This window comes from Cinclus cinclus, chromosome 11 (genome assembly GCF_963662255.1).
Source record: "Cinclus cinclus chromosome 11, bCinCin1.1, whole genome shotgun sequence".
In the NCBI taxonomy this organism is placed as follows: Eukaryota; Metazoa; Chordata; class Aves; order Passeriformes; family Cinclidae; genus Cinclus; species Cinclus cinclus.
The window spans coordinates 17,762,481-17,896,076 of NC_085056.1; the positions used below are offsets into that span (position 1 = coordinate 17,762,481).

Here is a 133,596-nt window from a genome sequence, read left to right on the forward strand (position 1 = left end):
TGGAACTGACTGAGGGTATATTGGATCCTCTCATCAAAATAAAGAATGCTTGGAGCAGGATGCTCTGCCCTGGAATGTGGTCAAGCAGCTTGGACAATGCCTATTTACAAGGCTATCACTGGTGGATTGAGAGGGGCTCCTGTGCTGCTTTTGGTGTTGAATTAGCCTAAAACCAGCATTACACATCAATCCCAAATTAATATCCTGACAGTGACACAAAGACTTGGCAGAGAAGCTGCTAAGCTACCTGGAGACATCTTAGTGGTAGTCAGTCCCTTTACACTATAAAAGTTCAATCCCACTTCCAAATGGCAGCTTCTTCAAACATACCTCTTCTTGGAGTGTGTGTATGGAGATTCCTCCTTTGGGTGGAGATTCCTCCTTTGGGTGGATACACCCCTCAAAATTACCCCTCCAGACTGAGTGAACAGGATTTGCCCCAAGCCTGGGTGAGTTGTATGGGTGAGTTACATCAATCTCTACTTAAGGATTTGGTTTTTTGATAGCTTTTATACAACTGCTTTAATATGACTGCTTTGATGTAGTGCACTATTCCTATCCTATGCTATACTACACTAGTAGTTTTAGCTTCTATACTATGCAGTAATTAATTATGATTAAGATCTTTTGTCTAATAATTTATCATAATAATTATTTTTTATCTATCTAATTTCCATCCTTAATTCTGCAGGACAAAGTTGTACAAATGCTCAATCACACGTCTATAATCCCTTAAATTGCTGACAGTTTGGGACTAAGACTGGATCCAGCTGCCCCCGGGCTGGGCTCCTCTCTGGGCAGTTTAAAAACCACAGAGTTCTTTCTTCACCTCATGACTCAGTGGGAGCTTCTCTAATAAACTTTATCTGAAGTTTCCGTGACAATATTAAACAGGACTGGCCCCAATACTGAGCCTTAGAGAACTCCACTAATTACCAGCTGACAAATGGATTTAACTCCATTCACCACCACTCCCTTGGCCTAGCCATCCATCCAGTTTTTGACCAAGTGAAGATGTCCAAACCATGAGCTGCCAGCTTCTCCAGAATGTTTTGAGAGACAGCATCAAAAGCCTTGCTGAAGTCTTGGTTGTGGATATCACATCCACAGCCCTCCCCTCATCTAAGAGCTGGGTTATCTGGTCATAGCAGATCAGGTTTTTCAAGCAGGACCTGTCTTTCCTAAATCCATGCTGGCTGAGCCTGATTCCTTGGTTGTCCTGTATGTGCCATGTGATGATATTCAATAAGATTTATGACAGTGTCACAAATTATTAAATGGTCTTAAGACTAAAACCTTCAGCTTCCAGAATGCTGAGTTGTTTACAACAGGATACACTTAGAAGATGTGAACATCATCTAGACAGATGTATAGAGTAATAGAGTACAGCTATCAAAAATGTAATAGAGTACAGCTGTAATAGAGTACAGCTATCAAAAATGAGAGCAGGAAAACGCATGTAAGTCTCTCAAGGACTACAATATCAAGATAGTATCTGGTCTCCTGTGATCTCAACACCTTTGCAAATCTTAGACTTTTTGTTTTGATTGCAAGGGATGCTGTGCTTTTACTGAGATGAAAAAGCACTCCCCATGTTATACTGTACCTGCATCTACTGACTGCTGCTTTTGCATTTACATTGGTCCAACACCAACTGACACTCAGTAAAGCCCTTCTGCCATCTCTTGCAACAAGCTATTCAGCTGATCATTATAGCATGACAGAGTTCCACCCACCTGGCTGCAGCTAAGAAATAATGGAAGCAAATAATGTGAAAGAATAATGAGGAAACAGTATAGTGTATTTTACTATAGCATGTTCTTACAGAATTAAATCTAAATGTATTGTCTCATACAGTATTACATACAGCTGCAGCTGCACCCTAATTAACTGGTTATCTTATCTTTCCTCCACAGAGTGGAAGATAACTTACAGATTCACAGAATAACCTGAGTTAGAAAGAACCCACAAGGCTCACTGAGTCCAGTTCCTGGCCCTGCACACACCCCTTCTGAGTTCCTCCTTCTAGCTACCTTCTGAGACACTGGATTTGGCTCTGATTAGGTTGTGGTATTGCCTGCTAGGCAATTTAGTTCCTAAAATTATCAACTCTGTTAGTAATCTTAGCAGGACTTTTCTGTTAGTTTTTATTTTTCCTTTATGTCTAAACGTTGCATGTTTTAATAAAAAACATGTTATCTTTTTTTCAAAAGAATATTTATATGTGTAATGCTAGCCTTTTAATGTTTTTTCTAGTCCTAAAATCAATGGCCAGCAATAAGCATTATATTATGAGCTTTCTGTACATAGAAATACACTAAAACCAAGTGATTTAGTGCAAGATGAAAACATACAGAGCTTAAGATTTATGTTTAATCTGAAGAGATTTACAGGAAAACCAACTCTTTCAGCTGTTAATAAAAGAGAGAATCAATTTCTTTCCTGTTGGAAGGAACTGAAGGGAAGGACCTGTCTAATCATCAATTCTATTTGAACACCACTTGGTACACTTGCAAATGTGTTTGCTTTTACTGATCTGAAACAATTGCAGTATTTTACTGTTCAAGTATGCCAAATGGGTTCACATGTATTTAAAATATGTTAATACATATTTAAAATATCTTGTAACAGGATTTTTGCTATGCTAAAAAAGTGTTCCTGAGCCACAGAAGGACTTTTTCATCCATGGGACATAACTTTTTCTCAGTTTTCCTCCTGTGGAAACTGAGTATGGAGAATCACCCAGAGATTTGATGAAATATAAGTTCATTTAAAGTTTAATGTCATGTTTTAACGATATACAAATGGCAAAGTAAGTGTAGCATTTCTGAATGAAGCCTTAAGAGTGTCACTGTCAAGGTGCTGCCCTTTGAACCATGTATTAAAACCTACTCTAAAACAAGAGCTGTGAAAATGGGCAGCAGGTGTGGCAAAAGTACAGTTCTAAGACATTCCCCCAAGTCACTTCAGTGGAACAACAGTTAGGCCAATATTGAGAATTTTGAAAATCTTGCTTCTAAGGACACTACCAATACAATAGCTTTTCCTTGTGAAGCTTTTTATTTTGACAAACTCTTAAAACATACTCAAAACGGCAAACAAAACCATGAGGATAATATTGCAAATATTAAACCAGTTCTGAGATTGTATCTGCATATTCAGAGAGGCTTACTTTAGAAAATATGACACAAAAGGCTTCATTTTCCAAACCTGCCTTTAAAAACATGAGAAGCTATGGGTATGGCCATGTTTGATACTCTTCCAGAGTCTGCACACCTGCAGATTGGAGCTTGTGTGGGAACAAGAGAAGTGTGAATGCCTGTCTAATTCACCTGAAGAGATATTTCAGACCTGGGATTTTTTTTCAAATTCAAGGAAGATAGGGGACAGGACTGGTTTAGTGATAGAGCACCCCCTTGACAATTTCACATATTAATGACGTTAAGACTGTGCTTAAAATAGTTTCTGGTTGTTATGTTGAGGCATGGAGTCCTAAAATAATCAAGTTGAAAAAACCAGGACAATGAAAGGATTCAAAGGAGTAGCTCTTGTTAAGTGTCTGGGCAGAGACCAAAAGATAGAGTGCTGTTAAGAGAGCAGTTCTGTTAATCAGTGTCTTAAAGACTATGGCATGCTGAAGTTTCACTCTGATGACCTGGTATGGTTGTTGCACTCATTTTATTGCTATAAAGGAAAGTAATTAAAGTACATGTTAAAATCTCACTTGCATAGATATGACTTTGCTACTTTCATGGTTTCCCATAATCAGAGTTAGTATCTCAGTACACTGAGATTCTGCCAGTGCTTTGAAAGGCTGTAGATTCTTAAACTTTGCACTGTACTGCAGAACCTGGCTTTGAAAGCTGTACATCTCTCTACCTGTCCCTGAACATCATGTGCTGTCCCCACCCTCTCCTGAATAAAGCCGTTCTGCTGGGTCATGGCCTTAACCCTGAAGGAAATTGCTGCAGGAACCTTTCCAGACACAAACATTATGTATCTCTTTTAGTATCTTAACTTGGTTTTCTGCTCTTTTTGTAAACTTTGATAAAAGCCAATTAAATTCTTCATTATTTGTAATACTACAGAAGTATGATAGATATGTGTATTTTGTATTGCTACATTTTTCTGGTACCATTTATGTTTCATTATGACAATTAAGCAAAGCCAAAAAGGTGATCCAGCAAGTTATATGTAAATCCAAAATAAAGTCACATCACAGTAATGCATATCACTACAAAGCTGATGTGCAGTATTGTGAAAAATCAACAAATCTGAAAGCTGAAACACATGTCAAGAATCTAAAGGCATATAAAATAATCACTGCTTCAGAGAATACTTCGGGTGGCTTTTGAAATCACTGAATCTGAAGCAGGAGGAATAAAACAATCTGCAGGAGAGCTGCATGCTGTGCTGGCAGCTTGTTCCCTTGGCAAACCAATGGTAGGAGCTTCCCAACACCTACAGGGATCCTGTAGATCTCCAGTGGACAGTTGTGCATTCAGGCACCATCATGAGGATGTTTCAGTCTTGTCTGCTCCACAGCCAAATTCTTCCCTGTTCTTGAGATGACAAGATTTTTGGCACACGATCTAGAAGTCAAGATGCTTCCTGATGAGAAAAAGTTCAAGCCACATTTCAGTTTCAGTTTGGATTATACTCAATCAGGTATTTTAGGGAGAATTTACCAAAACTTGTCCTTTTAATTTTAACAGGCACTATCTTCCTGTTCACTTGTTTTGTGGCATGGTGTCTGTGCTAAACACCAATCTTACCAGCTACTTATCCTGTTAACCAATTACTTGTCTTTACATGTTAACTTAAAGCTGGATCACTTTTTGTCTTAAGCAATAGTCTTTTCTTCTGCTAGCAAAGTAACATTTTAGGCTAGATTTGCATTATTCACAGTACAAACAGAGAATATGTTGTTGTCATTTTGATGACCTTAAAAATACAGTAATATTGAATACAGTAAACATTCCATTACACCTTGTTTTGCTGAAAAAGTAAAATTCAGGCACCAGGTTCTCTTTATTGGATGAGATGCAGATTCTCTTATCACTGACATTCTTGCCGAGTTTCACTTTTAACAGGGGATGAAGTTTCCACATCACAATAGCTAAAATCCTGTCCATAAACTAGGTCCTTCTGAGAGTGTGGATCATGAGCTGTGACAGCACTCCACATGTTGCTCTTCCTCAGGGATTTATGTAAGAGTTCTCTCATTCTCCTGTTTTCTTTGGCTGTGGATTCCCACATTATTTGAAGTTCTCCTTCTGTTTTCCTAGGAAAAAAATGAAGAGGAATCTTAACTTCAACAATGTTTTTGCAGTACAGAATCACAGTATGTGGTTAAGCAAATTAGAAATGGACTGTATTCAGGTGCTTGAAATTATGTGATTGAAATTCACCCCTATTTTGCTTTTTGAAAAGCTCATTAAGTGTAATGCTAAATAGGATATGACCAGAAAATTACCCATGTAAAACTACCCATTGTTGGCAAACCCATGTTAACAAGCTGGATTAAGGCTGCACACACAGAAAGGCATGTGAGACCCGAGTAGCATGAGTAGCTCTCTCCACTGACTGAGGCTCTCTTCACTGACTGGGGCTCCCTCGTGACCACAGCTCTGCTTCCCACCTAACACTGCCCCTCCTGTCCAGAGCACTGTGCTCTCCACTCAGAGGGTCTGAGCAGAGTGTCAGACTGTGCTCAGCTAATGCATCTTTGTGGGAGCCAAACAAAACTAGTATAAACCTAGAAGACAGACAAAGGCCAAGAGCTCAGGTTTCCTTTGACTCCTAGCGTATGCCGATTCCAAAATACAAAATGATAAGCAAATGAAGATCAACTGATGTGGAAAGCATAGCTGCTGCATGGAAAATGAGCACACATATTTTAATACCATTAACAGAGTCCCCTTGAGGGTACTGCCTGAAGCACTGAATAGAGCTAGCCTTCTATACAAACTGTCCCCAATACCAGGCTCTAAAAATGAGGAACTAATCAATGCAGAACATGTGTTGACATTAAATGCTGTCAGTCTACATTGCAGGCAAAAGGTGTACACTAGAAGATTTAGAATAAGTAAGAACTAAAGAATCCTTTGTGGTCGATAACACTGAAAAGTGGCCCAGACTTTTTACCAGCCCACTTTGTGTTTCACCTTACGACTGGATACATAGATGAAAGACAAAAAAACCTTATGGAGAAGGGCTTAAGATAATTCGTGTACATACTGCTTGGAATGAACTTTTGTAGTGGAGATCAGTAACCACTGAGAATGGAATTAAAGCAAAAGGTGGCAGGTGAAAGCAGTATAGCTGGCTAATAGTTCAAGACTCTGCCCAACAACCTCAGCAGCCACAGTAAATGAGTTGGACCTTTCCATTTCTGCCAAGTCACTAAAAAACCATTAAGAAACAATCTCTCATTTCTGAAACACCAAAACAGTAGATGACTTTTTTCTCACAAATTATACTTCTCCTTGAGATGGGATAAGATTATCTAATACTACCAGTGCTCAAAATATGCTTCAAAATGTTTTACACAATGGCATTTACCATTACCCTCAGCCTACATTTGGGGGAGATGTGAGGCATATATACAATTTCAAGACTGAACTCCTCCAACTGCCTGTCCTCAGTGTCACTCGTTGGTTGATCAATGAGTGAAATTGTTATCTTAGAACATTTTCAGCATCTTGTTTTGAAGTGAACCTGTGTATCTTGATGGGGACACACCCCTGTTCTGTTGTCCCCTGTCTCCAATAGGAGTCATCAGGCACTGTTGCACAGCACTCTAATGTTTGACAATTAATACAGGAGAACTTAATCTGGTTTATCATTATTGATCATTACCCAGGGTTTGTTTAATCTAATTTCTGAAATTGAGACTTCTTTGGCTTTTTAAGGTTGTTTCTTTGTTAATACTTGTATGAGCCTGAGGCATGGAATATTTGAAGTAAGATTATGAAACTAAAGATCAGCAAGTTCTGAATTGCACTTTAATGCTGTCAGCACTCCTGACAAATAGAACTGCCATTTTCAGTCCATATGTTCAGTATAATGACAACTACATTGATTTTAGAAAAAATAATTAGTTCAAAGACACTACTTTAAAAGTGTCCTCATCGTTAAAATCACTTCAGCAGCAAGAAAAGAGATGCCTTTAAGAGGTTTATCTGAACTCTTCTGGGAGAGCTGAGAGATGCAGAGCCAGAGAGGGCTAAGTGAGCTGCCTTTGGAATCACACGGAGCACACTGCTGCCAGGAAGTGCAGAGCAGCTGTCCCTGCTGCAGCCACAGCTCAGCTTGCCCGTGTGCCACAGCGTACTGCTCCACAGTTCAGCTGGCTTCCAGGACAGCTTCTGAGAAAAAGCTGTAGCATCCCATGTGGAGTCACACAAGGGGATTTTGTTTGAAAATTTCGACTTGGTTGAAATTTAAAAATGCATTCAGAGGAATGGGTTGGGGAGAGGGTGTCCTCATTCTTGCTAGTCACAATCTCCCTTCCCTTAAGAAATTTGGATTACAGAGCAGCTTGGTTGCTACAGTTGCAGATGCTCTGTACATTTTTCTCAACACCAAAACTTCCTTGCCTCTACAGCTGGTTTGCCTCTTAAAACACAAATCTTTGCCACTTGGCATTTAAAACTACACACATGCTCAGTTTAGATACATATGCTGTTTCCAGGTGTCTTTAGACAAAAGGCATTAAATCCATTTCTCATTAATGTAGGCTATTATTAATTAAGTAAAAATAAAAATGTCATTCAATCCCTAACCTCACCAAAATGTAGGATTTTGTAACGTGTTGAAAGTAAGCAAAATGCACTGATGTTTGAGGATGAAAAAATTACTAGAAGTAGGTTCTGAAAGCAGATTCTTCCCTAAAAAGGACAGTTTTCTACCCTCATTGAACTAAATTCATTCAGCCTTAATCTCAGAATTTTATTTGGGCTGGCTCAAGAATTCATTTCTATCTATCCTGTAACAGTTTATTTAAATATTCCTTATCACAAAGGTCATCAGTTTTTATTAGGGCTATAATTTTGTACATCACCTCACAGGTAAGAGAGCTCCTCCCCCTTGCCTATGCACAACTGCAAAGCTTTTCTGCTGCTGACCCTCTTCCACGGACAGTTTAATGCAATTTCAAACTTATATTCTGTATGCAAAGCACAGCAGCTGTAACTACCTTGAGGTACTGTTTCTCTGCAGAAGTCTTACAGAATCAACTCCTGACCTAGAAAACTCATAAAGGCAAGTGTCCTGTCAAATAAGACTGGAAACACTTCTGAACTTGTTTTTTTACCCTAGGATCACATCATGAACTTTGTTTCTATCTCAAACCTCTTATTTAAGGAAATGTATGTGACATTGATATCTCTTATCTTACCACTCAGTGACTAATCATCAGCTGCCTGATCAGAACAAAATGATATTGCTTTCTCATAGTTATGTTAGGTGAAAGGTTGCTGTGAATTTGCAATATTGTCTAGCAAAGGCTGTAATTACTGAGAAGGTTCTACAGAGCAACTTCCAGGAAGGGAAATCTGCGCACCTTTAAAAGCTTTTATTTACCAAAAGTACAACTGTATCTATATGTGTATCTTTTTGAAAACCAAGCAGAAAAATTCTCATTCATTGGATGCAATGGCTAAGCAGTGGAACTCCTGACTTTTATTATGAGGTGAAAGAATGCAGGAGGGGAGAAAATTTAAAAGGCAAGTCATCTCTGTTATGTTGGATGTAGACTTGTTAAAAACAGAATGAGAGAAAGAGCACATGAATACATGTCTTTGTCTACATAGGCATTCCTTTATGCTGTGACTGCAGCACCTCTGCCTCTGCACACCGGGGCAGGGCAATGTGCTGGGACCTGGCACCACCCAGCTGTGCTGTGCCCCTGCTCACATCCCTAACGTGGGGCTGCTGTCTCTGTGCAGGGTCTCCTTGCCACAACGCTGCTGTTTGCACATCTGAAGTGGCGTTTTCCTTTGCTTTACAAGAAAACTTACCAGCACTAACAGGTACAGTGTGCTTTTATGATAAAGAATTTCGTGCTGGTAGCTGAGTCAGACTCGCCCCAATCTCCTAACTCCACATTATTAAACTAAATGCAAGAGAAAAATGAATTATATGAAATATTTTTCTGTCTTCGCCTGCTTACAGTGATTCATCATACCTTCAGCTAGATTTTTAAGTGAACTGGCTCCTCTGATTAAAATGTGGCATGTCACTCTCATTTTCATTATCTAACAGTGAAATCAGAGAATAAATTAGAAATTAGAGACTAAATATTTACTGTATACATTTATCTTAATGTCTATGTAGGCAATTTGCACAGAAACATTATCAGCTAGACAGAATTCTGGACTAAAAATCTACTCTGTAAACAGAGCTAGTCACAATAAATCTAAATGTTTGGTACTCTCCTAGCACTAACAACTTTGGCTGCCGAGCTACAGCTGATAAGCAACATCTGAACTACAAATAATTTAATAATTTTCCCTTCCTTACTCTTGTGACTGTGGAGGGAAGGGAGAGAGAAAATAATAAGCCTTGTAAAATCAGAAATACCAAAGCTGACCAAAATACATGTGTAGTGTCTGGCTGATAGGCATTAAAGAGTAGATATATATTTGGATTACCTTGGGAAACTACTTTATATTGCAGTATTTGAGAAGAACAATGGAATATGAAGAAACTAATTCATATGAACAGTATCAGGCGTGGTGCTAGCTGGTTTTATTGATTCTTTTTCATTAGCATAAAAATTTATTATTTCTTATATAGGCGTAGAATTCATCTGACTTCTCAGTAACATTTTATTTTTTTAAATCTACATTTTTTAATATAGTAATCAAAGGAAAAAAGTGAATCATAAGGTTAACCAAAATACTACCCGGAGGATGAGTGTAAAAATTAGTTTTTACTTTTAGAGTTGTGTTCATTGTATTATATTCTAATAATCGCTGTTAAGATTTAACTATCACCAGAAAAAAGCAGTCACTTTTTACACTGTTCAATAATGTTGGAGACTACAGAAATGAAGGACATGTCTTGATGGGGTTCCTCTTTGCTTGTTTCCATAAACAACTTTTCTTCATCATCACACAGTTAAATGGACTACAGTGGTGTAGAATTACAGGTGCAGATCTTGTTTCTTAAAAGGCAGCTGCAAGCATTAATTGTGTGTGATTGCTGAAGAAAAAATTAATTCGTTTAGACTGAAAAGGTAAAAGTGATTTAGTATACCATATGAAAAGTGTAATTAATAATTTTACACATCTGTATGACATTAACTAATTTGCCTACTTTGGAGTTAAAGGGCAAATTTTGAATGATCCATATTATGGGACTTCAAACCATGCCCTATCCTACATTGAAAAAAAACCCCTCTTTATTTAATTGCTGTTCTCTACAGTAAAAAAAATTAACATGAGCCCAGAGAGATGAAAGTGATTCAATTAGTTAAAAATCCTAAATGACAATTTCCAGAGGAATGTGTATCAGTTCAATCTGGTTTTTAATGCAAATTTCAGAGACTAACTAAATGTTCATTGTGCAGCTTTGCTCTTTACACCTGCTTAATTGCACTGTATAAAGTAACTGAGAGGACTGTACTGATATAAGGTAGATTATACCTGTTTTTCTACTGTCTGTTAAAATTTTTTTAAGTCTATTATTCAACAACGGCAGTGATGACTTGAGAAATGTCTGCTCATTACTTTTCTTCAGCTGTTAAGTTTTTCTTTTATGCTGATAATGTGAATGTGCTATGAAGCTCTCCACTATCAGAGGGAAAAAACACCTTTAAAGGACTCTTACATTTAAAGGATATTTCAACACCACAGTCATAATCTTCTATAAATCAGTTAAATTTTCTTCTCTTTATTTTGCACATAGCCAATCTAAGTCATTTATTAATAGATCAGTAAGATAGATTCAAAAGAAAACAGATCTTTGGTGTACTGGTTTCCCTTCAATTCCTACTATTCTGAAGTGTTGAGGAGTATGTGTTCAGCCTTTAGCAGAAGATGCTATTAAGATAAATTAACATATATCTTGATTTATAGAATCCTTTCAAATGATCAAAGATTTTCTCAGACTGATATCCTTCTTAAGAAGTCTTAACAACAGCAACAGCCATATAGAATAAATTCCTCCTTCAAAAGATCTTTCCAGGAGCTGGGGAATCACGAGCAGGGTTGCAGCATTTTCATTTTTGCCAAAATGAGCAAGAAAAGCAACGTGGAACAAAGCACAGGAGGCTCTGCTGGAAAGGGAGCACTGGTGGCTGTGTGCAGCTGCTTTCCCTTGTCCCTTTACCTGTCAGACCTACTTGGGTTGCTCCTGCCTGTGCTCCACTCACCTGTTTTGCCCCAGCACTTCATTGAGAGTTTCCTGTTTGTCTTGCAGCAGATGCTGCAGGTGCTTCTTTTCTTGCTCATACTGAGCAGTCTTCCTCTCAAATTCTTTCTCCTGCTCAGTCATCTTGAGATTGATATCTACAAGCTTCCCAGCTGCTTTCATTTTATATACCTGTAAGGGTTAAAGTTAATAGAAAAAAGTGGGATTACAGCACAAATAAGGACAAGTCGTTACCAACAAAAGAAACAGTTAGAGATACTGATTTTCAGTTGAATATTTATATCAGCACTGCCTTGTTTAATTATGTCAGGTAGGTTGCATTATGGGATTTTTTTAACCTATTTGTTAATTTGAAAGTATCACACTTCATTTTGTTCTGCATATAAAACTGGTGTGTACAATGAATACCATACTGTATGTTTGTTTTAAAGGGAACACAATTACCTACAAAAAAGGTTTGTTTTCCAAGATACAAAGCTACACTTTACAGCTTACCACCTGCTGAACATACTAACCAGTACATACCATGAAAAAGTGTATCTGTTTTGTTAGCTGTTTATTCTTAATACTAAGAGAAGAAAAGAATAGCTTTGTTTGCTGCTTCACACAACAGTACTCTTATTCAGTGAAGCACAAGTGATATTTTGATTAATGGCTATAATAGCTAAATGATAACCAATGACTGGTCTCATCTCAAAAATAAGAAATGATTTTAGTACAAACTAACTTGGCTTTCTGAAATAACATCCCCCTTAAATTGCATAAACACACGAGAAACTCAAAACTGGTTTGTGTGTTGTTACACATTTCTGTATGCTGCTCTTGAAAATACAAAAAATCCAATATTAACTTATTTTACCATGATTACAAATAGAATACTAAAACTGTTATTTTCTCTGCAGACTGTGATGTTTCCTACAGGCTACAGAACAGAGTTCTGGGATGGAAACACCTCCTTTAATAAAACTGTAAACTAATTTAGTGAAATTTTGAAAACACTGCTATTTATGTCTTGCTAATATAAAGTTTTATCTCAGGTGTTAATCGCCAAGGTATTATCTACATCTGAATCAGGGGAGAAAGATTTGAGTTTGCCTTTTGGAGGAATTTTTAAAAAGGCATTTTTAGACATGCTGTATATAAGGATATATAATCCTTTCCACAAACGGTTTCCTTTTTTACTCTCGCAAAATGTGTACTTGTGAAATTAATTTTCTAGAGGTAATAGGATATCAATAGATAATATTTACCTAGAATATTAGTAACTCAATATTTAAAGCTGACTTACACAGGGTTTTTATCCTAACTTTTCCGTGACAGTTCTAATAGAAGAATAAGAAACCTGCAAGTTACCCAAGTAACATCACTCAACTTTTTAGATTCTCAGAGAAGTCTTCAAAATGCAGAGTAATGTTCTGGAAGGCTAAAAGTAAACAAGCTCCTTCTGAACAGAGGGTTGCTCAAAGGCAGCCTAGAGAAGTGCAGAATGTAAGGAAACAGCTGAACCTTCCCCTCTGCCAGTAAAAGCTCCAGCACTCCGTAGGTGCAGCCCAGGTGCAGGACCTGACATGCCCTCTGTAGGTTAGACACCCATCATAATTTTAAAGTACAAAAGAAAACTTCCTCTCTCAGTTTTATCATGGACAAGGCTGGTGAATTGTAGCATTGGTGAAACCCTGCTTTCTATCCCGTGCTCACTGACCATCCAGCTACAAGGCAGCCTGTGTTTTAAGCTGAGGTCTGTGTTTCCAGCTGCACTCTGCCTGAGATGCTTCATGCCTCTGGCTCCTCCAGACCCACAGCTGCCTCTGTTGGCTCTGCACTCCCACTCCACCAACTGAAGCTGAGTCCTATGCACAGAACGGTTGCAAAATCAGAGGGAAAAAGTGCAACTTTTTCTTATGGCCATATGATTATAGTCTGAAACTTGGTACAACTTAACACATTGTACTGATCTTGCCTCTATGGACAGATTAGATTTAAGTCTGTGTAAAATGCAGACTGGGATGGCTCTGGGCACACTGACACATGCAGCTGCTGGCACTTAAGAGATCCTTCACAGCAGGCTACCACCTTTGAATTGCTCAAGATAACCCATCAATGTTTTCTGAAGCAAAGCAGGTAGCAGCAAAACTGACTGGTGGAGATTACAGTTTTCAGGAAGAGGATGTTAACACATAGCTGGAAGTCATAATATTTTCCCCTAGAGCTGGACAGGGTATGCCATGCCCAAGGTCATGGCATCCCATGTGCACAGTAAGTAGGATGAGGAATGATCATGGATGCAGGGGCTGATACTGCAGAGGACGTAATTTCCATCTCAAGTCATTTCAGGAAGGTATCCTCTTCATCACCACAGTTCTGTTACACCTTGTGTATTGAATTACATGCAGAAAGTTGAAGAATTCTGAATAAAGAGCCAACAAAACATTATCTCTACAAATATAGGCTGCTGGGTATGATATATGTAATGAGCTGTTCATTTGTTGACATAGCCATTTTCTGTCAATTGTACTGTTTTCCTCCCATCCTTAACCAGTAAAATTAGTATTGCCCCTTTCAAAAGAGAGCAAAGTACTATCTGCAGAAAACTGTCCCACGTGTCTATAAAAAGTGTTGTTAAGTCTGATCCTCACAGAATAGCCCTGTAATTTAAGTACTGATTAAAATTTTACTGTGTGCTACAGAACACCGCCAATTTTCTCCCACGGTACCTAAAAATCTTCTCAAATACTTTAATTAAGATCCCTGACAATTATCTTCAAGGCTGTGTAAAAAAATCATATATGGGGTTTGGGGGAGGAAATTCCTTTTTAGTAGTAGATGATAACAGTGCTTGTACCTACAACCTTCCCAGTACAACTGGACTGTGACTGCAGAAAAGGGACAGCCTATTTATTCAGAAGGTTTGGTGAAAGTTTTGTCAGACAGTATTGTGGTGTTAATAGGAAATACTTCCTCTGTTCTCAGTGAAAAAGATGTGGGCAAACTGCAGAAACTTTTTAATTCAAAGTCAACAAAATCAATGTTAATTTTTTGGGAAAAAGTTAATCTGTAGTATTATGTGCTATAGTTATACTTCTGGTTTTCTACACAAACTGGGAAATAAGCTACTTAGTAAACAAAATAGTGATATACACCAAAGTCATTTAGAGATTCTTTGTATATATCATCTAACATCACAAAGTGTGACAGATTTTGAACATATGAATGAAGGGAATTAAGAAAATTAATGGGAAGGGAATGAATGAAGGGAAAACAGGTGTTGCAGTATTATATGCTGTACTACATGGGCCCTTGTATTTCCTGATTAGTAACTTGGGACAAAAACAGGGGTGAATTCCTGCCCTGATAATCAGAAGATTTGGGGAAAAAATAGTCCATCTTTAGGACTGACAAAACAGTGAAAGCAGTTTCTTAAATGGCTGCATTTAAAAAGCCAGCAGTGCTCCATGAATTTTCAAGGGCCCCAGAGTGGAAAAATCTGGAGTCTAACAAAGCAGTACGAATACTCTGAACAGAAAAGCCATGTATGCAGCAAGATTTAAATCAATTCATGGTCTCCTGATTTCAGACACAAAGCACCTTTCCCTAAATCCAAATTAACATTGATAGGAACATGGCAAAGGAACATTGGTGATAGGAACACTGACTTCTTCGAATGTGCTGCCACAAGAAACTGCTTATACAAACAGGAAATTGTGCAATGAGTACACACAGCTCTGAAATACACAGCTCCTCAGTGATCAGCAAGTATCAGGAACACATCTTTACTGCTTTCTCTTCATCAATGACAATTTTATACTCTAAATGCAACAGGCGGCAAGATGGCAAGAAAAAATTAAGGCAAAATTAGTAAACTTGCATGAAAATGAGGGCAGTTACAAGTAGGAGATGCTAGATGGTAGATATCTTCAATACAAAAGTTGTTTCTGTTTTTACTAAAACCTCATCACTAACAAAATTATTATCATATAAACATTCAGAATCAATTAACTTGTTGTAATCTAAATTCTTTTTTTCAACATTCTGTGCATAATTTAAAGACTAATTACACTCACAGTAAAAGAAAAGGGGTCTAATGATGAACTAGAGTGCAAATTCTGTCATCATAGATTTACTATTCACAGTTCTACACCCAAAACCCTGGATTGTTTTCACAGAATTTGTACTAGATTTTTGACTAAAATACTTCAAAAAAAGACAGACTGTCTCTTTTGCATGAAGTTGAAAGACTCCTTGATGAGACAATTATGTCCAAGCTCATATTAAAAGAGAAAACAGTGCAGAAGATTTCTTTCCTGAAGCATGTCCATCCTTCCCTTTGTTTTTAAGGACTGCTTCTCAAGGAATTCACCAAATCAGTCTGAACTCTGGAAGTCCAGTGTGGAAGCCTTGTTGATGGCCTCCCTGTTTCACTGTATACTGAAAACTTATTTCATGGTCACTGCCCCAGCAGCCCCCAACCACCACATCTCCCACCAGCCCTTCTCTGTTTGTAAACAGGACTGAGAGGGCCCCACCCCTGCTCAGCTGGCTCACCAGCTGTGACAAGCCATCCTCCATACACTCTAAGAGCCTCCTGGACTGCCTCTTCTCTACTGTGCTGAGCTCCCAGCAGGTATCTGGCAGGTTAAAGTCACCTACAAGAACAAGGGCTGGCCATCTTCAAACATCCTCCAGGTGCTCAGAGTAACACACCCACCTCTTCACCCTGGTGGGGTGCTCTATACCAGACTCCCACCAGGATGTGGGCCTTGTTGGCCTTCCCCATGATTCTCACCCACAGGTACTTGACATTATTGTCAGTAATCTCAAGTTCCATGGTGTTGAGAGCATCTCCAATATCCAGAGGCACCCCTCCACCTCTTCTCCTGTCTCTTCTGCAGAGCTTGTACCCCTCCATGGCAGCACTCAGCTCCACCAGTCATCCCACCCCATTTCCTTGATGGACACTACACCGCAGCTGTGCCATGGCTGCCAGCTCCTGGTGTCTGCTGAGTGTGCTGCATGCATTAGTGTCCATGCACTTCTGCTGGCCTGACTCTGCCTTACCACCCTTGGGCTTGACCCACACTTGGTACCTATTCTCTAAGGGCACCTGGGAAGGTGATGGAGGTCAAGAGGGAATTTTATTACCCCCCCTAAGTGTAGGCCCATTTTCATTCTCCCCATCTACTAGCTCCCCTACTTCTGCTTGATGGCAAGTGGCATGGGGCTCCTCTGATTCCTGCAGGGCTTCTCTCAGGGCTGGGAGGATCAAACTCTAACAGGCTACTTCTCTTTCACTTCCCCCAGTACTCCTTAGCTTTTCTACTTCTTCCTCAAGCTCTCCCACCAGAGCAGAACAGATCGTTCTGCTCACACTGCACACAGGTGTCCTTTGCACTGTCCTCTGATACTAACACCAGGCTCAGACATTCCCTGCAGCCAGGGGTCTGGACAGCTGTGTCCTTCCCAGGAGATTCTGCTTGTTACACTTTTGCTAGCAATGGCTTTTGATCGTTTGAAAACTATTGCTTTGAAAAAAGACTGGGGGAGGGAAAACCCACAACCCACCACCAGGACAGCAGTAGCAACCCTACCTGTGCTAACTGCTGAGAAGGATTTGATGCAGAAACAGCAGTGGAGGTCTTGACTGGCAAAGTATAATATGGAGACTCTCTGCTTTAGGATAAACTGAACAAACTTGACTTAACAGAAACCAGCTTTTGAAAGTAATATATACATTACTTTCTATATACAGAAACCAATATACCATGTATCTTTCTCCTTTCCTTTTTTTAAGATTACAGTAAAAACAATTATGGTAGCACTAAAGATGCTGAAACATAAATGTTTCAAATTTATTTCACTGTTATATTGCAATTACATACCATACTTTGTTTAGAGAGTTGTAAAGGTAACATAAATGTATTCTCTAACTAGGCTGGATGTTTAAACATCCTCTGAGTTTCTCAACCTTCTACCCTATGGTCACAAGAAAGTACTTGATGGCAACTGTACACTTGAGATAATGCTTTTAATTCTTCTCAATCTAATTGTAATGGACTTCACGTTGAAGGAGTTGTACAGCCTCAAGAAAGCAGAAAGCAGAAGACAGAAGACTTGGGTTACATTATAGAGCAAAAAATGAAATAAAAATAATATTTAAACATTATTACAGCTAGTCATAATTCTCCAGGTAATGATATAAACACGATGATCTGGCAGATATGCAATGTGTAAGTACAATGGAAGAAGACACCAGTGAAAATTATGATGATCTATTTTGTTTTTTCGAAGTTTTTAAAGCTAATCTATACAAATGTCTTTCATAAAAACATTGAAAAGAGATTAACTACTTTTCTCATTAAAAAACCCCAAACACTTCACAACAGATATTTAGCTTACCTTAACTTTTTCTTCCAATCTTCCTAAGCGTAGGCTGCCTTCTATGATTTTCTTGAAAACGCTGTGATTCTCATTTTCCAAACATCTGGCCTGCAACCATGCAGTATACAAAGCTACATGTAACTGTTTGTTTGTCAGGGCAGACAAAATGCCTACACTGAAGGAGACAGCAATTCCATTTTGAACTCCAACAGTCTGAAGAACCAACATGGATAACGAGTCCTGGAAATTATTCTCAGAACGGCTCATTAATAATTTGTCAAATGACTGAATACTGTGAAGCAGTATTATTCTGAAATGAAACATACTGCAAACCCAACCTATTCTGTGTTTTTTCCTACAGATATATGTATGTATATGTAGGGATCCCATTTTTATGCATGAGACATCCTTTGGGTCACACTTAGCAATCTGCTCTCAAACAAGCCCTTGAAACTGGCAGGGGTTCAGGCAAGGATATTTCTAATATGGTATGCTTAATATTTAAAAGTAGATATCCCAGAGACTGAGATCTAAGAGTTAGTACCCTCTGTTTCTAGGAGACATTTATTATAACATTTATTATAAACTGGCATTTATTGTCAAGTTTCACAATCCTGAAGTCCAGTTTGCAGTGGATAAGGATTTGAGCTGCATCACCATAGCTCCTCTTCTAGAATTAGGAATTAACTGCTGTATCTTTTTTATCCAGCACTAATGACAACCTGTCTACTACCTGAACAACAAGTACAAGCAGCTTTATTTTAACAAAGCTTTGTAAAATTCTTTCAGATTCAATTTGAAGGGTATGAATATGAAAAATTGAAATTGTGCCCAATATCTTGTAAAAGAAACGAAGTGAGTTTACAAGAAGCCCAGAAACCTCCATGCTAGGCACTTTCACTGAACAGAAGTTGTTCCAAAACCCTCAATCAGCATGTCAAAATGACTGCTAACCAATAAGGAGCAGTAATGTGCATATGCACCCACAGCAGAAGGTCCATACAGATCACTTCAAGGGTAACAGTCCACCCTTAAGACTCAAAAACAAGTATTAAAATTTTATGATTGTGTGCTATTTTTAAACACATGTAGCTCAACATCAACTTCTAAAACTAGGTTAGAAAAAAATCTTTTAAACTTGATAAGTGCCATTGCAGGGCCTAATGTTTGTGTGAATTAAGGCTTAATTATATTACCTCCAGAAGTAAGGGTAGTTGCTTTTAATTACTCCTCTAGAAAAAATCTTTCACTGCTCCTATCCTATGTGCTGAAGTCTACCTAAATAGAGCTAAATCCTTAAACTGGAATTGCAACTTTATTCTTTGATAATCCATATTAATAACTCATGCCTGTAGCATGATAATTGTGTGAAATATAAATTAAGTCATATGAATTATTTAAAGGTCATTACCAAACATACAAGATGATCACGTTCCTTAGCTATGTTCTCCACCAGCCCAATAAGGTTTGTTAGATAGTGATGGGCTACAACTTCTTTTTCCATTGCTTCTTCCAGCTGGAGTTGCAAAAGCCCTATTTTCTTCTTTAATCGTCTACAAAAGAAAAAGGAAAATCTTTGATTGGGAATTAGTAATGGCCTTAAAAAACTTGTATCAACAAGTGCAAATCAACATGTACAGGTCTCAAACAATCATACATACTGCTAAAAATGCATTGGCTCAGAATACTTGCAGCGCCAATACTACCAAGTTCCAATCTTTGGGGCTGTTTTTTCTTTACAATATGTTAGTGTTGTTATTCAAATAACAATCATTCAAAAGAACAGTATGTGCAATGGAAGCTCGTACTTCTTAAGTTACAGAACAACAATATTGTCTTTACTTGTTAAAATATTGTGAACTCATGTCTAAGCAACTAGGGGCATGAGAAGATCTGCAAATAGTGTAAGTCTTATCCTTATCTAACTGCAAATAGTGTTTGTCTACTCATTTTGAGAAGAGTACACCTAATGATTAACTGCTATAGCTAGCTACTAACTCCTAAATTAAATATACATTCTTAATTTGCACATAGACACAGAAGTGAGCATGAAAACATGCTCAGGTACATACAAAGGTAAGCAAAACTTGACAACCAGGCCTCTAAACATGACAGAGATACGTTCAGGAAACATGGGATTTTTTGCAGTTATGGAAAGTTAGACAATATTTTTACACGTATTTATGTTGTTTTTAGAAATAAAAGTATTTCTATAGAAGAAAATGACACTGATATGACCTGTTTGTCTTTTGAGTCATTTGCATCTCAGTTTCTAGCATCTTCTTGTCTGCCATGCAGTTATTCTTCTCTAAGAGCAGTTTCTTGTTTTCAGTTTGCAGTGATGCCATCTTTCCCATTGCAGCTTCCACCTCACAGCGCTTTTTCTCCTGCTCCTGTTGTAAACAGCTGCAAAAATAGTGTACAACAGGTATCATGTATACACCTACATCAAAAAAATGCTAAGTTACAGGAAGTTAACATGGGAAGTTACCCATGCTGAAGTTATGAAGTAAGATACACTGAGAATGCTCAGTGTTCACTAGTTACATCAGAGGTATTACAATCTCATATGAAAATCATAAAAATACACAGTCCAGATGTAATACCTTTGTGTTTTTTTTTTTTCCAAAGAAATTACTATCTATGCCAAAATACAAAGTCTGAGGACTTCTCAGGATGGCACTGTACAATGAAACAGTAACCTGAACTATCCAAAGACTTGAAAGCAAACAAATTTACAGATGTCTTCATGGAAACATTGCTGTGCAGATTGCTGTTTTGTGTAATTTCCATATTGCAATATCTGAAGAAACTTAGAACTTCTAGTTCAGAATTACAGGATTCTTTAGACATGTTCCAAAGATGTGAACACAAGAATGAGAAGGTTTTATATACAGTATTAATAGAAGAAAATAGATTTGACAAAAATGGTATTTTTAGTGCCTCCCATTATTTAAAATGGTACAATTAGCAGTAGGTACTCTATGGTAAAAACACTTCTACCAATGTTTCTAGAACTGGGATTTCCTTTCACAATTTTAAATGTCTCTAAAACTTAAGACAGTATTTTTTAAATACTCCTTTCCCTTTCTCTGTGCTTTGGTAGTTACCCTCCTGGATTACCAGCCTAAGTTTCCACTGGCCTTCTACCTACAGAGTGCTACGTGTGCAGCTCTGGTCACATGCATGCTTTGCACCAGTGCTCCTCCATGCACCATATGTAAACCCATACCTCTTTAATTCATTCACCAAAGCCAAGTGCTCCTCTGCTGTTATGCTGCTATCCAGTTTGGCTTTCAGCTCTTCACATGTAGAACACAAAGCTTCTAGCTGCTTCTGGTACTCTGTTATTGCTTCCTCTTGACTCTGTTTTTTACCTTCTAAGACTACTATTTGTTTGGTCAACTTTGAAGCTTTTGGAAGGAGAAAAAATAAAGTCAACTGTGTAGAGCACAACTAATTCAACCACTAAGTGAAACTTCAACAAACATTAATATGTTCTTAGTTGTTTACAACATTATGTAACAGAGGATTTGTCAGTTTGTGTTTTAACAGCTTGGACTTTATTTTTTGCTGTCTCAAGCAACTTGTTTTGAAGAAGTGCAGAAACTTCAAGAGTACTTCCTTTCAAGGCTATAAGCTCATTGTAACGTCATTTTACTCTGAAAAATTCTGATTCAGTTTAAAGTGCTCTTCAATTATGCAAATAATTGTATTGCTGTTTAACATTTCTTCTCACTTTTTCAGAAGTAAGTCAGTCAAAATGGAGTATTTCTATAGTGTCAGTAGGTGATAACGACTTTTTCTTTAAGTATCAGTTGACATCCAGAGCTTGATCTCCTATTAATGTTGCCTACACTCAAAGACACTTTTTCGGCATACATGAAGTTGCCAAAAAAACAAACAGCTGACCAAAACCAAAACTCTGCCAAGCTTGCCAAAACAAAAAATGACAACAGGAAACAAACATAAAACCCTACAGAAATCAAAACCTGCAGAACCATCTTTAGTGTAGTTCAGATGAGTAGCAACTCAAGCATTTTACCTTCTTGAACATGCTGTCTGTGAGTATCTTTTGCTTTAGCTTGTTGAATTTTGAGTTGCTCCATCAACAATCCATTTTCTTCCAAGACCAGCTTGGCCTGAGTTTGCATCAGCTGCCTGCAATAATAACCAGTTTATAAGTAAAATATAATGCAAATGTTCAATTATGTCCAAAGAACAAACAGAACTGATTTTCAGCAGCATAAACTTACAAAATCCTATTTAAACCTCTTAAAAAACAGATTAAAAATTCTTGTTGAAAGCAATATCAGTACATGGGACAACCAAAACTATAGATACTAATACCTGTATTTCTGCCTCATTGAGCAAGTCTATGCCACTGCATAGAAAGACTTAAGATTATGATGCTTGCTGTCTCCTCCCAAGTCCTGCTCATGTAGACACTATGTCTACATGTCTACATCTGAGCCCTTGCATGCAAATACTACCTGTGTCATGGGTGCAGGAAGAATCTTTATGTTCACTCATAGTGGATGCACTTCCAAAACCTCTTACACTGGTTAGGAATGATCTCATCTGCCATTTCCCACTTTATGTTTCTTTATGGTGAATGAATACCCAGCTGTTGTTCCAGTAACACTATTTCAAGTACCATAACTGCAGTATAGCAGTTTTTTGTATATGCCATGCCTCCTGTTCCTGCTGCCTATACAGAGAGCAACCCTGTCCTTTTTCAGCCTTTCCAATATCTAGGACAAAACTACATGGGCTTCCAGTGCAAAACTCCACATTCATATTTAATCTTTACTCCAGAATTATTCCAGGCATTGCAGATCAGCATTGCTCCAACATGACAATTGTGACACTATTCATTCTTCAGAAAAACAACGTTAGAGGAAAAAAAAAGTTTCCTTAAGATCTGTAATGTTAAAGAGTTTGCATGAAATAACCAAAATAATTTTTAACTTTTGAATTCGTTTCTAGTAAAATAACTTGCCATTCTGTAGGGGCAATAAAGTTATTTAATTGCTCATGCAGATCTTCATTCTCCTTCACCAACTCTTCAACTCGTGCTTTAAAATTCTTCATATCTTCCTGGAAGTCAAAGGATTTCATATAAAATTCTTTAAAATTATTTTGCTTTAATTTTTACATCAAGAAAATTTTTTGTAAGTACACATGCTTAGGTGCCTTCTAGTTCTTGTCACAACAGAGTATTATCTCACTACTCACTCATCTCTAATTCAGGTGTACATATTTGATTTCTAAATTGTTTCATTGATCTAGTAATATTTGTATTAGTACTAGTAAATAAAAACAATACTAGTATTGGGTCACATTTTTGCAAGTCATTAACCCTTAGGAAATAGGTTTAAAAACCTGAATTCTGGAAACTACTGGATGATACTATCCATTTTCAGTAGGAGTGACATGGATTTGAATATGGTAAGACAACACAATGCATTTATGGTAATACAAAAAGCTCTTCCTGTTTTCTGCCTATTTTATGGCTTAATTTTTGATTGCAATCCATTTATTTTTAAAACCTAGGAAAGTTGTATTCTGAAGCTAGTAGCTATTTTTTAAAGATTCAGTGAAAAAACCACTTCAAAAAAGCAAAGAGAGTACCCATTCTTTTAATACATAGAAGTAAGTGTTCTACCACAAAATCCACAGGCAGCTCCAAGAGCAGCTATGCAGAGCACTGGGCTCCCACTATGAATGACAGTCATAAATTCCTTCTACCACTGACAAGTTCATGGTTTGCTCTATTTTAGAGCACATCTTACTTATCTCAGTGTAGTGCAAGCTCCTAAATGTGAACAGGCTGACAAAATCAAGCAAGCCAAGTAGGATAAGACAGCACAGTAACTATATATGGAAAAGTAAAACCACGTCACTTTAAATTTTAGGCAGACAACTGGCAAATCCCTTAAAAAAATTCAGTAATTTATTTCTGCTTTAGTGTCTATTTTTTCTAAATGGCAACTTGCCTCATGTTCAAGAATAAAATCTTCCTTTTCTCTTAATCTATCTTCATATGCCAACAGAAGAGGTGACAAATACTTCATATCCAACTTAAAAAAAAATTAAAAAATAAACACATGTAAATTCATGACAAGCCATAACTTCATCTGTATTTTTTACTTCAGCTATAGATTTTTAGTTTTGAAAGCTGTTAAAGGGGTTTCATATATGACTTGCAGAACTAAAGTGCAGAACTTAAGCATGCAGACCACCATATGCAGAACAATGCTGCAGAAATGTCAGTAGTGCTGTGTTAGCAGCAAGCTTTGCAAAGGAAAAGACTGCATGCTTCACTTGCATCTGTCTTCTTAAAAACAGCTTCAGCTTACTGCTTTATGCAACACAGCAGAATATGGATGCAAAAGAATACAAAACAACATTCAAACACTGTAGTGAGTACTACTGCTAAAAAAATTACCAGATTCATTAGTAAGTGGGAATTTTTAGTCTCTCAAATCTGCATCTCTAAGACTAAATACATATGTATGTGATTATTGGGTATTTTGGCTAAAAAGACAGAGCAGGAGAACTTTCACATTCTGTATAGTTCTCAGAAACAGTGAGGAAGGAAAACAGAAGATCTAATCACTATTTCAAGGAGAAATTGTTTTACATATTACAAATGCTTTGCCTTTCATGGACTATTTGCCTTCCTGTTGTCAGAAATTCATAGGCTACTACTGGATCCATGACATTTTCTACAATCAGAAATAATCTATTTTCTTTTAGTATAATCTTAAAAAAAAAGTAACAGCAAAAGACCAGCAATTAACAATTAAGCAACAGCCCTTGAATGCTATATGCTAGACAATTCTAAGTGAAGATGGCATTTATGATTCTATGTGCAACAACACTTCTCAATAGATCAAAGTTGTTGACTATGTGCAGTTTGTAGCTTACTGCTCATTCAACTGGAACTGCACACATTCATGACAAAGTTTTGCCATACATATTTTTCTGCAACAGAATAAATGTTTATAATATTCTATTAGTATGTGATAGTTCAGCAGAGTAATATCTGAATACTTTGATTCCAGTAAAGAAATTCTACTACTTTACTTAGAGAGGAATGAATAGTTAAGTGAAAATATTATTTGACTCACCAGCCATGGTGGTTGTGGTCCTTTCATGGGTAAGCTTTTCAGCTTTACATTCTAGAGCAGATATTTTAAAAGATACTGACATTACTTCCTGCTTTTTGAAGCACCACCAACTGTGCAACAATTACCACCCCAAACAAGCTTATCTTTTTATTAAGTGTGCTGCATATGTAACACACACCCAACAGAAGTGAAAGTTCAGTATCTCACTGATACAAAGTAATACTGAATTCTTAATATTAGACTTAATGACAAATGCTTATTTTAAATTATTTTGAATTTCAGAAAAAGCCTGTGAAATTTGTAGACTTTATGGCAAATTTGGAGAAAACAGTCATAAAAACTCAAAGATTAAATAACAGACAATGGGACACATCAGTAGAAACTGCCTTGATAACCAACATTCTCACCTCTTCTTGGGACAATGACCTGAATTTAGTCTGATAACGACTTAATTCCACATTTAAACGATGGACCATAATTTTCAAAGCATCATTTTCATCTACCAGTTCTTGTGCTTGTTTTCGGAGAGAAAGTAATTCTGTTGCCTCCTCTATTAAAACAAATATCCAACAAGAAAGTTCCATTAAGATTCCTTAAATGTTCACAACAGTTTGTTAATTGTAATAATAAAAAAAGCTAGAATAATAACCAATAACTTATTCAAAATATTGTTATGGAAAAATCCCATAAAAAACTACCAGCAAAAAAATCCATTATATTTTAAACAACAAGTATTTTTTTTTTATCATGTACTTATTCCTTGACAAAATTTCTACAAATGTAGAAAATACTGTTTGGAAACTACTTCTGCATGCATAGTTACCTAAATCAAAGACTTGAAACCTTCTGCTAGAGGAAAAGGTTTTAAGAAATTAGAAAAATTGAAACAAGGGAACTACAGAATAGCTTTTATGTTTCTCCCACCTTCTCTATGTGAGTTCTCTGCAGCTTCTTTAAGTCTTCTATTTTCTTTTTCCAGTTTCTTCAGCTTTAATTGCTGTTCTTCTATATGCTGTTTTGTTCCCTCAAATTGTTGCACCACAGCTTGGTATGCCTTGTTCAGAGACCAATTTTCTTGTTTCAGTTCTCTGAACTTTTCTTTGCTTATATTTTCCCATACTTGCCTTGTCCAAACAGACACATCTGTAATGCCACAGAACAAGGTTTTTATATAGTATCCAGACTGGAACAAGAGTTTCAGCCAAATACAATCCATTTATTCTAATATTAACATTATATATGACTGATATTTTTTAAGATCTGAATCAGTTCATGGCTCCCAAAGACAAGACCAGAAAGAATAAAAAACCTGGATTTGTCAAGAGAGCTGTGGAATGGCTGCAAGTTCCCACCTTTACTCTCAGACACTAAAAACATTCCTTCTTTTAATGGGAAATATAGTGTCAGCAGATCTCTCTCTCCCAAACACCAGTGACTGGAGAGGTAAATCTGAAATCTGCAATAAACAAAGTGTTTGTGCCCTGCATGGACTAGTGACTATTCTTGATCCCTACAAATTTTAATCACCCACACAACAAAAACTTTACATTCCTTCCCACTGAACAGCTTCAGTGTTACTGAACAATTCTTACAAGAGCCACCTTTTAGATTGTCTGCAAAACTGTGAATATATTGTTGCATCAGTAATAGTGGATCTCACTTTCAAGTTTTCCTTTCAATCTGTACAGAATGAATAGCTGAAATGAAGGCAGAGATTTTAACCTTACCAGCACAACCTAACAGCACACAGGCATAAATAAAACTCAGTACAGGACAGTTCCTTAGAATAGGATATATATGAAACCCAATACAGAGCTATCTCTTGTACTGATGATGTGTAACAACTTCATTTGTTTAGTAATATCTTAGACAATTCTGGCCACTGTTAAAATTCCTGAGAAAAGCATAAGATACTTGGACTGCACAAAAGCCCATGAACTCATAACAGGCAGATATCCCATCATGAGACACACAGAGCTCAGAAGTACTGTGCCTGAAGTGTCAGGAGGATGCAGAACACACAAATAAGCTGACCAGAGCATGTGTCTCATGACTCTACATTTACAATTTCAGTTGCAATGGGATACTTAGTAATGGTGATATCTTCTAGTGTAGATTGAACTTAATGTATTGGAGAGGTCCAATATGACTAATTTCATTACATCATTTCACAGTGTTTTATTTACCTTAGACCTCAGAATGGAGAACAAAATCTAACCTGAAAAGCCTGAAACTACTGTTTTTATACCTATCACAGAGCACCCTCTCATTTTCCTCATCTCAGGAAAAAAACTTACACACACATTAGGCTTAGAGAATACAAGCAGAAAATTGTGTTTGCATATGCACATGCATATTAATAAAGTGAAAATGTGTAGCAAATTCATAGAAAAATCAGAAGTACCTGGGGATGGTGGAGGTTTGTCATGTATCAGGTTTTCAGCTATTAATTTTTTCTCCTAGCAGAGAAACAAAAAATTAGACAATTTGCTTTAACATAAACAGCAGCTTTAACACTGCTGGAGAACTTAATAAATGAAACTGTTGAAGGAGGTTCTTTTATATAAACAAAATTGAAGGCTGGATTCACTGCTGATTACACAATTTATCATCTACTCATCTAGACATCATTTTGTCAATTATCACTGCCATCAGTCACTTGTGGATACCTGAAACTCACTGTCATCTTTAGCAGTCAGAAATGAACAGTTCTCAAAACAATTTTTTTTTACAGCTGACATAAAAGTCACAAAAACACAAAGCTTCTTGATGAAACAGGAAGGGTGTTCTTCCCATTTGTGTAGTTTGTATAGAGCAAGACTTCAGAATAGTCAATTACGTCAGTCCCTGGGTATCAGCAAATGCATTAAAATGTAAAATATTTTTCAAAGTTGAAGAACTTTGTTCTTGCTTAGCTGGAAAAAACCACAGGTATTTGTACATTTTCAGGAGGTTCTTTCACCAGGATAAAATTAGAGTGTCATTTATGCTAATGTACTTACATGTGGTGAAGGTGATATAGAGCCTTTCACCAAGTTTTCATGTAACAGCAGTGAAGTTTTGTAAGGATATGCTATTTAACATGTAATTTAACACACTGATGATACTGAAGTGACACCAGTGACTAAATGAGACAAAACTCATGAACAATTTCAAAGAAAAAGATATGTGGTTAAGAACTTGTCAAAAAAAGTTATGATGACAACGGAAGAACCGACCATTCTCATAAACAATCTCCTAGCAAGCTGATCTGACACACTAAATTTTTTGGGTATTCCTTTTCAAGCTTATTAAAGTAGTCAGATCAGCTCAAACAGAAAACTATAGAAAAATGCAGTAAAGTCAGGCTCAGAATTTGAAAATTAACAGTATGAGCTATCTCATACTATTAAAAAAATCCCAAACAACTTTTGTGTGGCCCATTTACCTACACAGTTGCATTTTTTGTACTCCAGAAGAAAATTATTCCACAGTGGCAATAAATTAGTTTTCTTTTGAGTAACTGCAAACGTACCAGCTTTTGATGATACTCTATTTTCCAAAATGCATCATAAATCAACCTTAATAAAACTCTTACCTTTAAATTCAAGCCCAGATTTTGGTCTTCTGTTAAATAAAAAAAGATCTTTCAATTAGAACAAAAATTTTAAGTGCATAAGCTATAAGGGTTTATAAGGATATGTATGTACACATATTATACATGCAAATAAATTAATAAAGTCCTTCCCAAACCACAGATTAGATCACTAACTTTCCATTAAGTCTTTCATGGTGTATCAGGGCACTGATGTGTGACCTCACTTTACCTCACACTGGTTAGGTGCAGGAGTGGAAGAAATGAAGCTATTCTCGGTTTCTGTTATAAGTTTAGAATTTGACAAATGAACAAATGAAATATTTACATTGATTTTACTGGACTAGAATCCTATGGCATCCCTGAACAAAACAAGTGTAATTCTGACACCTTTCAAGACCTGTAGAAGAGGGATTAGAAACAGTGTATATATCCCTGTATTTTTTCAGTTTAATATCCCTGTATTTTTTCAGTTTAATACCTTCACTTCCCAAATGGTTTTATCAAAGCAACCATTCTTTGTGGATATTATTCTCTACAAAACTTTCCAAATTACTCCACTGAAATAATACTGAAAAAATGCTGGAATACAACATGAATAAAATTCAGAAAGAATTTTTTTCAAGGTTGATTCAGTTTTGCTTCTTCTTTCCCATCCACTATCTACAGAGTGCTACCACCTGTGGAAGATAAGAAAAATCTTAGAGAATAAGGGTCTTACAGACCTCTGTCCACTTCTGCTCATTTCAGTCACTTCTGCTCACCAGCAAGTACTCTGGGAAAGCTTCAGCTAAGGGGATAGCAAAAAAACAAGTGCCACAGCCTAAAAACCAAGTTATGTAACCAGCGTGTGGTCATCTCGTGTTTGGGATTCCCACTGGGCAAGGCTACACGTGGACAGGGAGTGATCCAAAAGGTGGTTGGCATAAGGAATGTGTGAACAGCAACAACTGCAGTGGCAGGCAGCCAATGCATGCTTGTTTTAGCTCATGAGGATGCAAACAGGTAAGAGTTTAGTGCCTGAATACAGCATAAAAAGGCCTGGTTTTTCACAATGAACAATTTTCCTTTGCAACTGCTAAGGGGAGTCTGTGTTTTACATTCATCATCATCATTGCTACACCATTCTCTGTAAAAACTGCATTTTCCAGCTGTGAAACTAATTCTTATTTTCCTTTTCCTGATTTTAAAATAACAGACAGTTATGCAAGACAACTGCTATACCAGCAAATTGGCCTTGCTCTCTTGTTATAATATTTTTCTCCACAATATTCTGTTGTTACAAGAAAACAGCCCAATGACAGATCCAGTAAAAACCCAAATGTCAAATGTCCCTAATCTAACAAAATTACTGAACAAAAAACAAATTATTTGTGAAGTTTATCAATTCAGTGCTTAGGTTGATAGCCTGAGACTGATGATCATGTTTATTTCTCTGTTCTAAAGAAACATCCTGACAGCAATAATGAAGCAATTTTTGTAGGTGTAAACAACACTACTATCATGCCATTTGATTATTAAAAAACTCAAGAAGTTTTTACTACTGTTTTTAGACACAGCATTTTTTCATACAAGTAAAATAACTGATCAAAAATGTTTTCCTCTATCTTTAGCATTTTTTCCCCCGAACACTGCTAGTTTTTTCCCTTTTTTTTTTTTTTTAAACACAGTAACACTCCCAAATTTCCAATTATAAACCTGACTGTTTCTGGCACATATATCAACAAAACCATAGTAGAAAATGACTGTACTTTACAAGACAAAAGTTCACAAAACCTTCTTTCCTGCACCCTCATTTTACAGTGGCTGAGAGCTTGTTCCACAGTGAATACAGACCAATCTTTTCTCTTTATGAAGGTTTTTAATTTTCTGTAACTATTAGAAATTGTTAAGTGTTTAGCAGCATTTCTTTAACTGCCCTTTTATAAAAAAACGTAATATTAGAATATAGCATTACATTTATTTTATTAACAGTTATTTTTCCCAATGATATTAAAAGGCATGGCATTTTGACTTACTTTAAGTTTACTTACCTTCTATTTGCACACTTGACTTATCCACCACCACCTGACCCTCTGTTTCATGGGAAGAAACCTCTTTCTTTTCAGTATTAAGAACAGGAGATGGTGGAAACTCCTCCTATGTAAAAATAAAACAAACCTCTGTAAATCATGAGATCACTGTTAAAATAACCCATGTACCTTGGGATCTGCATGATACATTTAGTGTGTTAACATCCTAGCCACTTCAGAATTGTTCACTAATATTTTAAGATAATAGATTATAATATTTGCTTCTCCTCTTGTTGTTGCTTTCTTGGGGGACTTTTGTGGTGGTTTTTTTTTGTGGTGTTGTTGTTGTTTAAGGCTCTATGCAAATAAAATCTAAACCTTAAAATGATCAACAGGAGGTTAGCAGTATAAAGTGAGTAATTAACAGGACAAATGTTCTCTGTCAACTTATTTGGTTACAAGAGTCCATGAAATTATTTTCTGTTTGCTGTGGTGTGTATCTTGATCATCAACCATTTATCTACCACATCACAGCTGTGAGAGACTAATGAACCATTTTTAACATTATCCTTGCTGGACTTCCCATTCATCACACACCAGTGTTTCACATATTCTACTCACTTTCTTCTTTCTTGCCCTTCCCTCCTCTTACTAGCTACTGTCTCTTTATCTTGAGGTGGTTTTTTTTGATTCTTTCACATTTTGGGATTTTTGGTGTATATTCTAAGACAGATGGTTCTACTTTACTAGTGCTGGGTTTTTTTTGAAGAGGCGTTTTTTAAGAGATCATTGCCTTTCTCCTGCTCAGGTATTTCTTCCTGTTTGTTAAATGTTTTTATAATTTCTGATATTAATTTAAACATGCCTTAGGAGTATTCTAAGTTCATTGCTGGTTAAGACAATCCAAAATTATGGCATACAAAAACTCCATGGTCTTCAGGAAAAAATTAATTTATTTTATTCCATTCTGATTCTTCCCATTTCTATATAGGTCTCTGCTCATTAGCACAATACTGAGCCATCAACTAAGCTTTCACCCTTTAACAGTAAAGTTACTGTGCTTTTTAACAAATCATCTACTAAGTACCATGCTCAGTATAAATTATTGGACATTTTACAAGACTAAATTATACATGATAATTATATACAATACCAGTGTGCTCCTAATTGCCAAAGAGAGAGACACTGTGACAACCAACAAACCTACCTAATTTGTGTAAGAGTAAATGAATCACAAAAATTAGCATGTGAAATAAATATTGACATGTCCGAAGAGCAAGAAGAGAATACAAAGCATCCAAAATATTAGCATGTGTTAATATATTAAAACATGGTAAAAGAATGAGTGCGTTTAAAAATCTTACCTTTTTAGTTTTGCAGGGAACAGCATAAATAGCATTGGTGCTAAAGCTTCCTTCCCTTTCCCTTTCATTACTGTGGCAGCTGGACTCTGCCTCTTCATCAGCATCAGAGAGATATGTATCCATGCCCACATCTTCACCAAAATTGCCCGATATTTGCAGGGACTGTAGAGGGGATCTGTCACAACCATCAAGTTTCGAGTTAGATCTGCAAAAAGCAATTTAATGGCTGTTTCAGTGCTGCTTACTCCTCAAAAAAACCCTACACTAGTGAAGTAGAACCATCAGTCTTACAATATACACATGTCTAAAAGAGAGACAGACATCTAAGCTTCTGTTAGCTGCTAACAAGGAATGCAGCTGTCTTGCTTTCGAGACACATTTCAGGAGAAAACGTCCTGGAATGAGTGCTTCCTCTACAAAGGGCTTCGACAGCTCCCTTTTCTCCTGCCAATGAAAGAAATGGATACTAGGGAGCGAAAGTGAAAAAAAAATCCTGTTTATTAACAACAACAAAAAAAAAAGGTGCCTACAAGGCACAGAAACAGGAAAAAGATGTAATAAATGCTAAACATTGAACTTGCGAAACCTTCTCCTGCAGCTGCGGCCGCAGCCAGCGGGGGCGCTGCCGAGCCGGCCCCTCACGGCCACAGCGGCGGCCGCGCCCCCACAAAGGCGCGGAGAAGGCGCCTCCTTGACAAATTCACTGCGGGACCCAGGCCTGGTGTCCCCCCTGCATGGCCAGAGGGGCTGGAGCGGGAAACCTCAGAAGCGGCGCGGCGGGGGCAGCAAGCAAGGGGCAGCAGTAACTCTGCAGGCCTAGCTGAGTTCTTTACCTCCTGGAAGGGAGGGGCAGAAACAGCGACAGTGAACAAACAAACCCGGAGTGGGAGAGGGCACGAACAGCGGCCCGGCTCCCAAACGCGGCCCAAGAGAGAGACAGACACGGAGACACACACGGAGACACACATACTGTAGGAGCTGGTGGTTGGGACAAACTCAGGCGGGATCTCTATGTTCAGGTCTTGAAGCTTGCAGTTTATTAACATCGGGCGTGGGTGAAAAGGGCCTTGCTGCCTGACGCAGCTCAAAGCAGGCCCAGAGGAGCAGCGTAACAAGAGGGGTGAAAGCAAGGATGAGGGGTGAAGGGACAAGGACAAAGGAATGAGAGGGTAAGGGGGCGAGAGGGTAAGGGGGCGAGAGCGTAAGGGCAAGAGAGAGAGGTCTCCGTAGCAACAGGCATGACCTTAACAAAGAAAGACCCTCAGGCATCCATATTGCTGCTCTCCAGACACTCAGTCAAACACGGCTTTCATTTCAATCTCACCTACAGTTTCTATTCTGTAAGGCATTCCTATTTCTTCCTCCACAACATCTCCCCCTTTCTGTTGAACAATTAATATATCAGACATTGTCTTATTCATAATTTTTTGCACACACTAAAGTATACAAGGCACCGTTACTAAAACTACAATTACCACTATTAAAATAATCAAGCCTATTTTACAAAGTTCCTTTAGCCGAGGTACGAAGCTCCAACCTTCAAACAAACTGTCTAGCCAAAACCAGAGACAGAGACAGACTCCCCGGGATGCTCAGGGCCGGCCCCTGGGGCCGGGTTCTGCGGGCTGAGCGCAGCGCCCTGCGGAACCGCGGCGCTCCCGGCCTGGCGGCATGCACCGCCTCTGGCCTTCCCCACAGCAGAGCAGCAAAAGAAGCAAAAGTGAAAACGAAGAAGAAAAAAAAATAGCAGGCAAAACTGCCAGGAGCAGCAAGATCCCTGGTCAGAGATACCCGCTGTGTGTGTGGGAGGCTCTCGCTCTGCCCCAGCTCCCTCCGCAATCCCGGGCTCCGCTCCCTTCCGTAGCGACAGTCTAGTCTAGGTGTACACTCTAAAACAGACAATTAATACTGCTACTACCTTTTCCTCTCTATCTTAAAATGCCAGATTAGAGATAGAAGGTTCTTTACAAAAAAAAAACCCAGTTTGAAATAATTAGCACAAAAGACATATCTTGCATGCAATTGAAACGATTCCTCAGTTAATCATATTCTATAAAATTGATCATCATTTGACAGAAATAACGTATGATCTTACTTATGACTGTTGCACAATCAAAATCTGCCTCTCTGAGGATTGTATGCGTGACACCACAAGAAATGGAATAAGGATTGTTAGACACTTCAGACTGAATTTATGATGTGGTAGAAAAAAGTAAGTAGCTGTAACAGCAGCAGTTTGCTGTCACTCTTTGGTAAAATTGATTATTGAGAGATTCAATTTCTGATTTAAGGTCTCAAACCAGAAAGTATACACTACCCTGTCCTGAGCTCTGTGACTGCTGCATATGTTTCAAAACATTCTTGTTCCAAGTAGGTGCAATCACTGTCAGAAAGCGATCGCTGCCGGGGCTGAGGAATAGCAACAGTGCGGCCCGTCAGTGCTGCTGTAAGGACCACTGCTGCAAGAGCAGACCTGGAACAAAACACAATAAAGCACTGAAGCAATACTGATGATGCTTTCTCTCTGTTCCACATTTTATATTTTTTTCCTTTGCAAAATGTTCACAGTTAACAAGCATAAATACCACTGGATGCTATAGGACTGGTTATAAACTATTACCTCCCACAGTAAAGCACAAAAAGGGGCAAGCTATTGTAATTCTGCTAAGAGGAAGGTACAATATCTATTGGTTTTCCCAAATCACATCCATGAAAACCATGGAATATTCTGAGTTACCTTCCCAAAATTCACATCAATAATTTACAGTATTTGGCATTTACTTTAGCAATAACAATACTACCCAGGTGCCGTGCTGAAAAGGTCTTCCATGTCTCCATTTTGTCTCCTTTATTCCCTACTTTTTTATTCCCTACCTTTTACTGATGACTCTGAAATTGTTAATAAATGTTGGCACACTGCAAACCAGGACAAGCAAACAAAAGTGCCTATATGTGTGATGCGGTGGAATACAGAAAAGGGTATGATGAGAAAGAAAAATAGGTAGTAATTACGATTAAAACAGTGAAATGCTGAGAACTGTAAAATGAATAACAAGAACTTGAGACCAAAAAGGAAAAAGAAGTTAACTAGAATTAAGTAGGAACATTACAGACCCTAGAAAGACCATGGAAAACAAACCAGAATTGAACTAAATGCACAGAAAACATAGAATAAAAACCTGTAAGAAACGACAACTTAAAAAAAAAATAATTTGCATTTTTCTAATCCAGTGTGGTTTTACGTGCCATTTTTTTAAGTCCCTGGTATGGTAGCAAGGTTTAATTCATGTTTTTCTAATGAGCTAATATTTCCTGACTCACAGCACTAGTGCTGCTGCAGTCCTGCACTCTAGTGTAGCAGCCAAATTAAAAGTTACACTAACTTTAAATATTTGTCTTTAATTGACTCAGGTAAGTCACATGTTCATAACAGTTACTGTTCTGAATATTTACCATGCTTAAGAAGAGTGGGGAAAGAAGTTCAGAATGGAGAAACTGCCAGTTAAAAATACATTCTTTTTAAGAAAAGTTTTGTAAATATTGTAAAGACATACAATTCTTCTAATCAGGCTTTCCTAGTATGCTACAGTACCTGATGAAACAACAAAAAATTTAAAAATAAAACATCAAAACATACCTGGGCCTTTCTGGAGAAGGGTTTGGACTACGAGGGGGAGGGGTGCGGGGAACTGCAGGTTTAGGAGCTATGGTAGCAGCAGGGACCAGGCCATGAGCTATATGCTTCTAAATGATTTAAAATAAAGTTAGATGACAATGACTTCAAGGATCACAGTGAAAAAAACCACAGGACTGAATGTGCACAGAAACTAACAATGCAAAATGATATAAAACAGAAAAACAATTACATGCAATTTATGTAAACAGAAGACTTGAAATGGCATTTTATTCCCCTTAAAGTCAGAACACCACGTAAAGCTGGAAAGTTCATTTAACATTTATGAACAGCTGGTCTTGAAGGTTAGAAATGTCATTTACATGAGAGCCATGAATGTATGTTTTCTATCCACTTATAACACAATTTGCAAAATCAGAATTTTAACTTACTCATCTTTCTCCTATATATATATATATATATATATATATATATATATATACACACATATATATATATACAAGAAAAACTGGACTAGAAAATATCTTTTTTTCAAAGTACATGACTGCTGCTTCAGAGTAACAATATTATTCCCTTTCTTCTACAGGCTGTCAATCCTCAGTCATAGCAATATGAGATGGACCTCCTACCACCACCACTAAATCTTGCAAAGGTTCCATTTTAATTTTAAAAAAACCAATACATGTTTTTCATCAGCAAGCTTTTTTTTTTTTCTAATGGTATAACATTAAATACCAGCTCAGAAAAACTGAACCCAGAGTTCCTACACAAGTACTGTGAAGGAGACCATATACTGGTTGAGGTTGGAATGGAGCTCTGGAGATTGTCTAGTTCAAGTTCATGCTCAAAGCTGGGTCAACCATGAGAAGGTTGCTTGGTATCCTGTCCAGTCATGTCTTGTGTCTCTCCAACCTGGTCTACCTCACAGTATGTTATTATTAACTTGAATCGTCTGTGTTTGAGTTTGTGCTCATTACCTCTTGCCCTGTCTCTAGGCATCAGAAAATACTAGGTCGTAATAAGGTCCATCACCTCTGGGCAGTTGTTACTTCTTTATGGAGTGAAACAAGCTAAGTTCCTGCTATTTCTGCCCAAGTATTCTGTAATTCACTTCTCCAACAGAAGAATGGAGATCTGAAGCAGGAAATATTTCTGTTTTTACACCAAGGCACATTAAATAATTAAATGGCACATTAAAAGACTGTCTTTTTACTCAGCCTTGCAAGTGGACTGCTCCATAATTCGACATGTCTGTCTGGCATGCACCATTTAGTTTACTGCAGGCTGTTACAGATACGACTATGAGTGACACTACTATGGCTGTCAGGGAACCCAAAGCAAAAGTCATCCCACGGTAAAAGTATGGTAACAACAGAAGATCAATACTTTCATTCTAGTAATTAAAAAAAAAATAGTTCCAAGAACATTGGAAGAGAACACCTGAACAACGGCTAACAACCGTACAGCCGTTGGCTGCTCTGCGCCTTCCATCCGAGCTTTTATCAGTTCACTTTATAGCGCTGAACCGGAGCTTCGAGGATCGCCTTGGCAAGCGCTGGGAGCAGCGAGCTGAGCCGAGCTGCCCTGTCCTGCCAGCTCTGCCCTGTCCTGCCCTGCCCGCTCTGCCCTGCCAGCCCTGCCCTGCCCTGCCAGCCCTGCCCTGCCAGCTCTGCCCTGTCCTGCCAGCTCTGCCCTGCCAGCCCTGCCCTGCCCTGCCCTGCCAGCCCTGCCCTGCCAGCTCTGCCCTGTCCTGCCAGCTCTGCCCTGTCCTGCCCTGCCCTGCCAGCCCTGCCAGCCCTGCCCTGCCAGCTCTGCCCTGTCCTGCCAGCTCTGCCCTGTCCTGCCCTGCCCTGCCAGCCCTGCCCTGCCCTGCCAGCCCTGCCCTGCCAGCCCTGCCCTGCCAGCTCTGCCCTGCCCTGCCAGCCCTGCCCTGCCCTGCCAGCTCTGCTCTGCCCTGCCAGCTCTGCCCGGCCGGGAGCTCCCCGCAGGGGCGGCCGCGGGACTGCCCCCGCCCCGCCGAACCTCGGTGCTCCTAAAGAAGCCGGGCAGGCGCGGGACTGAGGGAAAAGAACGTACCAGTCCCCAGACACAGTTCTGGTTTTGCTTGGGTTTCATTTTATCCCCGATTTTCACTTCAAAGTGCTCAGTGATCACCGGCATCAGCCGCAAGGCGCGGCCGCCTGCCCCGGAGACCCCCCCGGTCCCAGTCGCGCACTGTGTCCCGCTGTCCCCACCGTCGGTGACGGAGCCCGGCGCTAGGCGCAGTCGATACTCACGAAGGAGCCCCGCCGGCCTCTGCTGAACAGGAATGCCATTAGGACCGGACTGCTGCTCCAACCACCGCCCGGGAGCCGTTTACCTGCCGCACCGGCCGCTTCGCCCCCGCGACCCGCCTGGAAACAACCGACGGCGGATGCGCTGCAGGCTCGCACTCCTTCAATCAGCACGAGCCTTATTCACCCCTCGCTCGGCCCTAGCGACCTATCCGCGGCGAGCCCCGCTCCTCCCGCTCGGGCCTGCGGAACTCCCGCTTCAGGGCTCCGCGGTCCGCCGGGCCCGTTGTGCCGGGCCCTTGTGTCCTGCGGAGTTCCTGTCCCCGGTTCACGGCCCAGCCGTGCCGGGCCCTTGTCTCCCGCGAGCGGCTCCCCTGGGCCGGGCAGCGCGGGCCCCGCGGCCGCCCCGGGGCTCTCCCCGGTGCTCGGAGAGCGGCTCCGCTGCGGGACGTGTTTCGGTGTGCGTGCCGTGGCGGGACCGGCTTGCCCTCAGATCGTGCCTTAGCCTCCGATTCCCCTTAAAGTCGGAACACCGCCTAAATCTGGAAAACCTGAAAATAATCTCTCCCAGCAATTACCTTTTAATAATTGGTCTGGAGACTTCCACCAGCTGAAGGATAGAGGTGCCTCTGGGGTCGGCTTTGCAATTCAGGAAGATTTTTCTCCCAGCAAGGGTGGATGAAGGTATAGAAAATGCAATGTGTGTTTTATTTCAGGCGTTTTTCAGACTGAGTGGTAAAGCTGCAAGTAGCATTTGCAATCCAGTACAACAGCCTGTATTAACGTGAATAATAGAGTTGCTTGCAGATTTTGGTATGTTCACTTTAACTGTAAGGAAGCTTGAGGAAGGAGATAGGATGCAATATTCTGGAAGATACTAAGTTTATGATTAAAATTTATAAAATTGGAACAGGTTTTTTAAATGCCTCGCTATTTTTCTACATTTCTTCCTAGGGCGTAACTGCTACTGAAGGAGGAATTTGAAGAAAGCCTGATGACAACAAAAACAAACTTTGCTGTGACAGTGGGATCTATAGTTGTCCCTTATGGGCACGTGATTGGAAATGAGAAGTGGCGAGGGTCAGAGATAGCCCAAAGGCTACAAGGTAGGTGTTAAAAACAACCGAAAAGAATCTTAAAAGACACAGCTTGGCTATTTATTTATGAAAGCACCAAAGGCAGGAGCCCAAGAAAAGCTTAGACCCCACTCGGTGAGCCCGACAGGCCAAACCACTACAGAAACTGTGCCCGCAGCACAGGGCACTTCCCAGGAGCCCGAGTTCCCTCAGAGGAGCCCAGGACAGAACAGCCGGGGGTTCTTATAGAGCCCGATCCGTGCTGATTGGTGTGTTTTTCAATCCCCTCGGTGATTGGCTCCTTCTTCGCCTCCCAATTGGTTCATACCACTGTTCATTCTGGGCCAATAATTTCCAAATCCATCGTCCCCATTGGTCAGCACATGGTCCAATCATGATGCAGTCCGGTGTCATCACCTTAGGACATAATTGGTCTGGAAAGTTCTTTCCTTCTCTGTCCAACAAGCACCAACCCAGCGACACCCACAGCTTGTCAACACCCACAGCTTGTCAACGCCCACAGCTTGTCAACGCCCACAGCTTGTCAACGCCCACACCTTGTCAACACCCACAGCTTGTCAACACCAAGAACTTGTCATCACCCACAGCTTGTCATCACCCACAGCTTGTCAACACCCACACCTTGTCAACACCCACAGCTTGTCAACACCAAGAACTTGTCATCACCCACAGCTTGTCATCACCCACAGCTTGTCAACACCCACACCTTGTCAACACCCACACCTTGTCAACACCCACAGCTTGTCAACACCAAGAACTTGTCATCACCCACAGCTTGTCATCACCCACAGCTTGTCAACACCCACAGCTTGTCAACAACCACAGCTTGTCAACGCCCACAGCTTGTCAGCGCCCACAACTTGTCATCACCCACAGCTTGTCAACACCCTCAACTTGTCAACACCCTCAACTTGTCATCACCCACAGCTTGTCAACAACCACAGCTTGTCAACGCCCACAGCTTGTCAGCGCCCACAACTTGTCAACACCCACAGCTTGTCAACACGCTCAACTTGTCATCACCCACAGCTTGTCAACACCCTCAACTTGTCAACACCCTCAACTTGTCATCACCCACAGCTTGTCATCACCCACAGCTTGTCAACACCCTCAACATGTCAACACCCTCAACTTGTCATCACCCACAGCTTGTCAACACCCAGAACTTGTCAACACCCACAGCTTGTCAACACCCACAGCTTGTCAACACCCAGAACTTGTCAACACTCACAGCTTGTCAACAACCACAACTTGTCAGCACCCACAGCTTGTCAACACCCACAACTTGTCAACACCCACAGCTTGTCAACACCCACAGCTTGTCAACACCCAGAACTTGTCAACACTCACAGCTTGTCAACAACCACAACTTGTCAGCACCCACAGCTTGTCAACACCCACAACTTGTCAACACCCACAACTTGTCAACACCCACAGCTTGTCAACACCCTCAACTTGTCAGCACCCACAGCTTGTCAACACCCACAGCTTGTCAACACCCTCAACTTGTCAGCACCCACAGCTTGTCAACACCCACAGCTTGTCAACACCAAGAACTTGTCAACACTCACAGCTTGTCAACAACCACAGCTTGTCATCACCCACAGCTTGTCAACACCCACAGCTTGTCAACACCCACAGCTTGTCAACACCCTCAACTTGTCAGCACCCACAGCTTGTCAACACCCACAGCTTGTCAACGCCCACACCTTGTCAACACCCACAGCTTGTCAACACCAAGAACTTGTCATCACCCACAGCTTGTCATCACCCACAGCTTGTCAACACCCACACCTTGTCAACACCCACAGCTTGTCAACACCCAGAACTTGTCAACACTCACAGCTTGTCAACAACCACAACTTGTCAGCACCCACAGCTTGTCAACACCCACAACTTGTCAACACCCACAACTTGTCAACACCCACAGCTTGTCAACACCCTCAACTTGTCAGCACCCACAGCTTGTCAACACCCACAACTTGTCAGCACCCACAGCTTGTCAACACCCACAGCTTGTCAACACCCAGAACTTGTCAACAACCACAGCTTGTCAACAACCACAACTTGTCAGCACCCACAGCTTGTCAACACCCAGAACTTGTCAACACCCACAGCTTGTCAACACCCACAGCTTGTCAACACCCAGAACTTGTCAACACCCACAGCTTGTCATCACCCACAGCTTGTCAACACCCACAGCTTGTCAACACCCTCAACTTGTCAACACCCACAGCTTGTCAACACCCAGAACTTGTCAACAACCACAGCTTGTCAACAACCACAACTTGTCAGCACCCACAGCTTGTCAACACCCAGAACTTGTCAACACCCACAGCTTGTCAACACCCACAGCTTGTCAGCGCCCACAGCTTGTCAGTCATGACCTCCCTCCCTCCCCCCAGTTACCCACAACAATTGAATAACAATTCGTAACTTCAACAATTAATTAACTCTTTACACAACTTATTAATAACAGCCCTATCAATTAAGATATTACAATTCTCAACAACCTTTAACTCCACCCTCGAACTTTTTCTTACTTATAACAGTAAGCACAAACAAATTGGAAGAGGAAAAGCAAGTCAGACAAAACACTGCCCTCTATTTCCCAGTAACGTTAAGAAGTGCTGGATTATGCGTTCCTCTGTGCCTGACTGGTCCCATATCTGTGGTACAGACTACGTTAGAAGGCTGAAAGATCCCGTTTGTGATGTATCTGTGTGAGCAGCTCAGCTCTCACAGCTGCAGAGAGCACTGTAGGGAAGCAGCAGAATCTGCTGTTGCGGGCTTTGCGTCTCCACCAAACTCCCTTGAATTTACACGTATACTCTGCTGGTACAACAAACTAAAGTATGATGATCCCTCCAGAAAAACACATATTTTTGTTTAAGTCCAGAGTTTACTGAGCAGCTCTACTACTTTCAAATCAGTAGATTGGAACTGCTATTAATTTGCATTATTAAAGATACCACACAGCAGTTCAGACTGCTTGTAAGATATATATATTTAAAAGGAAAAAAGGCTTTTTCTAAAGTTCATGATGAAGTCACTAGAATTATTGGCACTTTAGGAAGGCTGTGCTATAAATTAATTGTTAGTATGTTTTTAACTACTGTATTTTTTCTTCTAATAATCTCACCTTAAGGGAAAGTTAGACTCGCCTTCGAAGATGGCTTGGGACTGGTGGACTTTCTTCTTTCAAACAGAACTTGCATTTTATTTATTTCTGAAGCAGATTTGGTTGCAGGGGATGAATTCAAACGAAGACTGGTTAAGTTTCGAAATGTAAGTGTTACATGAAGTTTTCACTTGATATTTGCTTATTCCATGCTTCTGAAAGCATCCTTCTTGTGCTTTTTTTAAATTCCACTGGAGCTGACCTTTTGGGATTATTTTCACCTGAAAACTGAAAAAATTCTACAGTTGTGTGATAATGCTGTATCAAACCTCTGACCTGTTGCTGCAACTTACTTTCTTCCTCTGATTTGCTATTAGGCAGGTCATACTTGAAAGAATTTTTCTCTACATTGCATTAACTTGTCATTAACAAGGGTTTTTCTAATATCTTTTTCTTCTACAGGCCAGCAGTCTTAGGGGAATTGTAATTGTAGAGAAAACCCAAATCAGTGATCAGTACTACTTAGGAGTACAAAAACTTGTCGTACTCGAACTTGGAATGGTGTTGCTTCCTGTGGCAAATCAAGGAGAAGCTTCTCAGCTTATTGTCCAACTAGTAAGTTTTTGTGTTATTAAAATATGGGGTGTGTGGGAATGCAGGTAGACCTTAATGATCACTTCATTTCAGAGAGAGTACATATGTTCTAAAAGGAACACAACATCATTTGAATGTAAGGAATAAATCTTCTGCAACAGTGATACAGCAGTATAGTTCAGTGGAAAGAAAGCTCATTTGGGAACAAAGGAAAAAGAAGAATATTATCCTGGATTTTTAAAATTTAATCTTGTACTGAGGTACCACTAGGTAGCATTAGGCAAATGTTATTGTCAAAATCAACTTGAGATTTTGTTTTCTCTACGGCTAGGGAAACCGTTGCTTTTTGCCCTTCCTCTTACTGCATCAAAGTTGCCAAAAGTAATTGTTTTCATTGTTGCTGCTATTAAGAAATTGTTTGTTTCCCAGTAAGATTTTGTCGAACTGCATGTGTGTCGAACTGTGTGTCACTGACAGCTGTGTGTCACTGACAGCTGTGTGTCTCTGACAGCTGTGTGTCACTGACAGCTGTGTGACAGCTGTGTGTCTCTGACAGCTGTGTCACAGCTGTGTGTCACTGACAGCTGTGTGTCTGACAGCTGTGTGTCACTGACAGCTGTGTGACAGCTGTGTGTCTCTGACAGCTGTGTGTCACTGACAGCTGTGTGACAGCTGTGTGTCTCTGACAGCTGTGTGTCTGACAGCTGTGTGTCTGACAGCTGTGTGACAGCTGTGTGTCACTGACAGCTGTGTCTGACAGCTGTGTGTCACTGACAGCTGTGTGACAGCTGTGTGTCTCTGACAGCTGTGTGTCTGACAGCTGTGTGTCTGACAGCTGTGTGACAGCTGTGTGTCACTGACAGCTGTGTGTCTGACAGCTGTGTGTCACTGACAGCTGTGTGACAGCTGTGTGTCTCTGACAGCTGTGTCACAGCTGTGTGTCACTGACAGCTGTGTGTCTGACAGCTGTGTGTCACTGACAGCTGTGTGACAGCTGTGTGTCTCTGACAGCTGTGTGTCACTGACAGCTGTGTGACAGCTGTGTGTCTCTGACAGCTGTGTGTCTGACAGCTGTGTGTCTGACAGCTGTGTGACAGCTGTGTGTCACTGACAGCTGTGTCTGACAGCTGTGTGTCACTGACAGCTGTGTGACAGCTGTGTGTCTCTGACAGCTGTGTGTCTGACAGCTGTGTGTCTGACAGCTGTGTGACAGCTGTGTGTCACTGACAGCTGTGTGTCTGACAGCTGTGTGTCACTGACAGCTGTGTGACAGCTGTGTGTCTCTGACAGCTGTGTGTCTGACAGCTGTGTGTCACTGACAGCTGTGTGTCACTGACAGCTGTGTGTCTGACAGCTGTGTGTCACTGACAGCTGTGTCACAGCTGTGTGTCTCTGACAGCTGTGTGTCTGACAGCTGTGTGTCACTGACAGCTGTGTGACAGCTGTGTGTCACTGACAGCTGTGTGTCACTGACAGCTGTGTGTCTGACAGCTGTGTGTCACTGACAGCTGTGTGTCACTGACAGCTGTGTGTCTCTGACAGCTGTGTCACAGCTGTGTGTCACTGACAGCTGTGTGTCACTGACAGCTGTGTCACAGCTGTGTGTCTGACAGCTGTGTGTCACTGACAGCTGTGTGACAGCTGTGTGTCTCTGACAGCTGTGTCTCTGACAGCTGTGTGTCTGACAGCTGTGTGTCACTGACAGCTGTGTGTCACTGACAGCTGTGTGATAGCTGTGTGTCACTGACAGCTGTGTGTCACTGACAGCTGTGTGACAGCTGTGTGTCACTGACAGCTGTGTGTCTCTGACAGCTGTGACAGCTGTGTGTCACTGACAGCTGTGTGTCACTGACAGCTGTGTGACAGCTGTGTGTCTCTGACAGCTGTGTGTCTCTGACAGCTGTGTGACAGCTGTGTGTCACTGACAGCTGTGTGTCTCTGACAGCTGTGTGTCACTGACAGCTGTGTGACAGCTGTGTGTCACTGACAGCTGTGTGTCTCTGACAGCTGTGTGACAGCTGTGTGTCACTGACAGCTGTGTGTCTCTGACAGCTGTGTGACAGCTGTGTGTCACTGACAGCTGTGTGACAGCTGTGTGTCACTGACAGCTGTGTGTCACTGACAGCTGTGTGACAGCTGTGTGTCTCTGACAGCTGTGTGACAGCTGTGTGTCACTGACAGCTGTGTGACAGCTGTGTGTCACTGACAGCTGTGTGTCTCTGACAGCTGTGTGACAGCTGTGTGTCACTGACAGCTGTGTGACAATCTGTGTGTCACTGACAGCTGTGTGTCTCTGACAGCTGTGTGACAGCTGTGTGTCTCTGACAGCTGTGTGACAGCTGTGTGTCACTGACAGCTGTGTGTCTCTGACAGCTGTGTGACAGCTGTGTGTCTCTGACAGCTGTGTGTCACTGACAGCTGTGTGTCTCTGACAGCTGTGTGACAGCTGTGTGTCACTGACAGCTGTGTGTCACTGACAGCTGTGTGACAGCTGTGTGACAGCTGTGTGACAGCTGTGTGTCTCTGACAGCTGTGTGACAGCTGTGTGTCACTGACAGCTGTGTGTCACTGACAGCTGTGTGACAGCTGTGTGACAGCTGTGTGACAGCTGTGTGTCTCTGACAGCTGTGTGTCACTGACAGCTGTGTGTCACTGACAGCTGTGTGACAGCTGTGTGTCTCTGACAGCTGTGTGACAGCTGTGTGTCACTGACAGCTGTGTGTCACTGACAGCTGTGTGACAGCTGTGTGTCACTGACAGCTGTGTGACAATCTGTGTGTCACTGACAGCTGTGTGTCTCTGACAGCTGTGTGACAGCTGTGTGTCACTGACAGCTGTGTGTCTCTGACAGCTGTGTGACAGCTGTGTGTCACTGACAGCTGTGTGTCTCTGACAGCTGTGTGACAGCTGTGTGTCACTGACAGCTGTGTGACAATCTGTGTGTCACTGACAGCTGTGTGTCTCTGACAGCTGTGTGACAGCTGTGTGTCACTGACAGCTGTGTGACAGCTGTGTGTCACTGACAGCTGTGTGTCACTGACAGCTGTGTGACAGCTGTGTGTCACTGACAGCTGTGTGACAATCTGTGTGTCACTGACAGCTGTGTGTCTCTGACAGCTGTGTGACAGCTGTGTGTCTCTGACAGCTGTGTGACAATCTGTGTGTCACTGACAGCTGTGTGTCTCTGACAGCTGTGTGACAGCTGTGTGTCTGACAGCTGTGTGTCACTGACAGCTGTGTGTCTCTGACAGCTGTGTGACAGCTGTGTGACAGCTGTGTGACAGCTGTGTGTCTCTGACAGCTGTGTGTCTCTGCCGCAGGTGCGGGAGCAGGGCCGGGAGGGCGGTGCCAACCCCTTCGTTCGCCGGCAGCGCGCTGGGCTGGCCGAGCCTGCAGCGCTCCGGAGCGTGCAGCACATCCCCGGCGTCGGGAAAGCAAAAGCTCTGCTTTTACTGCGGCGCTTCGGAAGCATCCACGGGCTTTGTAACACGGCCGTCACTGAGCTTGAGCAAGTAGTTGGACAAACAGCAGCACAGCAAATTTATACGTTTTTACACTCCTGACAGGAACGTGCAGTGGTATTTTGCAAGATGAAAACTTAGGGTTTTTTTCTTGTGAATTACAAAATTTTGGTTTTAATCATCACATATGCTAATTTCTGTAACTATGGACTCTGATTCTTCTTTTTTTTACATCTGCTCTGTTCATATAGAGTAAGCGGTGCAAGCTGCCTTGGAGAGAAGTCTGTAAAGTATTTTGCATTTATCTGGACGAAGAAACCCCAAGAAAGCTGACTTTTTCAGCATCTGTGTTAAAAAAAATGGAAGAGCAATACGTTTGCTTACTTTGGTCTGCCAGAAAAAATACACCATATGAATATTTGCATAGTAACTTCTCAGTAACTGGCAATATGTTACATGTGTTTAAAAAGTTAGCATATATTGCTTTGTAGTAGCATCCTTGATTTAAAACTTTTTGGAGTTCCTATGAAAGTCCTACTGGAATACAGGTTTCACTTTACACTAACTTATTTCTCTGGTCACTCCTCCAGTTCAGGAGGTGTTAATAAATATCTTCCCCTGTGTCTGATATCTAAAATATAGGTTAATTCATGTTGTCCTTTTAAATATAGGTTGGCATAATAATAAATTGCAAAATATTTTCATACATTAATTATATGTTAATTATATTTTTAATTATACTATAATATACATTACAAAGAAAATAATATGGGAAGCCTTGAACAAAATTCGTAATTCATACAATTCTTCCAGTATTAATATTTTGAAAATCGACTTGTAAAGAGGATTGGTTTTCCTGGCATATTGCATTTTATTTTGAGTTACATTCTTATCCTATTTTCTAAGGGTAAAATTGCCTTGAGGAGGTGTGTGAAAAGCATCTTTCATACCCCTTGGGAATTTGGATCACAGCAGGAAGGCAGCTGAGTAGGATTTTCCACTCCCTTTTGTGGGATCCTTGGCCCTTCTGAAAGTCATCTCTGACACTGGTTAGCATGGAGAGCAGATGGAGCTGTTATTTATATTGATTCTGTACTTGGGATGAAAATTTGTCTGTGACTTAGACATAATTATTTCATTTAGTGAATAATAAACATCAGATTTTCCAAAAGTATGGAGAAAAGATACTACTTTTTAATCAGGCATCTAGGGAGTACTTCAAGCTGCTTTTTACGTGGGTTTGCTCAGATTTTATTCCCTCTAAGGTTCTGTCACTTTGCTCTGAAGACTGGATTTCACATTTAAAGGCATGGGGCTATTGTGCTGCAAGACACACACCTTTTCCCTATGGCAAATGGCCATCTGCTCCAGGCATTAAACAGAGTTCAGCTGAAGTAGTAATGATTAATATTAATGGAGTTACAGGCTGAACTATTAATCTGTTGCTAACCTTTCTTTTTAGAGCTTTACAGCAGCCTTATACATCTTTGTGTAATACTTGTTACAAAAATTCCTGTGGTCTGAGCAATATAAGGCACAACTCATTTCACTGCAAGTTAAGTACTTGAATTGAGGGGTGTATTTTAAATTTAAAAGGCCAAGCTTTAGTCAAGTACAAGTGAGTGTGATGAGGGGAAGGGAAAGACAGTTATTCAGGATCTAAGAGAGGAAGCATTTCCAGGAAGACTGTCAGGGTGGTTAAAGAGAACTGAAGATCTGGAAGGGTGATTGGTGTGACTTTGCTAAAGGTTTTATTACTTGGGATAGCAATTTCAGCAGAAGGTGAAGTAAATCTCATCTGCATGGAATGCTGTATGGCAGGGGTGTGCAGATCAGTGTCTGGCTGCTGCTGCTTGTGTGTGTGAAAGAAGCACTACTGCACCAATACCTGTAAAAAGTAACTAAGGTTAAGCAAGTCACAAGTAATTTACAACTTTTTATGTAACCTCTATGGGGAAACTAGAAATACATTTGCACTCTTTCTAAGGAAGTTGGTTTTAAACTCTTAGTTGGTATTGCACAATACTGGAACTTTTTAAGAAAAGTTTCTTAGATGCCTGTAAGCAACGTTAGAGAAACACACAAGAGGTTTTACTGGCAACAGTAAACAGCAAAAACCTGTAAATTATGGTTTATCATCCAAGCTGCAGCAGAATCAAAGAGCTACTACTAAATGGCAGCATCTGATTTTTATCCTTAAATAAGAGTCATCAAGATATTTACACCTACTACATATGAAATTAAAAATAAACTACAACTTTAAAGTTTACACCAAGTTGCAGATTTTTCACCTAAATTTTAAGTATCTACTCTGTAGATGACAATGGTACTTAACACTACAGTGTCAGCAATTTTTAATTAATTTCAGAAATAGAAGAATCTCAAAAGAAATGCTCCCCAGTTATTTTTTGCCCCCCTCCTTACTATAGATATAGCTTGCTTGTGAATTTTTCCAAGGGCAGAAAGATTTTTTTTTTTTGCTTGATGTGACAGTTAAATAAATATCTGGCCACTTAGCACAAGCACTTATTTTTTCATATTTTAAAGCATTACTGCAGTTTATGTGCCCTTGAATCAATATATGTCCATTTTGAGATTTGTTTCACAGCTATCCATTTTATCAAGACTAGTGAGATACAAGTCTTAAGGTAAGTAGGTTAAATAATGTTTGGAATAAAGCCTGTTTTCAACACTTGAATCAGCAGGCATTTAAAATTTTACCTAAATCAGAAAAAGAACAGAGTAAAAAGCCTTTTGGAGTTCAAAAGACCTTTTAAATTTTATGCCTTCTACTTCTCTTCCAGAATTAAATTGCCTATTCAGTAGGCCATACCTAGCACTCTGAGGAAGCATCTCTGCATAAAAACACAACTCTATGACACCACCCCTTGGCACAAGACTGTTTCTCTGAATAATATTATTCCCTCTCATCTTTGTTTTTTTAAGATAATTCTTTTAAGTAGTGTCAGGAGATTTGACTCTAAACCGTTAAGACCCAAATCATTCTTCAATGTGTCCCCTCATATATTTTGTATTCAGCATCAAGTTTGTAATAAATAACTCCCATCTAGCATAGTTACAACTATTTTTATGAAAAATCAGTTGTAACTGTATTTTGAAATTGCAAAGGAGCCCAGTCCTCATGTAAGCAATTCTATAATCTACATCTTGCTACTGCATACTTCCCAAACCACTTCCTTCTAACCTTCAAATATTTCAGTTTTACAGTTTCTGCCATCTTCTGACCAGACGTGGCTCAATGCACAGCAAACCAAGTCAGCAGTATTTGTCTGAGTTTATACATAGGGATATGAAGATAAAATATGGTCAGTATTTTTATCTACATTTTGAACAAAAGTCACATTAACAGATACTTCTGAAAGATTCAGTACAACGAACTTTCTGTATTCAAGAGTGTGAAGGGAGAAAGCTTCTTCTTAATCTGAGAACTTCCAGCCACAGCTGAAGGCAGGCAGAGTGTGCTTGCAGCTTTCTGTCTGTTTTTAGTTCCCCAGCTTAGAAAAGGGAGTTTTAGTGGGGCTTTCTTGGTCTGATCAATTTTATCCTCGTCCATGGCTAAACAGATTAAGGAGTATGTCTTCTGCATTCCCATGGAGTAAGTTGCACTCTTGCTATGCTGTAGGAAAAAAAGAAGCATTGTAAGAATCAGTCATCCAAAATGGGTCAAAATTTTGACGGTAACAAAAGGTTACTGTGCAAGTAGTTTTTGCCAGGGCAGACTGCAACAAGCTTTCTGTGCTAGTGACATTACTGACTGAGCACAAGACCCTTCAGAGTGCTGTGATCCTGGTATTTTGCACATGTAGACTCAAGGGTATACTCTGCAAAGCATACAGGAACTTGGGAGTCTTTTCTTGGGTTGTTAAAGATTTACTGGCTTCTAGCATAACTATTTAATATACACACTAACCTCCCTACAAAGCTCAAGTATGAGCTCCCCTCTTGCACAAAGGGGGAGTCCTTCTGCTGCCTTTGGACAGGTTCTATGTTGATCACAACTGTAAAAGCTCCTGTGTGACATTCTCTTGGGATACCTGAAAGGCACAGCTTTCTCTGTCTTCTCTTAGCTTTGCCCTGAAGCAGTCTGATCATATTCTAGCCTCTTCTTTCTAGCCTTTTCTTTCTTTCAGTTGCAAGTTGGAATGGCAGATGTGTAACTCCCTATTTTCAATAAGGAAAAATCATTTCAACAAAACAAGAAAACTTAACAGCAGCAGGGGCACCTTAATAACTTCTCATGTAACACTACTTGAGTGTCTAAGCTTGCCAGGGAATGTTAAAAGCATGAAGCAGTGGATTTAGCTGAGCTACAGGTTCTTTCACACAACTAGTAAGTTATTTAGAGCTTAATATTTTTTAATCTTGTGATGACTTTCCCTCAGTCCAAAGCTTCTTCAGTAGCTTAGTAACTGACTAGACAGTTAAAAGTTCACCAGAATAAAAAAAAAAAAATAAATACACTAATTCATGATCTAATACAAAAGTCACAAATCATTTAGAATAACAGTGCACAGAAAATAAACACACAGTCCTGGATGTTCTACTTCATTCCATTTCTGTTTCATTGAGGTTTTTTCCCTGCCGAGCAGGATAATGCCTTCATCCTCTGGGACAAGTTAGGGGAAATAAACTAGGTCTTGGCATTTTTCATGCAATTAATCTAAGCTCCACCACAAAAAAAGCCCACCACCCAACCATTCTTATGCAGACAAACTACTTTAGCTTGCTAGGTCACAATGGTTTAAACAAATAGTTTAAAACTGAACACACATCTGAAGGCTTTATATATTCACAGGATGAGTGAGATACCTGATTACATGAAAGTAAACATTAATCAGGAACTGAAGGCAGGCAAGTGAAAAAATTCTAGCATACCAAATCTGCAAAACCTATTTGCCTCATTACATACCAAAGATGCCGCTGTATCCTGGCAACTGATAACCTCAAGCTCCACGGGCTGCTTTCCCACACTTTTCAATTTTTCCAGCACCTCATTCACACCCAGCCACTTGCAATCCACACCACCAACTGAAACAATGTAGTCACCTTCTTTAAGGCCTGCTGCCTGTCAAAAATTGGGAACAGGTTATTATCTGGAATTACAGACAGGTGAAATGTTTTTGTCATCATACAGTATCTGCCCCAAAGGCATTCACTCCTAGATGTTACAAACCCATTCTCTACCCACACACGTGCAGCTTTCTCAGGAACACAAATTACCTATTGAGTTACCATTGATGTGATTCTGCCATACTCAAAGGTTGGCTGCTTTTATGTTCCTTTCACTTTTCTCCTTAAGTAAATGAACCCTGAGTTTTGCTACGCTATTGTCCTCCAGAAGATATTTTCTGCAGTGTTTATATCTTTTTCTTCATTATTTTTATTTGTACTTCTGTGGTTACTTCTGCCTTTTCCAGAAGTAAAATGCTTATCACTGCATGCTGCTTTATCCCTTTGGATTTTCCCTGAAAGATCAACATCTCGAGCCAATAAAACATTCTTGCCCCTCTTTCCTTAGGCAGACATTACACCTTGCATTCCCTTCCTGATCCTTATTCTTATTGCTACTTTTTAAAGCATTTATCCTTTCTAACTTCCTGAATAAGACAGGAAGTAACATTTGCTTTTATTATTTGTGAATTTTCAACTATTAAGAATGAAGAGAAAGAAATCAACTTTAGTTTCATGTGATGTTGGGGATATGGGATTCTTTAACAATCTGCAGCATATATAGCACTTAAAATATGTTCAAATTACATTAATTGACTATACTAAGGTATAGAACTCAATAAATACTCCACACATGAGTATGAACAAGTTAAAGGTACTTTTTAATGCTAGAGTCTGCAAAGAAATTGTTAATATCACACCAATATACTTACTGCTGCAGGACAAACTGGATCAAGACAGTAAATCTGTACTGGGGAACCTCCTTTGAGACTGAATCCAAGCTCTCCTGCTTCAGGGTGAAGGCAAATGGTACGTGGAGCTGTCCACCTCTGCTTGGCTGAGAACACTGTCAGTGGGCCCTGGGGGTAACACAACAGCAGGCATATTATGGTTTACTGCCAGTAAGTAAAGTAAGTGTTTCTGGTTTTGTAAGTTATAACGCTTTAAGTTCATCTATTGTAGGTTTTACTTAGGTTAACTTCCAGCTAATTCCCTGGAAATGTGAAGTCCTATTTCTTGACTGTTCAGTTGATACTTCAAACAGAGTGGGATAAAGGCAACAGCTCAGTTGTTCCAGGATCTCTGTTAAGGTGTGCACAACCTTTTAGCTGCATAGGCTGTAAGGTCCTGCATTAACTCTGTTTCAGAGGAGATCAACTGATCCATGAAACACTGCATATTCTGGTCCTAACCTTAACTCCCAGTTCCTTTTGCTCACTGACACACAGAGCCACCTGAAAGGCTGTGGCACATGCAAGTCACATGTTCTGCAGGCCTGTCTCCACCTACTAGGTATTCTCTCCCCATTTAAGTTGTGCAGTTATCTGTTGAGACTTCATGGGACTTCCATGGAGGTTCTCAAGACTGAATGCTGTGCAAGCCATACAGAAATGGCACTTTTATCTGCTTCTCTCAACTTGACTTATACCTACCTCTAAAGCTAGGAGTAATTTCTCCAATAGCTTCTGAAAAAAACCTCAATTACTACAGGATCATTTTTTCAGGCTAAAATACTTGTGTCAATTCCCACACGTTAGAGTGAATTTATAGTTGCTATCAAAATGGCAGAGATTGGTCAGCATTAGTATGTTACATACCAGCTTGTGAAAGAAGTCTTTAACCTTCACCTTGGAAAACTGAGGAGCAATTGTTTCTATTTTATGTTCTGTTTTAGCTAAAATAAAAAGAAAACAAAATTAATCTTCTTTTAAGTATTACTTAAAAGACATCAAAATTTATTTTTATTGCATTACAAGCTAGATAGGAATTTGCCCTAAATTCTACTGGGCTGTGGAAAAATTAATTTTTGTGGCAGTATGGTAGATACTAGAACTGCCTTAAAAATATCTTCAGAGCTCACCGTATCAATATTGAAAACGTAAATAAAAATCCATCTGAACAGCTATTGCCATCTTTAATTTATTTTTCTTTGAAAAGTTTTAAAAACCAGCACTTATAATTTCCTACTGCATCCCAAGGAGAAAAAGTTGTAGGAGCTGGACTAAAGTAGAAACAAAAAAGCAGTCAAATTGAGTTAATAACCCAGTCTAGCACAAGAGTTGTGCTCAAGAAACAGTTACTGCAGTTTGCCCCCATATAATTTTAACTTTTCAAGTTTCCCCATTTTTTTTCTAGCTCACAAAAAAAAAAAAAAAAGCCTGGATTCACCATTGTTATCCATCCCCAAAAACAGTGTTGCTAGAGACAGAAATACTGTAAAACAATTCTAACAAAAGATATTGATCCAAATATATTGATCTGTGATGGAGGAAACACAGAAGGAATGTGAACTCTACAAATGTACAGCATGTAAGCGTACATTATTTATGTTATGTACGGAAGCACATTACAGATGTGTTCATATATACAAATTAAAGGCCTGTCCCCATGAAAGCTATTTGCATACGGTGAGATATCCTTTATCTCTGGCTGTGTACACTTACAGAGTATATCTGGAGCCTGCATTAGACTTAGAAAGTCATCTTCTGTCTCTTGCTGAGCATATTTGAGAAGGGAACGCTTGTGTGCAGCTGTCAGAACCTCCTGGAGAACCTCAATGTTCCGAAGCTTCTTGCACAGCCCGCAGACCCTCAGAGCTTCTTCGTGGTAAACAACGGCTTTGCGTAAATGCGCTTTCCCTGAAAACACAAAACCATTGCTTGTCGTGCACAGACAATAAACACAGGGTGATTCTCAAACTGGAGCTGTGGGAAATTGGCACTTACCTAATTGTTTTCTCTGAGCTCTGTCCTTTAAAACAGCAAGAAGCACCAGCCCTTCAGGCACACGGTCATACAGCTGGGACAAGGCTTTCTCCTGCTCATCTTCGTCATCACCAGGCTGCACTGGAAGAATGGATAAAAAACATGAACCAGACACAGCTCTTGCTCCCCTGTTCCTTTAGGTGTACTAGTGCGTAGTTATTTCTACAGTCTCTCCCAATGCAGTCAAATACTTATATACGTGTATATAAATATATAAATAAGACTTTCAAAGTTTTTGGTTTTAGCATCTATTAATACGCAAGTAATACTTACATGCCAAAACATATCGATAAAATCTGAACTGTTTAGTAGCATATAATGGATATATAACTTTTCTTTTGCTTCTGTGAAAGTTAGTTTACTGAATTTTTACATTCTTCTCAACAAAAAGAGTGTGGCCTCATATTTGAGTGGGGGAAATGACCAAAATTTTACATATACTTAAGCACCAAAGTTCTTGGCTCCAAGACTTATTCACAGACCAAATTATAACTACCGGTGTGTTTATTATTTTTATTTATAGGAACATATAAAGAAGTGTGATTCTTACATTCATGGTCACACAGAATGGTAGCAATGAAGTAATGTGCCAGAGCTCTGTAATGGTCTGACTTTATTTGTGCCAGCTTAGACCAGGAATAGGGAATATTCTCTTTCACTGGTTCCTGATTCATTGCAGTGTTAACCAGCATGTAAACCTCTCCCACCTAAAATAAAGCAAATAATTGACATATGAGAATTTAATACGAGGTTTTAGAAACTCAAGAAAGGGATATCATAGTCAGGCTTAAGATAATTTCATGCAGAATTCCATCAAAAAAGGGAAAACTATGGTTAGGATGGCTTGGAATTAAGTTTCGAAAAAAATTTGAAATGTCTTCTCTGATTTTTCCCTCACAAGAAAGGTAAATAAATTTTGTACAAGAACAGATGGACTAAATCAGTACATCTATATGGCTTCATAGTTAAACACCATATAATAAACATGTCTTCATTTATAAATATATCTCATTAATTAAGTTTTTTTTTAAAAAAGTGAAGCATATTCAAACAGCAGGTTTGTGCTACACTGAAACTGTGGAGTCATACATAGCCTTAAGTTTGTGTGGTCTAGTTAAAACTGGGATATTGTCCATTACACAGAGGAAATAAAATAGTTTTTCAAGCAGTGCATGCTGCTTTAATGGCTCAAACCAGTCCACCTGACAGAATCAACAAATGTTTCCTCTGCAGCTGATCAGTCCTACAGATATGTCACAGTGGCTGTACAGGGCTGGTATGAAAGGCTTTGCCCATTTTGCCAATACAGAACCACTTATGAATCTGCTACTCTGAAATAACTGAGAAAACACGGGAATATCTTCATGGCACGCTTATTTTTTTTGGTATACATCTCAATCGAGTATTAACACTACCTTCTGGGGAAAGCCTATCTCACCATTTCCTGGCAAGTCCCAAGAAAGCTCTGCAGGTACCAATTTAACCCTGTTTGTCAAGGTCCTTCCCTCAGTTACAATTTAGCTGTTCTTTTGGATTAAGCTTTTTAGATTTGCATACCCTTCAGCAGCTGGGAAACCAGACAGGTTGTGTTCAATACTGTACATACTTTAATTGTTTGAAAGACCAGCAAATAGCTTGTCAAAAACCTTCAGCAAGTTCACTGCCTACTTCTGTTAGTCTCCATTAATTATTAATTCGATAAATTGTAACAACTCTAAAATAATATTTAAATTTTGTATGTTCACGTTTTAATCTTCTGAAAGGTTGTGCTTCTCACTGTAGTTTGTGAGCTGCCCCATTTTATTTTTGGTTTTCAGTAACAGTTGTAAACATTTACATTTAATAAATTCAGTTAATGTTACTAAAAGGTGTAGGTAGTAACATAGCACTATAAACAGTTATTTTAAAGACGAGATTGAAAGTCCCATATTTTACCTTGGCAACTTCCTGTGTCATTTTTGCTAGTGTGAAAAACTCATTGCGTATTCCAGAGAGACCAATCTGCTCAAAAACACACTCTCGAGCTTGTGCAAGCATCATTTTCACTAGCACATTCAGCATGGCTGGGCTCATATCATAACTTGGTGTGTGAGTAAAGGTCTCCTTTAAGTAGCTTAAAACTCCTGCAATTACAAAATGGTTTTGTCAGTGTTACAAAGATAAACAAGTGAACTTAACTCTAGTATGTACCAGAATAATTAGGATTTTAAGGATATTTTCTAGTATTGCACAGCAATCTGAAGGAATTCTTGGTGCACAAGAATTGACCTATAGGTTTTGCTTTGCACTGCAATCAACCATCCCCAAGTACAGCTGTCAAAATTACACTTCAGAGGAGAAACAGAAACTGCAAGTTTTGAGAGCACTGCCTTCCAATTTGCTTGTAAAAGTTCTTGTGATTGACCATAAGGCTGTGCTGAGCTGAATGTGCCTTATATGTGGGAGTGGAAGGCTATGGCTTCTACAGGGGACAAAAACCTGCACAGAGAAATCTGCACAGCTATAAGAAGATGATGGTAGTAGAACCTCTGGAAAGAAGGGAAAGACACAAATATACAAACTTAATTAAATACTGATTTTTTTTCAGATGCTGCTAAGTGCATTCTGTGTCCCAATGAAAGCTCCATTCCATGCCTGTAAACCAGATTTTTTATTTATAAATATATTTAATAAGGTAAAAATAAGATTCTTCTCTAGATATTTGGTTCCACCAAAACATGAGTAATTTCTATCATACAGCAAATTTAAAGCAAACACTAACTGTAGTGCAATATTAGTAACAGTTTCATGGATGGAAGCAACCTTCAGTAGGCATGTCATCCAACTGGTTTAGTGAGTTCTACCAGCTTGCTAATACTGACAGTCATAACAGCAGGGTAACAGCAAGACTTCTGCCTCTGAACTATTTCAGCTTCTGTAATCTTACTTTTTTGCCACAGCACTCAGTTCTGGCCATGTTGTGCAGTATTTTCCTACTAAAGAGGATTGTTGTCTGTGATTTTTGATTTTCCATGTTACACTCATATCTGATTTTTTTAATATGGCATTAAACAAATTTGAAACATGGCCATCCCTATGTTTTTGCATTAAAAATTAATCCCAAATTTACCAGGCAAGTACTGATGGAGCGCCCTACTGAAAGGAACTGAAAGTACAGGAGGAAAAAACATAGGGTTTTTTTGTTCTCAACGTATTTCTGCTTACGTTGAGGATAAATTCTGTGCAACACCTTCCATTCAGCACTGGGAAACAGTTAATACAAACAGTTAAGTCAGACTCTACATCATGCCTCTGCCAACATAACAAAGTGTTACGGCACCATGCACAGGTACAATGAAATGCCTCCTGAGCATGCTGCTTTGGGGCCCTGCAAAGGCAGCATAGAACACCTTCCCAGTTTTCCATTAATCCTGTTCTGCAAACATGTCAGAGTGAAAAGCAGTGATTTTTTATTATTATTATTTGAAAAATGGAAGGAGCAGCAGTAAAATGGAGAAATTTCGCAACTACTGAAATGTCTTTTAGATGAAATACAAAAGTTGAAAAAAATGTATTTATTTTAAATACGAATGAAGAAACACTACACTTTTGTTTCTTTTTTGACAGCTGTGTATTCAAAGGAGGGGATTTATGACAATTCAACTCTGTGCTCCACAGCTTTTGGCTGATGAAGCTACCCATACAGTGCAAACCAACAGTCACAGATGTTAGTGCAGAAATAAATCTTACAGTACATATTAATTACAAAGGACATGTCTTCAAATATTACGTGTAGCACAGATGATACTTAAAAAACAAATCAGAAAAATCTATTTAGAAGTCCCCAGTGAAAACAAAAGACTTTATAATATGTTAGCTCAAGGGATAGGATTCCCTTTATTGGAATTTCTATTTCTCCATCCTTGGGACAGATATTGATTATTTTGAACCTGCTTGCCTTTGGAATCTAAGGACAACAGGTAGTCAACTTCCAGTGAATTGAAACTTTCACCAGAGAAAAAAAATCAAGATAAATTTTTAAGACCCTCATATGGAAAACTAGGCTTACAGGGGTTATACCAAACCTGTCAGTTGTCTCTTGTACAGATTTGACACCAATGTGCTATCACTGAGGTAAAAGCAGTTATGCCAGTGAAACAAGGAATGAAGTAGTTAATGCTAGTGCTATAACTTTGACCTTTGAACTGCAGTTCAATAATGATTAACCACAGTATTCACTATCTTATCTGCATGTTCAGACTACAGCTCCAGGTTTTGAATTAAAGCTTCATCTGAGCTCTTCACTAGGCTTCTTGAATGTCCCCATTTCTCCTTTTTTGTGTAATCAGCCAGTAGAAAATGCAGAAATCTGTAAAACATCAGAATGACATTGAGGACATCTGCACAAAGACCTTTCCAATATTTTAAGATGTGTACCTGCAGCTTTCTGAAAAGCATCAACAGCATTTTCAAGTCCAGCCTGGGTCTGACGATTGCATCGTGTTCCAATCTGTGTGTACAGAGCTCCAATGTTGAATAAAATACTAGCTTTCTCAAGCAACAGATTTTGCTGACACACTGGGACACCTGTGAAGGAATCATACCTTGGGAAACAAATATTAGAAGTGTTAAGATTAGCAGAGCCCATTGAAAAAACAAGTACTTTCATTCTGTTTTTCTGAAAGAATAGTGGAATTCTTAACTTTTCTGCTACAGTGAAAATGAAGGTGGACAGAAACACCATTATGTTCTGCAAGGACAAACCACATAATTAAAACAAGCCAATGGAGCCCAACCTTTACCTGGGACAGTTTTCAGCAGGTTTTACAGTAGAGCCTCCATAAGGTCATTACATTTAACTCAGAAGGGCCCATAAAACATCACAGGGGTGAAGAGCACATCAGGGAAGTATCCATATGTGCTGCTACACTCTCCTACTTAGAGGCTGCCAAAGATCAACCACTGGCATGCTCAGATCCTCTACTGCTTGTGTTTAAGGTTTTCTGTTTGCAGTTTGACTAGAAATTTAACAGTTCCTCTTGGCTACATGGTAGTCATCTTTTTCCATCATTAAAAGTTTGAATTCAGTGTCAAATTTTGCTGACAGATGTAGTAAACACTCTCTTATAGAAAATTATGTCACTCCTTCTCTTCTGGCCCAAGTGGTCTTGTGAACAACTTGAAGGAGGGGAATTAAGGTCTGACCCCATTCCTTGTTGTCATTTTGTACACCTAGGTTCAGACTTCAGAAACACCTGTAGCTGTCCAAAATGAAGATTATTTTCTCTCTTTCTCCCTTGTGCTAACCTGTTACCCAAATCATAATCTAGCCAATGATTTCACTCTAAGCATGTAAAGGGTGTACTGTATTCAGGTTTACTCTTAACTAAAAAAAAAAAATAAAACTGGCAACACACACTGCAGGGATTCAAGAAGAGACACACTGACATACACAGATGAAAACACAGTTAATGATTAACTGATGTTCTGGGGTGAAAAAAAGGGCTGAAGAGAAACACAAACTACACACTTACCATGTAAATAAAACTCCAATGTGCCTGGTGGATGGGAAAAATCTGTTTTCTACATATCCAAGTTGCAGGAAATAGCTTATCAACATGTCAATGCCAGCTTCATCTCGGCTAGGAGTGCGGCAGGCCTTGAAATACAATGGATTAAAATTAAGTGCATTCTGTCCAGTTACAGGATGGGTTCTGAAACCCCAAAGATAAATAAAGCTCTGCTTCCCTTGGACTTCTGCATGCCACAGAAATGTGTGGTGGTTGAGAACAGGAAGCTTCAAGCCATATGGATGCATGACAAAAGCTTTTCAGCTGCACACAGGTTTTTTTAAAAAAGCAAAAAGAATCTGTTTGGCAGGTCTCAAGGTTAATTAAATAAAGATTGTAGGTATTTTATGAAAGCTACAGAGAAGGCTTTTGTTTCTAGCACAGTACAGGAAACAAACAACAGTTAGAAGTTGCCACCATTCTACTACAATATTTTGCCAGATTAATCCACTTCAACACTCTTCCTGCTAAATTTAAAATACTTTAAAATAAAAAACAGTAGGGAAGACAAGTCTTAGATTAACAAAATTTACAAAGTTATATCAATAGCTCAGTCATTTTGCATAACTTCATCTGTTTCTTCATTTTTCTTCACTCAGACTGTAAACATCTTGGACAGTGGAGATTCATGCACCATGTCTCAGAAATGAAGTCAATTAAGAATAGTATAGTAAGCTGTAAGTAAAAATGTCATATTCTGATTGCATACAAATGTTATTTACAACTATATATTAAAAGACCTCATAGTACACCATACTTGAACTTACTTGTCTCAGATCCATGAGATCTGCTATTTCATCTTCATACTCTGAACTGTCTTGACTATAATGTTCCAAAATAAAATCCTAAAAAAAAGAAAAATAGATTAAAAATTGGAATATCTAAAATTAGCCTAAACTACTTTTCCTGCAGTTAAAAACAGTAGGAAATTGACTCAGTTGTGATTTGAAAATCTACTCCCTTTTAGTCAACAGCACAGTAGCACATAGCAATGAGACTACAGGAAGACAGCAGAATTATGGTTTGGCATCTTAGACAAATGTAAAGGAACCAAACATCTGCTACATTAGCTCCAACTGGTTTTAAAACAACACTTACTGGTTTTGGAAGGGACAAACAAACACTTATCTAAAATGACAAGGGGATCAAGTGAACATAAAAACTTGTTAACAGAGCCTGCCAACTTCTTGTGAGCTGTACTAGGGCAATTCCACTTAAAATAACAAAGCTGCAATGACATTCAGTGGTACCATGATCTGACCATGGAATTTAACCCACAGAAGTAAAAGCAGAGACAAATCCTACAGTGACACAAGGTGGTTCACCGTGAGATAAAAATCTATATTGCACAATACACAGAAGTTTCAGAAAATACACAAGATGGTTCAAGTAGCCAGCAAAGTATATTAGTCAACAAACAAGCAGTGTTAATGCTGCAACAGTGCTCCCCAACTGAGCCATCCTGGTTAGTGCAAGTTGGTGCAGCACTACATTATCACAGTAAAACCTTCCTCTCACACCTACATCAGTAATCAATACTCTGAAAACAAAACCATGGAAAAAAATTTTATTCTTGGGATTAACTCTGTCTTCAAAGTGGAGTTTCTCATAACATCTTTGGACTTCTTCTCCTAATTAGGTAGGAGCAATGACCCAAATAATTGATAGTTAATTTTTAACATGTCATTTAGGGCAAAACAAAAAAATAATTTGTACCTAAGTTACTCCTGTTTCTTTAAACAAATCTGAAATGGAAGTTATTTCTGTTAACTACTCATTCTGAAATGTGTATGTAAAATTTACCTTGAGGGGGAGTGTAAAGTCTACATCTTTGGTTTCCTTTAGGCCAAGAGGTACCAAGGGAATACTGAAAGTCTCTCTACGGAAAAAAAGCAAAAAGATTCAGATTTTTTTGCCTGCATCTGTTATAATTACTTTTGTTTTATTTGATGACAGGAAGCTCATACACTGATGGGATAAAGAGAAAAGTATACAGTTCCTTCCTGCACAAGAAAATCTTCCTAATGGCCTGTACTTCTCAAGAAGAGAGTGAAGAAAGCTACTTGCCTGCACCCTTTTTTTTTTTCATTTATTTCATCATTTTCATTTTTTCATTCATTTTTTTCATTTCCTTTTTCCTTCAGGCAAAGGAAAAAGAGACTCTCAAAGGCTGCCTTACTGCAATTCAGCTCCACAGCTGCTAGATCTGCCACAGTAAGAGCCATGGTCAGGATCAGTAGTTTTAATCAGTATTTACATGCTACCAATGGTTTCATATGTAGTAATGTGTGTAACACAGGGAGAAGGAGGGCCAAAGTACACCAGCTTTCACAGGGAAAGGTCTAGGAGTAGGAAGTCCAAGAAATACTTAGTTTCTAGACAATGCTAGGTGTTAACCTCTAGACAAGTCAACCTCTAGAATAGCAAAGGGCAATACAGATGAGAACTGAGTTAAAAAAAAGATCAGAATTCCTTCCACATACATAGTTTGTTGTGTAGATTTAACAGATCAGTATCAAGCAATTATAAAGTTCATCTAATACTTTATTGTTTCCTGAAAACTTTTTTACTCTAATCATTGTTTAGAGCATTCCATTACCAATTACAAAATCCCACATTCATTTATGGTTTCTACAGAAAAAACAGCTTTCTTATTGGTGAAAATTCCATGTTGAGAGGGTGGCAGTAGGAATGCAGCTTCCTAGGCAGAGGAAGAGTCCTTCATGACCCAGAAAGTGGCTCTGTTAGCTTGGAAAGGACTTGCAGGACACAGAACCAAAACACCATTTCGAGTGGTGCAAATGATCTAATTTGCATTTAGAAGAAACCTCAACACTTTTACTACAGATTATATAAAGAATTTTTCCTCAAAAGGAAGTGAGACACATGGAAAAGAAATCCTAACTCACTGATATAATCCATTCTAGTACCATCCATAGTCCCTGTAGATACCAGCATTGGTCATTCCAAGAAAGTGAGTCATTTTTTTCCATAGCTCAAGTGCCACAGCCATGGAGCCAAGGTCATGAGTACTGAACAGTTAGGGAGGTGATCCTGGATTTCCAGAACTGAGTAGAAATAGTATGAGAAATGCTTCTTAATCCAACTGAGATGGGTGCAAGTACTGGAAGGGCCAGCCCTTGGATTGTTTTACCACAATACAGGCTAATCCAGTAAACCATGGGTGTGACCTTATGTTGACAACTGTATGCACAATAGTCAGAGAACAACTATTAATAGCTATTTGCTGTTAAAGGCTGGAGAGCAGTTACAGGGAAATTTATTATTTTAGCTGATGAAACATAAAAAGCATTTAGAGCTTCGAATGAAAAGCATAAGAAAGGCAAAACACCATTCAAAATAGAGTGGGAAGGTAGGATTAGGAGAGAATAACAAGCATACTGCTGTCCAGCCTCAAGGTTTCTGCCTGCCTTGGGGCCTGACCTTCGGTAAGAATCCAAGTATTTTTAATATCCTTCAGGTAGAAAAGGAAATACTTGTGGAACTGCTCTCATTTCCACAGCTGTAACTGCTCTCTGTGCTCACATGCATCTATGAACACCAGTAAAATCTTGAACAAGAAACCCAAAACTCAAAAAAAAAAAAAAGACCAACCAAAACCCCTCAAAATATTTTTGCATCAAATAGTCATCAAAGTTTGCCATGGGGGTGGAAGGTAAGAAATTTAGCACAAGTTGCTGTTTGAGAAAACTACAACATAGATATTTTGCATCAAGTCGGCGTTCAGTTGGAAGTTACCTCTTTGGAAATGTGTTTCATCCTTTTACATTAAGAATTCCTTGTAATCCACCTGGAAATTTAACACCTAATTGAGAACAGTGCTAAGAGGGACCCAAAATTATACCTTCACCAAATGAAGCATTTCAATTTGTACCTTGAACTACTGCTTGCTAATCAAATAGTAAATATTTAGTTTTAGGAGCAACAAGACATGTAACTGATACAGAAATCATTTCAGTATGCAGGCAATGAATACTCCTTAACTTTGAAGTTTTATCTTTGAGGAATCCATTGTAATTTAAAAATTAGTATGCTCTTCAAAATGGAGGAAAATATATGGAAAAAATCCAATTTCATCTCTGCTTTAGCCAAGGAATTTGTGTTTTTCTGTCACTGAAGGGCACACATTCAAGATTACCTAGTCTGCTCTAAACATCAAGTCAGCATTGTGTTTCTGCTCTCCAGCTGAAGAGAGGACTGCTGTATGCCCCACGTCTGAGAAGAGATATTACTGTATCACTAAGTTTGTTCACTCCAGAATGCAGGGAGCCAATGAGCCATTCCAGTACTGGAAATTCTGCTAAGTGCCAACTGTTTGCAGTATAGCCCCAAGAGCTTTCAACTCTCACAACACTCTTCTCTTCAAAGGAACTCCACATCCAAGATTAGTGGCACATACATTTCCCAAGAGAAGGTCAAATATGCAGACTAACCCTTAGTCAACAAATCCACCATCAAGTGCGTTCTCTTCCTATCAAGCTCTCTGTTCTTTCACAGGATTAGTGTCCAACATTCACACTCACCAAGAAACAACTTTGTTTTCAAGGGTAAACAGAAGAGCTGTTAATAATTGAATAACTCAGCTTTATACTTACTCTGCATTTTGATAAACTTCCACTGAGATATTAAGTCCTTCCAATTCCTCCTTTAAGATCTGCAGGTCTGAGTTTACGAAACTCAATTCCAGTAGTACCTGTTCTCGTACTTTGTTGTTGGTGGTTGCTCTGCAGAAACATAGCAATTTTTTATTGCTGAGGAAAAGGTTTTCTACAAGCTTGCTTCACCTCCTTCAACCTTCAATGCTAGCATTCTCAGCATTTTTAAGATTTCTTTTTCTCCTTTAGGAGATGATACAAGACCTTGTGTTTCAGAATTTATTAAGTTTTTGTCTGGCAAGAGAATGCCTGGGATAGTTTCCAGCATGCAGTCACAGAAGATTTCCTATATGCCAGATTTTCCATGTATGACTAAGGGTCAAGCTTATTTTAGATATAATAATCAACAAAACTAAAGCATCTTAAACAGAATCACTATCCTATTTTCAGATTATGTGATTTTTTTTCATTGAAGCAGACAGGTGGATGGAGGCGTAAAGAGTCAGGAGACATTCTTCAGCAGAGACTTCCTCACCTTACAAATTGAATAAAGATCTCTTGAGACTTCTGACCTTAGGAATAAACTAAAATAACTGTCCCCAAAAACTTATTACAGAAGTAAGAAATTTACAGAAAGAAATATCTTTCAACCAGATCTTTTTATTACAAGACAATTTTCTCTATAATTTGATTTTGTTGGATGTAAATATGATTTTCTTTGCTTGTTTCCTTTGCCATTTATGTATTTAAATGGCAACATTTTGAACACGCACAATGGATGTTAGTATTAACACCCTTGAGCATTTCTGTGTCATTACCTGTGTATTTATATCACAATTTCTAATCTGATTCTCCATACTGACAATTTTATTAGAATATTACTCTTTTCAAGATACTTAAATCATCCATATCTATAAATCCACAGGTATGATTTTAAGATAAAAGGTATCCATGCTTAAGATATTGTACCCTTATATTAGAGTCTGAATATTAAGAAAATAACAAACTTAAATTTCCAGCATTTTGCATTTACCTTTATTTTAAGACGAAATTCACCTTCATAAATATTTATGCTATCTCATAACTCTAGGCTCCACTTGGAACAGTTCTCCAGTTTCATGGAGCGCCTTGATGAAGAAGTAATTATTCCAAGACTAAAATTCTAAGTTTGTTTTTCATATTATAAACTAGTTATCTGAGATTTTTCTGTGTTGTGCTTTATTGAATACCTGGGATTGTTTAAATTAAGCAATGTTAACATGTGTTGCCTTCATAAGCCAAACTGGATACAAACATATGGTGGGGTGGATCTTCCTTGATAAAGGCAGTACCACACAGATAAATGGGCAAGTTTTGATGCTACAAGCACATTATGATATATTAAGGCTCCATGTTTAGTCTAGCTTGCCATCCTCCACATGAGGGATTCCAGTATCTTTTTCAGAAACCCCAAAGTTTCATCCAGATTGACTTCTCTATTTGCTCTAGTCCTATGAACATCCATGTCAATTTAATTTGAATACCTTCTCATGTTTTTTACACTGTTAGACATACTTTTCAATAAAAACCAGCTACAGGGGCAATGTGATATTGTCAAGATTCACATAACTCTACAATGAATTTCATTTTAACTCAACTTCCAGAGCAAAAGACAATAAAAAGGAGAGGGTAACCTTTAGAAATTCTAAGTACAAAAGCCTTTGCACTACACGGATCATGTGCTTCAAGCCTAGCAGTTACTTTCAGCCAAAAGTAAAGAAACCTGCACTTCCATTTTTTTCTCAAATCCTACTCCAAGAAGTTTCTTGTGGACAACAATTGGTTTGTTTCTTTTAGAACTTAATTAAATTCAAATAGAATCTGCAAACATAAAGATTGTTTACATTTTTCCTTAGGAGACTATAGATACAAGTAGTCATGTGAACTGTCCAGGGGTCAGGTTACATTTAAAATTGTTTCTTTCAAAGAACTAGCAATTTTAATAGTTCAACTGGTGTAAATTCATTTTAGATTTCTAAAATCTTAAAAGTAAGTCTGTTCCTCTACTCTTAAGTAGATTTAGTTCCCACTCCTGTAAATAGCAACTTCAGTACTTCAGCAGTTAATACTGGCATCAGAAACTGAACTTTAGGATATCTAGGTTAAAAGTTACCAACTTTCTTTCACATTAAGTATTACTCACCTCTTTAGGCCTTCCAAAACACTCCTGAATCGACAAGCAGAAACAGTAACTGAATGAAGAATTCCATTTCAAAAACAGGTATAATAATTTTGGTAACCACACAAAAAGTAGTAAAATTCTAGGTCTCACTTCTTAAGTCAATTACCAGAAAACAAAGCCAAGTTAAATCAGTTACAAAGGCTAAAATTACCTAAGTTCTCAATATGTCACATCTCTTGCAGGAGTGGAGATAAAAGCAGGTAACAGACAACAGGCCACCTACTGACTGATGACAAGTTTAAGAAAATTTAATTTATCCAAGCATTTTCACTTCTTTAAGGATATTTACTAAATTTTGTTTCTGAAGACCCATTGTTGCTCCGGTTGCAGAGAAACAAACAATACAGGAAACTACTGGAGATGAGAACTGGGATAATTTTCAGAACTTTTGTGTAGGACTGGAAATCTACAGCCTGTTTGCCAAGAAGTTCATCATGGGATGTAACAGCCTTAAGACAGGGTCAGCATAAGGCTATTCCTATGGGGACAGCCACATATGAAAACACATTCTAAACAACGTAATAGATGAAGTTACTTCACACTGTAGGACAATTTGGTGGCAACTGGGGGTAACCCAGCCCAAATTACATGTGTGCTAGTTTGCTACTCCAATATCATTATTACATGAAGTAAAGAAGGCAATGGACAGTCCTTTCTATTATGCAGCACAGAACTAAAGGATCTTGGAAAAAGCCAACAGCACAGTGGCAATACCTTGATTTGATTTGAGTAAAAGGGGCTCATTACAATATTCAGCAAAGTACACTTGCCATTATCACTAGCAATAAAGCTAAACAAAGAGAGCAACCTAAGAAAGTCTAACATTCAGCTCATTTACTATAACACAGTAGTACTGAAAGTGCACTTGAAACTAGTAATGACTCTGTAAAGCTTGAAAAAAAAAATTCAGGGAGATTCACAAATCATTCTACAGCAAGAGATGCAGCATGGCTGGTGGTGGGGGGGGAAGGAAAAAATACAATAGCTAAGACACTTCTATGAAATTAAAATAAAAGTAAACAATTGTTGCTTAGGCAGGAAAACTAAGAAACCATTATATATAGAGACCCATGATATATACCTTAAAAGATTTTCAGCACCAGCTCTCATTCTCACTGCTCTTAAAATCTGTTGGTTTAGAACAGCTCTTTGATTTTGCAGTTTGCTTCGTCCAGTCTCTGCAAGAGGATTACATCCCTAGAATTAAGAAAACAAGTTTTTTGTTGCTGTTGGAAGAAACTTAAAGAGGGACTAACATTTAATTTAAATGAATTTTTAAAGGTTCATTTAAATTAAATGTTAAAGGCATAGGTTCTGTACAAGTACAAATTAGCTACTTTGACATCACTGATGATCTGATATCAACAACAGTATTTCTTGTCTCAAACTTGGTCATGAAAACCAAAAGAGACCATGACTACAGTACATTCTAACATCAAAATCCAGACAGAAAATGTTTGTTTTAAATCTTAAGTACACATGAGCCACTCTCTTATCCCCTAAAAATATTTTCAAGACATTTTGCAAATGCAACCAAATTTAACAGAATGTTTAAGTTTCCAGGATTTTATGAAAACAGTATCTGGCAAGACAGCAACTCCCATCAAAGCTTCTCCTAAACCCTTGCAAAATATCAGAGATCCATACGAGGATATATGCAGCCTTGAAATACAGCACTGTCCAAAACAGACTGTGGTGCTCAAAGTCTGGGGCTCAAAAACCTGCTCCCAGTTTTGGGATCTCTGATGTTTCCTTCTGGTGGCTCAGACCTTCAGTACAATTCCTACCCCTCCTTCCCTAGGCTCCTCTCTTCACACCTCTAATCTACCAAAATAAAGCTTAACAGGGTAATATGATTATGCTGTCAGACTCTTTATCAAATTAGGCTCTTCAAAAGTAAAGTGTGAAATGCAGAATTCACAAGAATGCTCCTGTTTTGTGTGCATACCTTACACAAGTACAAGAGTCAAACTGCTGGAACTGATGTTTGAGCAGGACTAAGCCATTGTATTCTGAGCACTGATAAGCTAAAACTGCTACAGATGAATAGGACTTTGTCTTTTTTTTTAAGGGAAACACAGTTTTAACAACTTTTAAAAATGTTAGAAATTTCCCTTCCACAATTTATTCTTTGCCCCTGCCACCGCTTTTCTAAAAAGTATCAATTGCCTTTGAATCTTAATACTCAAGAGTCCACCCACACATCCCTGCAGTCTTAACTAATAATTCTGAAGCAAATAAAACCACTGTTTTAAGGCTTACCTTAAAAGGAAGAATGTCCTTTTGAGTGGCCTCACTGGGTATCATTACAATGCTTAGCAGTCCTGCTGTATTGTCCACTACACAAAACGGGGGCTCAGACCTCTCTAAGTCTTCTTTCAACTACTCCAGCCACTAAATTACAGGCTATTGTGGACCTCTCCCTCTTAGTTTTGACTAGTAAAATTTGATTTTGTTGCAAGAGTATTTAAAAGTCTATTAACAACCTCTAATTATGCGTTGCCAAGCAATGACATACCAAAAGTGAATATTTAAATAGAACGTGAAATTCTGATCATGTATTTGAAGTTCAGTTCTTGTTTTTGTTGCCAAGTGAAAGCAAATTGACTTAATGGAGAAATGAGCTGATCAAAAAAGATAACACTAGTTCAGCTGAGAAAGCACATAGCTCAATAACATTAATTTTACATATCTAATTTGAAAAGTTTGTAATAAATAGGTAAAATGACAGGAAGCTTGCGCAAACATCTTCAGAAGCACCATTTGCCACGTAACTTAAAAAAACACACCACACTGAACCACCACTTTGAAATCCCACCGACAGCACAAGCCCACAGCTCTCTTCATTGAGAAGGCTCTCACAGCAAGCTTGACACTTGTTGATTTGGCACCACCTTGTTTTTTAGAAGCAGAGAAGGGCCACAGAAGCAGCTAAAAGCTTCCACCACATCTGACAGAGCCAATCTGATGGCTCTGAAGGTGGACATGCTGCTGGCCCAGTGAGAGAGGTCGGTAACACCTCTGTGATGACCCATTTGAGAAGAAAATCAAAGCAGCAGTTTTATTGCAGGGGTGGTGAGGCGCTGCAGCCGCCGCCACCCCAGCGTGGCCTGCACGGAGCCTTGCCTGCCCGGCCGCCCCAGCCAACCATGCTGCGGGGTGCCAGCTGCTCCCTCCTGGAGCCCCACTTGAGGAGAGGCACCCAACCATGCTGGCACCCAACCATGCTGGCACCCAACCATGCTGGCACCCAACCATGCTGGCACCGCGGCCTCGCTGCCCGCGCAGTGCCGGCAGGGCCGCCCAGGCAGCAGCAGAAACACGGCAAGCAATTCTAGACAAAAAAAAATCAACCTCTCGGCGCTGTGGGATCCTGCAAGAATCTTTGAATTAGTGAAATCTGTTGACAGTGGAACCTACGAGCAGCAGTTTTTCTTCTAGTCAGAGAAGAGGAGGAAGTGAGGATGAGTGAGGGAAAACAACACGATGGCATCGAGGTCAGTGGAAAAAAAAGGGGGAGAAAGTGCTCCAAGATTGGATCCAAGATTCCTCTGCAGGCCATGGCAAAACAAACTTGTAATACATGACGTGCACAGGGGATGCAGAGGTCCACTGGCAGCCCATGGGAAAAGTGCTCAAATGGGAGCAGGTGGATACCAGAGAAAAGCTACGAACTAGTGGGAGACCTGAAGAGAGAGAACAGCCCCGACTTTCAGAGACACAGACAGAGCCCTTGCTAGAACCAGAGAAGTTCTGTCTTTACATGAGCGACCCACACCACAACAGCTTGGGGACGACTGTTTGGCCATGGGAGGGATCCCACGGCTTAGCAAAAAAAAAAATAAAAGACTCTCCCAGAGCAAACAGAAAAATATCTCGAGTGATGAACTGACCCAAACTCCTCTGCCCTGTTGGTGGGAAGGAGGGAGGGGCTGCACGGAAAAAGTTGTTATAGAGGCTTGTTCTCATTAACCTCCTCTGACTCTGTAAATAATAAATTTACTTTATACCTTTAAATTTAAACCTGCTTTGCCCTTAGATTGTTTTCTCCCAGTCCTCATCTCAACTGATGAGCCATTTGTTAATTTTTTTTTTCCCCTCTCCTCTGCCCAGCTGAGAGCAAAGGACTTTTCTGGGTGCCTGGCGTTTGGCCAGTGTCAAACCACGACACACAGAGATTAACTTTTCACTGCAGGGAATACACACATGCAGCAAACTCACTCATCTCAGATAAGACGTAGTCCTTGAACTATCAAATACTTTATGCTCCTTTACACACAATTATACACAAAGACATAAGCAAGGTACACTTTAGTGTATAACATTTTGCTGTACAAACCACAGCTCTTAGTCTGGCTCTTTTTCTGGGATGCAGCTGTTCTTCCCCACCTTGTTTTTCCTTTATTTTGTGTTATATAGTCTCTTCTACTACTGTTATTCAAAGTCTTATCTCCTTCCATTCTATCCATGCCATTTTTCATTTGAACTTCACCAATTAGTTCCTCTTGCTCTTACATCCACTTTGAGCATTTAATTCTCATCTCAGACCTGTTATTTCCATATTTATGCACAAGTATTTCATTCCAACTTCTGTCTTGACCACTTAGTTCAAGCATCCATCTAAAATGTATCCTTGCCTTCTTCAGCCTTTCATTTGTGTAAAGCTGCATCTCCCTCCTCACAGCTTTCTGTGTGCCAAAAGTGTTTGATTACATCATTCAAATACTTCTTTACAGCCTCACTACTGGGAAACCTTTCAGGAAGATCAGCTGCCTGATTCCCAAGCCCATGAAGCTCGTAGAAGTGATCTCTTCATTTTAATGAGCTTTTGATCAAGCTCCCACTGAACAATGAGTACAAAACTGCAGTGATCTGAAACTCTGCAAAGAGAAGAAGCATAAGAGATGTTTCCCTGCATTTCAGGTCCCCAGGCACTATTCTCTATAGGAAGGAAAACCAGCCCTGGGCCCTAACATGACAAGGCATTGACAGACCAAGGTATCTCTATAGCCTCCAGTGTACCTGCAAATGTGACAATTTTGATAAGAGGCTTCTTATGGATAGAGAAGTCTGTTTTCCAGGATACACTCGCCTGTTGCAAGCATATGGCTCCCATTAACTTCACAAAGCATATAAGGAATTAATATTTTACTTTTGGAAAAATGTTTTTCACACCTCCTGCACAGGGGATGAGGACACTCAGCTGGTTTGTGTTCATCTGCAGGCTTAAACTCTTTATTGTAATCAAGCTGCCATAAAACTTATGGGTAGAAGTCTGCATAGAAGACAGCGAAAATAGCCAATATCTGATAAAAACCCTCAAGAAATACAAAGCCTGGGAAAGACACCCCCTTATGTAATGCACAAATTCTGCGTACTAAAAAGCTATTTAGCAAACAGGTCCAAGCACGTGCTTAGTTTTGTCTTCCTCCATGTAGAAGATTCCTTTCCCAAACAGCATTTCCACATGGTTCACATCAGAAGTCCAGTCATGATGAATGCAAAAATCATGACTGTCTGCCAAACAATGAGTAATGGCAGTAGGTATTCAAAATTAACATAAATATGATTTACCAAGTATTGGTTTGAACTGTTAAGATGAGCCAGAGTGTCTGAAGGTGACACAGAGTTGAAACTGGGTGTGCCTCCTTACTTAAAGGAAAACAGTCCTTCCCAGCCAGTGCAGCCTGTGCTGCTTGTCAAGCCCAACAGTGTACACAAATGGCCATATCCTCCAGGTATTTAAACATGTATGTTTAAATACCAAGTATGTATGGAACTTATGCACACAACTTCTTTGGTTCTACTAGCAATCGTAGCAAACAGCGTATTGCACACCAGTATTTCTAGAACTGATCCCAAGTCCTGCTAAACTGTCATTTCCTTACCTTCTTGCAGTACTATAATAAATATTTCTTCTTACATGTTACCACTAGTTCAGTTTTGAAAATCTGGCTATATACTGCAGATCTTTCAGAAGCACAGGTTTTAACTGAGTGTTTTGTTGGTTTTTTGTTTTAATAAAGAGGTGGGGAAGATCTGGTCTTCCAGAGCCTGGTCTAATTGTGCCATGAACAAATGCCTGGCCCAAAGATTAATATAAAGTTAAAGAACTCATCTTTGTATTAGACTCCAAATATGTGTTTCCTACATGAACTCCATCTTATCACAGCACTCACTAAGCAAAATTTAATATTCATATTTCATCAGAGACATCTGTCTCTTGATTAACCAAGTTTCAGGTGATTCTTAGTTTCACATGAAGGCCTACTTTCTGTCTTAGGTTTTATGAATTTGTATATAATGAGTGGATTTTGGATGACAAGGGTTATGAATCATTGCTATGTTGTTTCTGTCCTGCCAGACAAGTGGAAAGAGAGCAAATAGCTAAATAAATATTCCTGTGTCGATGCTAAAGTTGGTTGCCTGGTTACTAATGACTCAAAAAGAACCCCATGAGCTAAGCCCCAGTGGAAGGACAGGTGTGGCAGGTTGGTAAACTGATATATTAACAACAGGTGGAGGGAAGCCCTCCAGAAAAAAAGCCTGAAAAGAGGGGAAGAGTTAATTAGGGAAGTGCTGATTCATGAGGTAGTTACCATACCCATCATCATCTTCAGTCTGGTGCTTCACTTATGGAGCTGCTTGTTTCTGCTTTTAGCCTTCTTCCCTGACACAGGGGACTAATATACAGTCATTCCTCCTGAACCTGCTTGGTCTACATGATAAGTATCTAGCCTCACAGATGAAAACAAAGCTTTAAGAAAGGGGAAAAAATTACACATCTTTGTTCAACTGATCAGAATCTAAAGATCCATTAAGCTAGCTGTCCTACTGCTGTGCCTCTGTATAGCACAGTGGACTGCTATCCAGAACAACCAAATTGAAGCCAGGATGCTTCAAACTGAGCCAGCCAATTCCTAGAGAGCTGCAGAAATGTTAACCTTGGAAAATTAACTATGGCTTTTTCTTACCATTTATTGCAACTTTCTGACTGGTGAGAGAAATTTTAAAATATGGCCAGTGTAAGGTGTTACAAAGCAGTAGGCCAAGGTGGGAAAAATAGAGTAGAAAGAACTTGCTAAGCATCCCTTCCTTGCTCTGCTCCTACCCACCAAAAAACCAAACAAGAAAAACATAACCAAAAAACACCCCCAAACAAACAAAAAATAAGGCAGGCATAGTCCTACTACTAGGTCATCACACAAGCACTGGATCCTGTGACTGGATGAGTATTGTATTATAAATATCCCGAGTTCTGGACATTGATGTGTCCCGGGGATAATTACTTTGCAAAAGCTTACTGGTTAAGTGGGGTGGCGTGCTATAAAAAAATTATTTAAATAAATAAATAAATAAAAAATAAAAGAAAGGGAGAAGCTGTTTCCTTCATAAGAATTCAAAGTTAACTAGAAAAACCCAGGAAGACATTTGAGAGACCAAGCAAGCCACAGAATCATGGCAGGTGTAAAAAATAACCATGGCTGGGAGATGCATCTCATGTAAGCAAAGCAGCACATGACAACAAATCTGCTTTAATTACTGCTGGTCTGCTGAAAAATACTTCCTGTCTAAATGCTTTGCTCTACTTTGAAAACAAATTGTTCTCTGCTCTTTATCATTAGTTTTGTCATTACTTTCGTACCGAAGAAAGACTTGGGGCAGAATTTGGATGGATGTGTGGGATATGCATTGTTGATTCACAGATTGCTGTCAGTAACAGTGAAAGAATGTGAAACTCCATAAAGAATGGGTCAAGTTATGAGACTCATGGTCCAAGAGCACTCACACCATCTAGGAGAACAGGTACAGTGTGCCCTGGCAATGTACACTGAACTAAGCCAAAATAAACAGAACAGTAGCAGAACCAGTTCCTGGTACATTATCTCCCCAGAAATTAAAAAGTTCCAGGCAGAAGCTCCATCTCCTTTTGATGGCAAGTAAGGTTCTTCTTCCATTCTGCCATACCCTCCTCAGGACACCAGCAAGGAAATTTTATGTTGCTGTCCATTTTGCTTTTAAAAGTAAAATTCTTCTCACAGGTTTGGTTACAGCTCATCAAACAGCTCAAGAAGTTTGTTTTGGAGGGGCAATATAAGGGGAAGTGAATAGGGGCAACAGTGATAGAGATACATACCCTGTGTGGCTGCACAGGTAATTTCCTTAAAATCAGATTATTAAAAAAGAAAAAACACCAACAAAAGACAGCATTGAGCCAGCTCAAAGCATTTTACAGGTTTAAAGAAAAATATTTTGCATGTATAAATGATAGATCTTTGCCATGGGTAAAAAGGAGACAATGGAAAAAAGAGTAAGGGAAAGGGGAAAAGGTCCATCTGGAGCAGCTCTGACATCACTGGAAGGGAATGGGGAGGGTAAATCTGAGAAAGGGTGCAAATGGACTTCACACCCATCACATCTGAGACTCACATGGCAGAGTCACCTTTTAGTGTGATGACAAAAGTCAAAGCAGAAAACAAGTCTGTGCATCTGTTTCCCCATTTCTGGCCAATCATAGTTTTACAGGGCCCCCTTCCTACACAAAAAAAAAAAAAAAAAAAAAAAAGCAAGAGCAGCTTTGAGCACACATCCCTTAGTAATCCATTCATCAAAAGAAATTATCAAGAGTCCAGAACAATTGGATACTATATGAATTGCCCAATTTTTCTCAATTACAGGATTTCATTGTGCACAATATTCTTAGAAAGCACAGGAGGCAACCTCACTGTTTAAGTAGTGCTTGGAAGCCATTGTTTGAGCAGGACTGATGTAAAGCAAGTGTTTTCACCCTGCTACACAGCTTACAGAATAAAAAAAGTCAAGTAAGTATCTTTTGACAGAAATACACAAGGACTATCCTTGGAAATGGATGTGATTCTTCACCACAAAAGTGGTAAACCAACCCTCAAATCCTTTCAGGAAAACAAATAGTGTGATTTAGAAAGGAAGGAGAAAAACAGTACCAAGGTAACTCAGAGGGGAAGACCTATGGACACCCTTCAAAAGCTCTGTCACTAATTTCAGTCACATGAAATCACCAAGTATACCATTCACAGGGACATGTAGATACCACATTTAAAGTATCTCCTTGGGTTCACCGCTTGTACCTGTTAAAGATTGCAGGAACTGGGTTGTTTTGGTGCTTTTTTGTTTTGTTTTTCCTCCCCCTTCACCTAGAACTTCTAAGTCAGAATTAAAGCTCTGACTTTTGAGACCATCCAACTGACATAAAACAAGGTATACTGTTTTCCTTCTTACTTTTAGGGACCAAAGGCTTTGAGCATCTAGCCTAATGTGAAGTTCATAACTTTATTAAAGACACTTATGAGCTGACTGAACCTTTCCAGGATCTGAGGGAACAGAGGGAAGAATGTTTCACTGCAGCATATGGCTCACTCAGGTTTTATCAGATTCCCACTTTTTCATGACTTATATCTTGAACCAGTAAGTAATAGGTAATATGCTCATGATTAGGTATTAATGTTACAGTATTTTCATATATGAGAAAAACTTCATTCCTGTCCTATAGGCTTTACACTGATCTAATACTGTTTCAGTGACCTTAACTGCAACATGCAACAACTTAATTTAAAATAAACTCAGTCGTTCAACAAGTCTGTGTAAAAGATCTACACTTATGACCTCAGGTGCAACTTGACTACTAAACTTCAGTTAGCCCTTATCAATAAAAACCGATTTGAAGAGTTGATTCATTTAACTTAAGTTAATGAAAAGTCAACTTTTTAGCTACCATGCCTCAAGGCAGCCTATAAGCTTCCTACAGTGTTGAAAATATAGCTATGAAAAGTAAGTAATTACAACTTAATATACATACACATTGTATGATTGGGACAGACTGCTAAAGACTAAAAGTCCTGCTAAAGACTACTAAGAAAAAAGTGATTCACTCAACAAATGAGGAAGCCAGACAAGATTTGGTCCAAGTTTTGTTTCAGTCTATTTGTTTACAAGGTGGTAAATAACTAGAGGTGGTGATTCCTTGCAGCATGGCTGGCACAGGTACAGCCTTGCTCTTTTCAGCTAGAAACAGTTCCTCTGCTGTTGTTATTTAAGCTTCTGCAGGCTTATGAATTTGATAAATAACTGTGGCAAAAAAATCAAACAGCCTGTAAAGAAGGCAACAGAGCAAAGTGTATGTGCCTCCCTACCACGTACTCCAGGTGGTTGCTGAAGTGCACAATGGGGCTGCTTTTGTGCAGAGGTGAGCAGCAGCCACCTGATGCACGCAGCTTTTTTTTACCCCCTCCATAGACTACACAGTTCATGGTCTTGGACCTGGAATCTACACCAAAACCCCCGTGTACCTGCACCCGGACTTGAAACCTTGAAAATGGAATACAGGTGCTGAGAACTTAAAAAGAGCAAGGGAAGGCCGAATCAAAGCTCTCTGCAAACGGCACTTAGTGCCCTTTACCTGCAGAGAAGTTCACAGGACCCCACAGGGCTGCATTACAGGCAACACTTAACTATAATTACTGTTGTGAAGAAAGAACTCAGGTGCGGGTTATGGCATAAGCCGCCCAGTCAGTCTGAAAAGTAATTAGGGCAGATGTTCATTAGGAACTTCCTAATGAATCTGTTAACTTCGTTACCTTACGCCAGTAAACTTTCTTACAGGTACATAAAGCAATTTACTAGAGAGCGCGCGAGAAGACATTGCAGCGAGTAGCAAACGGGGAAGAGAGCACCAGGAAAAAAAATAAACAGCAAAAAGAAGGTCGACAAGTCCAATTAGACTCATTTTGGGAAGGTACGAGGGCTCCTGTCCTTCAGGGTGACACCCAGCTCAGCAGCAGGGGAGGACCGCCAGGGTCCCGGCGCAGCGCTCCGCCAGCTCCAGGCTGTGCCCTGGCCGGAGCCCCAGCCGGGCAGCCAGCCCCCTGGGCTGCCATAGCACCGAGCCCACCACGCTCCGCCGGGACAAAGCCGACCGGGAGAGACGGAAAAGGGACCCTCAGCCCTGAACCGCCCTCGGGAGGTGCTGCCCCGGGCACACAGCCCACTGTACACAGAGCCTGCAGTACACACAGCCCCACTGGACACAGAGCCTGCAGGACACACAGCCCCACTGGACACAGAGCCTGCAGGACACACAGCCCCACTGGACACAGAGCCTGCAGGACACACAGCCCACTGTACCCAGAGCCTGCAGGACACACAGCCCCACTGGACACAGAGCCTGCAGGACACACAGCCCCACTGGACACAGAGCCTGCAGGACACACAGCCCACTGTACACAGAGCCTGCAGGACACACAGCCCCACTGGACACAGAGCCTGCAGGACACACAGCCCCACTGGACACAGAGCCTGCAGTACACACAGCCCCACTGAACACAGAGCCCACTCTACACACAGCCCACCCGCCCCCCGCTGCCCACCCAGCCTCCCCACCTTCCGAAAGTAGCCGTCCCCCGCCGGCTCCGCCGCCTGGCAGCCGCGGGGCAGCAGGGCGTCTGTCATCTTCGGGCGGGCCGGCCAGCCGTCCTTCGGCCGCTGCTGCGAGACGAGCTCCTGTCCGCGTAGCCACGACCCTGCGGAAATGCCACCGCTGCCCCACGGCACCGCCCGGCCCCACCTCCGCTGGTGGCGGGGAGGAGCTGCCCTGCCCCGCCCCGCTGCTCCTCCGCCGCCCAATGGTCCCGTCGAGGTCCCTGCAGCGACCCCCGGGCCTCTTCCCGTAGGAGCCGTGGCGGGGCGGCTGCGAGCGCCTGAGAGCGGAGCCCGGTGCCCCGCTGCGCGGGGCCGGCCGAGCTCGCTCCTCCTCGGCCCTCCGGCCGTTGTCCGCGGCAGCGTGCCGGAGTCCGGCTGGCCGCCCCGAGGGCACTGCTCGCCTCCCGGCGCTTCCCGCCGCCTCCCGCGCCGCCGAGCCTGGCGACAGCCCCTGGGGTGGCCACCCGAAGCGGCCGCTCCCGGCTCCTTGGGGCCGCCACAGCTTTCCCCGGGGACCGCCTTGGGGAGACGAGGTTCCCGCGGGTGGTGCCCCTCGGAGCAGGCTCGTTCCTCCGAAAGGCGTGCTCCCGAGCCCGCAGCGAGGAGTGTCACCGTGCTGGTGCCCGGGGCCCGCACGGCCACTTGGCGCCGCAGCCACCGGCTTTGGGGTGCGTATCGACCTGCCGGCACGGTTCGCAGCACTGGCCTCTCCCTGGGCCCTCTGTGTGGAAAGGCGGGAGCCTGGGAGAGGTCCCGGAGCCCTAAAGAGGGCAGCGGTACCTCAGTGAAAGGGCAGGGCTGGCTCTGCTCCACGGAGCTGCTGCGGGACCAACCTCAACACTGGGAGGTCTGCAGGTGTTGGTGCTGCAGAGACCACCTGTCTGAAACGCTGCGTAACCGGTTTCACAAATGTTACTGGACACCTGTGTGAGAAATTCGCCAATATTGGTGAATATCCCGTTCCTAGCCATGCCTAACCTACAGTTTGCTGCCCATTTAGCATTGACAGATGCAATACTTCTATTGGTATTACCAAACTTACTTTCCTCCCCGCCTCTCCCGGCCTTATTTCTCATTTCTAGCTTTCTTTGAATTACGGCATAGTTGTGTCAGGCAAAAAAATTTGAAGAGAGAACTTTGTTTTTTTCAAAGGAAAAAATACCCTTGGAATTATATCCTTAATGAAAACAGTTCTTTGAAAATACTGGGGTATCCAAAGGATTCTCAGGGCAGGCTGGTTAAACTGTGTGTCTACTGCATGTTTTTAAGGAAGAATACTACAGGCAGAAACTCAGAAATTGGGATCCAAATATTTGCTGTCTTGAAAGCAGCTGAATTTTATTCGTTGTGATTTTGCTCACTGTCACCTCCCTATTTTTTCCCCTATAATTCTAAAGATACTGGATGATATAAATAGGTGAAAGTATGAAACTTGCTCCCATTTCTGATTTGAGTGTGTAAAAATGTTTTAAATTTTATGCTATTAGAAAAGGTACTTATCAAAAAATATTTCAAACTTGAAATCTTGCAAATCGGTGTAAAACTCCAGTGCAATACATAGAAACTAGTTTAAGGTAAATGAGTAATTTGCCACCGAAGGCTGTGCTGATACAATCTGCCAATTAAAATAGCAATAATGTAACCCTGTTCGAGTTTGCTGTCACTGGCTTCATTGAAAAGTGATCTCATTGAAAGGCTACAGCTATTAGTCCAAATAAGTCCAAAGTGCCTGTCTGTAGTCAGGCCAAAGGCTTAGTTAACAACAACAATGAATATCCTGCTATAGTGTAAAACACATATTTGCAGAAATTTCTCCTGCTACAACACCCAAGACGCTTTCTAACAAATGCTGGTGAAAAAATGTAGCCTTTCTCCATTGCTGATGGACTCTTTGAAAAAAGTCAGCACATCTAGTAAGTTTGTAGAGAAAACCCAGGAGTCGAAGATAGCAGCTTCCTCTGCATTGTTAGTGTCTGGGGTACATCACCCAGCACTCCCACTACTGCCCGATTAGTCTGTGCCTTCCCCTCGCTCCAAGAAAGGCTACTTCATCATGACTGCATCAGCACTGATAGGGTGCTTCTTAACTAAGTCACTGCAGGTTTTGTGTGCCTATAGTGAACATGCTTTTTTTGCAAAAGGCACATATTGATTCTATGGTCTCAGTAGTGCTCAGATGTATAATGACTGAGTAGGAGTGCTCTCTGACCCTGGAATGTAAATTGCAGGGACATTCAAATTAGGACATTCCAAAACCTGATTTATGCTCAAAAAAAAAAAAAAAAACAAAAAAAAAAACTAACCAACCAAAAAACATGTCCTTGGTCTTCTCATCATCCTGTCTCCAGTAGTTTTTTGGTTGCTGTTAGAATTCCTAAATAGAGTTGGGTTCATACCACAGACTTTCTCATAATTACTGGCTGAATAAGAAGGCTTGGTTGCTGCATTGTAAAGTTTGAGAATATAGGCTAGAAATACAGATTAATGCATTCAGAAAATGGGTTGTATAGATACAGATGTTTGCTTGACATTTATTTTCAATATTAGAAGAGAGTGAATTCTATGCTCTGGTGCACAGAACATGCACTATCTGTAAGAAAGCATCAAATGCTTAAGAATTTGCATCTAAAGAATATCACTATGTTCTTCGTGTGCTGAGGCCTGAGCAGCTGGCCTAAGCCGCAGCTGACTTACAACTCTGGCCACTGTGTGACTAACACCATCAGCATTACTTCATTAAAAATAAATGACCAGCACACTTATGCCAGCTCTTTAACACCAAATGGGCTGTCTTAGAAACTTCCACATAATCTTGTATAGTTATCTGCAAGAAATGTACCATTTTAAGAAACTTTCCCAACTGACATTAATAGAGGTTTGTTCTATGATATTTTAGGGAAAATCCACCCAACCGAGGCCTGGGCTCTGGCCCAGTGTGCCATCAGATCCACGTGTTTCTGTGCTAAAAATAAAACAAGTTACTTTGACTGGCTGATTTGGGCCGATAAAAACTGCACTCCCTTTCAGTGTGAATTCAGAAATCTCACCTAGGTGTGGATGCACCGTGGGCTTTTCCCAGCTGACAGGAAGAGTTCTCCAGGTCCTCTCTGGGAAATGGGGCTCACCAACTGCAATTGCAACTCCAGATGATGGTATTGAGGCACTTGGTGATGTACCTTTCTCAATCATTATTTTCTTTCTTGTTTAGTAACGCTTAGGTGCATTACTTGTTTATTTTTGCTTTTTGTCAAAGCCGAGTTGTAAATCTTATTGTTTTAAAATTAAATGTATAATTTTACTTTTGTGTTGCCTTACTATTCACACTAAAATAAGACCATTCTCTCTGTTGATGTCCCTGTCCTTTAAGTTGCCCCGACGATTTGCAAAACAGTTCTGCATGAAGTGTTGAGTCTGGAAGCAATGATTCTTATCTCTGTACCATCTCTCTTAGTTTTGCAGAAGTAGGTGCTAACTGGCTTTGTGCATTTTCACAGATAAAGCAGTCAGGTGACCTAGACAATGACCATGCTGGACACAGACACGTAATGGCAGACCTTGAGTTGTCCCATGCTTTGTCCCACAATAGCAAAGGTAAGAGGGACGAGAACGGGGCCAGAATCTGAACACCCTTACCTCAGACACACATGTATGATATATATCTATATATTTCTTATATGTTTGTATCAGTGCACTCGTTCTGTTAATGCTCTCCTCCTCCATCATATGAAAAAACATGTGAATATAAGAAATCCCAATAATAGTTTTCTCATTGGCCGCTAGGAAATGGTCCCGGTTTGGAAAACTGATTTCCTGCTGGGGTACGGGTTGTTGTATCATTCCATACCCCAGACTGGAATCTGGCTGCTCTCTAGAGAGACAATGTTTCTTATCTCTGATTGTGCAGACCTTCTGGCTATATGGTGGCAGCAGGTGCCTACAAGACGTCCTTTGTCCCAGAGAGACCAGAGGCTTACCAGCACAAGCACATTAGAATTATACTGTATGAAGGCAGAAGTATGCATCAACTTCTGCTGTTCCTCAAGGTAGGTTTTTGAATTTTGAACCTGACACGCTTACACATTTCTGTTCCTACTGTTGGTGGCTTTGAATATTAAACTTCGATTCTGATCAGAAAAAAAAAAAAAAAAAGATCTTGTCAGTAATCGTGACAGCCTGTAGCTTTATGTCATTAAATTCTACTGCAGTGGTTTACTTGAGTTAGTATTGTCCTTTATTTCTGAAGATTGCAGTTCTTAATGAGCAAAAGTCTGCCTACTGTAAGCAAGTACTAGGAGGAGTGAGGAAACAGGATCATAGGTCCATTTTTTTTGCAGTCTTTCCAAACAGTAATTACAGGGAGGAAAAACAAAAAAGACTGTAAATTGCAAATATAGGGCATGAGCCACCGTAGCAGCAGTGATGTGAATCTGCTTTGAGAGTGTTACAAATTTAAAAGATGGAGTAAAAGATTTCCTTACCAAGGAATTTACTGAGCCAAAATAATATGATATGAAAAGAGTACACGAACTCAGTATCAGGGCTTTGGATAAGCACGATATGATTTGCTGTAGGTGCAGTGCTCCACTGCTGCATCTTCACCTTAGAGGTATTAACAGCACGTATTAACTGCAGCATTATTCACTGAAAAAAATCCCACTGAATATTAAATACCTAATATGCTTTGCCTATTCTACTGTGAAATCACATTGGAAACAAGACATTGCCGTTTATACGGGAACTAAGACCAAACATGGGCAAAATCAGCACTTTTCCCAGCTAATGCCTTGCCTGTAACTGAGCTCGACAGATAAAAGTCTGGGTATTTAAGAACAATATGTGTTAACTCTTTTTATTTTCCAGTCCTTTAAAAAATGAAAAGTAGCACTTTGGAGAAGCTAAAGCAATGCCTCAGGGGCTGACCTTCAGGTGACTGCTTTGTTAACTGATCCAGCCCTGAGCTGGCGGGGTGAACAGTCAGGGAAACATTCCCATTGAATGCAAGATAAGGCAGAGATGAGTTTGTCTCTTTTTGTTGTCTGTAAAAATATGGGATTTTTATACTTCCCGTGCTCATTATTTTTTTTTTAATGTGATTTTTAAAAAAAAACAAAAACCAACTTTTAAAATAATCACGTTTTCTGTTTTTTTTTCTTTTATATATCGATTATACCAGTTTTAGCCCGAAGTTCCAGTGACTCGCATGACTTAAAACCAATCAACAAATCTATTTGAAGAAGTGGTTTTAATTAATACAACAAAAGACATAACAAGACACTTCTATGCCTGATCTTCTTGATGAACCAATACAGAACCAGATGTTGAAAATTATGTATTGGAAAACAAAAGCCTGAAGTCAACCTATGGCTTTAGGGCTCAATTTCAGCCTTACATCCACTGGTAAATATGTGAACTTTCATTCAGAAATTCAGATTGTTTATTTTTTTTTCACCAGACACATTTCTCTAAAAAAATTATTTGAAACGCAAGCTATTCAGTTCTACTAATATTTTAGTTTCATTGCAATTAAAAAAAATACATTGGAATTATTGTCTTATGTAACAGCTACAAATAGCAATTGTCACCTGGTTTAATAATTGTAAACGAGAGAGTTTACCCTGGAGAAGGAAGTACCACTGGGATACAAATGTAATTCTAATCTGAGAAAAATTTTAATCGGGAAAAAAAGCTTCAGTATTTGTTTACCCCAACTCTTTGAATTGATCAGACAAAACACCCAAAATATTTTCTGTTAGCATTGTGGAAAAAAGGTTTATTTAAGACTGTGTGTTAAGTCAAAGCCACATAGTAACAACTATGCAGGAACATTTATTTCCTAAATGAAGAGAAATAGCAAATATGCTAAGAACTCGTTTTGCCACTGTAGAGATGCTTAGTAATGAGAAAAGATAATGCACATAGATAGTGTCTTGTGGCTTCTACTATATTGTTTCTAAGTGAATTAGAGACCTAAAGTAAAGAGTACTCCCTACTTGCATGGAACCGTTTAAATATCTCCTATGGAAACCTGAAATCACATAAACTCTGGCAGTTTCACTTTGAAAGAATCCAGTTCCATGTAAACAAATGAAGAGAAATACTGGGATAGAGAAAACACAGAAGTCTTACCTGTTTAGGAAAGGAATTTCTGAAGACTGTGTTTTGATTTCTTTTCAAGGGTTTCAAAGAAACTGGTGATACTTTAAAAAGTTGTGGACTGATATAATCTTCATCATAAATCGAACTGTTTGGCTTTTGGGTTTTTTTGGTGGGGGAGCGGGGGTAACACTGGAAATTAAAATCCAAATTTTGAACACTTGGGTCCTACTGGTGAAAACTGGTCTTTGTACAAATTACATTAAGTAAACGTTTCTCTCTCGACACAGGATTTGCCAAGGAGTTACGGAGATACCTCCAAGTGTTCAGGGATGAAGCTCTTGGAGGGAAGGTTTGAACGCCCCAACTTCTGCCCTGATCTCTGTGCAAATTCTTCTTGAACAGCATGTAAGAAAACTTGGTTAGGCAAACTTTCCCATGTATTTGCTGAAGTGTACAATGAAATCTGTAACTCCAATAATTTTAATTCAGGATGGGTCCGCTTTACGCCTTGATTTATTTATATCAAGTCTCTTTGTGAGACGGAGTCGTTGTTGCCCTTTTCCTAGCCGTGAGTCTGAGGGGGTCTGGTCGGGTGCACTGCATGATTCGAGGGAGTTATCACCTAGCTACCGATGACCGAGAGATAGACATGATGTGGCGTTGGCAATTTTTAAAGACACCAGTCAGCGTTTCTAGACCATGTACAAGGAGCCGCACACGGCAGCTCCGCAAAGCTGGACCGCTGGGGCTGGGACTTTTCCAGCCAAACACGGCTGCACTGGAGGGGACCTTTGTGCCCGGGACAGGCTGCGGCCCCCGCCGTTCCCTCCCCGCTTTACCGCTGCTCCCGGGAGGGACCGCGAGCACCGCGCTGTGCCCAAAGCCTCAACGAGGCCGAGAGACGCTGAAGGGCTCCAGAGTGATCGGCGATGCCGCCAGCGGGGTCCGGGCTGTGAAGGGAAGGGAGCCGGTCCCTCACGGAGCGCTCCCGGAACCGGGAGGTGCCGGGCGGGGTCCCGGCTGTGAAGGGAAGGGTGCCGGTCCCTCACGGAGCGCTCCGGGAACCGGGAGGTGCCGGGCGGGGTCCCAGCTGTGAAGGGAAGGGAGCCGGTCCCTCACGGAGCGCTCCGGGAACCGGGAGGTGCCGGGCGGGGTCCCGGCTGTGAAGGGAAGGGTGCCGGTCCCTCACGGAGCGCTCCGGGAACCGGGAGGTGCCGGGCGGGGTCCCAGCTGTGAAGGGAAGGGAGCCGGTCCCTCACGGAGCGCTCCCGGAACCGGGAGGTGCCGGGCGGGGTCCCGGCTGTGAAGGGAAGGGTACCGGTCCCTCACGGAGCGCTCCGGGAACCGGGAGGTGCCGGGCGGGGTCCCAGCTGTGAAGGGAAGGGAGCCGGTCCCTCACGGAGCGCTCCGGGAACCGGGAGGTGCCGGGCGGGGTCCCGGCTGTGAAGGGAAGGGAGCCGGTCCCTCACGGAGCGTTCCGGGAACCGGGAGGTGCCGGGCGGGGTCCCGGCTGTGAAGGGAAGGGTGCCGGTCCCTCACGGAGCGCTCCCGGAACCGGGAGGTGCCGGGCGGGGTCCGGGTTGTGAAGGGAAGGGTGCCGGTCCCTCACGGAGCGCTCCCGGAACCGGGAGGTGCCGGGCGGGGTCCGGGTTGTGAAGGGAAGGGTGCCGGTCCCTCACGGAGCGTTCCGGGAACCGGGAGGTGCTGGGCGGGGTCCGGGTTGTGAAGGGAAGGGTGCCGGTCCCTCACGGAGCGCTCCCGGAGGCGGGAGGTGCCGGCGGCTCCACCTCCCCCTTGTGACGCCGCCATGGCCTGCGCGGCCACCGTCGTGTAAGATGGCGGCGGCGGAGAGCGGTGACAGTGAGGAGGAGGACTTGGTGAGCTATGGAACCGCGCTACCACCCCTGCAGGAGGGTAAGGGACCGCCGGGAGGTTTGTCTGCTCCTACTCCGCCCCACTGTCAATGCGTTGCGTTGAAAGCCGGAGAGCGGTCCGGCGTGAGGGGCCGGGGTATCCCGAAGGGCCTGCGCGGTCGGGTCCGGTTCGCCCTCCAGCCCTTCCTTTGGGGAGTTGTGTGGGCCCAGCGGGGACCTGCGTCCCTTCCTCCTGCTGCCGTGGGGCCTGTCTCGGCAGCCGTGCCGTCCTTCGAGAGGATGTGGCCCAGCAAAGGGCGCGCTGCCTGGGAGCGGAGTGCGGAAAGGCCTTCGCGGCGCTACACCTGTTTGCAGCTTGTGGAGGCTGCTCTGTGGGGAGCTAGGTGCTGGTCTTTGCTTCTATCCTTTCCCCCAGCCTCTCAAAAAAACAAAAAAGCCCCAAAACCAAACAAACAAACAAAAAAAAACAGTTCAGGTGTACGCAGTTATGCTAATCTGACCGCCCGACGCTTGTATTGATGAGATGCCCAGGGCATCGTTGAAGGACTAATGAATGTACTGTTGTGACTCCCAAGTCTATGCCACTTCATTAAAAGATATTCTTAAAAAGGGGTGAATGTTTTGTTTGTGTTTTGTTTCAGTTTAGACGCTTTTGATGTATAATTTCTCAAGCAATTACTGAAGTGGAAAAAATCCTGCCAGAGGTCTTGCATACTTAAGAACTGAAAGATCCCTTTCACAAAAAAAATCCAGTGTTCTCAGAAGTCAGTAGAATTAAGGATTTTTATGTAAATGCTTCATGCTTTACCAATGCACATCCATGATGTATACAAATAGTTACAATGGAGTGGAAATAAATGTAAACTGTTGATGATTTCTATGTCAGTGTTTGACCCTGTTCTTACTTGCGTGGAAGAAACTTCTGGAGGAAGTAGGAAGTTGCTTCTTCGTGTAAAGCTGTGTCTTTCTAATTTATTTGATTGTAGGTGAACGAATTAAAAAGCCAGTTCCTCTTCAAGAACAGACTGTTAAAGATGCAAAGGGAAGATACCAGCGTTTCCATGGAGCATTTACTGGTGGCTTTTCTGCTGGATACTTTAACACTGTTGGTACAAAGGAAGGTTAGATATTTTCCTGTCTTCTTGGAATGGTTAAATTAAGAACCATATTGTCATGTTAGTGCAAAAAAATTAACTGTCATTAAGCATTTTTGTTGCTGCTTATACTGTGAATAGTTGAAATAGTGTTGCTGAAGTTATTTCTGCTTGAGTTTTTGGACTGTAACTTTACAAGTATTCCTTTAATGTATACTTAAGATGTAAGGTTGAAATGTTTGAATTGTTTTTGGATACTACGTTGCCCTAAGTACCTTATTTAAATATGTAACTTCTTTAAAGGATGGACACCTTCAGCTTTTGTATCATCACGGCAGAAGAGAGCAGATAGAACCACTCTTGGACCAGAAGACTTCATGGATGAAGAGGTAAGTTTAGAAAGGAATTGAAAATTTGTGTAAATAGTTGCCACGACAGCAAAAATTGAAGTAACTTTGAAATTCCTTCTTGTATACAGTGTTATCCTACTAGGTTATGTAGACTGTTTCATAGGTTCACTTAAGAAACCACCTGTAATGTGAGTAATAAAAAATAAAACCAGAACTCACTCTCTTTACTTTGTCAGAAAATGCAAATACTTTTGAAACTGTGTAAGATATTTCCACTGAAGCTCTTGCAAAAACTGCTGTATGTGGCTTGAGAAAATTAGCAAATACAAAGGTCATATGCCATTTTCATTATCTGACTACTACAGTAAGTAAGAATTTGAGGCATGTTTAGTCTAAATGCTTTCATTTTGTGTGTATTTCCAGGATCTTAGTGAATTTGGGATAGCACCAAAAGATATTACAACTACAGATGATTTTGCATCTAAAGCTAAAGACAGAATAAAGGAGAAAGCTAGACAGATTGCAGGAGTAGTTGCTCCCATCCCAGGAACCACTGCATTTGATGATTTAATAGGACCATCTAAGTAAGTACATTTACATAAAAGTTTGCCAAACCATTCCTTTCACTTAGAAGTGTTGTGTTGCTTAGAAAAGTAACGTTTGACCGTGGTAATTGTAAGTCTGGAAGATCCTGCAGTGTTACATTTTCTAAGTGGCCTTCACCTGAATTTTTATTTAGAATGTGCAGAGTTGTACCAAGTAGTGTGTATGCAATTACTGACAAATTCAGATTTTATTTTAAAGCAGGATGTAAAACCAGAAGTTTAAATATTATATATGTACATTATTTATCAACAAATAATAAAGGTGTGGTTTGAAGTAATTTTGGGTTTTATTTCCTTTTGTTTTCTTTTTAGAAAAACAATTGGGGTTGAACTGTTACGAAAAATGGGCTGGAAAGAAGGACAAGGAATTGGACCACGAGTCAAAAGAAAGGCATGCAGACAGAAACCTGGTAAGTTCAGGGATGTTCCTGAGCTAATTAACTTTCTTGTTAGTAGAAAGTTAACATTCATAGACTGATTAGAATGTTGATTTTTAAACCCTGTTTTTATTAATGTGATATGATGTTATGATGTCTCTTACAGATCCTACAGTGAAAATATATGGTTGTGCATTACCACCTGGACTGTCTGAGGGTTCTGAGGTATTGAACAGGCAAAAGTGGTCTGTGGACTTATGTAAGAATATGTGATGAGAGAAAAAGCCCCAAAACATTAAATTCTTTGGTGTTCTCAAACAGTATTTTAAAATGCAGTTTCAAATATTAAAAGTGTTTATAACTACTTTCTGTGTTTAATGTGAAGAAAGGTTTTAATATCTAAATTTCTTATTTTGCTATGAAAGCAAATGTAGTTCATACACAATTCAGGAAATGCAAACTTGCTTGTGTTAACAGAATGTTATAAAAGCTCAACATACAGGACTTTTAGTCATATTTGTTTTTAAAAACTTTTATTTTGTCTCCAAGGATGAAGAGGATGAATACCAGCCAGAGAATGTGACATTTGCACCAAAAGATGTAATGCCCGTGGATTTGACTCCCAAAGATGATGTCCATGGACTTGGCTACAAGGGTTTGGACCCCTCACAAGCTTTGTTTGGTGTGTCTGGAAGAGAACACCTGAATCTTTTCACAGCTGGTTCTGAAGAAACAGGCAATTTACTTGGTGATCTGAGACACAGTAAAGGAAGAAAACTAGGTATTACAGGTCAGGTAAGGACATTTTTTAATGTGTCTTATGATTAGTGCAGTAAAACACACACACATTTTGTTTTTTCTTAAGTGCAAATCTCCTCGTCATTGTAATATTATTGTAAGAAATGTTAAGTGTGGTTTGAGAATAGGATTTTTTTAAAACTTATTTTGAAGATGTGGAAATATCCTTAGACTCTCAAATGCCTTCACTTAGTGGAACTATAAAAGACAACTATAAAAACTACCTGACTATGAGTAGCTGGACAGAAAAATGTTCTGTGTTATTTTGATCAGATCAGGTTAGTATTCAGTATGTTTTTAGTTTATGTTTTTTGTCTCTTATACTTTCAGTAATGCTGTATGTCAGCTAGAGAGGTTTTGTGTTGTTCCAGGGTATTTGTGGTTCTTAATCTAGGAGCACTGCCAGTTTATATTGTCTGGAAATTCGTCTAGTTTAATTTCCCTTTTAACTGACACTTTTTTTTCTTTTGAGAACTTAACCTGCTCTAACTCAGATTGCACACCTTATTTTGGTGGAACTAGTCTGCTGTCCTTGTCTTGTACACACCAAACCTGCAGTCCCTCCCTTCCAAGGGACTGGAATACGTTTGCTTTTGTGCTCACTGAGGTGTGGAGTTTTTTTCCACCTCAGTTTTTCTGGTGAAACTGTATGTTTTTCCCAGCATATGTATATATATCTATCTATATAGATATAGGTAGATAGATATATTTGTACAGTAAGTTTTATATAGATGAGTAGATATCCATGTAGATATGTTCTGATACATGGCTTAAAAGTATTTTTACATTTTGAGTTCTCATTTAAAATACATGTTCTAGGCTTTCGGTGTAGGAGCTTTAGAGGAAGAAGATGATGATATTTATGCAACTGACACACTGTTAAAATATGATACAGTTCTAAAGGATGAGGAGCCTGGAGATGGCTTGTATGGCTGGACAGCACCAAAACAGTATAAATCCAAAAAAAGTAAGAACTGTGGTTCTCTGTAAAGAGCGAGTGTAATCCTGGGGTGGGGAAAGAGGGGGAGGAAATATAGTCTCTGTTTGCCATAAATTTTAATTTTCAGCCTTGATATCTGAAAGTTATAGTCCTTTTTGTATACTGAAGTGTTCAATTATAGAAATAATTTCCAAAGTCCTCCACTAATCCCAGTGTAAATTAAAACCTCAAAGTGTATTTTCAGAAGGACAGTATGTGCTGCTTTGTGAGATGCAGCATTCAGTTTCACTGAAGAAAACAACTGATTGTGAATCATGGTTACAAAATATGACCCAGCACTTAAAAAGTTTACTTTTTTTTTTAGATAAACTTCTGTATTTTCAGAAAATTTCTGTAAATTGTATGTTGGTATCACTTTCTTTTTACTGCTCTGTGTAAGTGCATGAAATACTGTTTAATTTCTGGAGTACCTGTTCATGTTGGTTGTACACATTGATGGCACTGATGGTGTTAGCTGTGCACAGTGTGAATACTGTTGCTTCACTAGAAGCCATGTTCAACCTGCAGCAATCACTGTGGTAGCAGTTCTCAGTTGTATAATACTAATCCAGAATCAGAACCCTTAATTTTAAATGAAAGGTGGTGAAGATGAACTACAATCATGATAATGATAAACAGTGACATATGGAAAATATTCAGAAAAAAAATTGCCTAATATGCATGTTTTAAATATTGACCAGCTCTGTGATGATTTTGTAGGGCCTGAAAGAGAATTTAAATATGTAGGCAAAGTCCTGGCTGGATTTTGCTTGGCATCAAAATCATCAGCTCCAATCAAGGTAAGCAGATAGTGATATTTTATGTATTAAGAATAACATTGCTCATCATGTGAACTGTGCAGACTCTACTGCTTCTCAGTGTTTTTCTGTTCTTAGAAAGCAATGTTATGGTCTGCAGTAAAAATTGCTGAATTAACAAAATTATAGCACATGGGACTGTTCAGTAGTAACCTAAAATGTATCAAACTTCTGAAGGTGTTTAAACTGCCTGAGTACTGGCTTTAAACAAATACCTTCTGCACTATTCCCTGCTACTTGCCATAAAGTTGCAGGAATGGTTTAATTTAACTTAAAAAAATTACATACTTTGGTTCCAGATCTTTTGTATGTAACATTCAGTTTTCTGTAAAAATCATGCTTTGTCCACTTTGCTATTTGGATGACAGTTTAATTTCTTAGTTCTGTCTTCAGGTTTATGCCATGTGTATTTGCATAAATTAGAATGACAGAGAATTGTATGACAGGGTCCTCTCTCTAAGGAAGAATATTTGTGTGGTATATAAAATTGCATCATATAGAGAGCACAGGGATAATCTTTTCAGTAACAGCTTAAATGAAGAATGTGGGAAAAGCACTTTGAAAGACATTAAAATATAGTAAGCATGGAAGTACTCAGTAGTCCAATTAATTTATTAAATCATTTGATTTCAGTTAAAAAAATAGTAAGCAGTATTAAGAGGTATCTTCTCAAAAGTAGTGCATCCGAAGACTCTTGTTAATTTTTCTGTCACTTAATGTGCACATTTTCACATTTTTTCATAATTGTAAATATATTGCCAGTATATTTGCTCCTGGGGTTTATATTGCAATGCCACTTACTGGCTGGGTCTAAAGGAATTGGTAGCTTTTATTATCTGTTTCTGCTGCTAAGATGTAAATTGAGGAATTCTTAGGTTGAGCTGACTTTCTGAAACACATTTAGAAGTGTTGCATACAAAGCAGTCTGTCTCTCTCAGTGGGTTTTTTGTTTCATTGCCCCTTTCCCCCACAGATTTATCCACCACCTAGCCTGCCACGAAATTACAGACCATTCCATTACTTTCGACCTGTGACAGTAGCTGGGAATGAAAACTGCCATTTACAGAAGGCATTGCAGGAGTCGACTGGGAAACTTGAGAGTGGTCCAGCACACCAAAGCAGGCATGCTTTGAATGCAGCTCAGAGGAGGGAACAGCTAGGAGAGACTGAGCTGAAAGGTATTCAGATACATCACCGTATCTTCGCTTGTGTTTCAAGCATGTTTCTATGTTTGTTTATAGAACAGGAAGCATTTGGTCTGGCCTTGAGTGCTTATTTTTTATGTAAATATATCAAATCTGGTTACTGTAGCTAGTTAGCATCTCATTGTTCAGTTTCATCTCAGCAGTTGAATTGTTGACGTAACTGTCTGTATTTTCATTTACTTAAATACTTAAACGACAGAAAGTATGTGTTGGATTGTGTTCTGTTGAGGAGGGTTGTGGCCTTTTCTGAATATAGTAGGCTGTGATGGTTTTCTCTGTAAAATGTTTCACTGAAATACATGCAAATATACTAAAAAGATAATTTGTAATTGTGGCTCACATTTGTATGTACAGTAGTAAACTTGAACGAATTATATGTAAACACCATAAAAGATGTAATAGTGGCCAAATTTTTATTTGCCATGTATGCCATTTTATTGTTAATTTCTGCTTTAAGAGCATTTTATCTAAATGTATACACATGTGGTTGGGATTTTTCCTCTACTAAAGTGGAAGAAATACTTCTAGTAATTTTTCAGTTCTCTTTTACTGCTTTTTTTCTGCTTTAGGTCCATCTCCTTCTATTTTGGAATATCTGTGTGAGAAAGATAGAGAGAGACTCAAAGAAGTGAAACGAGCATCTGAACAGCAAATAAAAGCAAAAATAGTGTCTCAGCAGTCAGCAAATAGCAGATTGCAGTCAGCCTCTCCAGAAGAATCTGCTCACAAATGGAGAACACTGCTGGAGGGGCAGTTAGCAAATGCTGGTTCTAGTGACTTCAAACCATTTGCAAAAAATCCAGAAAAACAAAAAAGATACGAAAATTTTGTGAAAAGTCTTAAACAAGGAGAAAAAGGTAAAAGATATCTTGATTAATTTTTTGTCTTCCCTTTTTTTTTTTTTGTCCCAATGCATTTTATATTCACTCTTGAGTTCTTTTCCTGAATTGCACAGCATTTCTCCTTTTACTTTTTTTCAGGACCAGTGTTAACAGAAATCTTTACTGATACTTAGTCGTGTTGATTTCAGGAAAACTGCTCAGTTACTCAGTTGTCAGCAAGTCCTGATTTTAGGCATTACATTTCATACTTCTATGAAGTAGCAGAAGTTAAGTTCTACTTGGTTTCCCTTATTTCATTTGCCAAGGAATACTCAGTTCTGGTCAATGGAACAAGCCTTTTAATTTAGTTTGTTTTCTTCGAGGAGTTTAACTGACAGATCATATAAAGGCAGAAAGGTGATTGGGTAACAGTAGAATGAAAAGAAACCCCATACCCTCTGCAGCAGGGGAAGATAAGAACCCTAAAGTGAATGAAGTATTTCACACTTTGTCAAAACTTGTATTGTATGTCCTTTGGATACTCAAACTTCTGCTGTCACTTACGGTCTTCTCAGAAAAATTTATGACTGTGAAAACACAGCGTACATGCAGAGCTCTTAATCAAAACCAAAAAACCATCCAACCTCCTTCATCATCTCTTTTCATGCTGTTTCAGTCTCCTTCCATTTTGTTTAGGTTTTTGCTATTAAATGGTACTGTGGTGTATCTTAGATTAAACCAGGTACTTGTGATGCCCTTTGGTGAGTTCTCCAGTACTGTGATTTTCCTGTAAGACATAAAAATTGAAATTGATTTAGGGAGTTTATCATCACCACATGACTTTAAATTGCCTTCACATAAGCTTTTTAAAAAAGGTTGGATTTTTTCAAATTTTGAAGTACACTGGGTCTAATGGGGAAGAAGCAAATGGGCACCAGGGAAGTTTGACAGAGGAAAGCATATAGTGACAGATAGAAAACCTGGGTTTATTGCTTAATTGTGGTTTGGGGATGTTTTGGTTTTTGTTTTTTTCAAGTCCTTTTCATTATATAAAATAAATATTTTGTGGTCAGTAGCCTCTTCTGGATACCACATTGGGACAGACTACTTGAGCTCTGAACCCATAGTCCCTCTGTTCAGGACTGGGATTTCCCCTGGGTAAAACTGAGTATTCCCAGTTATGACTGTATTATGACTGTAAGTGCCCCCCTAGTCATAATAATGAAAATGTAGAAATGTATAAATAACTGGAATGGTTAAGGGTCTGTTTAATGTAAGTGCATTTGCTTTGCTGGTATTATTTCCTCTTCCTTTAGGGAGAAAAAAACGAACCTGTTGCTGCAAACCTGTGTGCAACCTCTGTATTTTTCAGTGGGCACTACAGACCAGAAAACAAGTTCTGAAAGCCTAGCCAGGCTTAAAATCTTTCTTTCTATGTTTTAGTTATTTGTTAAAGCTTTGGGTTATACTTTTTGTTTTAATCACATGTTAAATCCATTAACTATTCTGAACATTCTTTAAAGGGCAATGAGTAAGGAATCAGTTTTACAAGTAAACTTATTTAAAATACCAATTTTGTATTTGGCTAATGCTGTCATTCTTGTCTTGAAAAGCTACCTCCATTTATCAGGGATTAACACAGCTGAGATTAATACTGCCCTTAAGATAAATATTCATTAAATACTTGCAAGAACGCTTGCTTATTACCCTTTTTTTTTGTTTGTTTGTTTGTTTGAAAGGTGTTGATCCAAAGTAAGCTGTTATCTCTGCGAAGCATTTCTCTCCTCATCTTGCTGTTATCTCTGCTAAGCATTTCTCTCCTTATCTTACAGTAGAGACATTGGAGCGCTTTTTAGACCCGAACATGACAGAATGGGAGCGTGGAAGGGAACAGGAGGAGTTCTGCCGTGCAGCCATGTTCTACAGATCCTCAAATTCAACGCTGTCATCCAGATTTACCCGGGCCAAATACGAAGATGATGTTGACAAAGTTGAAGTTCCTCGAGACCAAGAGGTATATGTTGCCTAGAGTCTTTTAACACATTGGAGTTGCACTTGTTGCCTTAGCCCTGACCTTCTTTTTCTCTTAAACTCCTTTGAAGATACATCACTCTTTTGCTGCTCTTTTAGCAGCTTCTCAAAACACTCGGTGCATACAGAGTAGTGATTTGCTAAACAACATTTAAATATTGATTTGTCGTGCTCGTAAATCTTGCAACAGTTCAGTAAGTTTTTACTTATTTATCGGCTATAAATGTTTGACTTTTTCAGAATGATATTGATGATAAGGAAACAGCTGTGAAGATGAAGATGTTTGGCAAACTCACAAGAGACACATTTGAATGGCATCCTGATAAGCTGCTGTGTAAAAGATTTAATGTTCGTGATCCATATCCTGAGTAAGAGAATTGAGACTTATCTTTTTAAAACTTTTTACAAATTCTGAGTTTTTCATTTGCTTGTGAAAAATCTGGCTTGATGTTTTCTTGTGTCACAAGGTGATACAGAATTGCCCAAAGTTTTTATTTGTGTCAGGAAATAAGGTGACCTCTGATTTGAAGGACTGCTCTAGGGGCTTCAGCTTGTTGTAGCTAATTTGAGGAGTTTTCTGTGTTGGAAACAATAATCAGCAAACTATTTTATTTCCCTCTAGTTCTTCTGTAGTGGGTTTGCCAAAAGTGAAACGAGACAAGTATTCTGTTTTTAATTTCTTAACTGTGCCTGAGCCTACCACATCTGTAACTCAAGCAACAAGTGCAAAGATCCAAGAGAGTAACAGTGTCAACAGTAAGTTTGTTGTTACTTTATTAATTTAGCTATACATGAGATAATAGTATAGAAAAATTATCTTTTTCATCGAGAACCTAGCCACATTATTTTTTTCATTTAAAAAACCCAAACAAAGGAATTAAAAATAAAAATTCAGTGACATAACTGAAGTTAGTGATAATAAAGCTAATTTCTTTTACCTAAAAGATATCTATAGGTCAAGTATTCATTATATTAAAAAAAAGTTAAACTGAAGAAGCAGAGTAATTTAAAATCAACTAGGCCATGAAATGCAGAACAATGTGGCATGCAGGTGATTTGAATGTTTTGGATGTTTTAGAACCAAAGAAATCTTCAAGGTGGGATGTGTCAGATAAAGAGAAGGAGAAGAAAGATTCTATCAGTGAATTCATTAGTCTTGCTAGATCAAAAGCTGATAATCAGCAGCAGCCACCAGCGCCAGCAACAGAAGAATGTGGAACTGGGACAACTGGAAGTCTTCCCACTGCAGTGAGTTCACAACAGGGTTTGAACTTGAAGGGAATAGCTGTAAACCTTGACAACCCAAAATTAAGATGGGTTAACATATGAATTGCTCTAATACAGATCAGTTTGCACAAGAACCAACTCAGGAGGAGCAAAGGCATGAGATGGCACTTTGAAGAATTTTGAGGTTATAACTCTGGGATACAAGATGTTTGCAGCTTTCCTGTGATTATACTTGAAGCAAAACTTAAGAGAAGAAAGAATGCAGCTCAGTAGTCTGGGAACCAAATTCAGTAACTTTACCACCACTCAGCTCACAGGCACAGAATATATTTATTTTTCCTTTCCATAGAAGAGCGCATATCTTGTTTTCCTTTTGCTTAAATTTAGTATTATATAATAGGAGTTTGAATTAATGAATTAGAATTTATAATACCTGGGGATCTATTTTTACAAACTGCACTACTCTTTATAGGACACTGGCTTAGTTTCTCAGCGTTTCAGGGCTTTACTATTTGGGACTAAGATTGTTTATTTCACAGCTGTTGTGCCATCCAAATGTTTTGTAAATACCTGTCAGCATGTTTGAAGTTGTTCCTTATCAGAGAGAGATTGTTAGTTTCTTTAGTGTTTAAATGTAATTTGTTATGGTGCTATTTAGCAGGTAGATGGTAAAGATGAGAATCAGGAGGAAGAAAGTGGACGACCACCCATGGATTTATTTAAGGCCATCTTTGTGAGCTCCTCAGATGAAAAATCATCTTCCTCTGAAGAAGAGAGTGATGAAGAACAGCAACCAACTACTTCAGAGAGAGAGTCAGAAACCACCAAGCAAGCTGACATGCCAGACAGTTCTTCCTCTAATTTACAAGGTAGTACTTAATGGATGTTCATTTTTATGCAACATAAAATAAATACCTGGTAAAAGTTTCATTTTGGACTTGCACGTTCTTGGACTGCTAGGACAATGCTGTATGCTCCTGTAGACACTATCTGAGATAGGTGGAGCTGGTTGTGTAGAAAATGCAAATATAGCACTGAACAAGGCTTTCATGTTACAGTGTTATTAGCATTGTCATGTACCTCTTGTGTAGATTTTACAAGCAAACTGCTGTATGGAACATGCCTGTTCTACAGTGAGGGGGAACAAAGCATCCTGTGTAAAAATGTATTTTAAATGAAAATACTTAGTTCACTTACTGTAGCAGTTGGTTCTATTAGCATTTAATTTTTAGTGTTTATAAACCTTATACATCTCATGGAGTTTTTTATTCATTCTGATTAATGGAAAAATAGTACTGTTACAAAAGGCAAGCAAACAAATGCACTGATTAATAATTTTATAGTTTAAAAAGTAAATTTTGGTTTAAAAGAAAAAAAACCTATGAGTATGTTGATGTGTTTCAGAATGTCAGCTACCCAGCTGGCCAAAGCAATCCATAGAGATAGAGGATGCTGATCAGTTTGCTCTCTTAAAGGCTTTTAGAAAGCCTCCTTGAACTTTTGCCAATACTTCTTGGAAAAATATTTTCTTATTTTCCTTTCAAATATAGCAAGTTTTATTTTGTTGTTTTGTTTTTTTTTTCATAGAGACTGTGACTGTCAAAACTGATTCTGGCATTTCTTCGTTGCCTACTTCAAAGCAGGAAGTGGATGAAACAGAGGAATTTGGACCAAAGTTGCCACCAGCTTTTTCTTCTGGTAGGTTCTGTAAGCATCTAGAGTGTAAATTCTGAGTGTTGAAATTGTATATAAAATACATGATGTCTCTCTTTAAAAAAGCATTTGTGAATAGGCCATCTGTCTCTTAAATGTGTGTTATGTAAATAGGCATCAGCAAATGTTTTAATGCCATCCTGTGACCCACCAACAGGAACCTCTTTGCCTGTGCACCAGTTTTGTTTTAAGTCTGTAAAGGTAATGATAAAAAATGGATGTGAAAATATAGGACACCCTTGCAGTTTCATTTTTTTAACAGATTGCAAAGGCATTTAATTACAGTAGGGATGTTGCAGGTAAGCATTTTAGACATGTAATTTCCTTTTTAAAATTAGGGGTTTTATTTGTTTAATTATCATGAGGTTAAAAGTAATACAGCATGTAATAACCAAATTACCCTATTTTTGTCTTTTTTTAAATTCTTCATACATTTGCTTTGTACTTTAGGCACTACTTGGCAACAACAAACAGTGGTGCCAGCAACTTTTCCTGGGCCTAGTAGGAAAGAAAAACATAGGAAAATCAGAGAGAGGCACAAGGCTAAGAAAGAACGCAAACGGAAAAAGGAAAAGGTATTAAATTTAAATACTGATTTTTTTTTATTTCTTGATTCTTTGGTCTGCCTTTCAGAATGGTTTATTATTTATGCTTGGTTGTAGAAAAAAATATATACTGGGACTATAATTTAAGCAACAGAATTTCTCTGATGTTTTGAAACCAGAAAATGATCCCACTATGATGCTGCTTTCTCCATATACACTTGTGTGACTACAGGTACAATACTGTGGGTAGTTTCATGTTCTGTGTAGAAGATAACAGATACATTCTGGGAATTGCATTCATGGCTCATATACAAATAACTGTAATGAAAGGTCTATTTTAGGGAGAATTGATTGCTTGGATTAAATTAATGTTGGTTATAAATTTTTTTAAGCTTAGTCTGAGTAATGGAAAAGAGTCATTGATAAGTGTTGTAAAATTAACATTTATCTTTTGTTGACATTCAGAAAAGTTCCAAGTCTTTCACAAGGAGTTAAAGGATTATTTCTGTTCCTTTTACAGAAAAAGAAGCATAAGAAGCAGAAAAACAAAGGAAAACACAAGAATAAAAAATCAGAAAAAGACAGCAGCTCAGACACTACAGATAGCAGTGACAGCCTTAGTGATATGGATACCACAGGCTTGTCACCTAAAGAACTTCTAAGAAGGTAAAGTAGATGGGTTACTTAACCACTTGCAAATTTTACAGTGAATAATTAAAACACCAATTTACAAGTTGTCATTCTAGTGAACCTATTTGCAGCAAATGTATATAAGCCAGTTTCTTTATGAAGATAAAATATTGCTCACTTTGGTGAGGAAAGAATACAAATACTAGACATTTTAATCTAGAGGGTAATTAATTTTAGGATAGAAGACTCTTAAGGTAAAGACCACTAAGGCCTAAGACCACTAAGACACAGGCCTAGCAAAGCTGATGGACATTGTAATTAAAGATTACTGTTATTTTTGGAAAGTACTTTGAACTGTAAATAGAAATTGAACTAGTACAGGTGGAAATTGATTGTTTCATTTAGCTAATTCTCTTTACTTGGGAACATTGGAAGAAACATTGTCTGCTAAGATTCCATTCAGATAGATCTGTTGTGTGGCACTGATACTTAAGCTAGTCTGTGCTTCAGCAAGGGACAGTGAAGCAAGCAGAACAATACTTGAGTCACATCCATGTCTTCTAAATTTAGACTGTGCTATTGCATTTTTCTTAACTAGAGACTTGAAGATAGTGCTAACATAAATGTGAAAATCAGAGAAGCACATTGCATAATATTTTGCACACACGCTTGAAGTAAAGTAGGAACAAACATTACTGTCTCTAGTGCAGATCACAGTCAGCTTCAGAAATGTCCCATGTGGAACAGTCACTGTATTGGCTTCTGTGTAGTGTCTGTTACTAGCTAAAGAAAATGTCTCAAGGCATTTGTTGAACACCACATCCATCTGGTCGAATGGCAGAGTGATTGGGGTCGAGGTGTGGAGTGGAATGGGCAGGTACCAACTGCCATTTGAATGGACTCTGCCTTCCATTCCTTTGGAACTGAGTGCCAGCTATGTATTGGTGTTTTCATATTAAAAAACAAACTACTTCTTGGATTTCTGAACAGCCAAAATCTGTTCTCACACATCTTGCACGAAATAGATTTCTTTGTTCAAGCATTTATTTTGGAATCTTCACATTTGCATGTCTCTCATCAGCGAGAAAATGGTTTTATCTAATACAAGTCAGATCTCTCTCTGAAACTAAGGTTTAAGAACGTGGTGTGTGACTGTTCAGTGTGACCTTTTTCCTTTTTTTTCCTCCCTTTTAGATTAAAACAACTTCAGTATTGAAGAGTTCGCTTCTGTTCTCCGGTATTGTGTGACTTGATCTCAAATTTTTGATCTCCTCCATGATGGTAGATCAGTGGTGTATAATGTGAAGCACTATAGATACAGTATTCATATTGAATTTTTATGAAAGTAAATGTACAGATGTTTAGTTTATGATGTTTCATGAGTTAAAAATGTACGGATTATAGAACATTGAAAAGACCCCCTTCTGAGCATAATAATCTGAAATACTGTAGACTCTGTTTTAATTAAAGCATTTTAATAAACTTCATTATTACAAATAAGTTCTGCATAGTGATAGTTTTTTATGCCTAGGACCTCTAAAATGCTGGAGAGTAAGTTTTAACCAGAGTTAAGTTAGGAAGTTAAAACTAAAGCAGTGTAAAATTTTTATTGGGTGAAAGTATTTTTATTTAATCTAATGCAGAATTTCACATTGCAGTTTTCAAGTATCTGGCTGTTACTGTTGCCTCTCCAAATTGTTTTGCATTTACTACAGCAGCTCTAAACCAATGACCTTTATGATAGAGTCACAGAATCTGCTCAGTTGGAAGGGACCCATCAGGATCATCCGAGTCCTGGCCCTGTGCAGCTCATTTCACATAAATTATTGTGGCTAATGAGCTACAAGATTATGTATGATTATAAACTGCCTCATTTGATGTAGTTACAGAGAAAACTGCTCATGCCACTTTTTCTCTGCAATTGTCATATTGTGGAATAATTTCAGAATGGACCATGAAATAACACTGAGCTGCCTGGAGGTGGTGGGGAGCAGCTCTGGGGCCAGCCTGGAGCCCTGGCTGGAGCTGCAGGTTCAGGTGGGCTGGGCTGTGTGCCCATGAGGAAAAAGCTCTCTGAAAAGCTCTCTGCCACTTTGTATGCAGTTACTGCTTTATGGCAGCTGGTGTTTGTTAGTTCTGTGCACACAAACACATGCTTGACAGTCATGAGCAAACTCCCAAATGAGTCAAGAGAAGACTTTTCAAAATATCTGCCCAAATTTGTAACGGTCTTGGCTAAAACATGTGGCCTAAGAGCTCGAAGTGCTGTGTTTTGATGGGCCAGAATCAAGGAAACAAATGTTTCTTCATGATATTTAACAATTTTTATTTTTTTTTTTGAGAGGAAGAAGAGTTTGAAAACAAACGTCCATAAAAATAAAAACAGTTCCCATCCATCAGCATTTTTCCCTCAACCAGCTCTGGTAAATCTCCAAGGTAGTATCAAGGTTAGAACTTTGCTCAGTCAAGTAGAGTTTGGAACTTAGGATACACTGTCCTATAGTTCCTGCTTTCATACTCCCCCCTCGTGGACTAAAGTGTCAAGCTCTGTGAGCCCATGAGTGCTGTGCAAGCAAAGGACTGCACCTATGCTAAGCAGACTGCAGGCATTGAGATCTGGCATACATTAAGCAATCATGACTTAATCTAAGAACTGGTAATGAGTAGTAGTGCATTAATGTCATAGGAATTCAGATGAAATAACTTAATAAAATATCTACAAAGTTGATTTCCTGCTGTGCAGTGCTACGTTTCTACCATAACCAGAAGTTTTTCCAGGCATACTGAAAAGGCCCAAGAAGCCCAAAAGCATAAAAAGTGCAAAGAAGTTTCAGCTTAGCAACATTATGTTAGCCAAGAGCTGTGGATGGCTAGCTCAAAGAAAACAGGAAATATAGAAGGAAAAAAGAGATTTTTTAATGACAAGTAAGCAAACACATGATAACTGTAAGCATATATTGTAGACTGGAGATATAAATGTCTTAATGTGTTAGTCATGACCTGTACAGTTCAGTAATAGTCAGATTGACAGTTCCCAATTTTCCTGCTTTGTCTGAGCTAGGAACTGGAACTTTTATTTTTCTGTCTTCAGTGAAATGCTATTCAGCTCCCTTAAGTATAAGTAAACTGAAATAAAGACCAGGAAATAAGAAGATAATCAATTTTTTTTTTAAGTATAGATCCTTGAATGAAAAGGCTTTAATATGCCACTTGCTCAAAGTGTCTAATTTCTGTTTAAGAAATTTTATCTCTGTCATTTTTATCTAATGAAGTTTTCTTTAACACTTGTTGAGCAATACTTATTTTTCAGAATGTATCTGAAGTATTTCCCCGAGTATTGGGAACTTTCTGACAGCAATGTATAGGCAAGATTATGTAAAATATATTAAGACAAGCCTTACTTCCTTCCCTACAGGAACAGCTGAAACAATTAGAATTCAGGAAAGTACAGTGGATTTGGATCATGGGGAACTAGGCCAGCCCTGACAATTTTCACTCTGGCATTCTCTTTTTCCCTTTGAAAGAGTAGATACCAAATGACTGTCTGTGTACTGAGAAAGAATTTGAAGTTCTTCTTGACAACAAAGTGTCTCTCTGAACTGACAGTCTACATATCTTTTGGTAAACAAAGATTAATTGTGCATGCAGCAGACAAAGACTGGGTAAGTCTATAGAAGGGCACTTTTCACTGGAAGACTTTTGACTCAACAGAACAATAGTACACAGTAGCTTTGCTCTTTTATTTTCTTTGATCACAGAGACATTCCTGATCATTCTGGTGTCAGTTAGTACGTTGACACACACTGAGAAAGTAAGTGAAAAATACATTTACTTGCAAGTTTTGTCTGCTATCAAGAGCTGCCAAGTTATCAGGATAGCTCCTTCCAGTGAAAGCCCTTTTGAGGGAGCAGCTCCAGGTCTGACACTTAGTGTCCAAAAGGGCAGTTATAGCAGAGGTACAAGATTTTATTCTCCTATTGAAGACCAATGAAAGAACACATAGTGAAGGGAGTTTGTTGCCTACTTTCTGACTGATTCTAAAATCTCTTTGTACTTACACAAAAAATCTGATTGAACTAAGTAGGTTAATCATGGAAATGGAAGATGGCTTACCTAGGTGAAGATACGATGACTGATCCTGTGATACTCTGAAATGTGAGTTACTCTGCATGTCATCAGTCCTCATGGGATTTTGTGGTAGATGCTTACAGTCAGGTGGACACCATAATCCATTTGTAAATTTTGATTCATATTTTTATTTATTTTACTAAAGAAATTCATAGAAAACACAGAATCGTTTGGGCTGGAAGGAACCTTAAAGATCATCCAGTTCCATCCCCCCTGCCATGGGCAGCTACACCTTCCCACTATCCCAGGTTGTTCCAAGTCCTGTCCAGCCTGGCCTTGGACATTTCCAGGGATGCAGCAGCCACAGCTTTTTCTGGACAACCTGAGGGCCAGGGCCCTCAGGGGCAGGGCCTCACCACCATCACAGCAGAGAACTTCCTCCTAATATCCAATCTAAAACTACCCTCTTTAGTTTGAAGCCATTTTCCCTTTTCCTGCAAATAGTCTCTGTCCATCTTTCTCGCAAGCTCATTTCAGGTACTGGAAAGGCACAATTAGGTCACCCCAAAGCCTCTCTTCTCCAGGCTGAACAATCCCAATGATCTCAGTCTTTCCACGTAACAGAGCTGCCCCAGCCCTCTGATCATCTCGATGGCCTCCTCTGGACCTGATCCAACAGCTTCATGCCTTTGCTGTGCTGAGGACCCCAGAGCTGGAGGCAGTACTCCAAGGTGGGATCTCACCAGAGTAGAGGGGCAGGATCACCTTCCTTGACCTGCCGGCCATGCCTCTTTTGATGCTTTACTTCAAAGCTTTACTTTTGGGTTGGGACTGCATTATGTTTGAGTATCACACAGATACAACAGGAAGATAACCCTTTTCCTGAAATCACTTAAAACTCTTAACAAATAAGTAGCCAGAAGGTGATGGAGAAGTACAATGGCCTCAGGTGTCCCCACAGGAGGCTGAATTTGAGTATTTGAAAAAAATCCTTCATGGAAAGACTTGTAACAAGCTACCTGGGGCAGTGATGGTGTTATCATCCCAGAGGCATCTAAAGGGAAGGATTGTAAATGTGGCACTAAGGGACATAGTTTTAGTGGTGGTTAGACAAGGTTTAGTGGTGGACCTGGCAGCAGTAGGTAATTGGTTGAACTTCATCACCTTTGAGGTCTTTTCTAACCAAAATAATTCAATGGTGAATGAGCCAGTAATTCAGTATGGGTCATCATCTCAGCACTTCAGTAGTCTGCTGATTGCTGCTGTATCAAAACAAAACGACATCTAAGTGGTGATGCCTTAAGTTTTAGCTTTTGTATTTTTCAGATCCTGCATTAGTGTATAACTCTGAACTCCATATAAAGTGTTATCAGAGAATTTGGATGGGAAATTCAATCTGAATCACCACGAGGTTTCTTTTGAATTGCAGTGACTACAGCATAGTTTTCTGTAAAAGATGCTCATAATCTCTTCCCCCTCTGTAGATCTCAGGAAGCACTAGAATTCTGGAACATCCAGATTTCTTTTCTGACTGCTTCAAGAATTGCACTTTAATCTAGAATTTTTAAATCTTTTCCCTCTGAGTATTTGAGCTGAAATTTCTGCATAGAGACAGATGTTTTTTAAAGAAAATTTGGTGGGGTTTTTGTAATTAAAATGCAGGTGGGTTGTAGCTGCCGAACAATTTCTTGTTGGACTGCTTTTAACAGATAAACCACCTGGTCATTTGTTCCTTAATCACTTGGTTTCAGTCCTGCAAAATGACTTTTCAAGGCTTTAAGCCTGTGCTGGCTGTGAGATTTTAAGCAGCTCCAGAGAGTTCACAGAACTGTTTGTGTGATCAGAACTCAGAATATGGTTCTGATGCTTTGCTGGATGGAGACAGGGATCTCACAGTTGCAGGATGCTCTTTGAGAGATTTGTAATGGTTACAAAAACTCACTCTTCCTGTGTTCTTCATCTGTGTGTCAGGGGACAGCAATTCTCTATCAGATTGCTGCTTTGCTGCTGATAGTCATTACTTGTGCACAGCAACCTGGGACAAAAGCTTAAAAAGATGGGATATAAAGACAGGAGTGTTTTAATGTAATGAATGAACCAGATTCCTGCCAAGCATTTGAGCTTCTGTTAGTTCCTCTCTTTTTAGCCAAGAATGGAGAGATATCTCAACACCTAGTGGGTGATGTATCTCAACACCCATCTGTAGGATATCTCAGATATGAGTGACTAATCATGCAAGGAATTAATTCATCATTTGCAGTAAAACATATTTAATTATGAGACATTTATGTTCCTCTAAATAAGTAAATTGAAGTTGATGGTCTGGGTTCTGTCTTTGAGGCAACTTGAACACTTGCTTAATTGATACATCCATCAAGAAGAACATAATGGAGTAAAAGCACAGCACCATGTCAGAAGATTAACTCAGCACTCACAGATATCCTCCTAACATTAACTGGTTAAAAAAACCCTTCCTTCAGTAAATACCGTACTGCTCTGTAATAATTACAGATATCCTCCTAACATTAACTGGTTAAAAAACCCTTCCTTCAGTAAATACCGTACTGCTCTGTAATAATTACAGATATCCTCCTAACATTAACTGGTTAAAAAACCCTTCCTTCAGTAAATACTGTACTGCTCTGTAATAATTACAGATATCCTCCTAACATTAACTGGTTAAAAAACCCTTCCTTCAGTAAATACTGTACTGCTCTGTAATAATTACAGATATCCTCCTAACATTAACTGGTTAAAAAACCCCTTCCTTCAGTAAATACCGTACTGCTCTTTAATAATTAGGAAGATGTGTATGCATTTGTTAGTAGTACCCACAGCCCAGACCATACATGGCAGTAGTACACGCCTGAAAAAAAATCATGGATATTCTCAGCTGCTTTGATGGAGCACATGAACTACCATATTTGAAGCAGATGACACTTATGATTCTATAGCAAGACAACGCAGCATCTGTAACTCAATGTCTTTTTGATGCTTGGATGAATAAAGAGAAATAATCAGATTGCCCAGTTTACCTGTGTCTGAGTGGGAGTAGTGGGGAGCTGTTTCTTATGCCCTAGATTCATTACTGCATCAGAGACAACTCTTGGTCCCTCCACACACAACACGAAGTGTTACTGCAAACTACTGCTGCTCTGGACCAGCTCCTCTTCTCTTCACAGCGAGGGGCTTATATGGATTTCTACACTGTGATGTAGTTGGCTGTTTTCTTTTGCAACTTCAGATCTGAACGCTGCAATGAAGTCGACTCCTGTACTGCTGCCATCAGCTTAATCTGGGATCACACCCTAACGGTGCCTGTTGAGTTAGGCAACTCAAGTAACTAAACGGCAGTTCTATCGGGAAAAGGGGACCTGTACCTTGGAGACATACAAACACAGACAGGCTTGTGAGTATTGAACCTGAAAGCATGCTTTCCACACAGAACTCTCCTTTGTTTTTATTCACAGTTGAACTAACAGTTCTGAAAGCACCTGTATTATAATTTTTGAACAAGAGGTCTCCTTAATTTTCTAGGTCAATACAATTTTTATGTATTGTTTTTCCATTTACTTGTTCGTTGGGAGATTAGGATTTTTTTTTTTCTTTCAGATAATTTTCTCCCATTTGCGGCCTAAGCTATGGTAATGACGATACCTGGGAAACAAACGCGGTGGCTGGGGCCGGCCTCAGCCCCCTCCCTCGGCATCGGAGCACACGGTCTGGGGCTGCTGACACGCCTGCTGCCCGCAGGATCCGCTGCCACTGCGGAGTTTCCATCCTGCATCCATTCTACTTACTGTGGGTGAGCTTCTGCTCGCAAGAGCAGCTGGAGAGCCGGGACCTTTCCCAACAGCCGAGCTGCCCGGGAAGGGAACCCCGACCCCGCTCCCTTCCCGGAGGGAGCGAGTCGCGGCTGCCGCCGCCCAGCCCTGCTGGTTTTCTGCCTCCGTTTCGGGTTTTCGCTACATTTCAACGCCACACGCCGGACTCCTCGCTCCCCCCCCTCCTTCCCTCCCGCCGCCATTCCGGCGCGCCCGCCCCTGCGGCCGTGCAGGGGAATCCCCTTTTCCCGCCCGCCGCAGCGCCCCTGGCGGCGCTGCCCGGAGCTGCGGCCGGGGAAGGAGGAGCCGCGGCCGGGGAAGGAGGAGCCGCGGCCGGGGAAGGAGGAGCCGCGGTCGGGGAAGGAGGAGCCGCGGCCGGGGAAGGAGGAGCCGCGGCCGGGGAAGGAGGAGCGCGGCCGGGGAAGGAGGAGCCGCGGTCGGGGAAGGAGGAGCCGCGGCCGGGGAAGGAGGAGCCGCGGCCGGGGAAGGAGGAGCCGCGGCCGGGGAAGGAGGAGCGCGGCCGGGGAAGGAGGAGCCGCGGTCGGGGAAGGAGGAGCCGCGGCCGGGGAAGGAGGAGCGCGGCCGGGGAAGGAGGAGCCGCGGCCGGGGAAGGAGGAGCCGCGGCCGGGGGTCCTTGGTGTTTGTTGGTGCCGCCGCCGTTCGTCTGCCTTACTTTACAAACCTAACCTCTACATGTGTAAAGGATAGCTGTAAAGAACTGCTCGTCCTCTCCCGGTATCTTTGACCGAAAGCCCAGTCACTTCGAAGTTGCAACAATTCAGAGGGAAGGGGGTCATATTTTCCATTCCGAGGGAGGTTCCCACCTTCCTTGGCAGACGCGCATCTTTCGAACTGAGACATTGTGTGCCTGCTAAATGTATGTGTTAGTATTTATAAAACTAGCGATATTAAACAGTAGCCACAAGGTACAACTACTGTCTTGATAACACATGACTAATAGCTAAATGTTATAAATTTTTAAAATAAATTCTTAACTTTTTATAATTCTTGATATGTTGGAAGAAGTCTTTTTTATTAGTCTGTATGACAAAGCAAAGCTAAAACATGGTGTTCAGAGTTTACATGTAAGCATCACCTACACCTAGCCTATATGACAAAATTATAGCTATAGCTATATAGCTTTTTAGATATGGGCACGAATATATCCTGGATTTGTGTGATTTAATTTCCTATAAAGTATATTCTTATGCAATTATCTGTAAAGGTATTATCATTGTCAAGTCAATTTTTAATAAGTTTTTACATGTCTCTTTTGAGGATCAAACTCATTTAAGGATTATATTGGATGGAGTTATACCTAGGTTTTAGGAGAGAGTTTCTTCTCAGCAAGTAACAATAGCCTGGATAGCACATGTATTCATTTTGAACTCTTGTGTATCTGTATGTTTACATGCTTACTTCTGTCCACAGGAACAGAACATTAAAAAGCAAGCATGCAAAGAAAAAGTAAATACTGGTGTTGAGGTTTCCGAGCTTAGCCCAGCTCCCTAGTGCTTAGTTACACCAGTGCTTAAAGTGACAGGGTCATGTCACGGCACTTTTTCAGGTGGGCAGTTCTGTAAATGAGGTAGCTGTGTTTAGTTATCCCTCTTTAGAACTAGCCCTCATTTCTTCTACAGCCATAGTAATACTACCCAGAATTTGAGGTGGTAAGTAATGCCTGCGTTAAAAAAAGTCTATGCTCCTCATGTTGTGGTTTTTGTTGTTTTTGCTTTGTTTTTTCTTTTTTTTTAAGCAGATCACATTAAAAAATGTCTGTTATATTGATCAGTTAATTTGGCTTTAATGTAGTTAGTAATGCAGAAGTAATTTCTGTATGTTGGACCAGATTGTCCTAAAAATAATTAATCTTATATCAGAAGTGGAAGTGTTCTTTATTTCGTTCTTTATTCTTTTCAGATAGAAAAATCAAAGTTCCATTTTTCCCATTGAAACAGGAAAAAAAAAAGCAGTATTTTTTAGAGGTTTGGTTCATTTTGAATCAGTGGTGGGACTGGTTTGGAAGTTTTCTTTTGAATAGTTCTCTATTTCCCAAACTGAGAAAAAACAGAGGAATGTTAATTCTTACATTCTGCTTTTAATAAAAGCAGAAGTTTTATTTATTGCTGTTTATTTCCTTTACCATCACCTGTTTAATGCCTGGGTGCCATGTGAGTTTCTTCCAGCCCTGTACTGGTCTCACCTGCAAGCAGTGGGGTCACATCTGTGCGCAGTGGAGGTTTGCTCCAGAATGTGGTAATTATGGACAATTCATAAGATGGAGATTTGTCTGCATTTTTTCTGGCTTTTGTACCACTCTGGTTTGAATAATGAGAAAGCTGTAAGGCTGTTTTGGACTAAACCAGAGTGGCTGCTGTCCTCCTTGGAGTTTTTTGGAGAGTAACACCTATAGTTTGGCTATAGTATGACTGTTAAATTGCCACAGTAATGTGTTCTTCACAGGTTCTCCAAGTGAGTAATCACAGAATCACAGAATGGCTTGGGTTAGAAGGGACCTCAAAGCCCATCCCATCCCAGTCCATGGCAGGGACACCTCCCAGTGTCCCAGTGTCCAACCTGGCCTTGGGCACTGCCAGGGATCCAGGGGCAGCCACAGCTGCTCTGGGAATTCCACCCTGTGCCAGGGCCTGCCCAACCTGCCAGGGAACAATTCCTAATTCCCAGTATCCCACCTAAACCTACTCTCTTTCAGAGTGAAGGCATTACCACTTATCCTCCATGCTGTTGTAAGTAGTCTTTGTCTTTATTGCAGGCTCCCTGCAGCTACTGGGAAGGCACAGCTCTATTCCTGACAGGATCCTTTGCTGATTTCCTTGGGTTAGGGGCTGGAACCCACCTGGTTCTGCTGGCCACTGCTCGGAGCAGGTACTGCAGGTGGGCTGGGGCAGGGAGGGGGTCACAGGTGTTAAAAAAGGACTGCAGTATGATATTGGCTTTCGTATTTGTGTATTAGTTTCTACGCTGATTATAAGTATTTGGCTGTAGTTATCATATGTACGTTTTTATTAGCTGTTTGTTAGTATAATGTCATCTACCAGTTTAAGTATGTACTGCATCGCTTATAGAAATAGTAGTGTGGTGAACATACAATATCAGAAGCCTTAACTAAACACTGGCTGTTAAAATACCTCTGTATAACCAGAACAAATGGTATAAGGCACTCATGTTACCCCCCTTCTCTGCTGACTAAATTCTCCAAGTGATGAGATAACCGTGATACAAACCAGAGCACTGGAGGACAATTAGAAAATACCGTGTTAAATTTAAAGAGGACATACTAAATCCTTATCAGAGGATGTAAAACAACAGGATGGAGACACAAGGAGGAATAAAATATATTAACTTGACACACAGGATGTCATGCAGATAAGCCAAAGTATGAAGAAACCAAACAGAGGAATTCCATAACATCAAGCAGTTCAACAAGAATGTTTGAATAATGTATGGACTGTACGAATATGCATGTACCTCAGTAATGTAGCAGTATAAAGATAACATTATCAGGAACTACTAGCTTGTTCTTTGGCTGTTTACCAGGAGCGCCCCAGCGCTGGACTTTTGTCTCTTATTTTATTCCCTATTAAACTTAAAAAATTCTGTAGTGTTATCCCATTTTTCACACTGGGAGCAGCATCACTTCTGTGCCTGCCATCGTTACCAGCTCCCAATCCAAACCACATTTTCTGGTCATTTAGCTTGTATGAACACACGCATTCGGTTCGACAGGGTACCGGGCTGTGTGCACGGACACGAAGCACAGGGCAGGGTGTCCACGTGTGTACCGTGCTTTAATTTACATCATCACAGAGCCTGCGACCCCATCGTCCCTTTGCACCCCGTGCCGTGAACCGCGGCCAGCCGAGGCACTGCGGGGTGAGGCAGGGATGAGCGGTTTCGCCTATAAATGCCTGAAAGGCCGGCATTTATACATTTTCCTCGCTCTCTACGCGTGTTGTGACAAAACCAAGCCGAGCTGTGTCCGTGGTGACGCCCGGGCGGAGCTGGAGCCGCTCTGTTAATGGCGCGGTGAAGGGGCAGCCACCGCACGGCGCCGTGGCTTAGTTGGTTAAAGCGCCTGTCTAGTAAACAGGAGATCCTGGGTTCGAATCCCAGCGGTGCCTGCGCAGCCTCGCCGCTTTTTTCCGCTGTTTTAGCGGTGCCCGCGCGCGGAAACATCCGGAGGTGTGGGGCCGCTGCCTCCGCTTTGCTTTATGGTGTGGGAAAGGAGGCTCGCCCTCCTGGTAGGGTTTCAAAGGTTTCCTAGAAGTCGGTAAGAGACAATAAAGTGAAAGGTTGTAACACTGCGCGCTTGGCGTTCGGCCAAGAGCTGCTTTGGAGACACCCCTTACATTCATCAGCCCCTTCCAAATTCATACACCTGTCGGACATTTTCAAACTTTTCCATAAACTATTTTCCATATTCCAGAAACTTTAACATGGCCTCTCCTTGAGTCCACCTTTTTAGAGCATGTGTGTTTCATGGCTGTGATTTTAATTTATTTTTCTTATCGGTCTTAATTTGGGCTGTGGTCTTTAATTTCCACAGAGGGTCCATGCTGGTAGCTGGTGTATCAGTAGCAGGTGAATTCACTGGGTGTTATCTTACTACAAAGGCACTTTATCAGCCCATGTTACTCCTAAAGAAAACTGTATCTTAAAAACCATTTCAATATCACGCATACAGCATCCACCCTAATATTTGTGAAAAGCCAATATCATAATATGTAGGGAAGTTTTTTTCCATGAGTGTTTATTCACACATAGTGAGGAAAATGCCTCTCACAATTTTTTCTTCTTATTGCCACCTCTTCAATAGCCCCTAAGGTAAACGAAGCCATTATTGCCTGGTTTTCTTCTTCTTACAGCTGGAGTGCCTGCTGACTCAGTGTTTGCTGCTGAGGTTTTTTGTTGTCCCTCACTGAGACCTGCCTTTCCCCTCTCAGCTGCTACTGTCACAATAAGTCTGGCTTTTCCAAGTGAAAGTTGCACTCTCTGCTACCACGTCATTAGTGACACAGCAGAGGGACAAAGGGTTTTCCTACGAATCTTGAACAAGCAAAAGCCAAACCTTGCTCTGTTAGGCTTGGGAATTAGGTTCGGCGAAAATATTCCAAATTTGTGTTACTCTGAAGAAAAAGGCAGAATCTGTCCCTAAACCTAAAGATAAAAGGCTTAAAAGCCATTAATATAAGTTCCAGGCTAGCAACCAGATCCTCAGGTACTTTTCTTGTGCTCACATAACAGTGATGGGAGTAAATGGGGTGAGGTTTTCAGGACTCAGATCAGCACCCAAATCACAGTTGTCAGTAGCCTCAAATGTAATGTATAAGGCTTAATGTCTAGGATGAACATTTTGGGTATAACCTTTACCTACAGGAATCTTTCTTTGAGTAGCACTTACTGTAAAAATTCAGGCTAGATAGTATTTGATATGTCATAATTATAAGTAAACAATTTTTTTCTTTTCCCCCAGGATAAGGCTTCAGGTGTCCTTCCTCTGTTACAGGTAATATTTAGCTCCTAAGATGAGAGTAGGGGGAGCATTCCAAGGAAAATACTCACCAATGGGATTGTGTAAAGTGCTTTAATGAATATGATTTTAAAAAACCCTCTGTTAACCTTATCAAAATGCTAATCATGCCAAAAGATTCAGTATTGCTTCTCATTTGACTTTCTACAGTTTTTAAAAACTACTAAACAAATCACTAACTCTTAAGCTAAATGTATATGTTGAGTGTCTATGGGGATTTTTTTCTTTTGCATTTATATGTGGGAACAGACCAGAAGAAGGCTGCTTAACTCTAAAGCAGGATTGTAGAGACAAATTTGTGAATAGTGTTAAAATTGCATTAAAGCTTATACATGGTGTGCCAGGTAGCAGGCAACCTTTCCATAAACCTTAACAGCTGTCTTTGCATAAATATTTGCTGTTTTATTTTTAATGTGAGCTGAATAAACTTCCTTCTCCCACTCCTCACCAAAATGCTTTATCATCACATCAATATCCAGTGAAGTAAGGCAGTTGTACTCTGTATATAATTATATTATCAACTGCTCTAAAATACAGCATGTTGTGCTTATAGCCCCCCTGGCCCTTATGCTACTGTTATTTGCAAGGTTGTGTTTGAAAATCCATATATACTCAGCTGTGATCTGTGTAATTTCCAACGAGCAAGAGCACCTGGTCAGAGCATCCCTGTGCACCACAAGACCTGTCCTTGCCCCTCGGCTGCTCTTTGGTCCAGCACACACTGCTCTTAACTTTTCATCTCTTTTGCCATCTGCAAAATTGCAATAACACCTCCTGCTCTCACAGAGTTGCTGAGGGACTTAATGAATGTAGTATGAAGCACTCTGAGCTTTCAGATAAAATCAATGTTATTAAAATCATGTTTTTGTTTTTCTCCTCAGTGAGTTCAGGTCATGCTGGGACAAAGCCTTTTCAATAATGCTGGCAGCACTCACAGATGCATTTAGACTGTTTCTGAGAAAAGGAGCCTGACTGACTTAATCTCATTGATGAGACAAAATCAACTTGTAACTAAAACTTTTGAACTTATTAAATAGAAGAGTTTGTTGAAAATTTTGCATGTAGGACTCTTTTAGCCTTGTTGAAGGTGCTTATTAACTGTTAAGATTATTTTATGTTTTTCCACAGAAATATATGTAATGCATGTTTTTACAGGCCAGTATTTTTCTGACAAGATACTTCTCCTACTTTAATCTCTCAAAATATTGCAACATTTTACATGAAGGTGTGTGATTATGATATCAATATATGATTGATATTACCTGAGAAGGTAATATGTAATATGTAGGTTATGATGAGTATTTAAGAAGTTCTTTAGAATCTTTCCAATTGTAACATTTACTGATGCCAAATGTAAACCAAATGGCCACAGCCTGTAAGAAAGTAGGATGAATACCCAGTTTCTTATGACATGTTCCTATCATGACTGCCTCCTTCAAATGGAAGCTTAAAATGCTCTCCAGTATCTATCAGTCCTGGCTCAGCAGGGAGGTCCCAGAGGACTGGAGGTGCCAGTGTGACCCCATCCCAGGGAGGGCTGGAAGGAGGATCTGGGAACTGTCCCCCTGCCCTCAGTGCCTGGGTGATGGAACAGATCATCCTGAGTGCCATCACAGGGCACCTACAGGATGGCCAAGGGATCAGAGCCAGCCAGCCTGGGTTTAGGAAAGGCAAATCCTCCCTGACCAATCTGGTCTTCTTTTATGGCCAGGCGACCTGCCAAATAGATGAGAGAAAGGCTGTGGATGTGTCTGCCTGGGCTTCAGCACAGCCTTTGATACTGTCTCTCACAGCATTCTCCTGGAGAACCTGCAGCTCAGGGCTTGGACAAGTGCATCTTCACTTGGTTAAAAACTGGCCAACGGAGTGGTGGTGAATGGAGTTAAATCCAGTTGATAGCTGGTCAGTCCTGGAGTCCTCCAGGGCTCAGTACTGGGGCCAGTGCTGTTTAATATCTTTATTGATGATGTGGATGAGGGAATCAAGTGTAACCATGGATGACACCAAGCTGGGTCAGAGGGTGGACCTGCTGGAGGGCAGGAAGGGCCCTGGACAGGCTGGAGCCATGGGCTGAGAGCACTGGCATGGGGTTACACAGGACCAAGTGCCAGGTTGTACTCTTTGGCCACACTGAGCCCCTGCAGCTCCCAGCTGTGGGAAGAATGCCTGGGAAGCCGATTGACAGCGGCTGAACCTGAGCCCAGCTGTGCCCAGGTGGCCAAGAAGGCCAGGGGCACCTGGCGTGGACCAGCGCCAGTGTGGCCATCAGGAGCAGGGCAGTGATTGCCCTGTGCTGGGCACTGGGGAGGCCACACTGTGGGGGCCCACGGGCCTGCCATGGCTCATCCATAGCCTTGTCCTGGAGGGACGTCCCTGGAATGGGATGTCCCTTGAGTGGGCTGTGGTTAGCTTATCTCAACCCTCCTGGAAGGATGCTCTTTAGGTTGGCTCACCTTTTCTTACCATGGTGAGCTATCACCAAATAGCTTCTGTTATCCCACCATGCCCTAGTACCCATGTTAATCTTTTGTAACCCATTGGTCTTTCCCCTTTAGTACCACCCTTGCTCTTCCCCATGAAAACCCCAGTATTTCCCCAATTCAGAGTGGAGCAGTCGTTGCTAGCTCCCTTCACAGAGCTGCTGGATAATAAAGGAATCTCTGTGGAATTTGCCATATGACACTTCCCATCTCTCTGTCCCTGATAGCCTGGGATAGCCTGGCAAGCAGAGCTGGAATCGCTGAGCTGAAATCACTGATCAGAGCTGATCACTTGTGGCCATGGCCACCACTTGCTGAGGCTTATCTGGCACTAGGAGAGCAGCCAGAGACCCCTAGAGGGCAGGAGATCCCCTAGAAGGCTGGAGACCCCTAGAAGGCTGGAGATCCCCTAGAAGGCTGGAGACCCCTAGAAGGCTGGAGACCCCTAGAAGGCAGTTCCTTGCAGGACTCTCCCTGGGAAGTTTGGCAGTTTCCTGGGTCTGGAGCACTGGATCTCCACGGAACCCCTAGCAGCCATCACCAGACCTCGAGTGCTCTGTCTGCTTCTGGGCCCCTCAATTCCAGAAGGACATTGAGGGGCTGGAGCAAGTCCAGAGAAGAGAAAGAAAGTTGATTAAGGGTCAGATTAAGAGAATACATCTGATGAGAAGTGGCTGAGAGAACTGAGGAGCTGGGGAGGCTCAGGGGGAATGTTGTCACTGTCCACAGCTCCCTAACAGGAGGTTGGTGTGAGCTGGGGATCAGGCTCTTCTCACAGACGACCAGGGACAGGACAAGTCCTTGCAGTCTTAAACTGCACCAGGGAGGTTAAGTTGGACATCAGGAGGAATTTCTTCACAGAAAGGGTTATTAAGCATTGGAAGGCACTGCCCAGGGAGGTGGTGGAACCACCATCTCTGGAGGTGTCCAAGGACCAGCTGGACGTGACACTCAGTGCTCTGGCCTGGTTGACAAGGCAGTGTTTGGTCCAAAGTTTGACACAATGATCTCAGAGATCTTTTACCACCAAATTGATTCTGTGATTCTTCGGAATTAACACCTGGTAAAGACAGGGAATCCTTTCAGGTTAAGTATGATGAACTACAACCTTTTGTAAAAGGATTTTACAGGAGCCCACATATTACCCTGACCAATCTGTATGATAGACACAAAACCCCAGAATTGTTAACTGTTGTCTGGTCTTTTTATCCACAAAGCACACAGTGTTCTACAGTTTTAGAACTATAATGAATCTCTAAAATCATATTAAGGTGGAACCAAATAATAATTTAATTGCCAATAGGAAGAATCCTGTTAAATTATTTGAGCAGGAAGAGCAAATCCACCTGCCTTTGAAAATTTGTAATAAAGTTAATGGTATAAGTTCTTCAGCAGCAATTGTTTGGGTTGTCTCTGGATATAACACACAGGTAATTTAACCACAGTTTTCTTGAATGGTTCCTAAATTGCACTGCGTTTTCTTAATCATTGTGCATGTTTTCCTTAATTTTCTAGCTTGTGTGGGCAAGGACAAAATACACAAGATAAAAATTCATGAAGGAGTCAGGAGGTTCTGGATTGTTCACACATAATCTGTGACCAAAGCCTCATGTCAGTCATACAGCACAGTCTCAAGCTCAGCAAAAAGATGCTCAGCTTAGAAAAGCAGAGGTTTTTTTAATCAAATAGGTTACCTTTATGTATTTAGTGGCTATTTCTATGATGCCTGCCTTTGACTTGCTCTTGCATGGTTTAAATGCAAGACACTCAAAATGTATGCCAAAAGAACTCAGGTGACTGCAGCCCTAAACAGGTACACCAGTACTCTGGCCAGAATCTTTTTCATGTTTTCATGTGACATTCTCATCTGTTACAAGTTGAAAGTGAAGCTTTGTCTTGAATTAGTCTAATAAAACATTTTCCATCTGGAATAGAAAAGACCATAATTCAAATCTTTTATGAAAGCCTTACAAATTAACTTGGGAAGAATAAATAAAAGATCTTTTCATGTATGTAATTGGAAGAGAATTTTGTATTCTAGCAGCTTCTCATGATTTATCCTAATGTTGGCAAATTTATCGAGATGAAAAAGAGAGAAGCAAGGAATTTGCCTGCCTATATGTTTCCTCTTGTCTAACAGCAGCTGCATCACTGGAAAATGTGTTCTAATGAGAATATTTATTTTTTCTATAGGAGACTAAACTGCTTTATGGAGTTCTGGATTGAGCCAAATGTTTTTTAAAGCCCAGAAATTAAATTTTGAAATGTATCTACTTAGATTCTAGTTCTGTGTTCAGCTGCTGCTGCAGGTTTTCTCTTTTGGGGTCTAACGGACATACTGTGTGAACACTTGATAAATAAGCTGCACATAAGGTGGTGGGAAAAGATGATATAGTGCCATACTTTCTTTGACTTAATCACAGCCTATGCAGTACCTCTAAGGATCTGTAGGGAATAAATTTAAGTTATCCTAATAGGTATATTTTTAATAAGATTTTACTCTACCCAGTTGCCAGAATGTGATCTGTATCTGTTATTGTTTAATAGCTGAATTAGGAGCATAAAACTAACCTGTTATTGACAATCAGCTCCTGGGATTCTATCAAACAAATATGGAACAATAGCATGTAAAATTATATTAGCAGCTTAGTATTTATATAAAAATCTGAAGTGGTGAAATAGCCAGTATGTGATAACTTAAAGAATTTTTAAAGTGCCAGAATTGCTGCAGAAGATCTTTAATGCCTGTGCTGTTGTGATTAATGATTTTCTTAGGCATTTCATCGCCAGCTTGCTCTGTGAAATTGCATCCAGACCTACCACAAGAACAGTTAAGTGTTACTTAACATAAGGAAGTATCTAGACTCAAGTTGAATCACACTGACAGTGTATGTGGCCCAGTGTCCTCTCTAATAACCCTGCCCAACAGCACATGTCTAGGGCACAACATAAGCACTGGGCAAACAAGCAGCAATATTTTGCCTGAGTACCCTACCAGCCTCTGGGGATTTCCAGCTCGGGGTCTTGAACTTTCAAACACAGACCTGATCAAATTTAATTTTTCATTCTTCCATGTCTGTGAATAGGAAAAAGTGAAGTGACTCCTGCAGGCAGATTTGTTTATTGGAGATATCTTTTATCAAAGTGGCAGTTGCCTAAAGAAGGGAAGTATTAGAAGCTGCCAAATGTTTAGTGGCTGTTTATTGCAACACTGACTATAGGCTTGGGGGAAGATATCTCCAGTTTGCCTGGGAGCTGGCATTGCTGCCTGCACATTATTCACAAAGATTTGGATGAAAACATTTGATAAAAACATCAAGTGAAGCCACATTGCCTGTTAACCCCAGTTTTTAGGACTGCTTTTTTGTCTTGCCTGGCACGCTCTGCTGTGATGTGTCATTCTTCAATAGGCATGTTCAGCTACAGGGTGTCATGGCTGTATAATGTGATGTATGTATCCTGGAAGGATTTGCCACAGTGTCAGCTCTGATTTTGGGGGGAGAGGGAGAGGGAGAACTGTTTGGGATACTGCAGTCTGCACATTGGAAAACAAAGACATTTCCCAGTTATTCCTTTGCTGCTTATAGAAAATACTGATATGGATAGTTTAATCTGTAAGTAATTTGCACAACTTGCACCTGTTGCTTGTAGGCTTGTTTTAAGGTTTTCACGGTCTGTTCTTACAAAGTAAGCAATAACATCAGAGTGTCTTATTGAGAAAAAAGTGACTCGCCTCCATCACCCAGCAGAGAAGTCCCTGATGCATTTTGCTATTGATGTTTTCAGCCTAGATGTTTACAGAGATGAAACTGGCCTGTGAACTTGGAGACAGATATGGTAGATATCCCATAGTGTCACTTAAAAAGTGCAACAGAGGCCGGGAGGTGACAGAGAGCAAGGGGACACTGAGCAATTTAGATTCTTGAGGACATGTGCTGCTCCCTTCTTCAGGCAGCCCAGCTCATAGGTACACCAGATTAAAAGAAAGAGTTTTTGAAAGCTTGACTGCATTTTGGTTCATAATGAAACACAAGCTTGTTCAAGCAGGGAGTGTAGCTGGTTAGTAAATTGGAAGTTGGTGCCTTCCTGCAGCAAAATAGAAAATTTTTCATCCCAAAGGCTGAAATCCATAGCCACAAAGCATGAGGTTCAGTGGCACTGATGGGAGAAGTGAGGTGGTTTTGGAGGTGTTCTTTGACCTCTTTGAAAGATGTTTTTTTTCATTAGCTGTGCTTGGCTCATGTGCAGAATTTTGTCTTTGTGTAGGTGTTTTAACTTCTTATATTTTAAATGTCTATTGCCCTACCTTGGCAATTTGTGTTGGTATTTTTTTGAATGGTGAAGCCATTACACTTCAGTTTATTTTCAGTTTACCCTTCTATTTTTGTTCCAACAGGGAAGCAGTCCATAGGGATTCAAATAACAAGCAGCCCCCTATAGATCCAGATGAAGTCCAGTGTACACAACTCATGTGGCATAAGTTTCTCTAGAGTTGTCAGATGCCAACTCACTGGCAGTGATGGCATGGACAGAAAGAAAACAAACAAGATAATTTGGTTGCCCACCTCTGGCGAGATGAGTAAAGTTTCTCTTCTCCTATGGGCCTGCATCTCAGCTGTGAAAAGACTGTCCAAGTGTGTCCAGCAATGTAAAGAAGTGTCCCATGCCCTGCCAGTACAGACCAGTTTGGGACCCTGGTATTGGGAGCAAGTGCTCCCCTGCTTGAGATAGAGGGGTGTCTCAGTTTAGAGACAAATTTTAGGAGAAAACACCCTGGAATGAGCATTTCCTGCACAGAGCAGAGCTCCAATAATCCCTTTCTGCCAATGAGAGGAATGAGTACCCGTGGATGAAAGTGAAAAAATAAACCAAAACTGGTTATTAAAAAGCAAGATACCACAAAGCACAGGACAAGAAGTGGAACCTTACACCCCAGCCCCACATTACCACATGGCTGAGACGGGGGCTGCCCCGTTTGTCTTGGCACAGGAGGAACAGGAGCTCACACAGCAGCTCGGGCAGAACAGTGGGAACGTCTCTGCTGTTTGTGTCTTCCTCACAGCAGGCAAAACTGCTGGGTTTTAGGCTGCTTTCTGGTGCTGGTTCAGCTTCTCTGAGACTGGCTCAGGGCAGCCCTCCACCTGCTCCCCGGATGGGCTGAGAAGAAAAACAAGCCAAACTGAAACAGTTTAAGGGAAAAAAAAATCCCCCCACACCAAAAAAAAAAAAAAAAAAAAAAAAGCAAAAAAAAAAGCCATCAGGAGGATTCCTGGCACAGCCTCCAGACTAGGGGAAGGGAAGAAAAAATAACTTCTTGCTTCAAACTAGCAAAAAACTTAATCCAACAAAAGGAGCAATGTAGTGTCCCAGTCTGTGCTGCCAGGACAGAGAGGGTTTGAAGAAAGCCTGCTCAGCTCTCAGGCTGCAGCCCCATACCCTGGTTCATCTTAGAGCTAGAGCAGCCTTTCTGGGCATAAAGCAGATGCTGTGGGAATAAGAGTACCACCATAAAATCACCCCAAGACAAGGGGACACACCATGAGGTAGCCTGTGGATTCACTTGCATGATCACAAAGAGAACATGAGCAAGTGGGATGGAAACTCCACCTCTGCCCTGGGAGCACAGGTGAGTTGAGAGGAATTACAGCCATGGGAGATTCTTCAGGGAGGCCATCGAGACCTGTAGGGGCAGAATCCATTTATTTGTGGGCTGACAGGGGTATCCCTGACTATACTGTACAGTGACTGTACTGGAGACTGAGGTGAGCCTGACTAGGAATAAATGGCTACAACCCCCATCGTGACTCTCCAGAGGCCCCGTGTGTACCCTTGGCATAGATTGCCTCAGGAGAGGGCATTCAAGGACACAAAAGGGCATCACTGGGGTTTTGGGAGAGCTGCTGTGGAGACAGAGGAAATTAGCTGAATCCTTTGACTGCTATGGGACTGATGAGGCTTGAACAACAACAAGTACTGACGGCCACTTCAACAGTCAGCAGTACGGCACTGACAGGGATTTTGGGACACCATACATGGGATGATCTATGAACTGGAGAGCTGGGAGTGCTCAGCAAGACTTGCATAAGTCCAGTGGAGATTGACAGTAGACTGTTGTGGCCTGAATGAAGTCATAAACCAAAGTAAGGTTAAGGAACCTGCCCGGGAAACTCAGTTTCCAGGTATGAAGTGGCAAGATGGATGTCATCAGACTCCAATGGACATGATTAACAAAACCTCAGTTGTGTCCCCACAAACCATCAGGAAGGAAACACAGGCTATCCTTGGTGCTGTGGGTTTTTGGAGGATGCATATTCCAGGTTACAGTCAAATTGTCAGCCCTCTTCTCTATCATGTGACATGGAAGAAGAATGCTTTCAAGCGAGGTCCTGAACATCAACAAGCTTTTGAACAAATTAAACAGGAGATTGTTCATGCCATAGCTCCTGGGCTGGTCAGGACAGGACAGGGGCTAAAAACTTGCTGCACACTGCAGCTGAGGAGAATGGTCCTTCCTGCAGCCTCTGGCAAAAAGTCCTGGGGAAACTCGGGAATGATCTCTGGGGTTCTGGAGTCGGGGATACAAAGGATCTGAGACCTGCTACACTCCAGCTTAAAAGGAGATCCTGGCACCTTATGAAGGGGTGCTTCAGAAGTGATTGGCACTGAAGCACAGCTCCTCCTGGCACCCTGACTGGCAGTGCTGCGCTGGATGTTCAGAGAAGTCCCTTCCACACATCCAGCCCTGATGCTGTGTGGAGTTAAGTGGCTCGCTCTGATCCCACAACAACCGTGAATAGGAAACCCCAATTGCCCAGGGATCTTGAAAGTTACCAGGAACTGCCCTAAAGATGAAAATTTCAGATTGTCATCGAAAGAGGAGAAGGTGATGTGCTGAGGAGGCCCCACCAGATAATCAGGTACCAGAAAAGGAAAAGCAATGGATCTCTTCACTGCTGTATCACAAAGATACACTGAAAATGGAAAGCTGCTGCATGGAGTCCTGCATGATGAGTCACAAAAGGCCTTGAGGGACAAGGTGGATCAAGTCAGGTTGCAGAGCTGAAAGCCTCCAGATGGCCTTGGATATTGCTGAAAGAGAGAAATGGCCAGCGCTACCTCTACACAGACTCGTGGATGGTGGCAAATGCCTTGTGGGGGTGGCTGGACTGATGGGAAAAGAGCAGTTGGCAGCACAGAGGGGAAAGCCATCAGGGCTGCTGAATTGTGGCAAAACTTCACTGCCTGGGTAGAGAACATGGCTGTCGAAGTCCTTCATGTAGGGCTGCCAAAGGACATCACAACAACATACAGGTGCACTGGGCTGCCAGATTAAAGTGTCTCAGGTGGATGTGGACTGGCAACACAAGGCTGAGTTATTTCTGGCTTGATGGGCCCATGACACCTCAGGTCATCATGGAAAAGATGCAGCATCCAGATGGGTTTGTGCTTGAGGGGTGGCTTTAACCACAGATACCATCTTCCAGGTTATCCACGACTCAAGCATGCACTGCAGTCAAGCAGGGCCAAGTGGGTAAAGCCTCTGTGGTGTGGGGGGCAATGGTGGAAATATAAATAAGGGGAGAGAAATAATAAATAAATAAATAAATGGCAAATTGGTGACATCATGCTCCTGCCAGACCCACCAAGGAAAACACAGCGTGCTGACAGTGGCAGAAACAACCACTGGATGGCTGGAAATTAATCTAGTCCTGGGCCTTGAAAAACAAGTCCTGTGGTGACATGGCACCCCAGAACAGAAGGATTCATTTCTGAAATAGACTCCTGGTCACCTTGGCCAGAGAGCACAGGACGGATATTTCATATTCCCTGCCACAGACTCACCTCTGGGAAAGTTGAATGCTGCAATGGACTGTTCAAAACCACTTTGAAAGCAACGGGTGATGGGACCTTTGGACATTGGGATCCACATTTAGTGAAGGTCACCTGGTTAGTTTTCACTAGAGGCTTGGCCAGTGGACCTGGCCATGGTCAGTCAAAAGCTCCATGTCCCATAGCAGGGGATGAAGTCCCTGTGATGATAATGTTTTAGGAAAGGTAGTGTGGATTCGTCCTGCCTCAGGCAAAGGCAAATCCATGGGTGGGATTGCTTTTGCTCAAGGACCTGGGTGCACTTGGTAGGTGATGCAGAGGGATAGGAAACATGATATTCACCTCGAGGAGATTTGATTTTTGTGTGAGAAGAGTTTGTAATGTTGAATTGTGCAATACCGGTTGCTGAACAACACTGCCACTGTGTGCCATTACTACCATGGACAGGGAGTATGGATTGCTCAGATACCACTTGTGAGCTCCTGGAGCAACTTGCAACCACCAGACAGCACACATTGTCCCCCCTCCCTATCTCTTTACACATACATGCATGTAAGTTATATCACTGCACACACATGCACACACACACCCACACACACACCCACACACACACCCACACACTCACACCCACCCACCCACCCACACACACACACACACACACACACACCTACACATATATAGTTGGAAGGTGCAGCATCTGGGCGTGGTGTAGATGCTGTAGGAAATGTCCTGGTTCCAGCCAGTATGGCTTGACTTCTGCAGCAGCCTGGAGGAGCATGGCCAGGACACTGGGGTTGTCCAATACCACCTCACACCATCTGCAGTGGTGTTGTGTCTCTGGTTTGCTGTTTGGAGTGTGCACTTGGGTGGCACAAGGTTCTGTAAGTGATTGCGTGTGAATAGTTCATCTGTTTTGTACATGCTCTTATTGGTATTCCTGTTCATGTTCATTTTCTTATTTCATTGCTTTTTCTAGGAAATAGTTCTTAACTCATGATCTTTACATTTCTGTGTCTGCAATTCTCCTCTCTGTCCCACTGCAGGGCGAGGGAGAAGTGAGGGAGTGGCATGTGTTCTGGGGTGTTTTCATTGGTGTGTGTAAAATTAATCCACAAACACAGAGGTTTATGTCCAAAAAAGGAAACAGAGAAATCCTTTTTGCTTTATTCGAATAAAGGGAGAGGCCATGGGGCATTCCCCTGGGATCTCTCAAATTTTTGGAGGACACAGCCTCCTTTTCATCCCATTTTCCCAGCTGCATTTCCCTCTCTCTTTCCCCATGGGCTGAGGTACTTGAGAGGCACAGACTTCCCGCAATGCCTGATACCCGAGATTCCCCTCTAATGCAGAACCCTGCCTTTTAATTTTGAATTCTTATAGTATTCATAGATTTTCCCCATTGCTTCTTTCATCTTTCAATATCCAATTTCATTTATCAGCCAACCTACAGTTTGTTTGTAAAGGCAAATATCTTTTTCCATTCATCAATCAGTGGGATCCATCCCATTGTTTCTTTTATCTCTCAGTGCTAATCTAATCTACCAGCAGACCCACAGCACGTTTGTAAAGACAACTCTGACATTCCTCTCATTGGGAACAATAAATCATTCCTGAACCATGACACAGGGTCTGCTAAACGTAGCATTCCTGTTTGGCCAAAGAACCTTTCAATCCACAAATGAGTTTAAATTGAGTATGTTTTGAAGGCATTTATTAATGGCTATGGTCTCTCTGAACATCTCTTTCATTATGACTGAGAGGTGCAGACAGACCTGTGGAACCTGCAGCACAACTCTTGCAGGTTTAGGGCTTTTTTCTGATCCCGGAGGTGTGAGATTGCACAGGTTGCATGGGTGTACATGTGCTGCTAGAGTGGTTGTGGGAAGCTGTTTCACATACTGGAAGGGCCAGCATGCATTCAGCATGCATTACTGGGTATTCAGAGCAATTGCAAAGCCAGCAGCTTCTCTCTGGTTTACATCATTTGATGTAAATATGACACCTGGGGGAGGCATCTGTCTCTTTCTGTGCAACAAGACTTTTCTTTCTTTCAAAAAATTGTAGTTAGGCTATGATGGTTTAAATATACGAAGTTATTTTTAATATTATTTGGAGAGGTAATCAAGCAGTGACCTCACTTGACGTCGATGACAAAACTCCCACTGACTGTGCCATAGTGAGGTTTTCATTCAATAAAAAGGCAATAAAGAATCTGATTCATAATGAAGGGAGGAAAAGATGAATCAATTCAAGCTGTGTGGGCATATTCTTTCCTGTGCTGTTAACTCTGCAGTACCATCAAAAGAGCACAGTCCTTATCTCCTTATCTCCTGTACTATTTATGGTTATTCTTTACTTACAAATGGTTAAAGACAATTAGCCCCTATAATTAGCTGTTTGTTGTCTATGGAAACTGCTGAGTGATGGCTTTTTCTGAAAAACCCCTTGTAAATACTTTAACATGAGAAATATTTTGAAATTGTCTGAATTACAGCTTTTAAAGAATTATGTAAGGCTTCACCAGGTATTGTTTGTAGACATTTTGTTAAGCAAGTATGTTTTTTAGTATGTATACTATATACATCAGAAATATTTTCTCTTTTTGTCCAGTGATAAAATAGTAGTTTAAAATATCATAATAGTTGTAATCATCATAAGAGCAAATAATATGACCATTCATGCAGATTATTTCATTTGACATATCTTGCTGAATGAACATGCTAGAAGGTCATAGCTCAGAAATAATTCATTATAGTGTCCCTAATTACTAAGTATGGCTTAATATTTGAAAAAATTACTGATCTAAACTATTCAATTAACTCTGCATGTTTATTTCTGGTTAATTATGCTATATACAGTGCTTCTCTATTGAAATAAATACTTACTGTCAGTAACAAGAATTGTCAAATAATTTGCTAACTCAGATCTGTTTGGCCAGCCCTGACTGGGTTTTTTTTCAGTACCAGACTTAAATTTTTTTAAATTAGCATTTTAATTTGCATGTCATTTTCAGGTAGAACAGAATAATTCTCTTTTTTTCCTTCTTATGGGTTATGCACATTTATTATCTGCTTCTCAAGGTAATTTGAGTTATCTCTATGTAATAAATATGTATTGATGCACTATCTTAATTGACCAGGGTACCAATATCCTATTATTTCCCTACTCTTAAAGCAAACCAAACCCAATCCTTATTCATCATTATCTATATTGGCAGAGTTCTAAAGTTTGCATATTGAATGAAAAAAACCCCTCAAGACTTTTACTGCTCAACTCTAACCAGCTGAAAAGATACACAGGTCTCTGGTCTGCAGCTCTTTGACTACAATCTTTAAAAACTAAAGTGTTGGCTGGATAGTCAACTTGGGATATTTGGTCAAAATGAGTAAACTGCCATGGCCAGAACCTGCCACCCTTCTAAGAACAGGGTGAACTTCATGTGCTCCTTAATATTGTTTCCCACGAGGTCAATTGTGATTTCTTCTGGCATTCTCTCTGGCTGTGGTCTGTGGAAACCAAACCCAGATTAAGGGAGAATTAATAGTTGCAAACTACTAATTGCAAACAGAAGTTTGGAATTATTAGAGCCCAAGGCTTTTATGAGATAGCACATCTCTCAAAAAAGGGGCTAGTAAGACCCATAACACTGTTGTTTAGATATTCTGGTCCCAATTCTGTGTGACATGACTGTAAGTAAGAGAAGGATTTACTCACTTCTTTTGATACTGTCTTGTTGAATCTCTGACTTAATAGTTTCCAAATGTTTTCCCATAAACTGATTATGCAGTTGCTGCTGGTTTCTGTATTTCAGCAGCTCTAAATGTGGGGCCCTTAGGAGAACATAAAAATAGATTTGGGGCTGCCTCGGCACTATTGGTTTTAGGCCTGCCTGCCAGTGATCATAGCTAATGTGGCTGCAGAGCTCTTGGTTGGTACTGTACAGTCTGAAATGGATCCACATATTTGCTCTGCATCTGCTCTTCCCTCTGAAGAACCTCAGGAAGAATATTAGTAATGACCATGGGAGTGAAAATTGCCCCTAAGGAAGAAGAGCATACCTTGTGCAGTAAATACAAATATTTCTCAAACAAAGTTACATGTGGGAATATTAAGATGGTAAGTCTTGCATATCAAGATTTACATATCACTGATGGGTTTTGTGTTAACTTTTCGTGCCCTTGACTACGGATGGAACTTTGCAGAAATCTGAGCCCTTCTGTGCTAGGATGCCTCAAGTAAATGACCAGAAAAATCAGTGAGACTGAAGCCAAGCTAAATGTGAGTATTTGTAATTGTTTCCAGCTGGGATTAATATACTTACAGTAGATGGATAGACATAGGATGAAATATTTAAAATTGTCTGGCAGTTAAATATTTGATAGTGTGGCTTGCTTTTGAGAAGAAGGAAGCTTTTGTAATTTTTCCTTCTGTGTCACTGTAGTAAATGGACACTGCTTTGCCATTAAGTTCAGCAAATGTAGGATTGAGAACAAATTAACTAATCACTATACACCAGTTCTTTACAGTAGAAGAAGCAAGAAGAGTTGAATTTGTGATTGCTGTACCTGTGGCCTTGGAAAAGGATCAATGCCAGTTAAATGGCTAATTAAATAACGGTATTAAATATTATCTCATTGAATCACTATCTTTGTTCAAGCTAGTACAATGCCATTTTTATAGACATAACTACTAGTTAGAGTAGAAGACCATGGAATATGTATGATTAAAAAATAACAGCTGTTGTAATTGCTGTCATTTATGAAAGCTGGCAAATTACTAAAGTAAAGGAATATTTTAAAAGGAGTAGTTTTTCCTAAGTTACATGACAATTATATGTGAGCTGCCATATTTTTGGTAGTCAACAACACAAATGCATACACATATTTTTGTTAATTTGTTCCAAGAGGGTCTGTGAATAATGAGAGATTCAGGAAAGTATTATGGTTAACTCCCAAAGCAACTGGTTGTGTGGGATAGTAGCTGAAAAATCTGCAACCATCTCAAAATTCTCTAAGTGAGTCTGACAATGTGAATACAAATTTAAGTAGAAATGGATGTTTGGGTATTTTATTCTAATAGGTTTTAAAACTGGTTTAATCTTTACAGCACCTCCCCTGACATGGACAAAACAAACACTGTGCTGTCGTGGGAGAAAGTGCTCTAATGAAGCACTAATTTGAACACTGATCACTGTAGATGTATACACCAATCTGGGGATCATGGGATTTTCTGTGCTATGTATACTGTGATACCCTGGAGTCCTCTCAAATCTGTACAAGATCAAAGAACTTTTCTGTTAGCTACTTTTAATTTAGAATTTTTGACCCCAGTGGTTCTATCAGCTTGACTGCTTTCTCTTTAAAAGAATTCATAAATGTGTAATATGTAAATATAGAGCAACATATGGCACAACATATGTATAAATTGATTTTATTATTGTTGCCTGCTGCAGGATTTTCCCCTGTGCCCTCTGAAATACAATTGGTTCTGAGATTTCCCAGTGTGAGAACTCTGTACAGAAATTATTTATTTAGAAAAGTTGTAATTTCCTTCACGTAATTCTGATTTTAAGTAGGTACCCTTTTGCAACATTCCCGTTCATTTGCCACTACAGGCACAGGTGCATACTCCTAAGTGGTTTCACTGCAGTTTTCTTTGATTTTATTTCCAAATTTTTATTAAAATAATATTTTTCATTAATGTATTTGGCTTCCCTGTCTGGAACCTTTATCTTCAAGTGAGGAAACTGCAGGAATGTATTGACAGCCACATGGATATTCTGGGAGGGGATGCCCTGCTGGGGAGTAGTGCATGCAGCCCTGCTACTGCTGCCCTCAAGGAGAAATGAATGAGTGTCAGCTCAGGGGAGCACCCTTGATCCCTCCTGGGAGGTTGATGCATATGAAAGAGGATCTCAGATGACTCAACCTTCAAAATCATCTAAGTGCAAGGACAGAGATTTTCTCAATTTTGTCTTTTCAGTTTTTGACAAATATCTCACTGCCTCAGGCATTGGGTTTACATATAATGTTGTATCCTAACAATACATATGGTTAAAGCTTTGAGAAAACAAGTACCAAGTGCTCTCTTAAAAGTTTTGATCATCTAAATCACTGATTATCCTCATACTCACTGTCTTTTTTTCTCTCTAGGCACACTTACAGCCTAAGTGTATATGAATCCACAGGTCTGCCAGTCTTCTTCACTCATTGTCCAGTTAAAATGATTTTCCCTTCTCATTCTTCAACCCATTTATCACAGGCTCTCCTTTTATTTTCCTGCTTTGGTGGGAACATACAGCTAGGATCCACAGCTCTGCTGCACAGACTGTGTCATAGTAAGGGGAATATTGGATTACAGAGTTTCCTCTATGCACAAGAAAATCTGACTTTTCATGGTTTTAAACTCCATTGAATGTTGAAGCAGCTTTGATTATTCTACAAATCTCTGACAGTAGTTTTGTTCCATGGTTTATGCTTATCCTTTTTTTTTCATCCTCTCTGCAACGTGGTCTGAATTAGCATGCTGATTTGTGAAAACATTACTGGGTTTTATATTAATCAGATTTCACTTGTATGCTTCAGACAGGTATCACTTTTTAGAAATTTTATACAATGTGCAATAATAAAAACAGCATAAGCAGCATGGAACAGGGATGAAAACGTTACAGCTTCAGGGCAGGTATAATTTCCTGTCCCCAGTTCTGAGCCCACCATCCTTGATAACATGCTACCAGTTTTTTGCCATTCTAGCTGTTACTGTCAATAGCTGGCAGAATCACTGAGGATGCAGAAAGACAGCGTTTGTTTATCCAGTGTGAGCAACCAAAGAGAGCAGAGCATTTTGTGTAATGGAAATCCACCTCATGACATAGGAGCGATGCTCTTGACGTGTTCTGTGTCCTCTTCCTGGGAGGTGCTGGCTCACAGCCTGTGTCAAAGATCTCACATCCACACTTCAGCACAGGCTGGCATTTCTTCTTTCCTACTGCTTTCAACTTCTTTTGTCCTTTAGTGAAATTAGCTAAACAGATGATTGTCCTGATGTACCAACACGCTGTAATTGTTATGTCCTTTTTAATACAATACTAAGAGTATACTTTTTTAGGTGAGCTCACGTGTTCATTTATATCCTTTTTCACTCTTTCTGTGGAACATTTTCACTGAGGCACAGTTCCAAATTCTTGCTGTGTTACCAGTCTACTCATGTTAAGAAGAGCTTCAGGAAATAAGCTGTAATTTGCTCTTTTACAAACACAAAAACCACTGTGCTATGAATATGTATTGAGAACATTGAGGAGAAAATTTAGAATTGTCAGTAATAATTACTCTAGTTGATTCCAAGGATACATTAATACTGTAAAATCATTAGGACTTTTAAAACTATGTGGGGTATTGCAGTGAATAAGAACTGCAACACTGCATGCAGAATGGGTGTTAAGAGAAATTTATATTCGAAAACATACTATTGGAAGTTTAAAAACATAACTCTAATAGACAAATAAGGGAAACAAAGCCATATATCAGTCTTAGTGACAACACCTAAGACAGGTGAAACACAAATTACATTTTCCAGGACCAAAAAAAACCTTTAAATATCTGGGCTGAATTTTAATGAAGACTAGGCAGAGAGGCTAAAGTTTAGTTACTCGTAACACAAGTGGAAAAAAAAAATTAAAAAAACTAAATTGTTGATGAAACAGAAGAAGACTGGTTATCCTTACCCTTACTGTGCTTTTCCTGCTGAACTGGTAATTGGATACAAGTAAAATGGCAGTTTATAATAAGTGTATTGTGCAGTATATACTGTAACTATTATTCAGTTTACAATGGAACTGCTGCAGTGCATGTAGCCTGGTTCAGAACTGTACTGTCAGTATTGCAGTAATTTTTAATCCAGTGCTTCTTGGTGAAACAGCAGAGTACCAGCTCTGAGTTACTTGCTGCACCACTCCTCAGACAGCAGCTCCTGAACAGCATGCTCTTGCTAACTTGTAAGTCTTTGCACAAGTTTCCCAGTTCTAAAAATGGATTGAAGACACCTCTAAAAATTACTAGTGTTCCCTGCTAACAGGTAACATTACACCAAAGAGCATTTTCTGGGGTGGTAGGGGGAACACTACAAGGTGGTGTGCCAGGGGAGCTGCTCTGCAGCCTTTGCATCTGCACTGCAGTAGTTTACAACCCTTCTCCACAGTACAAAAATCAGTCACTGAACTAACTGGAATGTGTCTATTCAGTCCTAATTATATGTTTTGCTTTTCTGTGCATGCTCCATTTTAGATAAGCCTGATTATATGTAACACTTTAATTAATTCCTATATTTTTTCTTTCTTTTTAACAGAATTGGAAGCTGGGAGCACATTGCTGACCAACCTCAGGTGGCTATTTTCATCTGCTCTGGTAACAATATGCATTCCAAGCAAAGATATTTGTTCTCTCCCTAGGAGATAGCTTTAATGTGCATTCACTGTGTTCATTCTGTGAGTTGAAGGAGCTTTCATGCTTCTAATTCCAATCTGTTTGATCTCCTACTTAAATTCTAAAATAAGTCTAGTAACTCATGCAGCTAGTATATGTTGACTAAGAATGTATTGATAGTTTGTTCCATTTCCTTCTGTAGAACAGAAGTAATATAATAAAGACAACCTCAGACCCTGCTGAGCCTGTTATTTCTCTGAATTTTTGTAGGTGAAGGGGACTGTGAAAACACATTAATTCACCTAAAACGCAATTCAGCCTTATTTTGGTACTGCTCTTCTATCACAAGCAGGAGATTTACTTCTCGAGTTACTTTAGCCCTCGTTTACCAAACATTTTGTATGTCAAGGAGAATAGTAAATCCTTTAAGACTCCAGCTACCAGAGACAGTAAGCCCTTAATATAACCAAAGCACAAAAGGATTTATCATAAACTAAATTAAATCATCCAAACTCATCTCATCTATAGATATGAAGGAACAGCCAGAAGAGAGATATCAGTTTCACATCTTAGTAGATATGGGGTCTCACTATTGTCTTGCAGAGCTTTTCTACTGTGTAGATAATAAAACCCAGCATCACCACAGTTTAAATCAATCCAGATACAGTTATTAAAAGATAAAGTCACCAGGGAGGTAGGAGATGTGGTGAGATGTCAAAACAGGCTTTCACTGTGGTGTCACAAGTGAAATAAATGTGTAGGAGCTCACTGTCCTTGTGTAAAGTGCAGAATCCCTGTGCAGTGCAGTGGGACTGGGAAGGTGCTCAGGAGATGCCAGGACACAGAGCTCAGGAGTGTGCTGCAGGGAATGAGTGTGTGTGTTGGCCTGTGATGGATGGCAGCCTCCTGAAACTGCTGACATAGCTGCTAACATAAAGCAGCAACCTGATATATACTTTAAAAATGGAATCACATTGAAAATATTTAAAGCCAAAAAGAAGAGAGAAATAAAGCAGTGCTGGTTGTGGCCTGGCTTTTTCTTTTGGGCATCTGGAATGACTTGTCCAGTGGAGCTTACTGATAAAGTGCAGCTTTAAAAATTAAGGAACCCTGATAAATTTTCTCCAATTATTTCTCTAAGTATTTGAAATGCAGACAACTCTAATCCTCTTCTTGTAATTATGCTGCATGTTTCAAAAATCTGATCTCAGTAACACAAAAAAGGAGACATAATTTACTTAATGGAGCAGGTTGTGTGGATCTTCAGTTTTGTTATGAGAGCTAAGTTACAAGTGTAAAAAAAAACCTAATATGCAATTAATGCTGCCTTGATAGTAGTTACAAAGATAACTGAGCCCTTTCAAGAGAGAATAATTTTATTTTGTTTTTCAAGCAATTACCTTAATGTAATTGCTGCTCATAATCTTGTATGTTGATACAAACTCAGGATTTCATAGAATGTTCAGAGTGTCATAAAGGAGTATCACAGCTTTGCACTCTCTTTGGAAAAATGCCTATTCACTGGTGATGTTCTTAAAGTATTTCTCCATCAAACAATTTGGATTTGCCTTCCTGTGATACCAAATAGCTCATATTTATTCCCATCACATTTCATAAAATGAATGTGAATTACAACAAGGTTTTTTCTACATTCTACACAGAATTCATGAATAACAAATTCCTAAAGAAGAGGAAGGAAAGTAGATGACTGTGAAGTTTAGTAATGATCTATAATGGATCAAGGCAGAAATGGTGTTAAAGTTGGTGCAGCAAAGTACCCTTGAGAATTTTCTTCTCTTTCAGGGAGAGTGGAATTGTCACAAAACGTAAACCTTATTAAATGCAGCTAGACAGTGCTGTGCAGTGATGCAATAAAACTAGAGATGAACAGTGTGAGGCTGAGACAAACAATGTGTTACCACACCTAATGTTTTCTACCCAACTTTTCTTTAATGCTGGCTGTCAAAAGAGAAGTGGTGATTATACAGGAGCACAGCCTTGCTGATCTGCACGAATCTGTACATGCATTGAAACTGATACATGCTGAAAAAGGGATAAAGGCATATAAATTACTTGTGGAACTGGTAAAATTATAGTCTTAGTTTAAAGAAATCTCAACCAAATTAATCCACAGACAGATGCTTGTAAGCTTTTACTAGTTACAAAAAACTAGATACAGGGAGAGCTGGTGTGAATAGAAGTAATAAAATGACATGTAATCAAAATAAGATAGATATTACACACATGGACAGGCTAAGGTTCCAAGTTATTTTAATGGTTTTAGTACTGACAGAATCCATAACCTTTGTCAACATTGCTGTATCATTCTGTGTCATTTCTCTGCTGCATATTTAAAAAAATTGCAATATCGTTTTATTACACTCAGTAAAACTTTATCAACATTTTATTTTGGTGGTGTTTCGTGACTTTTTTGTAATCCTCTTC

At 40.2% G+C, this 133,596-nt stretch overlaps 4 protein-coding genes and 1 non-coding gene across 8 annotated transcripts; 3 read left to right on the forward strand and 2 right to left on the reverse strand.

Moving 5' to 3' along the window:
- Positions 1–2,880: 2,880 nt before the first annotated feature.
- On the reverse strand, positions 2,881–37,789 carry CEP89 (centrosomal protein 89). 2 transcript variants are annotated; one of them, XM_062499736.1, is made up of 20 exons: positions 37,751–37,789; positions 35,478–35,584; positions 34,158–34,313; positions 31,841–32,045; positions 30,498–30,603; positions 28,468–28,496; positions 27,295–27,349; positions 25,815–26,033; positions 25,298–25,440; positions 24,891–24,941; positions 23,754–23,837; positions 22,753–22,854; positions 21,800–21,911; positions 20,987–21,167; positions 19,993–20,160; positions 19,166–19,307; positions 17,773–17,862; positions 11,381–11,550; positions 5,022–5,284; positions 4,583–4,611 (listed from the first exon to the last, which is right to left on the reverse strand). In XM_062499736.1, the coding sequence occupies exons 1-19, from the start codon at positions 37,787–37,789 to the stop codon at positions 5,059–5,061; spliced, it is 2,385 nt and encodes a 794-aa protein (XP_062355720.1). In that variant the 3' UTR covers positions 4,583–4,611; positions 5,022–5,058. The 2 variants fall into 2 exon arrangements, with proteins under 2 accessions (XP_062355719.1, XP_062355720.1); XM_062499735.1 differs by having other exon boundaries at positions 2,881–5,284.
- Positions 37,790–38,396: 607 nt separating this feature from the next.
- FAAP24 (FA core complex associated protein 24) lies at positions 38,397–46,122 on the forward strand. Its single transcript, XM_062500069.1, has 5 exons — positions 38,397–38,431; positions 38,702–38,853; positions 41,993–42,132; positions 42,428–42,580; positions 45,880–46,122. The coding sequence occupies exons 2-5, from the start codon at positions 38,742–38,744 to the stop codon at positions 46,120–46,122; spliced, it is 648 nt and encodes a 215-aa protein (XP_062356053.1). The 5' UTR covers positions 38,397–38,431; positions 38,702–38,741.
- Positions 46,123–48,984: 2,862 nt separating this feature from the next.
- Positions 48,985–77,969, reverse strand: RHPN2 (rhophilin Rho GTPase binding protein 2). The gene is made up of 15 exons (XM_062500068.1): positions 77,777–77,969; positions 67,443–67,558; positions 64,141–64,269; positions 61,328–61,403; positions 60,292–60,369; positions 59,489–59,613; positions 58,392–58,558; positions 55,911–56,098; positions 54,526–54,682; positions 53,937–54,056; positions 53,655–53,849; positions 52,809–52,885; positions 51,924–52,070; positions 50,951–51,106; positions 48,985–49,657 (listed from the first exon to the last, which is right to left on the reverse strand). Exons 1-15 carry the CDS (start codon positions 77,843–77,845, stop codon positions 49,406–49,408), a joined length of 2,052 nt encoding a protein of 683 aa, XP_062356052.1. The 5' UTR covers positions 77,846–77,969; the 3' UTR covers positions 48,985–49,405.
- A 7,748-nt stretch (positions 77,970–85,717) lies between these two features.
- GPATCH1 (G-patch domain containing 1) lies at positions 85,718–100,472 on the forward strand. 3 transcript variants are annotated; one of them, XM_062500041.1, is made up of 20 exons: positions 85,718–85,825; positions 86,772–86,906; positions 87,183–87,268; positions 87,653–87,813; positions 88,147–88,244; positions 88,378–88,436; positions 88,761–89,006; positions 89,829–89,976; positions 90,709–90,788; positions 91,780–91,984; positions 92,581–92,868; positions 94,665–94,846; positions 95,104–95,231; positions 95,486–95,619; positions 95,942–96,111; positions 96,749–96,959; positions 97,678–97,788; positions 98,254–98,378; positions 98,869–99,014; positions 100,173–100,472. In XM_062500041.1, the coding sequence occupies exons 1-20, from the start codon at positions 85,747–85,749 to the stop codon at positions 100,192–100,194; spliced, it is 2,814 nt and encodes a 937-aa protein (XP_062356025.1). In that variant the 5' UTR covers positions 85,718–85,746; the 3' UTR covers positions 100,195–100,472. The 3 variants fall into 3 exon arrangements, with proteins under 3 accessions (XP_062356025.1, XP_062356027.1, XP_062356028.1); XM_062500043.1 differs by having other exon boundaries at positions 94,668–94,846; XM_062500044.1 differs by lacking the exons at positions 97,678–97,788; positions 98,254–98,378; positions 98,869–99,014; positions 100,173–100,472 and having other exon boundaries at positions 96,208–96,793.
- A 10,466-nt stretch (positions 100,473–110,938) lies between these two features.
- On the forward strand, positions 110,939–111,012 carry TRNAT-AGU (transfer RNA threonine (anticodon AGU)). Its single transcript has one exon. It is a non-coding gene; the product is annotated as a tRNA-Thr (tRNA).
- Positions 111,013–133,596: the final 22,584 nt, after the last annotated feature.

Bases quoted from the DNA above. Each gene is read 5' to 3' on its own strand.
- RHPN2 (XM_062500068.1), bottom strand. From the start codon at position 77,845: ATGACAGACGCCCTGCTGCCCCGCGGCTGCCAGGCGGCGGAGCCGGCG. The intron at 67,559-77,776 runs GTGGGGAGGCTG...TCTTAATTCTAG, and splicing joins GGGACGGCTACTTTCGGAAG to GGATGTAATCCTCTTGCAGA. The intron at 52,071-52,808 runs GTATGTAACATA...TGTTACCCCCAG, and splicing joins AAGACTTCTTTCACAAGCTG to GGCCCACTGACAGTGTTCTC.
- CEP89 (XM_062499735.1), bottom strand. From the start codon at position 37,789: ATGGCATTCCTGTTCAGCAGAGGCCGGCGGGGCTCCTTC. The intron at 21,912-22,752 runs GTTATTTTACTA...TATTGCAGGCAG, and splicing joins TTGCCCCTACAGAATGGCAA to CTGATGCAAACTCAGGCCAA. The intron at 19,308-19,992 runs GTCATATCAGTG...TTTCTTTTGTAG, and splicing joins ATGACTCAAAAGACAAACAG to ACGATTAAAGAAGAAAATAG.
- FAAP24 (XM_062500069.1), top strand. From the start codon at position 38,742: ATGACAACAAAAACAAACTTTGCTGTGACAGTGGGATCTATAGTTGTC. The intron at 42,133-42,427 runs GTAAGTGTTACA...TTTCTTCTACAG, and splicing joins GACTGGTTAAGTTTCGAAAT to GCCAGCAGTCTTAGGGGAAT. The intron at 42,581-45,879 runs GTAAGTTTTTGT...TCTCTGCCGCAG, and splicing joins CTCAGCTTATTGTCCAACTA to GTGCGGGAGCAGGGCCGGGA.
- GPATCH1 (XM_062500041.1), top strand. From the start codon at position 85,747: ATGGCGGCGGCGGAGAGCGGTGACAGTGAGGAGGAGGACTTGGTGAGC. The intron at 85,826-86,771 runs GTAAGGGACCGC...ATTTGATTGTAG, and splicing joins GCTACCACCCCTGCAGGAGG to GTGAACGAATTAAAAAGCCA. The intron at 95,232-95,485 runs GTAAGAGAATTG...ATTTCCCTCTAG, and splicing joins GTTCGTGATCCATATCCTGA to TTCTTCTGTAGTGGGTTTGC.